At 40.1% G+C, this 144179-nt stretch overlaps 1 protein-coding gene across 1 annotated transcript; it reads right to left on the bottom strand.

Annotated features, from left to right (window-relative positions):
* Positions 1-30435: 30435 nt before the first annotated feature.
* gria3b (glutamate receptor, ionotropic, AMPA 3b) lies at positions 30436-110839 on the bottom strand (the record flags this gene model as incomplete). The annotated part of the gene is made up of 16 exons (XM_083914691.1): positions 30436-30561; positions 32975-33222; positions 34641-34755; positions 38416-38663; positions 46906-47104; positions 47601-47974; positions 51193-51399; positions 53739-53843; positions 56699-56803; positions 57353-57520; positions 58324-58485; positions 59731-59784; positions 70203-70390; positions 85636-85875; positions 110167-110325; positions 110761-110839. 15 exons carry the CDS (start codon positions 110837-110839, stop codon positions 32977-32979), a joined length of 2649 nt encoding a protein of 882 aa, XP_083770817.1. The 3' UTR covers positions 30436-30561; positions 32975-32976.
* Between the last annotated feature and the right edge of the window lie 33340 nt (positions 110840-144179).

The raw sequence follows: 144179 nt of genomic DNA, 5'->3' as shown, positions 1-144179 counted from the left end.
TTAAATCTGCATGATGTGTATATTTCTTTTATTTTTGTTCTATGTTGAGCACATCACAAAGTTTTGCTGCAATTGTTAAATTTTGGATTAGATAACCTGCCCTTGAGGCAATGGTTCTTGGGGCATAAGTAATTCTTACAACTATTTCCCCCTCTTCTATTCCCACATGGCGGTTGTATAAGTGGTCAAACATTAACTCCTTCCACATCCCTCTGGAAAACACGAGTCAATAAAGTTCACTCGCCAAATTAAAACTTTCTTCCTTCTTTCCATCACCCTAGAGTACAATGCAAATGCTCAAAAGTTCCCCCTCCATTGAAATTATGTGACTGGAATGGGAGAGTGCTAGTCTGACCCAGTTTCTCTATTATCACAAAATGCTGAACATGCAAAAATGGGAAGATGAGCCTTAAAATGAGAAGACCCAGTATATGCTCGAGGCACATGGCTGGAATGAAATCCACCCAACCCAGGCAATGTGTTTGCCAGGGAAGGAGATATTCCGCTTGTTTTGATATATTCATGTTCCAATCGTCTACCTGCCTTCATCTCGTCCTTGCCTTCACTTGCTTCTTGGCTACCTGTGTGGATGGCTCTTGTCCCACGGGCCCTCTGGCACTCCAGGTAATGGAATCATAAGGCAAGTATCAGTTAGACATTGAGGATGTGAGCACCTCTTCTCAGTGTGACTAAAGAGTTTGATGAGACTTGTCCTCGGCTGCCTGGCAAATTATAACCCCCACTGTGTCATGACCCCTGACTAGGAGGACACCTTCAGCTGGTGGATAAACCGATAAGGTAATATCATTGATAATGTTCGTACATAATTCATTTAAAACAGGTGCTGGCTTTATAATAATGGACTGTAGGTCTCATTGTAGTTAGGAGGTGATTTAATAGTGCAATTTAAATACTGTCAATGTTTTTCAGTTATGTTTGCATTTGAATGCTATTATTGGCAGCCTAAAAGGCAGTCAGTGCTTATTTTGGAGCAGATTCTGCTTTCACACAGCTAGGCAAAACTGGCTCCAAACCAAAATGTTGGCGAAGTGGCCATTTGCTAAAACCCCTCCCCTGAATAATGATTGTCCTGTCATAGCTTAGCAATCGTGTCTAGGTAGGGCAGGTTTGTCAGTCTTTGCTTTTCTCCACATGTTGAAGCAGTGTGCATGGATCTTGAAGTTAGAGTAAAGAAGTCAGAAAGAAACATTGTAAAGCCAGTCAGAGACAGTGTTTTCAATAAACTCATGGAGCCCAATAAACTCATGGAGCCAATGTTACCTTAATTAGCTAGCAAGCTACAGCTAGTAAACTAGAGACATCTTGTCATGGGATTGCACCAGATGCCAAAGTGGGTCTACCCATCCTACTTCTGTCCCTCTTGCTCAGATCACACTTGTTTTTTGCACTCTGCCTTCATTTTGATCTCAACTACACACCTGTAACTTTTTGTGATTGTGTCTTGCACGATCGGGCGATATCTTAGTGACAAAACTGGCAGCAGGTCTTTTCTTTGAAAAAAAAAATGAAAACTCAAATAAAAGGAAAGCTGTACAAATATTCTACAGACTCAGATAATACAACAGGAATCTGTGTAGGCTTACTTTCCCTGACAAAATCAACTAGAGATCAATAAAGAATTGGATCAATAAGTAGAATCTTTACCAGCATTGGAATAAATAAGATCTTCCGTTCCTAGTAAAGTGTGATCTGCATGTGTCGTGTGAGAACGGAAAGCTTGATGCTTGGTGTGGCAACAGTAACTGGGCAGGACAGAGTTCATCCCTGAGTTCCCAGGGTCCAGTTTCCTGACATAAACTAACATTGTAGGAGATTCATATGGGCTATTTTTGCAGTTCAACTTACAAACTGAAGCCAAGGTGGAAGTGCCAAAAACCTCTGCTCCCAAAATGACCACAGGGTTGCTTCCAAAAGTAAGTCAATCCAAAAAATTTTTTGTTTTCTATAGCTAATTTCCTATAACTCGTTATTATTTAAAGGCTTTAAATTAATCATAATTTAGGGAAAACCCCTTTGAGTGACAGGTGGGTGTGCAGGAGACTGTAGGCTCCATTCAGCCCTCTTCAACTCCATCCACATTCCACCAGCTGAGAGTGTCAGGCACTACCAAGATTGTGACTTCCAGATCCACCTGGAGACGCCCACTATGAGCTCAATTATGGCTCTTCAGAAACCTAACATACCTACCATCATAGAGACTAGGTCCGTATTATATGCAGTCTATGGTTCAGCCATCTTGCTCGCAAATTTGAGGGCACAGGTAGGCTATACGCTGTAGATGGGTGATTTCACCATTGACCTAGCATACATTAACATACATTGCTGAGAAGATAAAAACCCTTTGAAAGGTCTTGTTAATGAGTCTTATCATATTAAGAAGATATTAACACTGGGAACAGTGAGACAGTAACCTACAGTGTATTCAGGTATTTGCTCAGCGCACAAAGCATTATGTGTAAGTATTCAAAGTAACAAACAGATAATATGTTCTATCTGAGAGGTGAGATGTACTTTAGTGGAATTTCAAGTTATTAGCTAAAAATCCAACATTATGCTGAAGTAATGGATGGAGATAAGTTGTCAGAAGGAGAGAAAAAGCCAATCCAGATTAATAAAGATGTGCAAAAAATCTAAAAATAACAAATCTCTGCCTGTCAAATTTCAGTGTGTGCGCGCACACACACACACACACGCACGCACACACGCACACGCACACGCACACACACACACACACACACACACACACACACACACACACACACACACACACAAACACACACATTTTGCTTCCTGTGACGCCAGCTGTAGGTGTCAGTGTGTATTTCTGCTTGTTTATTTCTCAACTTTCTCACTTATCTAAACCTTTTCCCTGCAGATGATGCAACACACTAACTGCAACCATTTGAGTCATGTTTCATGAAGGCAAGCCAATTATTGAAAACATATTCTTTCACCCATTTGCTATGAATGACTTAAATTAAAGCGGTTTGGAGTGTAATTCACTTTGCATCATAGAAAACTTCCATCTCAGGGTCCAAGTGACAACAGGGAGTACCGGTGGAAGCTTTAGGCTTTCTTGCCGCAGTAGGAGGGTGGCATCATGATTAATTTAGGCTTGTTTTGTCAGCGCAGGAAGCCACAAAAAAGCTCATTACAATCAGCTGGGTTTTGTCACAGTCCGGGCTCCCTCTAATCTCCCATAGCGACACAGAGCGATGCAGCCTCTCTGAATATGCATTGATGATGATTGCATGATTTATGCATGAGCGTCATGGCACCTTAAGAGCATTGCACCCAATAGAAGTCCTTGAAATTCTGAAATTAGAGCTTTTAACACTGTTCTCAAAATGTTTGTTTAAGGCACTCAACTGCATCGCTCACTGGGCCATTCTTGAATGTATTGAGACGCGGCTGAATAAGTGTTTAACATGTGAGTATAAGATAACTGTAGCTTGTTTGTTTGAATATTTACCAAATGCTTGTGTAGCCATTAGGAAGCATGTTGTAAGCTGTCATGTTGCTTTCAGATGACATTCAGTATTCAGTTTGTTGCACGTCTCTGTTTTTGACTTTGGGCTTTCACTGACATTACCTGCAATTAGGTGATCGTAATTGCCTGACTTGCCAGCAATGGACTTGAATTAAGGCAGTGATTGATGGTTGTATGAGAGTAACAGGAGTGATGTGTGCACTGACCTTCCAGTGAGCTCATCTCATGAGGGTGTTGACCCTTCGATAAACACAGACAAGGCCTCTAGCTCCAGTGTGTCTGTTGCACCGTGCCCTGGAGTTTTGCTGTTAGCACTGATAAATGATGCTGCACTCGTCTGCTTACTCTGCCAACCACCTGACACTGGTGTGTACATTTGTAAATGAGGTATTCAGACCTTTTATTTATAGTAAGAATACAAGAATGTCAAACGGTTTAATTAAATAAAAGTCCTTCATTCCTATTCTATTTAAAGCAGCACAATGCACTTTACTATCAAAGGCAAAAGTACTAATTATCTATTGTATTGTTATATTATTACATTTAGTTTATTATGAATGATGCAGAATTGTATTCTTCTTCACTGTTTTAAAATCTTTTGAGTCTTCATAAGCAAATTGCGAGCAATGATATAAGTTTTTCAAGTCTGAATGCTGACCATTAAAATGGCATGGAATTTGAACATTTTACTTTCAAATCTGTAGTGTTCTTATATAACTGAGACCAAGTCACTTCCTAATGATTGCCTAATGATTGAATAAATAAGCTACTACATAGCCTTCTTTCTTTCATTTTTTTCATTAGTTTAGTATAATCATTGATCACCTATTAATAGAGAAATCCCTGAGAGGCTCCAACAGCCAGACATGGCTGACACTGAGTAGCTTGGGGGGAGCGCTAAACCATCCAAAGCTGCTTTTTTTTAAAACCACTGTGATAGCCACGTCTGGCTGTTAGCGACTTCAGTGTTTATAGGTGATCAACTGAAAAAACTCAATGGCTTATTTGATGTATATTCATGCCGAAAAAGATCATGGAATGTAAATACGCCAGAATTACACTTGTATTACTATTTTAGTATTACCTGGTAAAATGGAGCATTTGGCAACTAAAGAGGCAGACATTTATGAGCTCAGGAATATTATGAGCCCAAAACAGAGATAAAAAGATATTGGGCTTACATTCATCAGTTGACCAAAGACGCGACTCCAAATGAATGTTGATGTTGCTATGTGTCTGCTGGATGTGGACTTGTTTGCTAACGTTCATCACATTAGCTTTATAAGTTGTTAATATGAGAATTTTGTGCTTGTTGTCCTGCTCCCGACGAATTTATACATATTAAAGCCTGACTTGAGTGTCAAGTCTCCAGTTTCTACTGTCTGGTGAAAGTCTGCACCTCTTTGTTTCTGTCCATCTGTGGATGAATAAACAAGAAGACTCATGTGGACACAACAACAGATTACTGACCGTCGACTTCAGCGATTGACAGCTCCCTTCTGGCTCTGTATGAATGATGGAGGGAAGCTTTCCCGACATTGTTTAGAAAACTCTGCCTCTCATGTCCCTCCAGTCGAAGAGGAGGCTGTTTCGCTCCGTTAGCCGATTAGCAGCAACACTTAAAAAGTACAAACCAATCTTGAGCCTTTGATGTCCCTTCGCATAGCAACTCTCTCTCGCCTCTCACTGCAGACTGCAACCATATTTTCCTTACCGCCCATTTCTTCCCTCCCACTCTCACTTGGCTCTCCAACTTTCTTCTCTCCCCACTCTCTCTCATCTCCCTCTGCTGTGCCAGATCTCTTCCATATTCCTTTTGCTCAGGTCTGCAGGCTGAGACAGACTTATTTAACAAGTGCCTGGCAGGCTGGGCGGTGGATGTGACAGCTGTGGAAAAGAGGTTGATGTGGCCCTCTGAATCCCAGGGAGGGAGCCTCCAGATGGGCTCAGTTTGAAACAGTTCACCCCTTGTTCCCCTAGATGAGCCCCATACGGGATATCACTGCATATCTGAATAGTAAATGCAGATTGAGTGAAATTAATTACCTGGCTGTATTTAGGTCTTTATTTACATACTGCACCTGATACTTTTTTGTTTGAAATAATTTTAAACTACATTTCTCATCGGTACTAAAGTGGATGACATGAGTGTGTGTTTTTATTTTTAAAGTAATGCCCACAAGAGACTGACCTCTGTCACCACGCATTGACAATGAATGACATATGCTTTGATCTAATCCTGTTTCAATGCCTCTCTTTCCTCTGACTTGTACAGGCTGCTGGTATTCTCTCTGCGTGCCTCGGTGCTGACACTGCTTTCCTCTGCATCTCATTGATTCAGGAGCCCTGAGTGATAGATGGGTTTAATAAAGAAAGGTGCAGTCCCCCCAAATAAATGAGCAAATGCAAGATTTATTACCAACATCTGCATTTTAAGGGGAGTAAACAGGGCCTAAGCTGAGAAACACAGTTTTGTGATACACCCACAACCAGAAGTCTGGGGCCAGACACATTTGGGCATGCACACAGCTGCTGTGCACATAGACACAGATACATGTCAATTACACACACAACGATGCACACACTTCCTTTTCCCGCTCCCTGTCCTTCATTTTCTCTGTCACTTAATTCTGACATCTTTTGCAATTCATCTTTCTCCTTCAATAAAAGGAGTCCTTGGTTTTTCCGAAGATCTTTTTGGCAGCTCTCTTCTTCTCAGTTACTCTTTCAATCTTTTCTTCTTTTTTCTTTTGTCTTTACACTTCTATTCTGACAGACATTCCCTCCTTTTGAAGCTGAAGAGTGATTTCTCTTTGAACCAAAGTGCTCATCACTAGTTTGTCATCATATATAATGGCCTTTTTTGTCAAAAACAGCAGCACATTTTCTTTGCCCTCTCTTTTTTTTTCTTCCTTTTTTGCCATGGCACTGCTGCTTAGTATTGGTGATTTATCCATGCGCAGTGCCAGTGGAGCTAAATCTCTACTCCCCTTGGCACTGAAACAGTAGTGTGCATGGTTTAATTTCAGCTCTGAAAGACTGTCGTGCTGCAGCGATAACGCAGGCCTGTTTGCCAGTGATTGGACTAATTAATAGGCTCACAGATGATTCGCGGCTGTCTTACCCAGTCACTGTGGAGGAGGGTGAAAAGAGGGAGAGAAAAAAGGAGAGGGAGAGAAATATAGTAGCTCGACCCGTGAACTTCAGAGCCTCTTAAGAAACGGTAGGTTCACTCATTAACTTTCATGTGCACGAAAAAGAGATTAAGCTATAAAATGTAACAAAATTGCACCAACAGATGACTGCAGTTTTTTTTCAAGCACGTTTGTTTATTAATTACAAACACATTTAGCAGCTCTTCTAGAGGGCTCACATGTTTTTTTTTTTCACTTCACCCAGTGTGGTGCTGCTGGCAAATCTGATACCCTGAAAGGTTTTTTACAGGACTGTCCCTCCCTTTCTCTTCGTCTGTCTCTCCCTTTTTGTCTCACTGCAGATGACCCACTAAAGCTTCATACAATGAGTGCTGCTCTGATATCTATCCCTCTGTGTGCTTACAGACTGAGCTGTGACTAAATGAAAGAAATTGTGTGTTTACCACACATGCATTAGTCAACAATATGTTTCATGATTGGGAAATGTTATGTGTGCACAGACTTGACTGTTGACAGTAGTGTACAGCAGTTGAGCAATTTGTCCCCAAACCTTAAACCTGAACTCTAAGCATCAGCCTAAATTTTAGGTACACACACACACACACACACACACACACACACACACACACACACACACACACACACACACACACATACACATACACACACACACACGCACACACATTACAACTGAATAGACTTGTGCTTGTTTGTCACACACATGTTCCCTGTCTCTTCCCGTGCATGAAGCTCTGTTTATCAAGTGCATAATAAAAAAGGAATGTATTCACTTCAAAGAATTAGTGTTTAAACAAAGCCAGCAGCGGGTTGACACTGTTTTAACAGAGGGCACCATACAACAGTGAGAGATCCTCAAAAGTGTGGTGCAAAGTGCTTCACACTCATTTGATTAACCCAGTTTATTCAGTGTAAAGGCACAGCATGGGCGTAATGTGCACCAATGTCAGTACACATGTCTTTAATTTAACCTCGCAAGACACATGTGTATCTGCGAAGTGGCTGGTGATGGTAGCGAGTTTGTGTTGGTGATTGTAAATTGGTGGTCACTGCACTGCACTAATTTCAGTAGGGCCTGGCCCATATCTCCACGTGTAGAGCTACTGGACTATTAATGAAGCTGATTGCATAAATCATGATCGCTCACCCTGCTGCCTCATGTTTTACTGCTATCTATATTACAGAGAGCCATCAATGTTTTAAATGTAATCCTCTTCATCCTGTCAGATACAAAACCTTCTCTATGTTAACAACCTCCATAACTGTCAGTATCACATTGAATCATTTTATTTCTTTGTGGGGCTGGGTCATTACATTATTTGAGAAAGCCAAAAAATTGAAATATGGATAAAACATGGGTCTGTACACATAGTTTAATAGCTCATTTTAGACATGCACCACAATCTATAAATGTGATAGCCGTTTAACATGTCTGACAAAAAGAAAAACTGCCCACTCATTTTACATAAAACTCGTATCAGCAATCTTACACAGTCTGACCTATTAAGCAACATGGCAAAAGTGTGAACTGAATGCAGTTACATGAAATTGTCCAAGTTGTTTAGCACAATGAACCAGAATACTTGGCCATGTGGCCTCTCGTTCCCACGTTATTCTTTGGTTTCGCTGTACTATACAAGAAGCCACTGCAGCTATGCATAGACTATAAAGTCGTAACATTGTGGCACTATATTTTTTAGATAATTTAGGAATAGCTTAGAATTTTCTAAATAGCAACAAATCAACATAACAAATAAAATTCCTCCCAACCACAGACTACACTCATGGGCAAATTCACAAAAAGGACTGAACGGCTTGTGCGGCTGCTAAAGCTGCCCAAATAACACAAAAAGAAACTGTGTATTCCTGAAAGCATCATCAAAGTCAAATACACCTCTTACTGCATTGCCAAGCAAATAGTGTCTCCTGTGTTCCTGTGCCATTAGGTAATATGCATACATTTAGTGCAAAAATGTCTATGCATAATGAGCTCATTACCAAAACTGCCCAATTCGTAGCACTTATAGCCACATGCAGTTACAGAGAAATTATTAGTGTCTTCAGAGAGTTGGTGATAACGAAGCATTTATTATTTAGGGGTGTTTACCACTTAAAATCATGCCATCTTCTTTTACAGTCTGAAGGTGTGGCTTTGAAAACAACAACAGCACTGAGATGGGATATAAAACATTCTGACATAAGTGCCTCTGCACCTCATCGGTCAGGACCTGTAGCTCACTGTCTTGAACTGTCATTTTTTCTTTTAGTCCTTGCCATTGTTCTGCATACTGTGTTCCTGGTGCAAGGCAACATTTATATATTGCCATACTGCCACATCGATAGTGTCACGGTCCTAGTTTGTCTGTCATGTTCTTAGTTTATTTCTTGTAGCATTTTGTTCTCTCACTTGTGCATTGTCTTGTTTTACTTCCTGTCTGTGTTCCCACCTATGATTGCCTGCCCTGCCCTTATTAGTTCCACCTGTGTTCATTGCCCCCTCAGCTGGGTCTTGTCTTTGATTAGTCTTGTCTTTATATACCCGGGTCCCCTGTTGTTCCTTGTCAGTTCGTCGTCTCTTTATTGGATGTTGAAGCTTTATGTTATCCTCGTATCTGTTTTTGTAATTAAACAGTTTATCCTTAAGTTGTGGTCTCCTGCCTGTTGCTGTCCTCCTCTGTGACAGATAATTGCAATTCACTTGCAGAACAACTAAACATCTAAAATACTTTATGGGCATGTTTGTGTTGTAATATCAATTCTTCAATATATTTTGTGAATTGGACTTTGAGTTAGGGCAGAACGCAACCCCATGTGCCGTGCCATGCAAGTACACATGGGAAATGCAGTTCACAACTGTAAGGTCTAAATACATCAGAAACGGGATGTTTTCCATGAATATTACAGTTTGTAAAAAATATTTAGCAGTGTTACATATTGTTCTTTTTACCTTGAACTCTCTACAGGTAAATTTCTGAGCATCACAAATGGGATGCGTGACAAGACCACTGCAGAACTTGCAGTTGGTCTGTCCTGACCAGCGGAACCTAGACCAGATCTAAAGTGCTATCAGGAGAAGAAGAGTGCAGTCACCCCCTGAGCCACCAAGCCCTTCCAATGGCGTGAACAGTGAGCAATGCTGCAGCTGACTTAACCATATAACACCGCTTCTCTGCATGGACCTCTTGGGTTAAAACCATTGTGTATTCCTGAGCTGCTGGTTCAGGGTTGCTTGGGGGGTACGAGAGCACAGCAGCGTGTTAGCGAGCAGTAAATGATTCATATTGTACAGACTGGCACATTCATGCAAGCAGCTGAATGATGTCCTCTAACTCAAGGTCTGGGGTCCCTGAGCAGATATTACGCCTCAGGTTAGCACCATTAATGAGGAAGAGGTGACCCCCCCCACACACACACACACACACACACTCCTTCCCTCTGTAATGCTGTTCACATGTTTCAGGAGACTTTTGATGAAATGTGGCATTGGAGGGCCATTAGTCCAGGCATGCTCAAGTCACTGTAAAGCTGAAGGTAATCTGCTCTGGGACAATCTGTGCTGGAATCATTCCCCCGGTGGGAATGTGTCAATCTACCAGCAGTGAAATGAACACCTCTCATTCCTTACACTCCTCTCTTTCTCCCCTCTCTGGGGGCTCATTCTCTCATCTTCCCCTCATCTTAATCTCTCTCTCTCTCTCTCTCTCTCTCTCTCCCTCTCTCTCTCTCTCTCTCTCTCTCTCTCTCACACTCTCTCTCTCTCTCTTGCTTGGGTTCTCTCTCTCACCTTCTTTCCCTCCCTGAGCTTGTATTGTATCTCAGTCAATCCCCAAAAAGATGAAGTGGCAGGATAAGGTCGCGGCATCTGTAAAGGCTCTCATTGGGGCTTAATGAATACCAATAATTCAATCGGGAGACTTGTTTGGATGGCCATGGCCTTTGTCCAGTCATGATTAAGCGATGCTATCAGCTATCAATTGTAATGAGCTTTTGTAGTCGTGGGAGACGGGCGCCAGCTGGTGAAATAATAACATCTTGGTCTGATGATAGCGGGTATAAGGCCAGACACCTATCTCATTCCGACCTAATCATATGATGTGTGGGAGGGAGTATGGGCATACAGTATCTCATAGCTTAGTGGTCCGATGGAAACATCAGCATACTGAAGCCTTTTGTATTGAGATACTGATTATGATATTTCATTTGACAGTCTTGTTGAAATTGCATGTGAGTTAATTTCCTTAAAGTGGCTATAATCAATAATTTTCATATGAACAATGCATAAAATGACTGTAAGTGAAAGGGGTCACTCGCAATGATGAATCTACAGAAAATGATCACCCGACTCTGCAGTTCATCTCAGCTCTACGGAGTGTTACGTTGGGTTTTTACAGGCAGATATTTTCAACTGCGACTGCGATATATCATTCACATAGAGCGGATTACAAGTGGCATTGTGTCACCACAACACTGTGCCAACAGAGTACACTTTTTGTTAACAATTTGCAACCCTCTGCCAAGATAGTTTTAACATCTCTATATCGTAATTTTTTCTGCTTCTTTCAGTGACTAAGAGTCAACTTTCTTGAGAGCGGGCAAACCAGCGAACATCTGGGGACTTCATACAGCTGTTCTCATAGGGTATGAATTGAATCATTGTGCTCTTCCAGCTAATCGAAGCTGCCTTTGAAAACCCAGCATTAGCATCTCTTAGCTCACTACTTTGGGGTTACATTGTAGAGCATATACAGAAATAGTTTACTTCTGGTGCCTTCAGATTTACCATGCAGACATGAGTGTATCCCAAAATGTTGAAATATTTCATTAAATGACTATATATACTGTATATATGGTATATCAATGTATTCTCATCAACAGGTTCATATGATATCTTCCGAAAAGTTCATCATTTCGTATGATATTTAACAAAATATGACATTCTATTTTAAACGTTGTGAACTTAAGTGGAACATGACGGTAACGTTTAGGCAACAATGGCAATGGTGACAGTCAAAATACAGGAGGAAGGGACACGCAGTGTTTTTTTTTTTTTTTTACATGCTACACTACTTTATCGGTAGCATGTGGCTGCTGTCAGCTTCACTATGTGCCAATGAGTTTAAATACAGTTGGTTCTGCTTTGGTTTATATGCTGCCTCAAATTGTCCTCTGGTACAATGAGGGATGAATCTTAATAATTTTTAAACAGATTGTAATGTTTTTTAACACAGTTCCATACCTATTCGTGAGCCGCGTAACTGCAGGCAGTGAGAGAAAAATAGATGAGCTTTGTAAAAATAGAGCTGAGCCAAGCGGAGGTGTGCATGGCTTCTGTGACCCATGTAGAAGCTTCAATCGGATATAATGGATGCCATGTCAGGCTGCATATGCAGCCCATATAGTTTGGCTGTAAGGGTTAGGCATCAAAACAAATTGGTTGGGATTAGAAATATTTTGTGGTTGGACTTACTTCCAGTACAGGAACGTCCGGGACACAAACACTCCCGAGACACAAACACTGGTCTCTCAGGTGCAAGTCATTTGTTTTTGGAACCATCCACCAACCTGACCCACCACCCTATCCAGAGTTTTTTTGGTCTTATACCATGTCGCCTACAGTAACAAATACGTTGATTACACACAAATTATAGTGCATATTATTCATAGTTATATGTATGAACAGTTAATAAGAACAGCCATTTATACAATATACAATTATTATTATTATTATTGTTATTAATAATACCAATAATAGTCAGTAAGTCCAAGAAAATATAATAGCAAGTTTTAATGCCTAAATCTCGACTGGGGTTCTATACTGATCTTTTCTGTAGTTGCAGGTTATTTGTCATGTCAGCAGTGATGTTCATGCCCACACATACTTATTGAGAATGCAGCATCTGTATGGTCTTTGCCCTACGGATTTAAATAATTCACACAAAGCGCAGTCTCCATTCAGTTTTTATGAGCCCCCGGTGGCAGTTCAAGGCAGTTTCAGTGTGTTTTATATCACAATCTCCCTTATGTGCCCCCATCTCCGCCTTTCTTAATTTTGCATTTGGTTGCAGCCTGTGAAGCCTATAACCTCTATGTTCTCTTCTGGTTTTTAATAACAAGCTCCACAACTATTGTAGGGATTGTGTAACCTTTACAAAGAACTACTGTCTTTGTAAACACTCTACACCACTATGATTCATGGCACAGCTTATTTAAGTGCAAGTATGACTTTTAAGATAAACCCAAGGGCAAATTCCAGTGTGGTCTAGAAGCCAACGAACAAAAAAAACAAACAAACAACCAATCATGCAGAGGCACCAACAGCTACAGGAAGAATCTAATGTACAGGACGGCTGAGCAGAGCCGCACCAGGCCTGGAGTGATGCACTATTCTCATTTCTCTCATAACGTTATTAAAAGTTTGAGCCTGGAGGCCATGAAGGTTTAGCAGAGGATTATTATTTCAAGCCCCCTGCAAAATAAATCAATCCGTTATCAAAGTCAGCAGTCCCCATGAACTACGTAATCAAATTGAACAGTGTTCTAGGCTAGTATCTATTAAATTGAGCTATTGCTGTGGGAGATGGCTCAAATATAGCCTTCCATATAAGACACGGGTGTTATGCGCAGACAATTGAAAAATCTCATAAATTTGGCACTGTAAAACATTTTTCCTAAAGGATTCTTTCTTTGAAGTCTTTTTTTCTCTCTTCGTAATCTTTCGAGTGTGGAAAATGTTTTGTGTTAAAGGTCCCATATTGTAAAAGAGGAGATTTCAATGCCTTTTTTTATTATTATAAAGCAGGTCGAGCTATATAAATACTGTGAAACGCTCAATCCACAGAGAAATACACACAGCCTGTATTTTGAAACTGTGTCTTTAAACGAGCCGTCAGGACTTCTGTACTTTTGTGATGTCACAACTATACACTATATAGTACTACTGATATGTTTAGACAGACATTATGAAAAAAATATGTGTTTCTTTAACATTAAAGCATGTAAACATGTTCTAGAAACCCAAAATACAAGTATGAACCTAAAAATGAGATTAATTTGGAACCTTTAAGGGAAAAGATTACAATCCACAGTATGCTTAGATGAAGTGGTCGCTATGCAGACTTTTTAACTTATGCAAGTGCACCAGCTACATCCTCATTCCATCAAAACTCTTTACACTTTTAACTTTGCATGAGGTAACCAAGAATGACTCTCTGACATTTAAACAGAATACATTGGCCAGACCTATTCCTATTGTTATAGCACATATTCCTGTAATGCAATTTCTGAACAACAGTATCTCTCCCGCTTCTCTGGCTCTCTCTTTCTCTGGCTGGTACGCCTGTCCGCTCGCCGTGATTGGACGAGGCCTTCTTGCAGCCTCGGCGCTTCTATTCAGCTTGTCCCTGTTGAATAGCGGCCGTCAAGCGGCAGAGCAGATGAAGTGTTTTTGCTGTTACGGGCAATGAAGGAAATGACAGTGAATTTGAAAATATGCTGATGACTCCACTTGAAACAGCAATTCCTCTGAGTTTAGAAGAAGCTGTGTTTCCATCATAGGCCCCCACCCATCCACACACACACACACACACACACACACACACACACACACACACACACACACACACACACACACACACACACACACACACACACACACACACACACACACACACACACACACACACACAAAGGCACACTGGCTCCTACACAGGGTTTCCTGTTATGTTTGTAGGGATTTCACCTTGGAGATGGGGTGAAATTATATTTGTTTGTTTCTAGCCAGTTCTTTGCAATACATGAAACATATACAAAAACATCTGGAAGTAAACATTTTGTAGAACAATATAATGTTCCTTTGTCAGCCACATGAACTGTACAGACTGAAGCCATTTTGAGTGAAAGTCAAATCATGCACATTTCCTGGAAAAACACTGTAGCCCTGACCTTATGGCTCTTTTGAGATATGAAACTGCAACACTTCTATTTAGGGTTAAGAGCCACTTAACACCTTTCACTTCCTAAAAATGTGAGAGTAAAACATAGCCTAATTAATTTCCTGTTCAGAACCAAAGGCATTTAAGCATTAAACAACATTCCTGCAGAGGCTAAATCATCTAATTAAACGACTACTGGCCTCTTTTCAAATCCAGTATATAATGTGACAAAACAGTCCTTTAAAACACATATATGTACTGTAGAAATTACAGTATTTGTAATAGATCCTTTTTTAATGCATGCTCGTAATGACATTCTTTATTGACTCTTTTGTATGCAAAGCACAGGTGGTGTTTACACTTTGCATCTCATCCTAGATGTTAACCTAGTCTGTGTCATTAAAAGGGAGCATAGAAAAGCAATTTAAATTGAAGCTTTGATTGAACTTTTGATGATTGCTCAAAGGTATGTTGAGGTACATCCACGCTACATAGCTGGATGAAGAGAAATAACTCTTTTGCCTTTAGAGCTCTAATTGGGGTCTAGAGGAGCGGCTGTGACAGGAACATCACTTCCTGTACAAAGACGCAGACTCTGTCGCTCATCTACACACATTTTCTTTTTACCACATTAATGAGCTGGGGACATCCTTTCTGTTTGCCTCATGCAGGTTTTGTTTTTACATCCTCACATTCAGATGGTACATCTCATTTATTTGCTCAAAGGCTTGTCAAATTTAAAAAGCACTGCTATTTTCTTGTAACTGCTGTCCATTGTGAATAGAAACATCCTTTCCTCTCTCACACACTCACTCAAAGATACACTCTGGTTTTCTATTCTGATGCTTCAGTAAATGAATGAAATTACTCCTCTGACTCTGCTCATCCTTGTTATTCAAGTAAGGGCTCGGCCTGCACCTCGTTCGACTTTGTTGCTGGAGATGTAGTGGAAGTCTGATATTTTAAAACAATGATGAAACTTCATGCACAGTCATTAAGTCTAAGTGTGTGCAAACGGGATTTCTTACCAACTAATCACAATACTGCATCAGTACTCTCCTTGCAGGAACCATATGGAAAAAGGGCCCTTATGATCAGAAGGTCTCCAGAAGTACACTATAAATTGTACACAAATATAATTTGACTCAATGTAATCATAAGACAAAGAAATAATAATAATACAATTAGTTATTGGGGGTATTTGAATGTGGGTGTGCAGCCTTTCCCCCACAATACACCACAATCAAAATCAAATCAGTTACCAGTTGAGCATTTTAAAGGAAAAGTTTGACTTTTTTTGAGATACACTTAGGAAGATAGGAAGAGTGAAACCCTTCTCATGTCTGTATGCTAAATATGAAGCCAGCTTGGTCAATTAGACTGGCTAAAGCTGACCCGCCCTTTCCAAATTTCAAAAATACTATAGCACCCCTAACGGGCCGTCAAACAAATAGGACAGAAAATATGAATTAGTGAGTCTTACAGCCAAACTACATGGGGAATGGACGTGCAGCATACGTAGCTGGGGTGCAGTTTCTTTTTTCTTCATGTTACACACACACTCGGTTGGTAGCATGTGGCTGCTGCCATCTCCCCTGTGTGCGCAGCCCATGTAGTTCGGTCGTAAGAGGTGTTGTTAGGTGGGTGAGATAGCCAAGCTAGCTGTTTCCTCCTGATTTCAGTCTGTATGCTAGGCTAGACTAACCGCCCCTTGGCTCCAACTCCATGTTTAACTTTGCTGATTTTAGTCCAGCTCTGTGTCATGGCAGTTTGTGCAGACAAACGGTGTTTTGTGACATCTGGCGCATCTAGTTTACAGTCATACAATTCAGAAACCATGGTACTACTGTAGCAAACCTACAGCTGGTCTAGTTTTGCATCATGTAGATCGATAAACTACTTGCATTTGGGCACCCCAGAAGCTCAACTGGTAAAGCTTGGGTGCCTTACTGCAACAGAATCTGATCCAGACCTTTTGACGTATGTCATTTACTCTCTCTCCCCCCTTCCTGTCTACCTTAAACTGTATCTTGCAAAAAGCCCCAAAATAAACCTAAAAACACCAACACTACCCCAACACTACTTGCATTCACAGGGCAGGTTAGTCTTGGTATGGTCTAAAATGTATATCACGTTATAATTTGAAGCATAAATGGTAATGGTATTATATCATGGTATATTGATTTATCTTTAAATTTCTATAGAGATGCTTCTGAATTACTGTACAATTACTGCACTGAAGAAAACGTCTGAGGCACTTGTTTTTACTTGAGTATATTTTTTTCATGTTTCTTTATACTTATACTCCAGTACAGTTCAGTGGGAAATATTCTACCTTTTTACTCCACATTTATCTGATACCTTATGTTACAAGGTACTTTACCAATTAAGATTTTTGGTTCACACCGATATACACTCGTTACAGAGTAAACACACAGGCTTCACAGTGACATTTATAAACAAATATTTCTCTATCCATTCACTGTTGAATTGCCAGTTTTCTATGTCAACCTTTCTTTTTTCAAGTAGAAAGAAAAATTGTGGTGGTTTTTGTTTTGCCTACATGCATTGTGTGGTTACGTCAGAGCTGATCTGCCGGTGACACGGTAGAGTCAAAATCGATACTATAGCGCAAATTCTGTCTATACTGTTTACGGTTTACTGTTTATACCGTACATACAGTATGTATGGGCTACATATGCACTAGTGTACCTTTGTGGCATCCTTTTTTAGTAAAAAGTGTTTTCTGAGTGAGACTTCCATCTAAGAGAAAGCAAATAAGTTTATGTTCTAAATTGTCAAACTTCCTTCAAGGCCAAGATCATAATATTTTACATCACGTGCTGCAATCATCTTAGCTTCAAGATGCTTTTGGGAAACATGGCCCAGATCAGCCTCAGACATTATTTCATATGACTCACAGATGAGTCAACAATTCATGTAGTGACCTTTCTATGGGCTGATCTGTTTATTTAGGACATGAGAACACACCATTCCCCACAGTTTAGTAAAATCCATTTCGTGGTGCCCCCAACCCCAAGGACAAACAGTGCAATTTAGAAAATGCTGCAGTTGGGTAAGAAAATACAATTGAACTTTCATCAAAAGCCAATCAGTGGTTTCTACAGTAGAGGGGGATGGACCCCAGCTGACTCATATTCCCTTTTGTTATTGTGGAGAGCAATTAGAACCGAATAGAAAATCTGTTGTGATTTTTGGATTACACATTAGACTGTAAAAGCCAAAGCTGAAGACAAGAGACCAGCACAGCCCAAACAAACACTTAACAAAGCAATTTCCTTTTGTGAGAAATAAAACAACTGGCTGTGCGGTGGCAGCTGATGACTGATGAACACTTTACTTTATAAATGTAGACTGAACTGTGCAATATATTTGGGTCGACATGCATTCTATTTCTAAGGGGATGTTTTTGCAGTCAGCTGTATGCCAAATCAATGACTGTATAAAACCCTGATGCCCTGAGCTATAATGAATAAGTGCAATGTCCAGATGTGAAGTCACACTGAGCTTCTAGTCACTTCTAATGGGGCGTATTAATGAAGCTCTGCAGGAATTCAACCCCTGCTACTTTTTGTTCATTTCTTTCTCACCCAAGTCCCCTCCGTAGCCTACCGTCCTCTGTCCTCCACATGTAGAACGTACAAAACTACATGCATGAAAAATCAAAGCTGCCATAAATCAGTTAAATACACTCAATAGCTTACTTACACTTTCCTTGTACCAATGACTTCATTTTACTTGAAATTATCAAAGCATTGATCCAGCAAGATGAGAGAGATGCTCCACAGAAATGTTGGTCCGTGTTGACTTGTGGTTGTTTTGCAGAACCTGCAGATTTGTATCAATGTTGTGAACATCTTTTTTCATCCCATCCCAAAGGTGCAACCCTTGCGGTCACTTTAAAGAAGAATCCAGCTCACGTATGTTTTAACTGATATTACTTAAAGGAATAGTTAATTTAATAATAACTTTTGGGCAAATATGCTTGTTTGTTTTCTGGCAGAGGGTTTGATGGCAAAATTGATGCCACTCTCATATCTGTCCATTAAATATAAAGCTGCAGCCAGCAGCTGTTTTGCTTAGCTTAGCGAAAAGACCGGAAATAAGGGGAAACAGCAACATGTAGCTGAAATCTAGAAGAAATCAGACACTTGTTCGATGTTTTCTAGATTGAGAAATTCTGGATCTGGCCCAGCCCCGCCCACCACCGTTGCTCATGCTTGTGTTAGATTTCCATGTCTTTTTTAAAAATTATAAAGCAGATTGAGGTGCTATAAAAAATACTGTAAAAAACAAGCTGTCCGAAATTCCCTATGGTTGTAATGTCACAACTATACTCTTGCAAGATGCTAAGAGTGCAGATGCGAAAGACCTGGAACTATTGACCAATCAGAGCAGACTTAAAGAGCTTAAAGAGACAGGTGCTAAATTGGAGCGTTTAAGACAGAAAAAAGTAATAATAATGTGCTTTTCTTTACACAAAAGCATGTAAATATGTTCTAGTTGAACCCAAAATATAAACAGAAATAAACCTGAAAATGATCATAATGTGGGACCTTTAATGAACATTCCCAAATGCCCTTTACTCAAGTTAGAACTGCAATAATGTCTACATCATATAATGTGTTTGCTTTATATATTGCTACACAATTCTACTGTGTTACTAATGCTTTTATTTCATTTTTTAGGTTAAGGATAACAGGCAACTGTAGATAACCTCACGGCACAGCTATAATGGCCTTTACTCACACAACATTAAACCATCAGATTTTATTGTTTGTGCCTCAGAATCAAGGGGCAAAGGCTTCAGACACTCAGCATTTTGCAGCAGTTGTTAATACTGAGAGTAATCATCGCTGCAGAGGAAGACATACCAATTTCTCCACGGAGCCTCAACAATCAATAATATAATGCAGCCGCAAGATATTTTGTGTTTTGAGCAAGAGGTTCAACATCTTCTATAAATCCTCCCAGAGCACAACGTTCGTTTTTTGGATGGAAATGAGAGAAATGATGACCTGGGGTATCACTGAGGCAGGTGGAGGGGAAGTGAAAACAAGTCTTACAATATGTTATGGAGCTACTGAGTGTACTTACTCTTTATTCCACTGCTTCATTCGGGAAATTGGAGAGCACATGTACTTTATGATGTGCAATCACCCTTGTTGAAGTGTCTGCCTGACCAGCAGTGGAATGCAAAGAGTCTTTTCTTTTCATGCCACTTTCTACTTCTATGCCACTAAATTTCAGAGGGAAATATTGCCCTTTTTACTCCACTATATTTATTTGTCAGATTTAGTTACTATACAAATTAGATTTTTGCTCACAAAACATACAAGGAGTTTATCAAATATGATTTCACAAATGAAACTGTGTAATGGTATTTACAACTACAGTTGAAACTATTAGTTGAGTAATCAATTAGTTGATTAACAGAAAATGAATCGCCAACTTTTTTCATGATCGTATCGTGATTTTTCATGCCGAAACATTTTGTGATTCCAGTTTCTAAAATGTGAGGATTTTCTACCATGAACTAATTTTTTTATTAGTTTATTGTAGTACTGTTATTAATGATAAGGACAAAATTAATTACATTCTTTATCATACTACTTTTTGTGTTTTTGAACATTCAAAAGTAACACCTAGGGGGTGACATGGGGAACACGCCACACAACAGTAAATGCAAACAAACAAATAAATAAACAATTAAAAAAACAACTATTTCAATCATTTTATCAGTGCTTTTTTAAAATTGTAAGGTTTATACTGTTTGGACAAAAGGGTCTCTGAATAATTGTGATGGTTTTTCTCACTATTTTCAGAATGTATACAAACCAAACAATTAATCGATTAATGGAGAAAATGATCAGCTGATGAATTCATAATGAAAATTATCAATAGTTGCAGTCCAGTACAAAACAGTTGGAACTCATCCACAACAACCAACTCCAACAGTTAAATGCTGATTTTACATTAATACATAAGTGATACAATTCTAATGGTGTAATATATTCTACTTTTACAGTCATAGGGGATTGTTTTGTACTTTTACTAAGTACTTTTTTCTGAGTATACTATATACACACATTTGAAAGGATCTGAATAATTCCTCCATGACTGCATGTGACCAAACAGCCATGAAGAAGAAGCCCTCTTGCAAAACAAAAGTGTTTAATCACAAGTAATATTTAAGTGTAGCAGAAGAAAGCAGGATTTACAGGACAAGGTCCCTTCAGCTGCTGCTTACATACAGGTAAGCCCGGTAAATAATGTGGGCTTCGTAGATAATTGGCAGTCTTTCTGGGGAAAACCTGGTCTTATTAGGAGAGATGGTATTCATCCTACTTTGGAGGGTGCCGCTCTCATATCTAAGAACCTGGACGCAGTTGTTAGCGGTCTAAAACCATGACAACCCAGTGTTGGGATCAGGAAGCAGAGTCGCAGCAGAGTCGCAGTTTAATACACCTCTCTGCGCTGCCCTTATCGCAGGTACCCAGGAAGCAGAGTGGCAGTCTTACACACCTCTCTGCGCTCCCTGTGGAGCATTTTCCAGCTCAGTTTAGTATACAAACACTGTCTGCCCCACGATCATTTAAATTAAACAGATCAAAAATGAACAGAAGAGGAGCTATAAAGAAAAACTTGATACAAATCAACGCAAAATCTGCGACAATGTAACAATATCAGAAAATAAAATGTGGACTTTTAAACATTAGATCTCTCTCATCTAAAGCTGTATTAGTAAACGATCTGATATCAGACAACCATATTGATTTACTCTGTCTGACCGAAACCTGGCTGCGTCCCGAAGAATATGTTAGCCTAAATGAATCCACTCCTCCCAGTCATATTAATACTCATATTTCTCGAGGCAGTGGTCGAGGAGGAGGCGTTGCAGCTATTTATAATTCAGGCCTATTAATAAACCCTAAACCTAAACTAAATTATAATTCATTTGAAAGTCTTGTTCTTAGTCTTTCACATTCAACCTGGAAAACTGTGCAGTCAATTATATTTGTTATAGTGTACCGTGCTCCCGGTCCCTACTCTGAATTTCTGTCCGAATTCTCAGAGTTTCTGTCAAATTTAGTCCTTAAATCCGACAAAGTAATAATTGTAGGTGATTTTAATATTCATGTGGACAGCGATAATAATAGTCTCAGTATCGCGTTTATCTCTCTATTAGATTCGATTGGTTTTAGTCAGAGTGTACATAAACCTACTCACTGTTTTAATCACACCCTCGACCTTGTTTTGGTTTATGGTGTGGAAATTGATGACTTAATAGTCTTTCCACAGAATCCTATTTTATCAGACCATTATTTAATAACTTTTGAATTCATATTACAGGACTACTCACCACTGGGTAAAAGTGTCTACACCAGATGTTTATCTGATAGTGCTATAACTAAATTTAAGGAAGCGATTCCATCTGCATTTACTTTAATGCCTTATCCTAATATTCAAGATTCCTGCACTAACGTTAGTTTCTCTGAAATTGATCACCTTGTTGAAAGTGTTGCAGGCTCTCTAAGAACAACACTTGACTCTGTTGCTCCTTTAAAAAAGAAGATAATAAAACAGAGGAAGTTAGCTCCGTGGTATAACTCACAAACCCGTGAATTAAAACAAATATCGCGAAAGTTGGAAAGTAAATGGCGCTCCACTAAACTGGAGGAATCTCACTTAGTTTGGCAAGAAAGTCTTAAAACCTATAGGAAGGACCTCCGTAATGCCAGAGCAGCCTATTACTCATCTTTAATAGAGGAGAATAAGAACAATCCTAGATTTCTTTTTAGCACTGTAGCCAGGCTGACAGAGAGCCACAGCTCTATTGAGCCATGTATTCCTATAACCCTCAGTAGTAACGACTTCATGACCTTCTTTAATGACAAAATTATAACTATTAGAGACAAAATCAACTCGCTTGGCACTATTTGTTCATCAAACCCAGGAACCTTACAAACTGTACGACCTGAAATATTCTTGGACTGCTTTTCTACAGTCGACCTTAACAAATTAACATCTACTATTTCAGCATCAAAACCTTCTACTTGTCTTCTAGACTCTATTCCAACTAGGTTACTTAAAGAAGTGTTACCTTTAATTAGCACTCCTGTATTAGATATGATTAACATGTCTTTGTCAGCAGGTTATGTACCACAGTCTTTTAAAGTAGCTGTAATTAAACCTCTTCTTAAAAAGCCCAGTCTTGATCCTGAGGTACTAGCCAACTATAGACCTATATCTAACCTTCCTTTTCTCTCTAAGATCCTCGAGAAATTAGTTGCCAATCAGTTGTGCGACTTTTTACATAATAATGAGTTATTTGAGGATTTCCAGTCAGGATTTAGAGCAAATCATAGCACTGAGACAGCACTGGTGAAAATTACTAACGACCTTCTAATAGCTTCAGACAAAGGACTTGTCTCTGTACTTGTCTTACTAGATCTTAGTGCTGCCTTCGACACTATTGACCATCACATCCTGCTACACAGACTAGAGCATCTGATCGGCATTAAAGGAACCGCACTGAGCTGGTTTAAGTCATATCTATCAGATAGATCTCAGTTTGTACATGTTAATGACAAATCCTCCATGCACACTAAAGTTAGTCACGGAGTCCCACAGGGTTCTGTCCTTGGACCGATTCTTTTCACCTTATATATGCTTCCCTTAGGAATTATTATAAGGAAGCACTCCATACATTTTCATTGTTATGCTGATGATACACAATTATATTTGTCGATCAAACCAGAAGAAACCCATCAGTTAGATAAACTTCAAATGTGCATTAAGGAAATAAAAAGCTGGATGACCTGCAATTTCCTGATGTTAAACTCAGACAAAACTGAAATTATTGTACTTGGCCCCAAAGGCCTCCGAAACTCAATAGCTAAAGACATTGTTACTCTGGATGATGTTGTGTTGTCCTCCAGCACCACAGTAAGGAATCTGGGTGTTATTTTTGATCAGGATATGTCCTTCGATTCTCACATAAAACTAACAACAAGGAATGCATATTTTCACCTGCGTAATATTGCAAAAATTAGGAACATTGTGTCTCAGAAAAATGCCAAGAAACTTGTTCATGCATTTGTTACTTCTAGGCTGGACTATTGCAATTCCTTATTATCAGGCTGCTCCAATAAGTCTGTTAAGAGTCTCCAGTTAGTCCAAAATGCTGCAGCTCGTGTACTAACTAAAACAAATAGAAGAGAACATATTTCTCCTGTATTAGCTTCTCTGCACTGGCTACCTGTAAAATCTAGAATAGAATTTAAAATCCTTCTCCTTACGTACAAAGCTCTTATTGGTCAGGCTCCGTCGTATCTTAAAGAGCTCATAGTACCGTATTACCCGACTAGATCACTGCGCTCTGAGAATGCAGGGCTACTCGTCGTTCCTAGAGTCTCCAAAAGTAGAATGGGAGGCAGAGCCTTCAGCTACCAAGCTCCTCTCCTGTGGAACCAACTCCCAAATGTTATTCGGGAGGAAGACACTGTCCCCTTATTTAAGAGTAAACTTAAAACTTTCCTTTTTGATAAAGCTTACAGCTAGGGCTTACGATGAGACTTTATTCTGCTTAATTATGCTGCTATAGGCCTAGTCTGCCGGGGGATAATACTTTTCCTGATACTCTGAGCTTCTCTCCTCTCTGTCTGAATCATTCATGTCCCATCAATGCATGTTACTGATTCAGCTTCTTCCCCGGAGCTGTTTGTGCTTTGTCGTCTCGCAGGTCTCTGCTGATCGTGGTGGTGCTTGCTGCCGTGGTCCTACATGACGCTTCCTGCTGCTATTGTCACTGTGACTCATATATACTATCACTAGTTTAATAAACTATAAAATTTGTAGCTGTATTGTAGCTGCTATTGCCACTACTCATCATTGATCATGTTTGCCACCATAATTATTATCATTTTCATATTCTGTCACTTTAGCTGTGCTTGTTTCTACTATTCTGTTGTATTAACTGCCTTAACATATACGTCATATTCACATTACTATAAATATTATAGTTACTGTTAGGCTTTGCTTGCATCTCTGGAAGTGTGTCTGTCTGTCTCTCCCTGTCCATCTGTGTGTCTTTTCTCTCTTTCTCTCTCCTTTTCTTCCTCCCCAACCGGTCAAGACAGATGGCCGTCCTCCACAGAGCTGGGTCTGTCTGACGTTCCTGCCTGTTATAGGGAAGGTTTTCGTTGCCACTGTACTCTACAGAGGAATTGTTGGGTCTATGTAAATCATAAATAAGTCATTGAGTGTGGTCTTTACCTACTCTGTAAAGTGTCCTGAGATAACTTTTGTTATGATTTGACACTATAAATAAAATTGAATTGAATTGAATTGAATACACGTGGTCTGTCAGCTTGAGCCTTTCTCATCTGACCTCTTGGTTTTTGGTGTAAGGACTGCATTTGACTGTCTGTATGTTATGTATTGCAGAATCCATTCTCTATAACTTTAGATCCTGCATCTGTGACGCACCAAACTCACACAAGGGCAGATGTCTCTGCAGATGGGTCCGGCACACCTATCTCTAGTAATCACATTGTGTTCAAAGTCGAATCACTCGTCTTGCCCATTCAGGTTTAGTCAAACGGTAACAGGATATCATCTTGTTTTCTGCATGGTTTCTGAGTCACACCTGCATTATTCACTGGAGAAGTGGGGTTTGAATAAATGAGAAACATGCCTAAAAAACATGGCAAACGTACATCTTCTAAGTGACAGTTATTATGTTAAAGCAGGGGTGTCCAACCTTGCTCCTGGAGGGCTACTGCCCTGCATGTTTTAGGTTTCTCCCTGCTCTAAGACACCTGCGTCTAATGATGTGCTCGTTATCAAGCAGCGGAAGCTTGCCCCTGGTTTGATCATAGTTAGACTCAGGTGTGTTAGAGCAGGGAGAAACCTAAAACATGCAGGACAGTGGCCCTCCAGGAGCAGGATTGAACACCACTGTGTTAAAGGAATTATTGGGATCTTTTGTATGACATACTACTTTAGTAGATGGCAGTCAACATGCCCATAGTTTGGAGAAGCTTGTTGGAGTCCTGAATATTTTCTCAGTTTTACCTTGCAGTCAAACAGCTCTTTCTGAAGGAATGAAAGTCATTTACATCTATACTATACTCTCTTCAAAGCCACCAGACTCCTTTGACAAAAACAATCATTTTTATTCGCATAACATGAAGGGGGCTGGTCTACCACTGCCTCAAGCGGTTAGTTTTTGTAATGTATGACTTTGGTGTTTTAAAGGGTTAGGAACTAACTTACTAACCGATCCAGGCAGAGAGCCCAGTGTTCTGAGGTAAACTGATTGTTTTTGTCAAATGAGTCTGGTGGCTTTGAAGAGAGGTGCAGCAGCTTCAGTTTGTCATTGTAAAGGTCTGTTTGACAGAGAGCCTCTCTGTTTCTCCACACTGGAAATATGCTGACTGCCATCTACTGTATGTAACACACTGACTATTGATAAGTACATCATTAAACGTTGCTTCAAAGGACATTAACTATCCCTTTAAATAATGGGTTGTTGGTCCTTGTTCATGTTCTGTAAATTGTTATCTCTTATTCAGAGCAGAATACTAAGTGTGTTTATGTGCTAATATTTGTTTTTTTCTCATTGTTTCAGTCATGCCCTAAAGGCTTCATATATGAACTCCACGTTTCTCTCTACATCTCTGTTGTCTTTGCAGTCATTGAAATGTGCTCCGTAAAGCAAAACAGAATTCCGAAAATTTCGAAAAGGTAGATGAGGGAAGTGCACAAAACATTTTAAACATGTGTAAATTTTGGGGGAAAGCATTTACGTTAATGCCTTTGAACTAATCATTTTACACAATAGGCTACATTTTTGGGAAGCTGAATTTCAAGTTCAGGCCTCTTCAGGTGCACTTTAAGATAGCTGAAGAGCAAAAGTGGAGAAAAGAGGGAAATGGAACAACTGAGTTGGAATCTGATTTATTCATTGTGTCCTTGGAGAGGAAGAGATAGGGTGAAAGACTGCAGTACGCTGCAAAGTGAGGGAGCTAGTGAACCAGAAAGCTTTTTTTTCTGTGGCGGTAATCAAAGTATCCTCCCCATGACATGTCCTCCTTCAGCCTTTTGAGTTTTCTCTCTTTCTTTCTCTCTCTCTCTCACTCACACACACACACGCACACACACACATACATACACACACACACCCACCCACCCACCCCCACACACACACACACACACACACACACACACACACACACACACACACACACACACACACACACACACACACACACACACACACACACACACACACACACACACACACACACACACACACACACACAAACACACTCTCTCGCTCTTCCTCTCTCATGCACAAGCACACATATAGCCATCGTCCCCTTAGTGACAGAGCCCATGTTAGATCCGATTAGCTTTCACAGCCACAGGCTCGAAGAGGTAGCAAGCACGAGAAACCAGCCTAAAGTCGTGCAGTTCGACACATGCAAGAGAGCGACGCAGGGGGGGATGATTAGTTGTCCTCTGGTGGAAGGAAGTTTGCTCTCCTGCTCCTGTGATTAGAGTAACAGTTGTTTTCCTTTCTGAATGAAAGGCCTTATCCTAATTGCTTGTTGGCTCTTGTTTTTCTCCCATTCTTGCAGGGCAAACACCATCACTGTATCGCCCTTTTTGATAGGTGAGTTAACTAATTCCAGAAAACAGTCTCATGAGCATCATTTACTGCAGTGCAGTGCCATCCTCGTGCACCACTCCCCCATGTCGTCTTGTTCCTGCTTGAAAGCAGTCCAGGCATAACAAAGAAAAAAAAACACAAAAGAAAAGGCAGTGAAGCAAAGAAAGAACAAAAAAGCAATATCCTTTCATGCTTTGTCAGAAATGGGTTGTTTGGATCTTACAGTAGCATTTCATACAGCCTGAGTATGTTCCACAGGACTGGTGCAGCGCATAAATCCTGAAGCATAGTGTCTGCATCCAAAAATGAAAAAAATAAAAAAAAACACTGGTCTTTCGCAATGTTTGTTGGATTTGTTATTTGAGCTCTGGCTGGCTGCATCTCTGGAAGGAGGAATTCATTTTACCACACAATGCAGACCCAGAGACCAGTAAAATGACACAGACTGTCTGGGCAATTTATTGAGCATTTTGCTGATTTACTGTGAGAATATACACTGTGGGAATAAACAGGTTTTAAATGATTAACTGTCCTCTTTGCTGTATTTACTTAAAGGTCTGATGCTAATTTTTAGGTTCATACTTGCATTTTTGGTTTCTACTAGAACATGTTTACATGCTTTAATGTTCAAAAAAACACATTGTTTTTTATCACATTGTCTGTCTGAATATACATGTATTCACCCTGTATTCAAATGCTCAGTTTTAGCGCCTGTCTCTTTAAGCCCCTGTCCTGACAAGCCCAGTCTGCTCTGGTCAGAGTTTATGGGTCTTCAGTATCTCAGCATCTCTGCACCGCCATTGCGGCCGGGGAATGACTGAAACAGCAGTGTAGCTGCACCTCCTACCTATATATAGTATAGTTGTGACATCACAACCGTACAGAAGTCCTGGCGGCTCGTTTAAAGCCTTTCAAAATATAAAATGACACAGAGATCTCACTCTTGATAATATGGGGCCTTTACGTAAATCCTGATGAATATATCCTCCGTAAAATATAGTTTTTAATGTTTAAAACTGCTGTAATTATATGTGACACAGCATCTGTGTGCAGAATGTTTTGTAAGCATTTGGTGGTTATAATAATACATTATTGATTGTGTCACATCTTATAGACAGAGTGAGAGAGAGATAGATCACATGCCAGATGAAGCTGTCAGTGTAGCCCTCAATCAGTAGATGCAAGGCAGGGGAGTGAGAGAGAAGCAGATGGTGCTAGCTATTGATCCAAAACATGCACACACACTTCCACTGACTAACGGCTCAATATTGGACCTATTAAAGGAAAAACTGTTCTCTTTGTGTATTTGTCTGCAGGGGGCTTCTGACACTCCATGCTGGAGTCCAACTATGTGGTTTGTTTAACCTGAGCCAAGTGCGCTACCGCAACCCCCCCCAGGCCACAATATCATCCTCAGTGTTTGTATTGAGCAAAGGCAGGTTTAAGTTGTTTCAAAATGACATTAACACAGACACAGGGCCCTTTCTGTACATTTTATTTACAAAATGTATTAAAATTCTCTGTACAGCACCTCACTAATGAGGTTCAGCAACGTATGCATGCATCTCTTGCTCTTTTGTACCCACTACTATGCCTTTGTTTTTGTTGCAGAAGGTGAGGCCTACAAAAAAAGAAAAAAAAAAGGTGAAACCGATTTACAAAAGAATAACCAGGGCTGGATTTTTACGTTAACCTAGGTCAGGTTGTGAGTAGCAGAGCTCGTCAAGCATCACTGAATTCACATGCAATTTCTTAAAAAAAAAGAACCAAAAAGGGAAAAAAAAAGGAAAACAAGTCTTTCATCATGTAAGATAAATAATTTTCAATTATCTAAGTGTACACGCCTTTCTCAACTCATTCTTCACATTATCAATTTCTTTTTTTATGTATGTATAAAACTATCTGTCCATAGTTTCCGGTGATTAGATATCTTCCTAAATCCTATGGAATCACAGTCTTTTTGAAAGAAAGTAAATTATTACAGCAATATGGAAATGTGCTAAGCTTCAGGGCTCTCCCTGGTATAACCTTGTATAAATCTATTTTCCGTTGTATTCATATATTTTTCATTTTCATTTACAAGTGAAGTCACCAAACACTGTAATGGTCATTAAAGGAAATCAAATTAAAAGCAAACCACAGCTCATTGAAAAATGTGCAATTGTTAAAGAAAATGTTAAGGTTACCCAAAATACTACAGTTTAAAAGCCATTACTGTTATCCTTTAATTGGATTGCAGTTCATCTACAATTGAATTAACCTTTTTGTTTGGTTTTACTTTCACGTACAAGAGACTTGAATGACTCTAGACTTCAGAGGAAAGACTGTTTTGAGCAAAGAACCTTAGCGAGTCAGTGCTCCTTAGATATTTTACAAACCGTAGATCACAAACAGATTTTTTTTCTTACTCAAGCATTAATACTTTTCTTTACACACTCTTTGTCATACAAAACACACTCTTGGCAGTATTGGAAGTGCGAATTATGACCTGGTTCTGTAGTGCGTAAAAGCCAAACCAGATCATCTTCTCATCTTCATGAGTCCCATCAAACGTTCAGAAGACAGTGGCAGCAGCACCAGAGTTTAGAGTACAAACAAAACACTCGTAATTGTTTGGGCTGAATAGCATTTCGCTCCAATAGGATCAATCTGTCTTTTAAAACAAGTACAAGGTCACTATAAGTGACTTACAGCAGTATAAAAGCTAGTGTCTAATAACCAGTGTCTTACAGTGCACTGAATAGATCTAATAAAATTCTTTCAACACATATAACCAGTGAAAATCTGGCAGCAGAAGGATGAAGAGTAATCTGATCATATTGATTACAAGAAACCAATTAGACACTTGTCATATAAGATTTGTCGTCTTTCTGGCACTTTAAAGTGTGCTTAGGGTTGCAAAGGATGGCTTTAGTTCTCTCATTCATTGTAACATGTCAAATGTGTTATTTATCTATATATATATATATTTCGATCACTGCACCCTTCTTCTGTTTTGTATGAGTTTCAAGCAAAAAGCAATATCAATGTGAATAAGTTGCATTGATTGGACTCGGAGTTCCATAAGGCACTGAGAGGAGGGAACCGCGTCAGCTCTTTCCGTGACCATTCCAGTCGTGTCGTCATTGCAGATTATCGTGCCGTGTCCGCCCGAAAGGATTTGGCTTTGAGCTCAATCCCTGTGATCCTGTCCTTTCATAGATGTTCAGTCACAGTTGTGAGGGACAGTGGAAATGTTTCCTAAACCTGTGTTGACATACAGAGCAGAAGTAAAGACGAGAAGAGTTGAGGTATTGATTGGCAGGAAAAAAACACATCTGCACATGACTCATGTTGACTGGGAATTGAAAACTTCAAGAACAAATAAAAATAGGTATTGAATTTCCCATACTGTGCTCATTTTCCTGTTTAAAGGCACAGTTTCTGAATACTGACACCTCTACCTGCTTTGTGATTAAATAAAGACATGAAAACCTAGCTTTTAGTAATACAGGACCTTTAAGTTGAAAGCTACTTTTAAAAATACTGCCTTCATTTCTGAAAACTTGATATACAATCTTGTGGTTTTCTGAATGACACCAAATATTTCTGACTAAATAGGCAACAATTGAATATGAAGTTTTATCCTTAAGTATAATTTAGCACAAGTTTAGCACTGAAAACTGCACTTATGGGTTACTTCAGGACTGTGCGGGTGTGGTTTAATCAGATCTGATTGACATCGACATTGGCAACATAAGCAAACAACCGACCAACTTTCCTCAGATTATGTCTATTTGCCGCACATGGTCTTTTTTCCAAGCCAAGCCCTTCCCACTGAATTCCAGTGAGAAGAGCACAGACAAAGAACACAAATACAGAAGTCTCTCATATAAATAATCTTAATATGTTCTCAGGGCCTTTAAATCATGTTGCTCTGAAGTACAGCTGTACTTGTGTAAACAGACACACTTGATGTTTAATGAGAACAGAACAGAACACACATGCGATCGATCCAATCAAATACAAATCTAACAATGTATTTAACAGTGTACCTATCAGGGTCCCTTTGTGTAGTTCAATGATGTAGAACTGCTGTGTAGATACTTTTTTTTAAAATTCCCATTTACCTATGTGGTATTAAAGTGCAAGTGAGATTTCAGTGGAACTACCTATTAGGTTTCAAGAAAGATAAAATGAGCAGTTTAGCTGCTTTTAGCTCATTGTTTTGGTTTTCTGTTATACAGCTCTACTTTCCGCAGACGGCTGTTTTCAGCTCTATTGTCAAGCTCTCAAGCAAAAAATGACAGAGAAAATTAACAATTGGTTAACATAGTTGTACATTTAGCAGCTAAAGAGCCAGGTATTTATCAAGAATTGACTATTAGACTTATGCTAATGCAATAATGCTTCATGTGTCTGCTGTAAGTGTAAACTGCTTGCTAACACCTTGGTCATATTGACTTTATAAAGTAATAATGTGTAAATGTTGTGTTTACAGCTTGATACGCTGCCCCCAAGTGGCCAAAAAAACAACAACAATACTGCTTGTATGTTTATTCCAAAATGTAATTGTTGAATGCTTTTAGGCCACAAATTCAATACCATTCACCTCTATTGTACTAAGATGAAGACAGGAATATCAAATTTTGACCTTTACCATTAGAGGTAAGTGAGAGCATGTGTTTGTTTTGTAATGTGAACCAATTAAATTGAAGTCTAAAACATGTTAATAGCTTAGAGGTCCCATGTTGTTAAAAAAGTGAGCTTTCCATGTCTTTTTTTTTAAACGAGCCGTCGGGACTTGAGTAGGGTTGTTATGCTACAACTACACTATATATAGGTAGAAAGTGCCGCCACAGTACTGTCACAGTCATTCCTCGGCTGCAGTGACGGTGAGAGACTCAGGCCCTGTTTACATGACAACGCTCGCGGGTGAAAACGACAAAATATTCAGATGTGCTTGTGACGGTGTTTTTGGGGCTTAAAAACACAAAAAAAGTGAAACCACCCTCCAGAGTGGAATTCTTAATAACGCTCCACCGTTGTGTTTCCATGTAAAGGGGAAAAAAACGCAAAAGTGTAACATCCATGTGCTGATTACAGGTAAACAACATCAAACATGTGGGACTGTTTCCATCAGTCAGACATTCAAGTTGCCTGGGTTGGAGGCGGCAGACCATGCTGCAGATCCCTGTCAAACTTTATGGCTCCCTGCTTCTTCGCTATTATAATGTGTTTTTTTGTGTAAGCATGTTCTAGTAGTACCCCAAAAAACAAATATGAACCTGAAAATGAGCACAATATGGGAACTTTAAAATCTAACACAATGCAAAATAACTTCACTATTACTATTACTACTATACTGCTCAAACACACAAGGTTGTGTATCTGGTTACTTGCTAAGATCGTATATGTCTTTTAATCTTCATGTAGCCTTAGGCACTATCCATGCAGTTATACAGCAAATGGCACATACAATATCTCAGAGTTTTGTATTCAAGTGGGCATGTGTGCTCTGTTGTGTCCAACATGACAACTGTAAACAATTTCACAAGCTGCAACCACACAGCAACACATACAAATGAATGATTTACTCTCACTGGTATGATAGGATGCTAAATGATTTATGTCCCATAGTGCCCAGGGACAATGCGGACATTGAGCAGAGGCGACATACCTCTAGATCTTAACGCTCTCGGTTCCGTAAACGTTGTAGCCTTCTCTGTATGTGGCAAAGTTCTGGGTGTTGGTCGGGGGAGCCGGCTTAAAATTCTGGGCATTCTTTGCCAATTTCAGCCGTTTGGTTTCTTGCCGTGATTTATAACAGAACTCTATCAGAGCCACCATCATGGCCAGCCCCAGCCCTCCAACCAGAATATAGAAGACACCAGCCACATTGCTTAGGCTGAGAGCACTTGTCTTGTCCTGGGGGGAGGTGAATAAAACAGTTAAGAGTTTTGCAGTAGAGCAAGGGCAGCAGAACAAAATACAGCCTGTATCCTTCAAACTGAGCCTCACATAGCCTGGACTTAAACTGCTCTAGTACATCATCATACTCTATCCTACTGGTGCTACATATGGCAGATTTTGGACACTAACAGCTACAAGCAACCAAAAAAAGTTAATGAGGTGCTAGAATTTTGACTGAACTGATCTTCCTATGGTTGTCACAAAGTTGTGAGGAACTCTAGACTGCCATAGTCGAACCATTCTCCACTGAGGAGAAAGAAGCCAACTCTTAATGCACTATCTGCTGGTGAATGTAGAGCTTTCCCTTCCCTACACTACATGTGTGTTAAATGGCTTCTGCTCTTGACCATGTTAGGAAGCTGGTCAGTATCGCATAGGTCGACAGCTCTGAAAATCCCTATCTTTTTTTTTTTTATCCTCTTGGCGACATGTACGTATAACTCTCATGGCAACATTGTCATACAGTACAGTCAATTTCATAAAAGATGAATGATAGCTCCATTAAAGTAAAAAAAACACTAAAGATCAAACCATTTTGCTGCTGCTTACCTACCAAACATATTCATTAAAAATTTGTTCATTAGAGTTTTACTATTTGCAGTTTAACCCTATGAGTGAAGAGATATAATAAAGCTATCTAGCAACCCTAACCTATAATCTAAGGCTTTGACTGTATCTCAGAGGGTTAAATAGTGGGTTTATTACATTCACCAACTCCTTGTAATGTGCAAACAGAGCCTCTAACCTCAACTCCGAGCAGCCACAAGATTTAGAGGACACCCTACGGCGCTCTCGCCGCTTAAGGAAGTTGAATTTGTGTAACTCATCACAATGAGAGGCTTTGCTTGTTTATCACACCACAGGAGGCCAAAGAATCTAATAGACACATCTTGATGCAAACTAGTAACAACACAAATAAATCAAATTTTCATTAACAGTTTGGTAAATAGGAACAGCAGCATAATGGTCAAAGTATCATGAATGTCAAGAGTGAAAATGAGCAAAAATAGCATTTATCAACAACTGGTAACTGCTGTTATTCAATTGAAAGTGCATCTGAAAGACACTTTGGCAATTTCCCCTCATTATTATCATTACAGTTCTCACAAAAAAAGGAGTTTATATTGCATCAAAAAAATGTCTAATTTCTATGGCAATGAAAGAAAAAATGAATTTGGGGAAGCAGTGCCTTGTGTCAAAGCCACATATAAACTGTGTTACAGTTTATGGCAGAAAAACTGAAATACTAAAAAATGTATGTGTAGCAAATAAACAAAATGTATACTATAGATGTCAGAGAAGTCTTGTCTTGCATATGAACAGTACGTCAAAATGCAATTTGGAATCAGTACAAAAGACCTGCAGCGACTGACCTTACTTCCAGAGTCCTTGGTTCCACATTCACCCTTATCGTACCACCATTTGTTTTTCAGCTTGTCTAAGATGCCTTGTTCACTGAGTTTCAATACTGCAAGGTTTACAGGAGTTCTTCACGTGGGAAATAACATAAATAACATTATATTATGTTATTTTATGTTATTCAACTTTTAAACTACTACATACTTTACAAAGCGATAGAGCAGGGCTCCTGGCTATTTCAACATCACAGAGAGCAGGCATTCTACCTATTACCTTTATAACCCCTAGTCTAAAGCCAGGACCTACCCATATCGCTTTGAGTAATCGGCAGACGCTGTTAACAGGGCGACGAGCAGGTACTGACAGTACAATCTGCAAGTCTATGAATATTAAAAAGCATCAAGGTACATTGTTTTGGGGGCAGGAAACGGATCAGAGTGGCTTTCTGAACAGCGTTTAACAAGTTCAGGCCAACAGGAGCTTTGTCTTAACAAACAGAAAAATCTAAGTGATGGACCCTTCCTTTTTCCTTCAATATCAGCTTAATCCTGTGATGGTTAATACTTCTGTCACCACCATGACAACAATCGATTCTAGAGGTATTACACCCAATTTCATACCCAAGCCCAAAAGTGAAAGCTTAATTAATTCTTACGTGCTTTATCCCGTATGCGTATCACTAAGAAAACCTTATCTCCTAATTACGCCAGATTAGTGTCAGATGTCCCAACCAAACTACACAGAGCTGCAGGACTATGCTCAAAACCATAAGTGAAATAATTCCTCTAAAATTTGCCTGTAGCTGCATAATCTCACGTCTGACACAGCTGTTTCTTGCCACTTGATATCTATAGGACATCAAACTGCTGTGAGTAATCATAAATTATCATAATGTTCTATTTCGATAAATGACTCTGAGAAGAAAAAAACAACAATTGTAAAGCTGGATAAAGATCACATTCTGTAATCATAATATAACAGTGAATCATTTGTGGTTCAGGTCAATCTCTTTGTAGAAGTGAAATCCAAAGAAAAATAGTGCTTTGATAAATGAGTGACCTGACTACTTCCTGGGAACATGTCCCCCAAGGAGACTCATGCAATGCATAATGCACTGAGAGAAGATTACACCACTGTATATCCCTCATAGCCAATCTGGAGAAACGGACTGGGGAGACCAGACCATTGTCTTGGCTCGGAGAGACATTGATTAACAATGCAATTACCCTGTAACATGCTCTGTGTCTGAAACTCAATCTACGCTGCACTGTGCTGTGCCTGAGGACAAGAAAGAGCTGTGTTAAGTGTGTGTGAGAGGGCGTGCATGCAGCTGCGTGCAGGATTATGTGCATCTCCCGATGTCTGTTGGAAAACAGAGCTGCGAGTGGGGCTCGGCCAAGTGATGCACTGTTTGGAGCAGAACGCTCCAGGCCTCTTTATTCCACCTAACCAGGCCTTTCCACTGAGTCCTGGAGAGCCAGAACAAGCCAGGAAACAGACAGTACATACCTGTGCATGATCGATGACAGCACAAGAGACAGATGCTTTCAAATGGCTTCTGAGCATCAGTAGCACAGGGAGGCCTCCTGAGCTCAGTGACTACAGAACAGCAAAATATTTTCCAGAAAAAAAACACAGGCTTTTAGTAAGACATTATTTGATCTATGCCTCATGCAGCCTCTTGCGGTGAAGATCTTTAAAAAAAAAATGACTTGGCTGCAGCTTAACTGTTCATTGTGGTCTTGGTGACTCCATGACAAATGATATTAAGAGTGTAATGACACAATCTGCAGTCCACATGATTAACCAATTACCTGATTCATATCATCACATTTGTGCTGACAGCATCATTTGTCACTAAATTGACCTGCATTGTGAAGAATATAATGCTTCTGCCTTAAGTGTGGTCTAGTGAAAACAGCACAATTCTTAAGTAATGTTATACTAAGTTGTCATGGTTGAGTGGGGTTTCACACTTGTGGGCTTCCACAATGGAAAAAAAAAGAATCATTCATTATTTAACCACAGAAGAAGAGGGAGAGAGCTGATGGTCAAAGAGGTCATAGCTGGGTTATTAATGAGTTGGGGGTAGGAACTGCATGTAGTTGAATCCAACCACAGGTGCCATATCAGATTGACTCATTAAAAAGAAATCATAGGTGTTTTGTTTAATTAGAATTCTCACGTTTGCCTGCAATGCTTAGTCCCCTCAAGACGCCGCTGTTCCCCTTGCTTCCCTGTCGGCCTCAGCTGAGCAGCCATTTTGTGTGTTTAACGTAAAATTGAACAAGTTGGCTTTAGAGCTCATGGGTTCTGGGCCTGTGTCATTTATGTGAAGCAGCTGTGTGGCGAAGTACTGCAAAGCCATGTATTTAAGAGGATTAGCAAACTTCAGCTTCAGGAGGGACAGATGGAGGATACAGTCTTTTTCAATGTAAAAAATTCCATAACGGGAAAACTTAAAGTTCTTTTCTTGAATCACATGGGTGTGTCTTCATCAACTGGTTTTACTCAAACCGCCAAAGCTACGTGGACGAAGTCTTAATATCTGCCACTAGGTGATCTGCCCTTCACATGTGTAAAGGTGAATAAACAAAGCTCAACCTTTCACAACTGAAGGGCAGCCACTTCACCTAATAGTCTCCCTTTTTCGAGAATTTAAAAAAAAACTCCCATCTTTATTCTTATTCTATGAACATCAGTCTCCATAACCACAAATAATATTTTTCTGTCGGCTAAGCAACGGCTCCTTAGTTTGATATGAGCTGTTAAAGCGCCTGGTCAGACTAGAAGGTAATTTGTTAATCTGCCGTGGGGCAGCAGGTTGGTTGGTTGGGGCGAACAGTTGGTTTAGTCATGGTTGTGTTATTGTAACAGCCTTGCCGATTACTCTGCACTATGGTACCCGATTGTGGTGACATCGAGGCTGACCTTGGAGTCACCTCCCCCGCTGCCGCACTCTCCCTTGTCGTACCACCATTTGTTTTTCAATTTGTCCAAGAGGCCTTGCTCATTCAGTTTTAAAACTGCCAGGTTAACAGCATTTCTTGAAACGATAAAACATAACTTGTAAGAAAATGCACAGGTCCGTGAGAAATCTAATGCAAAGTAATAATTGTACTAAGCATCATTATGATAGGTAATGGTAGTGAGACTACCATTGTCAAAGCAGGGGCTTATGCACAGAATCTGTTAATCAGAATGGTCTAGGAAAGGACAAATTGTTTAAGAATTTAAGGAATATGGAGAGATAAGATATAAGGTAAAGACAGTGTTAAATCTTGGAAAAGGTGGCATGAAGGGTTACGTAGTTTAGAACTGAAGTGTGCGGGATGGGGACACTTGTCATTGAGAAGAAAAGTAACAACAACAAACATCATGCAATTAACATTCGTCACAAGTGACAGCGCAGCTTTTAAAGGCTAAATTGAAAAACCATTGAACTGTTAAATTAAAAGTGACAACACAACAGTCAGGTAGGACAGCACACAGGACAGAAGGAGAGATCGAGGGAGAGAGAGAAAAGCAACAGTAAGAGAGACATACATATGAAGTGATTGTTAGGTTAAGCCTTTGATTCTACTGGAAATTAGCAACTCTTATCACATCTATAAAATAGTTTAAAAACATTTCTTATCATTTCCTTGTATCCAAGTGCATTGAAAGACATACTACCGTTACCTCTGTGTCCATAAAAAAAACAAGAAGAAGACAATGATAACAGGGGGACATCAGGGTAGGTGGAATACTATAACAACATGGAGGATATTGTTATATTATTCCACCCACCTTAATGCTGAGCCTTTGGGCGTCGCCACACCGTATCCTTTCGAGTCAAGGTTTCCGCCCACTTTCATGGTATCGCAGGGCTTCCGCTGCTCGATGTACTCATTCATGGTGGACTCGAGGAGAAAGGCGAACTTGCCCTTTGACTTTCGAACCCGGGCAACGCCATCGGGCGTGGTCTTAACGAACACTGAGGGCTCAGCGGATTTCATGTATGACCACATCTTCTCATACACTGCTATTTTGGATCGCTGTGCAGAGAAGAAAAAGGAGAAGAGAAGTACTTTAGAAAAATACAAAAAATATCATATCATTTAATGGATTTTGTATGATTTTTGTGCTTAATGATCACTTCATTTAAAACTGGCATCATGAAGTATTCATAGACATCTCGGAAAAAGCGGCAATGTGATATCTTTAAATACTTCCAGAAAATGTCAGTGGTGGATTTTTACACGGTCATGAAGTACAAAAATTTACAAAATCCATTTCTGTTCATCAGCATAGATGTAGGCTACTCCTCGAATATTATGTTGCAGCTTGGGGCTCACATTCACTGAGCGTGAATGAGGACCACACATCACCTGTGCAGTACATAATGTCATGCAAATTGGGTTTTAGTAGAAATACTGGCATTTATGGACCTGGTTATTCAAAAATATCTTCAGTAATTAAACATTTGTGTCACTGAAGTGTGTGGATAATGATGATTTAACTGGAAACTTTTTATGTGCAAAAGTTTTGGACCCATCTCCTGGGAAATTTCGAGCCTTGGTTTATAGCCTTAATTTAACTTGTAGAACTTATTACAGTCATTTATTTAAACAACACTGTCCTTAATGTAACATCTCTACTGTGACTCAGAGGCAATGTGCATAAGAACTAAGAGAAGTGAATAAGAAAGCGGGTTACACAGACACAAGGCAACACATCACAAAGTGACACAGATGAGCCTTTTGCCAGTGCCTCGGGTCAGGCTTAGCGAGCCTGTAAAATCTGTGGGAGTTGAGTGCTATCTATAATAAGCATCAATTAAATTATTCAATGTCGCTGGAATTATTTTGGCATAGGCATTTCACACTTTGAACAGATCCTGGTCCAAGCAGTGATAAGCCAGTTACCGAGTGGCACTGTGTGTACTGCAGACTGGATCCCCCATAAAAAAGATACTTTCTTTTAGTAAAGGCCAGAGAGAGACGAAGGATGCTTTTCAAGAACCGGCTTAATCAAAAGATCTGGATATGGACAAGCTGCTCCTCACAAGGCCATAAGTCATCAGTTTATGAATGCCAAAATGTGAAACAAACAGTCATTGAATTCATTAGTTGATTGACAGAGAAATAACCAGCCATTTATAAAGAAAGACGAGCAGAGATATATTGCACACAAGTACGCGAACACAGATGACAACATACTGAACATGTGCTCTTAGGCACTGGTGGAAGTAACAAATGTCAGTCCTCAAGGAGGCAATAGAGAGTAAATCTGATCTGTTATTTTGAGTAGAACTCAAACAGAAGGGGTCAGCTTTCTCTTGTTGTTTCATCCTATAGCACGCCTAGCAGCAACGCTCAGACTGCAGCTCACGCTTGCGTGAAATCGATCTTGCGTAGCTCCGAGCCTCTGCTTGCATCTTTGCGTACTTGCATGAACCATGTTTCTGCCCTAAGAGTCTACAGGCACGCTTGTAGCTCTGTCAGGCATAGCGGTACTTGGAGCTTAATGCTAACATCAGCATTCCAACATGTTCCCAAAGACAATGCTGACACGTTGATGTTTAATATACAGTAAGTATAATGTACCACTATCATAGTCTTAGAATATCATTAGTTTTGCAGGTATTTGTTCATGAACCAAAGAAGGCCTGATGACGGGGATTTTTAGTAACACCACTGGCATTTTTAGCCAGTTAGCTAAAATGCCAAACATTTGACGCTTCCAGCTTTTTTTTAAATGCTTTTGTTGAATTTCTGGACTGGTTCTTGGACAAAACAAGCAGCTAGAAAATGTCAACCTGGCCTGTGAAAGATTGTGGAATACGTTTTTTTCAAACATTACATTTTTACACAGCAAACTTTAGACTAAACACTATAACACAAAACACTATAACACTAAATACTAAACGTGCTTAATTGTCATAAATAATCCAAAAATGTCAATTAAAGTTAGTTTTCACAATAAACAGGTCATTCATTTATCTAGGAATGCTATATAAACAGTAAAGATCATATATTGTCTTGCTTTATTATTGAAAGTTGAGGGTAAAGTACAGTTGAATAACTGCACATGGATACTGTCCAAGCATACTGATCAGAAGCTACTAAAACTCATCAATTTGTAAAAGCCCCCTTCACAAGAGCATATCCGTCTCTAATGCATTTCTATTAACAAACAAAAGCATTAACCTTGACCCAACGAAAGTGCTTTACTGGCTTTATGTAATCATATACAATTTGTTTGTAGGCAACTGTCATAGAGCATCAGTCCAAGGGTGAGGATGAGATGAGACAGCAACATAACACAAATTAAAAAGTCTGCATGATGAATGTCCTCTACTGGGATGAAAAGGCCTTGAAGTTGGGATGATGGCCATTCTCTTTTAATGCAACAGATGGAGGGGGGACAATCAGAGTTAGATGTGATGTTTTTGTTGACAATCTAGTTAAATGTGTCCAAGTTGCATGTGTCAGACATCATGAAAAGGACACTAGTTTAGAGGACAATTTCCCCAAAGACCAGAGGCTCATCTGCTCGGTAGTGGAAAAGCTCCAGGCGCCTCGTCAAATGAAGAGAAAAGAATGGATCTGGGCATTGATTACTGACGACAGTGTGTGCTGCCTCAGTGCTTTATGAAGTCAATTCATCAATATCAGAGCGAGGACGAAGTGCAACCAAAACCTAAATAGGCCGATTCCACTGCAACTAGAGTCACCAGTGAGATGCCTAAAGCAGATTCTTATTGAGAGAGGGAAAGAAAACAAGATACAGTGAAAAATCCCAGCAGGGAAAGACAGATATTTGAATATTGACTGCTGGCACACAAACATGCATACTTACAGAAACACACACACACACACACACACACACACACACACACACACACACACACACACACACACACGCACACGCACACGCACACGCACACGCACACGCACACACACACACAGAGAGTAAAACACACACACACACACACACAGAGTAAAACACACTGAAAACAATGCATTGAAAGACGACCCTAATCTCCTTTTAAAGGCAACAAGTCACACTCCGGTCTACGATGTTCATTTAAAATTCAATTTGGGAATAATGACCGCAAAAAGCCATCATCGATGAACGGACAATTTGTTGAGCTATTATAGGCTGTCATAAATACAGCTTTATACGTGGCTCTCCTTCACACCATATTATGGCCCTGTTGGAACATACTGCTGTATTCAGAATGAGCTTCCAGTCAATTAACAGGGAGTGGTTAAATTTGATAGCTACTGAATAAGCGAAAATAATTGAGAGCCCACGTTGGCTAACTTGCATAATTCTCTCCCTTTGAATGTCTTCGAATTATACTAAGGCAATAATATTGTTGCTCTGTTCATAATGAAGTACCTAAATAGTCAATCTCAGCCAACCCTCCTACCTAGGCGACACAGTTACATCATCTGTGTAGGCGTTGCTCCTGCAAATCTGTCAGAAGCAGTGAGTTTCCTGCTGCTTTGCAATAGTCATAAAGACAAACTCAGCTCTGTTTTTTCATCCTTGTGACCTAAGATGAGGAAGAAAGAGAACAGGACTTGCCTTTAGCAAGACGGGGTTAGAGGGCCAGAGGAAAACTGATGGGTGCTTATTTCTTTTGGGGAGAAGCCTTGCGAATCACCAGGTCCAAAACACATGCAGTTATGAACGCATAGGCACTCAGGCTCTTTAATGCATGCACATACCAATGTAGGTTTCTTTAGGTACAAGCATCTGACAGTTATTTCTAGCATTTATAGTAGAAAATTGTATACATTTGTCATATAATTCCCTAAACCTGCAATAACTGATTTTCTTGGCCACTTGGACGAACATGATGTCAGCCATAGGTTTCTGAAAAGCCAAAATAAAGAGTGGGTGGAAATGATCTATTTATTTGCCGGGCTTCTAGACACCTGATGAATGTAAGTCCAATATTCACTCTCTCTTAGCCATCTGGCTCTTTAGCTGCTAAATGCTCCGCTGTGTTCATATGCAAAATCTTTATGTTCAACCCAAATATTTTTACTAAAAGGCCAGATTTGGCCAATATGCCACTCCTTCCCTCTGCCTTAGAGGATACAAATATTGTTCTCTTACACTAAAAGAGGCTACCTGTAAAGGACTGTGTACTTTCAGGAATCTGACAATATGATATATTATGACAGGGTTACGACACGATATATTGTAATACATTACAAAATAGTAAGCAAGGCTTTATATTGCAATTTTTAAATCTAATTTCAGGTGAACTGTCGTTGAAGACTCAAATGGCTGAAGATTCATCACAACACAGCTATCCAGCGGTCGGGGTTTTAGACAACAAAAAATGAAACACTGTCTGCCACAAATGTTTGCACATAAACTATTAATTAAAAAATCAAAAGTGTTTTTGAGAATCCATACAGTATCACAAAACATAATATCGCGAAGTGTATCAATATTTCCTTATACCTCTAACCACGTAAGTACAGCTTCACAGTCTAGAGATGAAATGCTTATTGGCCAGAAAAATAAAAGCCTTTCAAGTTTTCTGGATACATTGAAATGGACAGAAGGAAAAAATGGCAAAAAAAGATAGACAAGACAGATTTGCTTTTCTGGGATTTTTGAAGGAGCATTAGTAAATCAGTTGGGGAGATTTTGTTGTACCCAAAATCACCAAAAATGTTGTTAAAATGTCGGAGAAGGGACAAGTGATTAACGTCCAAAGTCAAAGCAATTGCCCTCTCCATTTTAAATAACCACTTAATCTGTATTGATTCTATTATGCAGCATTTCCAGACCTCCGTGCACTGCCCTTCGAACTGCAGCCTGTTTTTTATTCTTCCTTTGGTGTCGCAGGCTACTTTCATTATGGCTACTCCCACATACGCTCCACTGCTTGTATATCTAAATGTCATCTCCAAACACCCACGACTACATTTCCTTCTACTTTACTTCCATTTTGTGGACATCACCCACTTCCCCCAATATCCTGTATGCCAAGACTACCTGTATCACAAGTAGGCAGAAATGAAAGTTGAGGCTCTGAGGGTGTACTTTGTCATTGAAGTGCCACATGCTACGCCCTGAATACCAATTGCTTTTCTTTGATGCTTGTTGCTGGACTCCAATAGCTCCTTTCGCGCCTGCTGTTGCTGCTCATCTAAAGTTCGAGAAGGCCCTCTGAGGACAGTGCATTCCCTTGAAGGTTACGCCTATCTCGCACTAGTCTATCATCACTTTTGTCAGCTTTCTCTTTTATGCAAACACGCTCTAATCTTTATAGGAGCCTCCCCTTCACTCAGCACTGTACTGAAACACAAAGTGACAAGAGCTCGGGGAATATTCCTACAATATGCTGCATATGATTGGAGGGACACCTTCGGATTTCTTGTGTAAATCTCCCTTCCAGTTTCTCTGCATGCAACCTTGGCCTAATGCAGGTCTGCTCTGCATAAAAAAAGCTTCTTATTAAACATTGTGTTGGAGCATGCAGAAGCTATGGTGTCTGGGCCACAATAGCTGAGACGTGAAATTGATTTTGATGCTTAGTAAAATGCATTGGTGACTGCACTCAAGCTGTTGTCCCTGTCTCCACCACACCTGCAGATCAGTAAGATGCATGATGGTTGCCGCTGAGGCTTTGGGAGATGATGTATGATCTTTTGAGGGGAACAGAAAACAATGCTGTGGTCTCATTTTTCTGTGCAATTATCATTCTTTCATTGTTACGCTGTTAAATGAGGTGCATGATGGGACAGCAGTGTGGTTGTCTTTGATGGTCTCACCCCGGTCTTTACACGTAATTAAACAGCCACATCAGCCCATTTTATCATCTTAGCCATTACCACACAGCTTCTCCTTCAATGTACGGTTTGAAAAAATGTAACCGAGCCAAGCTTTTTGATGGAATAAAACCTCATCAAGAGGATAAACATGGCCTTTCTGGTACAACTCATCATTTTCTAATCATCCAAAAACACAAATATTCAACGGACTGCATGAAAAGATCCACGACTGAGGCTAAAATGATGAAACAAATCACAGTGGTGCAGCGGCGCGTGACAGCTGCTATGTTGGGGAAGAGCAACACAAAGCTTGAAGCTATCCCGCATTGTCTCAAGGTAAAGCAACAGACGGGCTGAAGACAGAGGAGCGAGAGAGAGAAAGAGACAGAGAGAGAGAGAGAGAAGAGAGAGCCCAAACAAGCAGGGCAGTCTGGGGAAGGGGAGCCGCACAGCCAAGCGCCTACAGCCAGTGAGGCTTCCACTGGGCACGTCAACGGGCTCCCATTTGTCCTTGTTGGTTGTGAGCAGCAGAATCAGGGGCTTTCTAGGGTCTCAAACACATCTCTATTTGCAAAATTCCTCTGCAGCTCCTTTTCACTCACACACCAAATGAAGACACATGCGGTGCAATGTGAATATCGCCGCCGTTAGTTAATGAGCCGTATGTTCAAACTGTCAATTTTTCAGGAGCTAAAAAGAAACAGGAGATCTTAAAACCACAGAAGACGAGAAGATCGTTAAACTGATTTCAAAACATGAACCATCAGAATTAGAGTTAGATGGTTTTATAGCTCATTATCACAAGTCATGTTCATGTTACTGCAGCTCATTTTTGGCTTTCTGCTTAGAATGTGAGCAGAAATAATTTATATTTATACTTTTTGTACTTGTCAGGCAGTTTCGGAAAATAAACCAGGTGAAATCATAAAAAATTAAAGGCCTTGGGGGGTTTCAGTGATGATCACATATGTCTTGTTTGAAACATTGGACTTGATTTAAAATTTCCAGCTGGCTGATGCCGTATGGGTCTAATTAAACCTGAATGCATTTCCTGGAAAACAGATATGAAATAGAACTTTAACTCCTATTAATCAGTGTGTTTTTTTCCTTGTCAGTCCTCTACAGCTTTAATTAAAAGTCCCTTGGAGTAGCAGTTCACACATGTCATTTACTATTTGAAGACTCTGGGATGTAACTAGGGCACTCATTATACAGAATGCAGGAAAAACTCTGCCTTCCCGACCACCTCCTGGATTGTTCTACCAGCAGACCTGTGGTGGCTTCACTGTCAACCTAATCTGTAATTGGCATCCATCATGTCCATGACACAAAAACATATACTCTATATACCTGTGCAACACCTCTGATGAGAGGAGCAGTGATGACAGGCTTTGTGAGGTGCCGCATGTAGAATAGAGTGTTGCAGTCATGTGTGCCAAGTGCCATGTTTCCCCGGATAAATAATGCTTACAGTATAGTCTTTTACAACCAGCTCCTAAGAAACCACCCTTCTTTTAAATATCAAACTCTGCAACCATTATCTTGTCCTTCTTTGTCTGAAAAAAAAACCAAGGATTTAATTTTGCATTCAGTTGTTCTATGCAATTCAACCCAGGGGTAAAACAAATGAATTGCTCTTTCTGCCAACAGGCTGCAGCTGTGAAACATATGAATTGTTTCTCTCCTGCTGATGAGTAATGAGGGAGTGTAGGATAAAAGACCATCATATTGCCTTTTCGTCATCACAGGCAGAGTGCCGTTTCATTAATTCTTTTTCAACTTATTGCTCTGCAAATGGAGGATTGGACCGCTGATGCAGCCACGCTTCAAGCTAAGACATCTACTGATTTCACAGATGGAAGGTAGATTGCCTCAAAGATGCACAGAGCTGTTTAACTCCTGCATAGTGAGTATGTGGTTGCCTTTCAGACTTTACGCAATTCATGACTGAATTGCCAAGCTAGTCCCTCATGCCGACAGACATATTGCTTATTCCATCTGAACCATCTTTCAGACTGCTCTGTTTGACCTACAGGGCTCCTCTTCATCAGCTCCAATTTGCCAGCCTTGGCCAGCTAGCTAATTATATTTCATGAGCTGACCCTTCTGAGTTTTAGCCTGATGTGAGTGCTTTGATTAGCCTCCTGTTTTTATCACCTCCGAGTCGTCCACATTGTTATCACACTTTCTGCTGACAGCCCCAGTGCCTCAAGGTTGCACTGCAGTTGTGCCGCATAAATTTCACGTTCATGTCACAAGAGTTCAAGAACTGCTTCTCTGTCAACATGCCTCATTTGGAGCAATCTTGTGTGGGTCAAAAGTGCTGTACTAAAGGTACAAAACGGAAAGGCTGCAAAGAGGACAAGGACGTTACACAAAGTTGTCTTTATGATGCAACAAGCCTGAGAGTAAAATGTTTAGGCCTTTGCATATGTTGCAGTTCAAACTGATTGCAAAAGAGCCACTGACTGATTAGTAAGGTACTACTCACCCTAAAAAACTCCTTTGTGGAGCCTGAGTCCAGAGTGCCATATGCTATCTCTGTCTGCTTGGCTAAATCTTCGGCACTTTCTATAGGAGAGACCATCCTCTCCACTGTTAAGAAGGCAGCCAGGTTGGCTGTGTAGGAGGAGATGATGATGAGGGTGAAGAACCACCACACACCACCGACGATGCGGCCTGATAGAGACCTGCGAGAGGGAGGTTGATGACAGGGAAACACAGAGTGTAATTACACAGTAACATGTGGTGCCCATACCTGCTAAGATGCTAACAGTTGCTTAATGTACCTAATGGCACCGGTAATCAGAATTTTCCTTGTAAATACTGGTGCTGCATCAGCACTCTAACACAGCACATTCCCCAAGGAAGTAGCATACTGTGTCTTTAATTGGCTGTAAAACAATTAGGGTCAAAGTTCATTTCATAGCCTAAATAAAGTATTGATGAAACCATTTGGAGAGGATTATTTCTGCATACAAACTGACAAATTCAATTATACATATAATAGCAGCAATGAATGTGAAATGAGGTTAGCTTCAAATAATGAGCACCTAAAGGAAGAGGACAGGAAATGAGGATGCTTGAGTGACTCTGCGTACCTATTAAGAACACATTTCATCACTTGCAGTTAAAATGTCATGTAGTATTTTGTTCTACTGTTCTCTGCTGTCTACTGTGACCCACCTGGGGGAGATGTCACAGCCCTGCTGCATGAAGGCCCCCAGTGAGAACCAGAGGGAATTGAAGATGCCAAAGTCATTGGGAGGATCGGGGGGCGTCTGGGGGTCTTTGGTCTCGTCCTGTTCCTCGAGGTTCCACTCATAAGGACTGAACCGACTGACCAGGAAAAGGACCACGCTCACCCCGATATAGGCAAACACTATACACATCCAGATCTCATAGGCCAGCGGGTCCAGGAAGGAGAAAACGCCAGGCTTGGACTTTTGCGGCTTCTTTATCATAATGGAGATGCCCAAGCTCATAAAAGGCTTGGAAAAGTCTATCACCTCCTCTCGAACCAGAGTAATGGTGAGAGGTGCAACAGCTATATCTGCTCTCTGGAAACAGGGATATGCACAGCAAGGATTAGTCAAGACCTGCATAAGGAATCGGGTCATTTTAAATGTACAGTATGTGTTATGAATGCCTGGAGCTGGAGAAGAAGAATTAAAAAAAATATTCTTATTACGCATTTTACACATAATAAATAAGCCACCAGCTGTGACACTTGACGGCAGGCTGGAAAATACACACAAACACACACGCACGCACGCACGCACACACACACACACACACACACACACACACACACACACACACACACACACACACACACACACACACACACACACACACACACACACACACACACACACACACACACACACACACACACACACACACACACACACACACACACACACACACACACACACACACACACACACACACAAACACACACACACACAGGAGGAGGAGCAGCAGCATAGTAGCATTTACACAGGGTTATGACCTGCAATGTCAGCTAATACATCTGAGATTCAAACTGTTACATTAATCAGACCTTCAACTGACATTTGCAAAAATCTCAGAAGGATCCTGCGAGACCTTCAGAAAGACAGCTTGGAAAAATCCACCATAGCAGATCGATGTTTCATGTCATGTTTGACCAAATTCTTCCTTAATCGGGACCCAAGGAAATACTAAGGGGGAAATATTTTCAATTGTGCAATAAAACAAGCTATTTCATGCCACGCCTTGTAATGAGACTAGCTGTTTAATTAATATAACTATAAAGCATGGAATTTCTGTCTGTCCTTCACATTTCTCAAGAGCCGTTCATCTGATCTACTTTACACTTGGTAGGTGTAATGCTGGGGGTCTAAGGCGTTGATTGTGGTGCATATTGACCAGATGGTGGCCCAATAACAATTAACATTATGTCTCGGCCTGCAGCTTTTAAACCATAATTCTCAGAAACAAAACTAATTTATCCTGGATTCTGGAGGTCTGGATGAATCTATTGATATAAGTCACGCCCATTTGTGTCCAATTTGAATTGTGTCCAAATCTGTTTTTTGTTTGCTACACTTCATCTTCAAATTCTGAGCGTGTCACTTTTTCAGATTTTTGATGCTCCATATACTTTTGCCATAGCTGTTTGCTCAAATGCTCTGTGTGCGTGTGTGTGTGTGTGTGTGTGTGGGGGGGGGGGGGGGGGGGGGGGGCTTGCAGTACATACACTTTTTTTAATTTCTTCTGAGCACTTTGTGCTATTGTAACTACATTTGGTGGGTTTGTGCAGATATAATGTCTGAGTGACCATGACAATTTTGTTGCCATTTGGCCAATAGGTGGTGCAGTAGCAGCATCATTGAGGAAGGGGTTTGTCTGTGTGTATAGACATGTATAATTGTCCTTCGCACATATCAAGAACTGTTCATCCAATCGACTTCACGCTTGGCAGGTGTATTGCTGAGGACCCAAGGGAGTGCAGTGTTGTAGTACTTCCAGTGGCCAAGCAATCAGCCCTTTCCGAATGGGTACACCCTCCAAACAGACACACCCAAAATGGGCACTGCACTAGTTGACATTAAAACTGCATATTAAATAAGTAGTGAAGTGCTTGTCTTTAGAACAAGTGTACTGGCTTCACCTTAAACAGCAGAATGTACAGTAAAGAGGTTGCTGTATAAAAAATCAGCAAGCCCTGGCTGAGTAAACTTCATCACATGCCATTCCGTAGGCTGGATTTCCTAAACACAGCTTATTCTGGCATTAGCTTTATTTCTTTCATTTTCTAAGCAGTTTCTCTTTATCTCCCTCCTTTTCTCTGCTGCTTCAATCACATCATGTTATCAAAACACATCCATGGAGGTGGCATGCCTTTTTAGAAATCACAATGGGTTTCTTTGTAAAAGCAGAAGAAAATAATTAATCACATTAGACAGTGTTACTTTAGCTAGTATATACGTTATTAATTAAATAACTGCTCCTCTTCAAAGTAGAACAATTCTTTGTATTGTGCTGTATTGTCTTTTTATGTCCAAATTCAGAAAACATTGGATTGAAGCAGCGTGAAACAGAAAAATGTTTCTTACAAGGTCAAACTAGGAGCAACACAAATAGACCCAATAAACATGGCTGTTTTCTTTACCCTGTTTTCTTTACCCTGTCAACACAACACAGTGAAGGGGCTATAACCATTTAATCCCCGTGCAGGCGTAAGCAGCACTCAATCAATGTTGAGGGAAACAAAGCAATAAAGAGCAGCCTCGGGCCTAACCTTTGAAAGACAACTAAAATCAAATTAATTTACTGGTCAAAAGGTCAAAACGTACAAAACTATTAGTCCCAGCCCACCTTCTTTAAAACTACAAGCCTGGAAAGACTTGACAGTAACGTGAGTGGGATTTTTTTTTTTTTTTTGCACCCTCCATCTGCTGGGAGTGGACTTTTCCCATTTGAAAGATAATTTGGTGGCGATAGCACATCAAACCAAGCAATCTCTCAGGCTGATAGTTGGGAAATTGAACAGATGAGGAAGCCTAACCCTCATGCATTTTGTATTTGGCCCCTGTTCAACTACTGTGGCCTTGGAGAAAGGCGAGAAAAGGAGGAGGGGGGTAATTTTGGAATGCCTGAGGTGTTGAGAGAGCCCGAGCGAGCGCTCTTTCAGATGTAAAACACGGCATGACCCTTTCCTAATGCGAGAGGTTCAACCTTTATAGAGCACAACACATATGGATCTTGTTGTTTCAAACCGCAAACCACCATTTAGCTGTTGAATCTGCAGCAGATTTTCTCAGCTGTGAATTTACAATGTGGCATATTCATCATAGACATCAAACATTGAACATAATTACACAATCACTTCAAAGGCATACAATCTTTCATTCATCAAAGTGATTACAGTGTGTTTGCCATATGGACTCGTTGTTTTCATGTACCTACCTCTGTTTGTGACTGTAAGAGAGAGACAGAGATTTCTAGGCTAGGCAAGGAGGATTAATTGCAATGAACAGCACTGAGAAATGATTTCATTTTCTCCGTCTCAAGATGATCACCAACTCCCCCAATGCTTGAGGCTGCATTTGACAAATTCACTCACAGCCGAGCTTCCTGAGAAAGCATTAGACTTTGAACTGGGCAAGAGCTGATGAGTTCACAACAGAGTTGGTGATAACCTTAAGACAGAAAAATGAGATCTCCTCTCATGTTGAAGTTCCTTGCAAACTGTCATGTAATCAGCGAAATCGAGGCTCCCAGTACTCACCCCATAGACCAGTTCACCCACCATCCCGTTCCACGTCTTGGTCTCTGGGTCTCGGGCTCCGTACTTCCCATCCATTACTATAGACAGTTTGTACTTAATTCCAACATGTTTGGCAATCTCAGATGCTAAATCGACGCAGTAGCCTTCATATCTGTCATTCCCATCCAGATGCATATAATTTTTCTTGTACATCACATAAGGAGCTTCCTGTTGATTCAAACACACGCTGGTTTATTCACTCCCATGCCCTGGCATTCACTTATACAGAAATATGCATACATGCACTCATATGTGCCCGTGCACACGCACGCACACGCACGCACACGCACGCACACGCACACGCACACGCACACGCACACACACACACACACACATACACACACACACACACACATATACTCTCTCTCTCACGCACAGTGAGATTCAAAAGTTAATAGCCGCTATAACCACATCCATGCAGTCATGCATATACAGATGATGCCCCGCGAATGTACAACTATACTCGGATAACAGCAGTGTGATGGTGTGATCACTCTGCTTTCATCAAGCTGTGACAGCCAGCAGACACCAAGCCCAATGCACCCAACCCATTTTGTGCTCAAGGGTTCATCTCTGCAGCATAGTAAAGGACCATTAAGGTAAGGAAGTTTTTCGTTTATTGTAGGAGAAGACAGAAGGCCAGAGTCAGTTTTAAAGGTTCTCTGTGTAACATTCAGAAAACCCATTATTAGCGGCACCGGTGGCCATTAAGTGAACTGCAGCTTAGGTTACCATGCGCTACCGTTACCGTAAGGTTAGCCAGCTAGCTGTAACATGGTGCTGTGTTGCTCGCTTTTAAACGGGAGCTGAAGAAATAATTTGCAAATGGCAAGCCAGATCAGCTCAGGGAAGCCACCAATCTTAGTTCCATGTCCAGGCCGCTGTAAAATGTAAAACGGAAGCACAGCGTGTGTATGTTGACGTTAGAAGACTCAGCTTCTAAGCTAACGTTAGCTAATGTTGCATACAAATCTGTCACATAGAAGTCACTCCACAAGCTTTTAGCCATAGGCAACCAAGAAAGTCGACGACCGTCTCATTTATGATGTTACTTTACAACCTGTTTGCCTATTCGCAGTAAAAAAGTGTTAATACTTGTAAAAAGTTACACACAGAACCTTTAAAAGGTCTGGGAGTCATTAATAGGCAAGGTGTGGGTCAGCTCAGAGGTGGGTGGGGATGGGAATGGGGATGTATTTCATAAGTAAATGCCAGTGACAGGAAAGGGATCAGAGAGTGCCCATAGTATTTCAACATATTCAAGCACATTGCACCAATGCGCAGTTAAAGGCTGTTTCATTCCAAAAAAAAAAGAAAAAGAAAAAAATGAGCCATAATTTGCTTTCCAGATAAATGCAAAAAAATAAATAAAATACTCCATAAATAAAATAATTACATGAGGAGAGCAGGAGCGTGCTAGTTTTCCTCTCCCTTTCAAAATGCTGGTGCAGCTCGTCTTTTCTCTTACTGAGCACATCATCATTATCAAACAATAGGACTGCTCAGGAGAACAGGCATTGTTATTACAGCCACACACAATTAGAGTGCAAGTAGGAGAGCAATGGTTTGTTTGTTCTGTGCTAAACGTATCCCCTCGTCTTGGATCCATTGAGTGTTCCCCTCAAGTTAACACGTTACCTCCTGACTGTATTTCTCATCTAGAGATGTTACATGTTTCCTCTTGCCATGGAGTGACGCCCTGTTTATACCTTGGAATACAGATGAAAGTCTAACTACTGATCCTTAACACTTTCCAAATATTCTTTCATTATCATTTTAAAATGTTTGTTGCCATGAATGAGGTACTGCACCTGGCAATGATGCCATTATGCAGTGAGAAAATACATTTGAACTGGAAACAAAATTTAGTTGAGTAAATACAGTCTAAAATGAATAAATCCAAGATATTTTGATTGTTTATTATACTTTGGTCAGGGAAATTTCCCAGAAAATATTTCCTCCTAAATCACTGACTGGAAGTTATACTTCAACACAGAACACATGGAGCAGTACAAAATAGATTGGAGAGGTGATAACGAGGAATAACACCACACCTGCTTATCCCTCCTCCAATACTGTTCATTTTGCTTTGCCCGGCTTGAGGATCCATTGCAGAATCATCCTCTACTCATTCTTCGGCCAGTCTATCCCAAGTGTCATTGAACATTTACTTGATGAGGACAGACAGGTCTACTTACGTATGCGTTTGTATGCTTTTTGTAATTGATGGAGTCAACCATTATCATTTATACCATTATTGTGATGTCACTGCTACGACAGGCCACTGAAGTATGGAAAATCAAAATGCTTTGACACCCACACGGATACAGTTGAAACACTCCCCCGTTTTGGACTGACTGTTTCAACGTGTAGTGAGTGGATGGAAAGCAACACAAAAAAGATGTGGTTCTACCCGCCCAGGACAGAATGTATCACTCATTGGAATCAACACCATGACCTTGAGTGGCAGAATACGTGAAACATTTAAAACTGCATGGAAAGTGTACCATAATAGTAGTGACCACAATCGTTCGGTTTTCCACTGAGGAGTCGTTGGAGACCTGCGGGTCCATAATATTTACAAATCGTGCGTACTCGTTCCAGTACCCAATCTGCAAAAAGAAAACAGTGGTTAGTGATGCATTCCAACACTGTGGATAAGTAAGTATAAACACTAGCAGGGACACTTCTAAGTATTACTGGGAACTGCCATGATACAGGGCTCATTAAAACAGCACTGCATTTCCCAGAGGCCTTCTGGCTTTGCCCTAAAGTTTGTCCAAAATAGCAGCAAATGAGCAGAATGCTAAAACAGCAGTAATCAGTAATCTGATCTATTTACATGGAAGTAACGGTTGAAATTTCTACATTCAGCATGCAGTTAGTGTCATGATCAAAGATGTTATGAAGATCTCTTTATATGATCTACATCCGAACAGCCAAATGTGCAGGAGCTGAACTGCATGAGCTCTTGACCCCCCCCCCCCCCCCCCGCCACCTGCAGCTGCCGAAGTTTTATGGTAAATAATTGATATTTAGGCCTGTGAACTGCATACACGTTTAATAATTTAGCATAATATTTCAGAGGCTCCCTGGTTTCTTCTGCACAGTCCTGCCACTGCAGTTTTTCTGTATTCTGCTGTACAGATGCTTAAGTCAAACCAATGTCAAGTGTTTGTTTGCCCATCTGAAATAATGGCTGCTCTGGCTCACGATGAAACATGTTGCATATGTTGCTGCCAATAGTCTAACTGTTGCTGGCGAGGACTTTCCTCCTCACATCTGGTCCACATTTTTTCTTCGCCTCAGATCTTTAAATGTTGGGGCCAGACAGGTGTACAGCAGTGCAGAGTTTTTAAACACCAAGTGGAGGCGCTAGAAAGCAGTAAACTTCTCAAACTTCATTGTATGGTATCAAGCTCCAAATTGTGTTTATAGTTATAAAGAAAGCTCTGAATGTTTACTGTCATGTTCGAGAATGATATTTGAGAAGTGCTAGTCGGGGGTCGCGATGGTGGCGTGGGGGTGGAGGTTCGGGTGGGGTTGAGGGGGGCGCTGTGTTGTGGAGTGCTGCTCCAGAGGCGAAGACCTGATCTCACCCTGAGCAGCTAGGACAGATATCAGCCCATACATCACTTGTGACAGTCACAGCTAAGAACCTTCATCCTCGAACTGTCAGTGGGGTGACTGGGGCTCTAGGTCCTGACAAACTGCTGCCCTGCTTGTCTAATTTTCCCTCACTCCGTTACTCTCTCCCCTCTGATCTCCTTTCTCCCACTCTCTCTCTCCATCCTCTCTGTTTGGCTGTGCGGGGATGGCTGAGAGGGATGCTAACTGAAGTGTAGGCCTGAGATTCCTGCAAGGCAGGGGGCAGAATCACACGTCATATCAGACTGAGCCCACACTTATTCAGCTAACGAGAAAGTCACAGCTGTCACTTGGAACCCGGTGAAGTAATGAAATAAAACCAAAGGTCATCATATGGTACCGGTTATAATGTGAATGTAGCGATGGGAATCACCATTTTGAAGAGAAGCCAGAGGAATTCTTGGATCCCCTTTATAGTAATTGGTTATCTGAATGGTAATTACTGTCAGGAGAGGACCAAAAATCATATCTGCGCTATCACATGGCACAGAAATAGTCTTATATCATTCTTTTGATAGGACAGTTTTAGCTATCAGATCCCAGGCTGTGTGTGATTTGTGTGGCTTGTGATGCTTGGGATAGCTCATCAGTGCTGCTACCTAACAGAGGTAAAGGAAGGCAATTAGCATTACTCTGCACTGTCCTGTCAGGCCTGCTGCTCCCATACGACTGCAAAAGCCCTTAGTACTTTAATAAACGGAGGCAGAAGTGTCTCATTTTTTTTTGCTACTTTTACACAATCATGCTCAGATGAGTTTTCTCAAAAAAATGTAGGGCAACATTTTGGCATGCTTAAACCAACGTGCCCTTACACCTAAATGACGTACCAGGTCAACTGGCAATGACACATAAAATTACATCTATGACCGAGATTTTCATCTAGTAAATTGTCTGTTAGTCACTATCTATCAAAGAGTAAGTTAAAACAATGGCATATGGCCCACTAATGAAAGAGCTTGTATTTGCTGTTTTGCAAAGAAATATGTCCGTGGCGACTTTCCTGCGCTAAAATCAACTGCACCGCCCAGTGCCACTTTTTATGCCGTTCCCCTTCTCTCTTTGGACCTCCTATCAGTGTGGTGCATGTGAAGGCATCATGCCGCATCATACAGGTGAGAGCTGCCAATCAACTGACTAGGGAGGGGCGTGAGTGATTGATTCCTCAAGCAGTTCCCTTCTCAAATAACTCCATGTGACACATGACAAGGTTACTGTGCTAGGCCCAGACGACATGGAGGGGGAAAGCAGTGACGTTAAGGGCCGCAACGTCCCTGTATTGCTGTGCATCTTTATACATGCAGGAAGATGCGTTGCGTTCTAAGAATATATTTAGAAAAACGAGTACTCGATCGGCCTTTGAGAAACTGAAACCATCCCTCAATCTTGGACTTGACTACTCGTACCTATCCCTACTACTGACGTCATGCAGTCAAAACTGAACTTCCAAAAGGAACTCTGGGAGACCGAGGTCCTACACGCTTGCAATTATAGCTTACTGCCAAAGCGACCGCTAGTATCTCACAGCACAGAGGCTGTTTTAAACACGTGACTGTGGGGACACAATAAACCTATACAGCCGTTATCTTGGTGACGGTCTGGCCTAAACATGTGGCCAACATTTACAAGTTTAATTCTTCAGCACAGGTGATCAATAAACCATTTCAAATTACATGTTGGCCAAATTCCACGACTTTGACAAGTAATGAACCAACCTTGATAGGTGCCAGCTGTTGGCTGTGTTTTGCAAAAGGTTTTTTGATCAGGTCTGGATCTGAAAGTTGATGGATGAGAGTTGATAGAGGTCACTGTTCCGACTTACCTTCCTCGGCCCACCTGTTTTCATCTCATAAACATCGATGGTGTAGTTGGTCCTGCGGCCGTAGTTGTCAAACTGGATGTTCCCAGTCATACCATGCACTTGAACCTGCCACGAGGGAGGGAGATACAGACAGACAGACAGACAGACAGACAGACAGACAGACAGACAGACAGACAGACAGACAGACAGACAGACAGACAGACAGACAGACAGACAGACAGACAGACAGACAGACAGACAGACACACACACACACACACACACACACACACACACACACACACACACACACACACACACACACACACACAGGAATGTGTATAAGCCATCACTTTGCATATATAGCTGGTATTAAGGTGCTTGTGTCCATGGAGGTATTGGAGTGCACATTCTGTTAATCAAATGATGAACTGGATACGCTTTAATAAAAATGGTAGTTTAATGCTAATGAGGCCCTGGATTTGAGTGAGCTCTGTGTAGAGATATCTGGGGGCAAAGGGAGGAGAACAGCTCTACGCTCTCTCCCCTTCTCTCTGTCACTTTCCATCTTTATCACACTCTCACTCCCTATCTCTGCTTCACTTCTTCTAGCCTTTTCTTTACTTATCAGTGTGCCTCTCTCTCTCTCTCTCTGTTTCTCCAGCCCACCCCCTACCGTTTTGAGAGCCCTCTCGATGTCGATGCCTTGGCTCCAAGGTACAGCGGGATTGGCTAGGCAGTCTCCAGCGCTTCCCCGGCGAGAGACGTCCACACGCTGGCGTCGCAGGTACCTGAAAGCCTCTGCTATCACCAAAATGGCATCATGGGTCAGAGCCGAAGTATACTGTACAAAATCAAAAAGAAAGCATAGTGAGACAAGAACACATGGTGAGAGAAAAGAAGATGAGATAAGATTAGTTTTTGTAGTAAAGCCTTTACAGGTTTATAGATGTATAACTTTATACCGTGTTTTGCAAGAGTAAAATACAGGGTTTTATTTTTATAGGAATATACATTTTTTTCAAATTAATCTGTTTGCAAAAAAATTAATCACAGTGAAAATGAGGGGAAATCTGTGTTGCTTTCAGTTGTGCATGTCAGTGCCCCCCGGTCAGGTCAGTGTGGGTGGGGTGTACGCAAGCTTTGACACTTTGCTTATGATAAAAATAGCTTGATTCTACAGATTTGATTAGAAAAGTTAAGATTTGCCTGACGGTCAGGACCTCTTTTAAAACTTTTAGTGCAGAGTCAGGAAGTAAACGAAGCATTAATGCGTGATTTTATCTCCCACGCACTTCCCCTCCAACTTTGCCTGACCTTTTCACCACAGAGGGTTGAGCCACTTGTTTGTTGACCACTGCACCATGACAAAATCTAATTAAATGCCATTCAAAATCCATTTCTTCCTTGATCATTGTTTAATTAGATGTAAATTGAAGCTGCGATATAACCTTGCCTTGCACTGCCTATCAATATATTGATTGCTGGGAGGGATGCAAAGCAAAGACGAAGAATCGAGGGGTGGGAGGAAGACAGAATGACAAAGGCAAACAGAGGATGAGAGGAGAATTACCGATAGAGAGCACATCAAGAAGGGATGATCGTTGTATTCTGCATACGCAATGAAAGGCCTTGCAAGCAAAGTACCTTCAGAGGAGTGTTTCGGGCTTCTGGGAATTCTCTTTCATCTAGCCGCTCCCAGCGCTGCATAAATTGCTGCACGATCGGGTTCTCAGGGTTGACTATCTGAAACCCTGAAATGTTGGCTCCACCGGCGAAGACTTTGTCCAAGCTCACATTGGTAAATCCCTGAGATAAGACAAAAGGGGAACGAGGGAGGAAGAGACTCATGTCACATATTTTCCTTTATTACCTATCCTGGCAGTTTGCAAGGTGCAGTTTATTATGAACTCTGCTGTATGAGCAGGAAACGTGTTTTCCTTTACACCGAGGCAAATGTTTCTTTTGTCGTGGTGTAACCTGTAGTCATTTACATATAAAAAAAATATCTGCCAGTAAATACCGGAGAGTTTGTGTCAGATCATGTAGAAGACAAAATATGTGACTTGGATCAGCTGTCCTGGTTTATTTATATCACTTTTCCATGTAAAAGAAAAAAGAAACTCTATTGCATTTCAAAAACCTTTACTGCTTCAGCTGCCTTTAAATTTCCGTTTTTCACCCTAGAGCTATGACATGGAGTTATTTCCTTTTATGGTCAAATTGCTGTTTTTTAAAGTGTGGCATTGTGTCATGGCATGCAAGGACTTGTGTTTGACTGCTGCATAATCGCATCTTCTAAAGTCGGGGAAACAGCAGCAGGGGATCAGTGAGTGAGAGCAGGGCCAGCCTCTACTTTAAAACTCTCATGCTAATATCAAGGCTAAATGAAAATGTCCCTCCCCAGAGTAGGAGTTAAAGATGGCTGCCCTCCAAAAATGCTTAAAAAGGTTAAATGCTGTTCATTTATTGTTTAGGACATTAAAATAATGAATATATATATTAAGTCCATATTCTGCTCATTTTCAGCTCCATACTGTTTGGGGTTTTCTACTAGGACTAGTAGTGGACTAGTAGACTAGTGTTTCTAGGCCAGGGAAGGACTCTAACTGCATATCTACCTATTTATAGTATAATGTGTGACATTACAACTATATAGAAGTCCTGACAGCTGCTTTAGAGGCACAGTTTCTGAATATGTAGCATTTCATTTTGATTCTTTCACAGTATAAACGTATATAGCACCTCGACTTGCTTTATGATAAAAAGAAAACATTGAAATAATAATATGGGACCCTTAATTTATACACAATGTAGACCAACGGCTGGATTCTGATTGATTAGACATGAGCAACAAACATAATATGCACTATATATACATTAAAGAGAAATGGCACAAATATATACAATGTTTTTTTCCTTATGTCATACAAAACCCTATAATCCACTTATTGTGCATGCACATTTGTGCTCATGGCTGAGACTAAGTCCCTTCACATGCAGCAAAAAACAAGTTTCACTCCCACCCAGGGGAGCGGCTCAGTTATTACTCACAAGATTGGCCAGAATGTAGTGGTAACCACGACTGTTCTTCCCCAGGGTCACAACCTATGGGAGAAAAACATTGATACAGTAAACCACCCATGAGATGAGAGTTAAGAACCACGGCTTGTATAAGTGGATACAACAATCTTTGTAAATACAGCAGCATCCTGCAAGCATGCAGGATGCCACTGAAGTTGAAACAAAGCAAAGTTGACTGCGGAATAACAAGAGCTGTTAGAGGATGTGTTTAGCAAGGAGGAGCTGATAATGACATGGAAACAGGAACAATGTGGAACACCACTCACGGTGCAGAGATATGAGTCCTCAACTGTTGGACAGAAGGTAGAAATAGGAAATAACATTTCAAAGGGATTTACAGTGAGGCAGTAAGATGTAGATCTCGCTCTGCTTTGAAAATATCACACCTTTGGAGCATAACAGCATGTTTCAACCCACGCAGCCTGTCTGAAAATAGTAAGTGGTGTTCTAAGCCATTCCATCACTGTAGAACCAACCATATGCTGTCTTTTATTCTAGATTTTCTTCTTTTTGTTCTTGGCCTACAGATAAATCAAACAGCAGGACTCTAAATTGTCCTGGCTTTTTTGAGCATTACAGGCTGGATAGGGTTTTCAACTGGGCCTCGTGAGGTCTGTTATTTATGAGTTTGCAGTCTGCTGTATGGACGGACTTCTGAGCGGCTGCCACTCAGAAACCTGTCAACCATGTCTCAGTTTTCATCTGCGTTCTACAAACACAGCAACACAAGTTTACAGCAAAATCAGCATGTTTGCACATGTTCTGGCTCTGTCACAAAAACAAACTGTCAGTTTATCATCTGTTTGTGTGTGTGCGTGTTAAGCCGGGGACGTTGGATATTTGTTACTGCGGATCGTTTACGACATTCCAACTAAGTGATGGAGAACAAACATGTATCTTCCCATCCGGGGCTGCAAAAAAGAAATAAATCTTTGAAGGACGTTCTCAGTTTCACCTAACAATTACAGCTTTTAATTCAGCATCCGTGAATTTTGACCTGGATGCACTAGTATACAGTAGCACCAAACAATCATCCTTGTTTGGACTGAGGACCCTCCTGAATGAAATAAACCACTTCTCTCATGATCTGAATGTTGTCCATGATGAAGATATTTTTTACAAAGTGCGCCGCACGAGGGAGCACAAAAACACAAAGCCTTTCAATCACGCTACCAAGCTGCTTGGGTTGGTCAGCGTTCGATGACAGCTTCCCCATCATTAGGGGATCAAAACTTCCAACACTGCAGTATATCAGACGGAGGGGAACAAACCAAGAAAGTGGAATGGAAACAAAGAGGAAATGAACTGATATGAATGCAATAACAGGAGTTGGCTTTGAGAATCCATCAATCTGTGTCTAACGTGAACTGACAGACAGCTCCATGAGAAAGAAATCTCATGGAGTTAAAGATCCCACTGTAATTCTTCACAAGTCTAACTTTCAGACTTTTAGAATTTTCTCGGAAAAACCCCACAGCTCCGAATGCCTTCACAGTGTCTTAACCTTGACTGAGGCCGTAAGCCTCCTCACACCTGCCCTGGTTCTAGGTAGAGAAAGGCCTCACTCCCTTTCTGCTGCCTGCAGCTCACAGCCGGCCTGGCAACAGCTACAAGCAGCAACCTTGGGATGAAACACAGCACGACACTGATGACACAGAGATACACAGAACCTCCGGCCAGATCATGACAACCTCTCCTCAACAGCAACACCAGACTCCAGTTCAGACGCAGAGATGTCATTGTTACTTGCTGTTATGCACTGATGAATGCCTGTCCCTAAATCTCTCTGATACAGCAGATTGTGATGACTATCTTTTAATGGAGTTGATAATATATGATTCTTTTGTATTTCCTTCTAAATCCCATATTATTTGTGCAGTAACCCACTATTATCAGAAACAATATTTAGTCTGATACAACTTAATTTCTGGCTCAATGGTGTACACAAATCAGCAGCAGTTCAAAATGCTGTTAAATTACAGACATTTGGAGGCATAGTTTTGGGGGACTACACTTGTTTGCTTTCTTTTTGAGAATGAGATGAAAAAAATAATGCTAATCTCATGTCTGCAGAGCTGGAGCCCAGACCTGATTAGCTTAGACTAAAGGCTGGAAACAGCTGGTTCTCTTCATAGTTCAAAAATACAACTACCAACGACTAGCTCACTCATTAACATGTGGTGTCTTGTTTGTTTAACCTGCACACAATCAAGGAAATTCATAATAAGGCTAATGTTTCCCTCCAGTGGAAGGAAAAGATCGTTCCAAGGGGGGTTACAAGTGGGCTTGCAGGTTCAACTGAAAAAGAATACGGTAGCTCCGGGCAGTTCATATAAAAAAACAAAAAAACGGAAGAAATGAATATAAACCCTTTTTTTTTAGGACTTGAACTTAGTTCAGAATTCAAACTATGAATGTGAACTAGATCATTTAAATCTGTGGGAGCTTTGAACTAGCTCTTTTGGCGGGTAACCTTGGACAATAATTTATACTCAAATATCAATATATCTATTTAAATATACAATGCAGTCTGATGGTCAAATTGTGATTAGTAAGACATGAATGATGTCACTCTATTCGTAGCTCTCCCAACATAATTAGCTAAGCTTAGCATAAAGACTGAAAGCAGAAAAACAGATCGCCAAGTTCAAAAGCAAAAAGAAAATCCACTTTCAACACAGCCCAGCTTCCGCAGTCCGCATATCAAAGTTTTTATGGGCAAGGCACTGAGCCCCAAACTGCTCCCACTGAACCATCGGTGTGTGAATATTCATCTGAATGGTTGGGTTAGGATGTCTAGGATATTGTCCAAAAGCACAGACTTGCGTGACTTTGCATCATCTTTCAAAAACGATTTGATTTGATTTCTCATACTGTTAATGGCTTTTAGAGCACATACATACAAACACAACCCATCTTACCAATTACTGTGTTTCCCAGTGACAGTGAGGAGAAGAAGTGTTTACTGTAATACCCCTTTGATAATAACATTCCTCTTATTTATACAGTGTGCCCTCTTGCACATCGGTTCCACAAACTGGCTCCATCACCTTTTAGTTCGCTGCTGAAGGAGAGCCAGTATTTTGCAGACTAGAGCCTGATAGCGACAGACAACCAGGATGACCTTGACTTCACCCTGATCCAGACTTGTGGGCGCTCTGCCTGGCCAGACATAGAGCTAAACTACAGCTACACATCCTCAATACACGCCAGACCGCTCGTTTTCCTCCAAGTTTGCCCTTTCCATTGTGGAGTTTGCCACAACACAGAAGGAGGCTGAAAATTATAGGTTCTGCAGAGTTTGTAAATACAATACCATTCACTGAGGAATATAAAAGATGAGCAAATAATGATTCAATTACTTTGAGCCTCTTCCTGAGATATAAAAAACGCAAAGAACTAAACGAGTACATTATGCCATTTGCATTAGGCCTGTTGTATATGATGTCTATTTCAGTTGGTTCCTTATTTTTGCAAATAACCAATGAATCTAACTATAAAGCAAGGAATCCCTGTCTTTTGTCTGTCTTGTTCTGTTTTTTTTGCGATAGGGAGAAATGCCTCATGAAGTGCGTGTTATGTGTTAGTATTAAATTAGCTCAGAAAGTTAAAGCTACATCAGTATGATGAAACAGTGCATGAGATTTGGGTGACATGTGAGGGATATTTATACTTTTTGGACAGAGAGGAGGACCATTATGTTTTATCAGGATCCACCACAGTATTTGGCATGACTTATTCATCTCTAGTGTCTAATCTAATATTTTCAGATGAATTAAAATGAGAAGGTCGATGCTTGATCATGTAATAATTTGTACAATGTTGTATTAAACTAATGATAATGTAGAAAAACAAAGAATTGGGATTTGGAATGGTCCACGTTCGTTTCAGGATAGCTTAGAGTGTGTTTTGGGTGGTTCTGGGAGGACGGTGAAAAAAATAAAGAGGCCTTGGACCCGCTCAATTTTCTTGGGACCCACTCAAGTGAACACCCATGGGTCCCGAGGACTCACATCACTACACATTTTTGAGCAATCATCAATCAATTTGCTACAGAATATCTCTGGTTACTGGTTACTTTTTCAGATTTTTGGTTTTCGTATCTCCAAAAAGGTTTGGGCTATTGCAACCACATTTGGTGGGCATGTGAAAATATGATGTCTAAATGGCCCTGACAAATTTGGTGCCATTTTGCCTGAAGGTGGCGCTGTAGCAGCATTATATAGCTATAAAGGAAGGAATATCTGTCTGTGTATGTAAGCATGTATGACTGTTCATTCGCATGTCTCAAGAAATGTTCATCCAGTCGACCTGGCGGGTGTACTGCTGAGGACCTAAGAGTGTAAAGCACTTCCGGGGGGCTAAGTAATAGGCCAGACAGTCATTCATCCATAACAGCCACGTGCTACGAAAGGGTACGCAACCCCTCCACACCCGCCAACAACGCTGTTCGGAACAGGCACACTCTGAACAGGCCGACCACAAATGGGAACTGCACTAGTCTGTAGAAAATATCAATACAAATTAGTGGCCTGAGTTGAGATATTAAAAATGTGTTTTTTTCCAACCGTCTTTTATGTTGTCATATTTGGTGTATATCGCCAACTAATTGCCCAGTGAAATTTGGAGTTGTTTTTGCGTTCTCATTTGGACAGAGGTATTTATCAGATATCTCTATCAGATGGGGGCCTGTCTGTCAGTACCGTCATTGACTGCAGTCCTTCTACAACACATGGCGCAGGGCAATGAGGCAGGCTAATGCTAGTTTTCCCTCCTACAAACTCGGCTCTGAAACAGCAAGATGTCCCATTCTGTTTTCACTGAAAATGATCAGGGTACTTTTGCTTGATTAATAAAGGAAGAAAAGTTTACAGACTGTATAAGAGGGTATTATTCATACAGTTATAACTACATGTGTGAATCGTCGCAGTACACTGGTCTCAGCCTCTTTTTCAGCTGTGGAGTCAGTAGGTCACATTCAGTTTAATGATAACACTTTAATCCCATTTAATTCTATAATCGCAGTTAGTAAATGGCCCTCAACCACCCAGGTTTGTGCCAGGGATTTAAAGCACTACGTATAGCCAGCTTTACGTCGAGCAGGAGGGGTTTGGCTATATTTCTGTCAGCCCCTCCTCTCAGCAGCCGGGGGACAATAAGCTGGAGCACCTTTCATATCGGCAAAGACATTAGCTCTCTTCCTCTATCTTTTAGAAAGTAATTGAGTGTTACCAGAAACGCTTGAATGCCAGTGATGGAATTTATGTGGCAAATTTTGTGTTGTACAGGAACTTCAGGAAATCAGTGAGTGCATTTATTCAGATTTGATTTCAGTGCGTAATACTTCTTGTTACATCTATGTTTGCCAATATGTTTCATGAGCATACAAATATCACCCTCTGCTTTACAGAATGTTGATGCTGCTCCCCTTTTTCACTGTGCCATCCACAACACTGGTTGATCATCTTCCTTTTATTGCTGACATTTTCCTATCAGCTGCAGGCAATCTATTTTCCATTCTCTCCCTCTTCCACAACTGCTTTACTCTCATGGTCAGATTTCTTACCCTTTCTCGAATTTGATATAACACAATGATTTCACATTCTATAATAGCTCCAACTGTGGATTTTCTCCCATCTTCATTCAAGAGCAGAAAGAGGGACGGAGAGAATCTCCAATTCTCCATGGGGAGGCAATATGGCCACCCTTCATGCCTCTACAGGCGGCAGAATGTTGTCCTAACAAATCCCCAGATGCACCTCTCTTTTTTCTCTCTTTTTGTGAATCCTTTTCACTTCTTATTGTTTTTTTCTTTCCTGCATGAAAATGCAGCTTTGTGGCTGGCAGAGCGCTCACTGCCTGCCTGTCTTTGAACAGCTTGCGTGCCCTGGGCCTGTCCCAGACGCCTTTCTTTTTTTTTTTTTTTTCTCCGCCTGCCTCTCTTTACACTAGTGATGAGCAGGTTGTTGCCTCCAAGCAGACTCCAGCACAGAAATCCCAGGAGGGAAGACGGCCAGCAAGGAGCATAAAGGCACGTACGATGCTATATGTGCAATAAAGGCACGTACGATGCTATATGTGCAATAAAGGCACGTACGATGCTATATGTGCAATCTCATAGATGGATACATTTGGCATGAGCATATGTACAGTGAAACACACATACAGATACTCAAGACCAGCATACACATACTCACTTCGAAAAATCATTATTTTGACAAGTGGTAGGAATAAATGATTATCTTCAACTTAATCATTGTTCTTGCTTATACTGCCCCCCTTTAATGCCACAATCATTTTTCTCAGCATTTATTATCCTACACCGAGACGGTTCAATGAAACACATTCATTGGATATGATTCAGCGAGTAAAGCTGGCAGAGTCTCTCCCGTTTTTGTCGTAAGGGAAGGATTGCCATTGGGTTAATTTATCTGCAGTGCAGTGAATTGATGGGAAAGTCCTATGGGCGATAAATCCTGAGTGGTTGTTACAACATAACATGATAATAAGCCGGGTGTAGTATTCTCCTCAACATCCCAAAACAAATTTGTTGGGGGACTCACTCTGCTCTTATACGAGCAAACAGAACCGCGCCTGATGCAGCAGTATGCAAATACTTTCCTTGCCATCTTTCTACATCATGTCAGGTGATAAATGAAGCTAATAAAAGTGACATTCAGCTGAGTGTGCTTACGACTGAAGGTAAGGTACATCCAGTGTTTTTGTGTGTGTATGATGAGCCTAAAGCTAGGCAATATGACTAAAATCTCCATAATGATATATATATATATATATATATATATATCACAATTTAGCATGTCTTCTGGTAATTGAGTAGATAATAATTTTGTACTTAAATACTTGACAGAAGTAATGAGTATTTTTATTTTTTTTAATGAACTTTTGTGCAAGGATCAGAACGTAAAGTATTATTTCAAATTACCTGAATATTGACATAACACAGTTTGGCCTTTGTTTTTTCAACATCTTGATATAATTGATATAGAACAATGTATATGATAGATATTTATATATGTTATTTTAAATATATATATATATATATATATACAGTCACATCACAGCATAGTTCTTAATTGAAACCCCTAGTTGAACGACACCCAGTGGATGAAGTACATGAAAGTACTACAGTTTAAAAATACTACACGTATAGTAATACTAAATATGCTCAGAGTATCAAAATAACTTGCACTTAAATGTAGGCAGCATGTTAATATAATAGCTCATTTGGGTGGAGCTTTATATATCTTATATATATTTTTTGTTTTGGATAAACATTCTTAAGATACAAAAAATAGTCACTGTCAATAAAAGTGCGGTACTAACTAAGTAAACTGACTACAGACTAAAAATGTTACGACTGGATATCCCTTTACAGTGGCACAGTGCAGTTAAGTACTGTAGAGCAACAAAGGCCCATCGGGACCAAAGCAGCCACTGGATCAAGAGTGGTGCTAATGAAGAGCAGCACAGAGGGGTTTTTTTTAAATTGTGGAAGCTCTTGCCTACACTTGCTTTTCAAGATAGCTCTACAATCCATGAACTTCATTGCCTGGTATAAGGATATTCATTGTGTGGTGGGATTACTCCGACTGAAATCATAAAACTAAGCCACTGAGCTGATTCCCATTTCCCCCAGCAATCAGCTGGCTGAATCTGTCCTGCCTCATGATCCTCTCTCAATAGCAGCGACCTTGACAGATTGAAGCAACACGTTGACATTGCGACACACAGACACTGGCCTCAGCACACAGGTTTTCTCCGAGGTCTCATTCCTGTCCAGAAATGAAACTATCCAGGCTGTCATGTATTCATTGTTCGTACCTTTAACTGTGAAAAATGATGCTCTCTAATTCGTATGTGATCCACGTATTTATAACTGTAGAATTTCCGTTGAGCAAAGAAGGAAATCATGCAGCGTAGTATAAGAGCACGAAAATTGTCATTAGGAGGAGCTTCCCAAGACACAGGACTTCACCTAGAGTCGCCGTTTCACAGTGTTAAACAGAATGTCATATTCTGTAAGATATCATACAAACACATTTCCGTTATTTCGAATGATACCACACGAATTGGTGAGCATAAGTTTTCCTAAGCTATAAGGCAATCCAACTGATGACAATATTTTTGAACTATCTGTCTATAATCATCGCTTAATAGGACTGCAGCAGCAGCTAGAAGCAGCGTGTTTCCACACAGCTGTCAGTGGGTGCCATTTTTGGTGCGATTGTCCTCATGGGAGACAGTCCATTCCCGTTTCAGTGTATAATGGTATGGCTCAGTAGGGGGCGGCTGCAAAGTGAGGTCCAGCAGCTTCCCTGAATGCCTGTGACTCATCCGTATTGGCAGAGCGAGCCAGATTATTTCAATTAGCTCCAGCAACAACAAAAATCCCACGCTGAGGTTGTCACTGAAACAAGGGGCAAAATTGAGCACACTGCTACTTTGAAGGTTAGCTGTTGTAAAATATGTTGTAAAAGCTTTCTTTTTTTCCCTTCTGCACTAAAACAAAGTCCAAGTAGAAACATGTATGATGGTGTTAGCTGGAGGTGGAGGAAGGGAAAGAGAAAGAGCTCCCTCTCGAAGAAAAATAAATACACAGGGAAACGTCAAACAGATTATTACCCTGCCTCCGTATTATTGTTTGAAGGGGGCAATTAAAAACACAACACTTAATATGCCTCAATTGTGATATGTAATTAATATGAAAGCTTTTCCTTAAGGCTGATGCATATTCTAAACATAAAAAGGGAATAGATTTTAGTATAGTCCCTGAATCGCAAAAGGGAGGAAATTTGCAGCACAAGAATTAAATTAGACACAGCAAATTAATACTAAAAGCTATTCTGTTTTAAACTATGACTCCGGGATCAAATTAGATTCATAAAAAACAAGTGAAACTAACATTTGTTGAGGGGATATTGTGAGGCAGTGAGAAGCCAATATCTAAATGAATGCTAACCAGCAGAATCCAATTCAGGAGCTGATTGCCTCATAAGCAGGCAGCAGCAAACTGAGGAGTGTGGGGTGGAGCGGAGCAGCCAAACAGAGGAGATGCATGGCATAATAGCCACTCATCTATTAATGGTAATTGTGTTTCCACTACTACAAGAACTGGTGGACCTTTCATTTCCTCCTCGGGCAATGGATGTGAGAGAGAGAAAAGGAGGGGTCTGGGGTTGTTAGAGGAGGATTAAAAAGGATGCATCATCCAGCGGTCCCATAAATTGCTTCTCACATTCGGACCTCTCACCCGAGGCTTTCGGGCAGCTTCAGTATGTTCTGATTTTCAAACATGCTAGCCTCAAACGTAGCAACAAAACAACTCCAAACTGAGCTCCTCAGATAGGTAGGATAACTTCTGTGCCTCACATTCATCAGCTATTTGTAAAAACTCAAATGCAAAACAAGCAGTAGTACAAATATCTACAGAGGATCTTAGTCCATTCTGAGATACTGATTTATAGACTTGAAGATTCTCCAAATGAATGAGACACTCAAGCAAGTCCATAAAGTTAGGGGATGAGAAAAAATTTAACATGCGTTGACTGATTTTTTAGCTGCTTGGGGGTAAATCATTTATATTTACTATAGCATTTATTTGGAGTCAAATTACAGTCAACCAGAGTCCAAAATTTACTGAACTCCTCATTGTGGCTTTTTTTTCTTTTTATCTCCATCAACCCCTGAGGGAATGAAGTGCTGCAAGGATAATAATTCATTTGTTTTGGCAGATACGTCTGGATCCTCTCCCATTCAGACAGATTTGCATCAGCTGGAAATCGTGCGTATGACCGACAGCATACAACACAGTTTACCAGGTTCACGAAAACTCAGATCAAACTAGGCATTGTTGATCAAATATAAATCAAGACTCTCTAGAACCTATTTCCCACATAAAATGTTGTCAGAAACACATTTCAGCGTAGTGTTTAGGTTTGATTTGAGAACATTTTTACCCCAGGAGCCATTGTTTTTCACGAAGCAAGCACCACCATTTCATTGCTGTGATTGGTTATAGGTGTTATGTAGGTAAGGTGTCCAAAGGCATTTTGGTCTCCACCATTGATAACGACACTTGACAGGGAGGTTCCAGACTAGTACAGTGTTTGCAATTAGTCCGGTTATACCAGGCTAGGGATGATGTAACCGTATCTACTCCACACACCTAGTTATTGTTAGTAAATTCTGCCAATTTAAATATAATTATTAAAGTATTTCTGATCCTGATTCTGATCTGATTCAGTCCAACTCAAGATCACCATGATCAAATAAATTTAAATGTACAATTGGTGGGGGCCTTTAATATTTGTTACTCTGAACATTTGATTGGTAATAATGTGATATGAAGCTCGAAGCAACCACAAGGTTTGATGGATATAATCTATAGGCATTACCACATGTGCAGTGAGTATGAGGCTCACCTGTTCTAGTATGGTGTTGATCCTGTCCACCTCGCAGTCAATCACAAAGCGCTTCTCCTGCCGCCTGTCCATCTCCTCAATGATTCGCTTGAACTCTGCTGCATCTGTTGTGCCGCTAACAGAGCGAGCGGTCACCTGCCAGTTGTTAGCTACCGCTGCCTCCATGATGGCCTGCAGTATAGAGAAACCTAGAGAGAGTAAGACCCAAAGGATTAGACACAAAAGAGACTGCTGCACAGTAACAGTTATGCAAGAAGTGAGAGGATGCAAATTTATTCTAGAGAGGTTTCTGCTGGAATCCAAAGGTTAAAGGCCATCTCATTACAATCTAAAGTTAGTAAGTCTGCAGGCCCGCTAAAATATTGCCTAGAGTCTAGACTTTTTATGCAAGCGTAGAAGTGATTGTGAATTTACATTTGCATACTGAGATGGCAATATCATAATGAAGTGAAATGACAGGAATCGTATCTCCATATTATTAAAAGATCAGTGGGTGATGTTATTGCGCTTGGCATCAATTAAATTACAGCACTTAGCTCAGCCACATGTTAACTTTGACAGTGTGGTGAAACATACCGTGGCCCGTGTCTCCTTCGAGGATTGTGCCAACTCATTTAAAGATAAAGACAATGAAAGATTCATCCAGGCCAGTGGTGGAAAGAGATCATTATGCTACTAGAAGAATGGAGAATGAGCTCTTCTAATGATTAATTCACACGTGAAATATTTTCATTTAACAAAGCGTTCAGAAACACTGTGGTCAAATCACATACCACAAAATGAATTATGTAGTCCTATTCCTGGATAGATTGCACATAGCACAAGCTGAACTAAAAATGGTTCAACTCTTCTCCAATGTACAACGGGCGAGAATGAACAAGAAGGTTATTAGGGAGATTCAAGCACACTATTGGTATTTCATTAAGCCATGGACAATGAATTGCAAACTGCATGTACGAAAAGCTTCTCAACTCATTTTTCAATGTCCGTCATGTGGTTAACTGATACAGAAAAGGGAACAAGAGCCAGCACATTCCTGCACACATTCAGACTTATACCGATCTTATTTGACGATTAATATTAATATCATATGTGACTTGGTATTATGCAAATTGTCTAACACTCCGAAAAGCAGTGTGCAAAGTAAACATTTGTCATACATTTTCTTTTTTTTTTACTTTGAGCCATTTCTCTGTACAACCTTATCTCTATGAACCGGCTGCAGGCATTTAACAAAGCCAGCATGGAGACCAAAGACACAACAACAGCTATAACAAGAAAACCATTTTGTGACTCTCTTAATTTCTCTGCTGTTGCATTTCCTTACATTCCATCTGAATGGTCCTGCAGCATTTTTTTTCTTTCTAGTTAATGCTCTGAGACTACTGCGCTACGTGCATCTGCACTCCCGTTGTGCCGGCCTTGTCTCGACCAGATGATCTTTTGGTGAGTGGCACAGCAAGCAGTGTGTCATCTGTCCAGAGGAGTAATAGCATACTGCCTAGAGACATCAGCCTGCCAGACCTCAAGGTTATCCGGCAACCCAGTTATCAGGTCACATCTCCAAGGAGATCAGCCTATAGTTCATGAATGTTACTTGTAGCACGAGACAACAGTTCACATGACATGTTGAGGGCAGACCGAAACGCATATATACTCCCTTTGTGGATTCTGGGTCACAGAGCTAGTTAGGAGGAACAAAACTTCTGACATGAAACACCACATACCAATAAGAATATAGTCTGGGGGCATAAAATTGACTTTTTATGTTACCTGGACAAAAGCTACACTTTCCTCAGAAAAAGAAAGAAAGAAAAAAGTGAAGAGAAAAAACATCTGAAGCTTTTCTGAAGTATCATCATTTTTACATGAGCACAGCGGCAGCGGTCTCTCATGTAGCATACCTTCTCCCATCTCCCCTACCTAAAGCAAAAGTTACAGAATAGAGGTTTGAATACCGTGGATGCATTATTCATTTTCCTCAGGCATATGCTCAGAACCTCACCAACCACAAGCCAGCTGGATAGCATGGCAGTCTTCCCAGCAATAAAAGCCTCTCACATTAAGAGATGCCATGCAGATTAACTGGGTCAAAATGGTCTCTGTTGGTTTGGAAACTGCAGAGTATATGGCTGCTAAAGGTAAAAACATCAATGAACCATTTAACTCAAAGTAATCACGTGGACTATACGTCAGCTTATGCATATGAAGTAACAATGCAATCGTTGATTCCTGTGCTGCTTGAAAGACACAATGACATGTCTCAGAAGATTTTAAATGTCAAAAGGAAATACAAACGCTCACGGGGAAATACTAGAGGGACTTGGGCTTCATATGTGAGTATCTGTCTGTTGTGTCGAAATAAAATCTGTTCATTTCCAGTTTTCATTTCCAAGGTCTGAGGTGCATGTGAACAAATGAAACAATGTCCTGTCAATCAGATAAGAATCACAGAGAGCTTTTATTTTGAAATTGCTGATTTGTGCAGCTCTCATCTCCAGGCTGCCTCCAGCAAACCCTGGACTGTGTTGGAACAATTGGATTCATTTAAGATTCACAAAAAAGATTCCATGCCTCCATAGTTTTACATTTCTATGGAAATTAAGAGATGGGATCTGATGGTGGTAAATAGTCCGTCCAGAAATTGATTACTTTTGCCCCTGTTTATTTTTTTCTACTGTCAGCAGAAAAGTTCTTGTTTAGTGATTTAGACTTCACAATCAAAAATGAACAAAAATCCTTTGAGCGCTTCCTAATCTGACAGCAGCATCAAGACTGACGGCTCCTTTTTCATCTCCACCAGGAAGTTAAAAATGATAAATGATTTTGTTATCTAATGCTTCTCTCTATAAATTGACATCTGCCAGTCTCTTTTCTCAGACCAGATTCCATTTAAGCTTCAGCCAATCCAATGGATTCAACCTCCTAAACAGCATGGGAGACCCCTCATATACAGTTAACGCTTTTGCTGGTGATATTTATTTCAAACATGGAGATAAGCTATAAATCCCTTACACCTCTTCTCCTTCAGAAGCCCCACAGCTGTGTTGCATCTAAAAATGTAATACAGTCAACTACATAAATTATCGAGGACAACAACAAGATTTTCTTATGACCAGCTATAAATCCCTGCTGTACAGATGCTGCGGCTTCTGCTGATCATGCTCCTCAGAGCTAATCATGCCACTGAGACAGGGAAAGTTTTAACATGCTGTCGTGCTCACTGCAGCCGGTCAAATGATGTGTTGTAAACCCAGAAACACATTTTATTATTCATAGCACCTAGCGTCTTTTAGCACAGCTCTAAGGGTATGCCATCCTGCATTTCACTACACATATTGTTTGTGTAGATTACAAATACAAGTTTAATCATTTAGGGAGAGATTTAAAGTTGCATAATGTTTATAGAGTGGCTTAACACTACATCCGCTTTTTTGAGTTAGTAAGTTATATGCACTCTTTCTTTATTATACAGTCAATTGAATCTCGCCCAGTCTATTATTATTCATTGCAAAAGTATTGGCCTTTTTCCAGAGAAAAACAAATAAAGCTACCCTGTAGACCAAAAACAGGTCTTTGGGTAAAGGTTGATGTTGCATTGTACTCCACATTTCTGTAATACAACAATACCCACCATCCTCACAGACTTTAAACGACGCATGAGAGCAATGCTGTTGTTTCTGGTGTATATTGCACACAAAAATAAAGACTGTTATCTATTTCCAAACAGTTCATCAGTGAACTCATAACTCAGAGTCTGCCGGACTGAAGATATCACTGAGACAGAAAACATATGCAGAGATTTGTCGAGGCTGGAATATATTGGGGTCGCACAAAGGCGAACATGCACAGAGGTCGTTTGGACACTTTTGTGTGAGAGTTTTTTTATACAAGTACAGATTATGAGTATGACTTTTGTGTGTTTTTGTTTCATTTGGAGCCTCGTGACCTATGGTTATCCATAAAACCTTTCTCTGTGTTCTGTCCAAAGATATATTTGCCTGTAGATTCATAATAAAGCCTAGGGGAGGGGGAGTCTGAATGCATTTTGTGAGTGTGTTCAAGCTCAAACGGGGCATTCAGTTTGAATCTCAAAAACATTTGAAACAACTCTGTAGTTTGTGAAGCAGAGTGTAAACAGCCGCGATGGATGAAAACTCAATTATTTCTGCATTTTCCTTTAAATCTATATCAGAACATTGCAGAGTCTGCTAGCAAATCCCGGCAGAGCCTAATGACGCCCTGTGTGCTTCTAAATCAGAGCTGTTGGGAATGAGATGTTGTGGCAGTGTAGCATACCGCGGCTGAGTGAGAGCTGCAGTCCTCTTCCTCGTCTGCGAACCGGATCTTAACAGGATGAGTTTTGAAGCGTCACCCGTGGCGGCTCAGCGGTAATTGAATTGAGTTGCATCTAATCTCATTGCCCAGCTCCTTTGGTTCCCTGGCTCTCATTAGGGTAAGGTGCAGAGTGTCACATCTCCTCTCTCTCTCTCTCTCTCTCTCTCTCTCTCTCTCTCTCTCGCTCTCTCTCGCTCTCTCTCGCTCTCTCTCTCTTTCTCTCTCTCTCTCTCCCTCTCTCTCTCTCTCAGATATGAAGGGCAAAATGAAGGGCAAAAAAACCCTAATCTGAACTCATTCCAGAAGGATCAAGCGCACACATGAAAAAGAGGCGTTGGTCATTGAGCCAACAGTAAATGTGGTTGCTCCCCCCTCTAACTTGCCAATCCTCTGGTAAATAAGGGTCTGGTGGTGAAACGCCCTGCTGAGCACTGTCCAGGGTCTCAGAGGGCATCAGAAACAACTGAATTGAAACCACAGAGATAATGGCTTTGACTCATAAGTGTGGGTTTTATCTTGATACCCAGTTAAGGACGGAACACCTGCAGAGAAAGGCGGAAAGTGAACTTTACAGATACCACAGCCATTTCCTTTCGCTGCTGCATGTTGCGAACAAATAATATACTGCATTTTTAACACATGTTTATCACTACCAAGTGGCTTTGAGCCATACAGTCAGTTTTTTTTTTTTATATCCATCTAAGATTCCACATAATTAATTCCATTCGTGTCCACTGTACTCGTGTGGAGAACTCAAAACATTGGCGAAGGTGCGCTTTCTTCGTGACTATATACATATAAAAAGTTACGCAAATATTTTATACATATATTTTTTGGAATTGGGTAAATCCAACCCTTTAACAAGAATGAGGCACTGCCTGTCAGCACTATGAGACAGACAATCTGTGAAAATATCATGTAGATCTTCTACCACCTTCTGCTTTTACAGCTAAACGCTAAAATATGTTTCTGAAAACACTTTATGCAAGAAATAGAAAATACATTAACAGAAACTGGATTAATATTTGATCAGCGCTGCCTAGTTTCACAGTTTGATAGGAGTTCACGAGCAGTCACTTACCTTAGAGATTACTCGACTCTGATTGGTTGTTTTAGGTCAGTCGCAGTGGAATCTTTCAGATGCTATTAGGAACACCCAGGGAGCAGCATGTAGACGCAGAGGTACATGACTTTGTCCATCTTATAGTGCTGTCAGGATGTAGTGATAATTTCAGCAACCCTACTACCCTTCATAATTAGCTTTAAAAGTCAGGCACATGTTTTTAAAGATTGCAACTCTGATGTTTGTGTGTATTACACTGTATCATACTGTGTGCAGTTAAGATTAGGTATAAAGTATATATATATTTGCTTTTATTATTGACTTGTGTCCCAGAAGACAGGAAGATATGTTTTTATTAGTGATAGTGCTATGAAGCAATAATGGTGTGCATATGTGTGAAGGTTTAGGATAAATAAGGTTCTCGTTACTGTAGTCTGCAAACTTAGATATAAACACACTTTTCACCAAGTTCATGTCAACAGAGTCTAAAATGGAATAGGACATCACAGCGCCAACTTTTGGATGAGATTCACCATCTCTGACACTGGGTAAATTCACAAGAATCTTTAATTTAACTAGATGAATCATGGCAATACTATAAATCCGAGGAAACTAAATGGCTTTGCAACTTATGGGAACATGACAAGTAGTGAGGTCATAAAATAACAGTTGACAGCTTCCTGTGCCGCAAGCACACTAGATACGTCTACTTAAAATTCTCCAGCTGTCAAACTCTCACTCTTCATTAACTAAATATCTGTGTTCTAATTTATAAATATTCCCAGCGCTGCTTCTTCTTCATTGTCTTTTGTGGAAGACAAAATAAATACTTACAATATTGAGGGCCTGGTGAGTGTTTGCCTCTGGGCAAAGTATGCTCACAGGGCTCTGAGGATCCCTCCAGTGTTTGTGCAGTGGAGATCAAAATCTTGGGCTGGGAGAGGAAGATGGCTTTATATTTCCTCTCATTAGTCATCTGGCATAGGCATACAATTTATAGAAAGCAGGCTGTGGTTTGCTGGGATTATATGACCCGTGCTCTTGACTTCTCCAGCAAAATATATACAGAAGTAACAAACAGGCAATCAGTGTCTGGATGGTTGATGAAGAATGAGATGAGAGTCTCTAAGCAGCTGTAAAGACATGGTAATTAAGGTGCCTTTGAGGAAAGTGTTTAACTACTGGCAATTAAAAGAGGAAGAAACTCAAAAACAGCTCCATTCAACTTATGTAATAGAGGGGGAAAAAAAGAAATGTTGTAGCCAGATCTACAGTTTGAGCTCCCTGCCCACGGAAGGAGAAAGTCTCCATTGTAGAAACACCATGACGTGAATGCCAAAGTAGCCCAAAAGTGTGTAGCCAAGGCTTTGATGTGGTGTTTACAGTAGGCCTATAACCAAAAACAGTTTCCCTGCCAAGTGTTGTCCTAATCGAAAAAGACAGTGCATGTTAAATCAAACAGAAGCAGCATGTTGTCTGTATCTTCAGAAGTGCATACATGCAGGAGGGAGGAGAGTAGTGCTTTTCAACTGTGAAAATCCACCCACAGACTTTTCAGAGCGCCCCCATCTCTTCCTGTCTGTATTTGTTCCTTGGTCTCTCTCTCCCTCACTCAAACTGCATAGTGTGATGTATACAGTACACAAATGGGAAGCTAATGCATACATACATTTGTGTGTGTGTGTGTGTGTGTGTGTGTGTGTGTGTGTGTGTGTTTGTGTGTGTGTGTGTGTGTGTGTCTGTGTGTGTGTGTGTCTGAAGGGATTGATCAAGTGCTGCACAAAACTTTCTGCGGGCAGCTTTGGCTGATTAGACAAAACTGAAAGAAAAATGACAAAAAGAGAGACTTTACCTTTGATGAAAAATATATTATTTAGCTCTCGTGTTTACTCTCAAGAATGACATGTATATTTTATTTGATGTTTCCGCATATAAATTGGCCCTGTGACATAGTGTAACATCAAAGCAATCAACATCTACTATGGCTGCATGAAGCAAAGGCCAGGACATTTTGTTATAATGAAAAAAAGAAGCTCCCAGCAGTAATTTCATGGCTGCTGAAGATAGCAGTGGGTAGGTGGTAAAATGGCTTTATTCCAAGTTCAGTTAAAAGAGAACACTGATTGAGCATAGAGGTTTATTGTGTGCTTATTGTGACAGACGATGGTCCTTGTATCACATCTTTTTAAGGCACAGGTGCTTGACTTGTAGTTTTTCAAGGGGCAACTGAATTATAGTGGTTGTTACTGCAGGTTGGACTATCTGTATATTGGGATGTCACTTATACCAGTTTATGTGTGCAAAATAAAAAGAGATAGACAATGCCAGCAATGCATAGCTTCATACATATTTCTTTAATATTATTTTTCTTGTACATTTTATGGCTTCTCTGATGTGCCCTTTCTTGTCAGCGTGTCCAAGCTGATTTATTCTCCTGATGCATGCATAATTTAGTTGTTATGAAGCCGGCGTGAAGGAGAGGGCCACTAAAGCGCAAGAGGCTTGTGTGTGTGTGTGTGTGTGTGTGTGTGTGTGTGTGTGTGTCTCAGCTGGGTGCGTCGGATGTGCCATTATAGTAGCTGTGATGAGACCACAAAGCCAAGGGAACAAGCTGCAGTCTATGATATAGACATGGTTGCAGTAGGGATCCGGCATTCACACTTATTATCTCACATTGTGAGCAAAGAGTATAAATCAACAATTGTAGGTGACAATATTGCACTTGACGAGACATTACCTCTGTGAAATGTCGCAGAATGGCATAAAGATTACTTGTATGAGAGACTGAGAGAGAAAAAGCAACTGACGGCCAGACATCTGCACACTAATGGCAATGCACATGAAAACGTGTCATCACACCTTTGCAGAAGAAAAAAAGAAACAGCCATTGCATGCCTGTCTTTGTGTGTTTAATCACTGCAGTTTGGACTATCCTTTTGGTAGTGTATCACATTGCTTGATTTGTCATGTTGTTTACAACAGTAAGTGCAATGCCAGATGACTACAATCAAACTAAAGGACAGACTTGATTTAGTTTGCCATCAAAGGCATCCAGGAGAGCAGCGGGAGGCATTAATTATTTGACTCTTTTAGGGAACAAAGGCAACTGTCTCTGGATAGCCAATTAGAGGGACTGCTGAAGAATAGGGGAGCAAGGTTCGCTTTAGTTGCAGTGTGTATCTGACTCTGCCTGATTGCCCACCCCCTCATATCTGTCCTTCTATCTTGCTATCTACAGTAGCTTGGCAGGAACTGGAAGAAATGAGGCTAACTATGTGTGGTCATCCAAACCCCCTGTCCACAAGCCTCTTGGCCCTGTTGGCGCACCAGTCTGCCAATTGTGCCAGGCTGGAGTTATCTTGTCTGCCATGTTTAACAACTGATCAACAGGGCCTGTGGTGAGTAAATTCAAAAGCCAAGGGAACTTGATTGATGCAACCAGAAAATTATCAAGCTGATAGGTTGACAAATAATTATATAAGGGATAACATAGAGCAAGCATGTCATAATTGTGTACTGAATCCAGACAGGGTGATGCAGGACCCAGATGCAAAGCGGATTGAGACAGTTCAATTCGCAATGGTGACCCAGCTCGTTCCATATTATCCTGCTTATTACACAGCTATACCACTTTCCAACCCTTTTATTTCCTTTAGTATACTTATATTTAACAAAGACTTTAATCTTCTCTGCACTGTTTATTGAACAAAAGAAAAATCAAAATACAACTCTTTCTGGACACAAACAAGATGCATGTCATCAGGGCCAGTGTTAAAAGGGTTTAACTTATAGATTGAAATTGCCCTTCAGACACTCATAAAATCAAAATGGCTGAACATTAAGATGTGTTATTTCTAATGACCGATAAATAAGATAAAGATACAATATATATAGATATAAATTGAACTTATCTGAAGGAGTAAGTTAGGACTGTATTGAGTTATTCCTCGGTAAAGCTATATTCCTCTGGTTGACACATTGGCTATGCTGTTACTACATGTGACTCAAATGCTACACAAGCAGCATGTCAGCAGAGTGTGCATGTCCTCTGTCAGTGTGACACTGGTTCCACTCTGTCATTTTTGTCACATGCAGTCAACATCTCCTGACCCTCAATACACAATAGAAACTTAAAACTGATCCTTTTTTGATTTTACAGTCACTGAGTGGCTTTTTGCTTGGAATCACAAAACTGTAAATTACTACATATTATCTGACCAAAACAAACCATTTGTCTCTTGTATTACATCAGTTAAAATGTGTACCAAGTTCTTTTAAAATGCACCATTAATGGATGGGTCTAACACAGCTATTTAGAGTAAAAGGTTGCAGTGTGAAGTGAAACCTCTCTGTTATAGTATTTGGCTAAGATACTTGTTTATTTTGACTTTTTTTTTTTTTTTTACACTTACATCTAAGTTGATCAGTCTCTCTACAATCTGGTGCTTGGGCTGAGGATCTCACTTAAACGTGACTCTTGATTTAGGTACTTAATTACTTTATTGATGATTTTGAGTTGAGGTTGAGTTGCTTTGGAGCCCATTTCAAAAAGAAAAACTTGCTTCGCTTTAACTACCACAAGTTTTGACTTGGATTGGATGCTTATAAAAGTCTAATTTGATCAATTTATTTGTGTTTTAAATCACAGAAGCATATAATTGCTTCAACTGTGGAAAACTCAAATTGGCTTGTTTGAATTTGGTTTAGGTTTAGACTGTTGTCTGGGAGACAGCTGAGTGATGATGAAGGAGCAAGTAACTTTTTTTTGGAAAGTAAATACATTTCTCTCGAGGACAGATTTGATGTAGTTCAACTTCTTTCTGTGTGAAGTCACACTGTAAGGGCTTGCTTTTGAGATGTTTATGTAACACTTTAATACAATATTGACAATTTTAAGACTTTAAACAGAAAATGTGACCAAGTGACTGATTATTACTGTACAAATGCCTGCATAGCATAAACTCTGGAGACCACATAACAGGTCAGAATTTGCACATATTTGCACATTCCCTTTGTGGTTATGTGTAATGCAGCAACCTTGAATGATCAATATTGTATGTGCGCCCTATTGTTCCAGATAAGTTTGCTGGATTGACTCGGAAAAATTGACTGAGTGAATGAAAGAAGTGCCCTGGAGATACTTTGGACCAAATGCTATAAAACAGCTTCCACTTGGCAGATTTTTGTTCAAAGAACATTTCACTACCTGGCGCTATAAATTACGCTACAACAACGAACACTATTTCAACTGCCAACAGGTATATGATAAAAGTAAATAGCTATGCACTATTCGCTGCAGCAACTACGTGTTGGATCACTTTCCCCCTTACTATATGAATGCATATGCTATAATGCAGCATTCAGAATGCTGATTGTGTAGGAAATAATGGGAGGCGACGACATGAGACCAGATATTGTTATTCATACAGTATGTCATCAATGCCTTGGTGTGGCGATGGAGATTGTGAGACGGGCCAAACTCCTATCTCTCACAACACTATCGTGGATATAAAGAAGTGGCAGCTCCTGGTTTTACCGCAAAATATATCTGGCGTTGCTTTATGTGGATTGGTATTCACTAAATGTCGGAAAATGTAAGTGCCCATAGTCAGAGGACTCTATCAGTCAAATTAACATCCTCATTGACATTGTTTTATTTTATTTTTTGTTGTTTTGCTGCTCAGTTCACTTGTTTTTCTCAAGACTAAAAAATAAAAATACTGAAGAAAGTCAGGGGAGAGATGTAAACACTGATCGAGCAGAGTGAAACAGCAACCACGAAGGAAGGACAGGCATACAACTGACCCTGTGCTAAAACCCTCCCCCCATACAGAGATGGTCCAATCATGGCTTAGCAACTTTAACTATGCACAGCAGGCTTGTCAAGCTTTAGATTTAGAGCGATACTTTGCATTTAAAGTGTTTGGATGGTGGTGTCCTTTAGCCTTTACACAGAGAAAAGCCGTCAGTGCTGTTCTTTTCTCTTCTTTCAATGAAGAAATGCTCTACAGTTCTGATATAACTGATACTATTGCAGCATCTACTGAATGTTAGCCTCTTAAAGAGCTACCATTGTTGTTTTGAATGACAAATGAAAGCCGTGTTGTCCCACACACCTAATAAACGTCCGTTGCTGCCAGTAGCTCTTCACAGGATGCTGCTGAGTCCGAGCCATAAACGCATTACGATCCTTCAGTTCTTGCGTGATCTTATTATATCGCATGAACTATGTTGTATTTATCCACCAAGTGGAAGCTGGTCCTGGATGCTATCAGAATTTAGCGCTAATATTAGTGGCTCTGCCCATCTCTTTATTGGGAAGTTTATAATGATATATCCATATATTAGCCTATGTAAGTTAGGGAGCCAAACAGGCTTATGTAAGAACTACAAATAACTACTGCTAACTAACTCTATTTTTCTACTAACTAGCTATACACTCGGATATGTTAGCTTAAGCCTCAAAATCATTCAGTCATTTAGCACAATATCTGTATGTAGCCATCATCTGTGTATTTATAATGATCCCTTTTTAAAGGTTTCTCATTTTAAAACAAGTCGGCTGGAAACAGCATTTCCAACCAACTTGTGAAGCTGAATTTACATCAGTTTAACCACCTAGGTAAGTACAGCTGATAAAATCTTCCAGACAGTTCTCAGAAATGAGAAGCATGCTTTTGTCTACCTTTGAACTGAATTGTGAGCAGTAAATCTGCCACTTTTGCCATTGTCAACTTTCTGCAGTACACTTTTGTTTTGTATTTATCTTGTCTAGACCACTTTGTAGCATTTGAGGTTGTTACTGCTGTACTACAGTCACAGCTAGCTCAAAGGTAGACACTCAGGAAGAAGGGGCATAAGAAGCTAAAAGCATATAAGGACATAGTATAGAGGGGTGTGAGGAAGAGAGAAAGGAAGAGAAAGGGACTCATAAATCAAGTAGAGGTGAGATTGCTGAATCAGGGTTGATTGTGCCTGGGAGAGACAATAAAGCCTGTAATCATCTGTCTCTGCTGCACAGATTTGGCAATTATCTGCCCATACCTGACCGCAAGAACAGAAAGGGCAAGGTCCATCTACCTTCACCCTATACAGCTCGAGTATTTTAAGAGGAAATTCATCTGCTGATGCAAACTGAAAGGACAGAAAAAGCAATATTCACTCTTGGAGAGCTAAGAGTTCGGAAAAGAGAAGATTTGGTTGAAGGAGTGTTGCAGGAATTGTCAGTTTTTCCCGTGGAGCAATATGTGATGTTTGGGAGTGATTCAATACAACAAGTGGTATATCTGTTATATCTGTATATCAATCCTTTCATCTCTCTCTACCCACACACGTATCTACACACACACACACACTGTAGCATACCCTGTCAATATATTACAACAGATAAAAGAAGAGTAGCAAATCATTAAGCTGGTATGTTGCTGCCGAGGGAAGCTCATTTTGCTTCCAGTGAAGTTCCTTCATCATAACGTCTGCTTTCATACAGCTGTCTCATATTAGCATTTAGGGTACAAATTTACCTTGATTTCACTCTAATACATCTGAGCCTGAAGCATATGGACCGTCACTCTCTGACTGAAAGCACTACACTGAGACCTAAAAGCATTTTTTGCCAGCCCAATATAAGAGCCAAATGAATAGTGTGGCTGTAATTAATCTTTTATATTGACTGAATAAAACCTCTTGGTGGAACTCAGCTCGTGAATGTTCTGTTTTTTCTTCCCTAATAGGAGAGTTTGGAGAAGCCAAGTTGCTTCCAGTACTGTGGAGGATCAATGCTTTTATCAAACCCAAATTAAAAGGCAAAACAGGTGTTTTGTGTGGGTCATACATCATGAGCAGAGGGTCATTTGTCATGTGGTTTATTTGTTCATTCCAAATTAAAAATCTTTCAGAACCAGGTGCTTATGGTGATGGATTGTTACATGCTTTTGCTTTTTTTTTTACTTGTGTAAGGATTTATACACATTGCTAATGCAGGAAAATCATTGCCGAACAATAACACAATGGTTGTAAGACACTGGTCTTTCCTCTAGTCCGTTGACTAAAAGCACCAAGACTGAACAAGAATTGAAAGCGACCATTTATACCCATCCAGGTACTTTTACCCAAGGGTATACTTCTGTAGACGTAAGAGAGTGTAAACATTGTAACAACAAGGAGGTAAGGATCATCTGGCAGGGTTGTTGGGATATGTCAAAACTAAAAAAAAACCTTGGGAACCTCTAAAATAAATAAATAAATCAAACGTATATTGTCCATCAATTTTCCTTTTGCCTCAGAGCCAGAGGGTAAAAAAAAGCATACACCTTTGAAGACTATTTTCCCTTGTCACTTCTCCTGGGATAGCCAGCAGTCAGTGTCCATATTGCCTGGGGAGCTGCACTACCTGATAAGCGGAGGTAGAGGCTCTCTGACACATCTGTCTGCTTGATGAGCCAAGTGTCAAAGCCCCCCAAAGTGCTGGATGAAGTGCATCAATAAACGACTTTAATCCCCTCCTGGGGCCAATGTCCTCCCACTAATAAGGGATCGTCTTACACCACTGGCAGTGAGGAGAGAGGTAAAAGTTGCTTGGCATGGGCCTCTGCACGGGGATGTACAGCATGCAGGGAATTGTCTGTACAGAGGTAACAGGCTGTAAATCACACGCTCCCGCTGCTGTTGGCTTAATTGCTGGATTGAATAGGTGTTTTTTTTCCTCATCCTCCAAACTTTTCCTCCCTCTTTTGCCCTATGCCCCTTTCTCTTTAAATACATGTCTATTTGTCATCACTCTCTCTCTCTCTAACACCTTTTCCATTTTTGTATTTCAGCCTCTTCTCCCCACCTCCGCTATGTATATGAATTCCACTCCACCCCAGACAGTCTCACTTGCCAGACAGAAGAGGAGAAGCAGAGGGATGGGGACCAGTAGCTGGGCAGTATTGGCTTTGCTGAAGGACGTGTGGGTTGCTAGCATCCGCAGGGAAGATCCAATGAGTGTTCTAGTCAGAGTGACCCTAATTAACCACATATTATCTGCAGGCTGTGTGGAGGATTAAGGCCCTCAGCTCTGGACTCTACAGGCCCGGAGAACCAAAGACACAGGACTCTGCACAAAAGCACACTTCATATTCTGCCTCAAAGCAAGACACAAAGAGGCGGGGGCGTGAGGCTGGGCCAGAAAAAAAAAGAACCATTCAGAGAGCAGATAGCACGCTACAGTGAAGACCGGTTGCTTGAAGCATTTCTGGACCTTTTATTTTCCAAATAAACACAGCAAATTGCGACTGCTATAGTGAAGGAGGAACATATAGACACATTTTTGTCAGCCTCGCAAAGAGGAAGACATATTGTGTCTTTGTCTGTCATATGCTGAACATATCCATCCCTTCTTCCCAGGTGCTGCTTTGAACAAATTAAAGTTTTTGTAGGAGGGGATCATTATTCTATTGAGAGATAATGAGCTCCTTTTCTCGTTTGACATTGCAACGCCCAGAAATGAACATATTGACAGGTTGTCATACACACAGCACGCTGCTGCATTAAACCAGTAGCTATTGTCAACAAGGCAATGCAATCTTGGAACAACACAAAAACCCTCATTGACGGCGCACAATATGCAACCCTCACAGGCAGGCAAAGACTCTGATTTCTGTGGAAAACATTTCAGTAGCAGCTTTGACATACCTCATTTCAGATGAAAGACGAGCCAATATCAACAACATGATTAAACAGAAGATTAACTGACACCAAGCAGCCAAGTGTGGAAAGAATCCAAAGGTTATAGCTCATAAGCTATTGTGTTATTACAAGTGTTACAAGCTGCTAGTGAATATATTTAACAATTACATAACACAAGAATACTGAATAAAATAGTGCAGTGTTAACAGTTCAAGCATTTACAGGGTTTTCATCAAGTATTACAGGGTAAATCTATCCTCTGCTAACCCCGGTGCGCTGCTGCTATTCTGAGCCACTGTAACATTTCCTGCGGTTCCACTCTGTAATTGAAGCTTTAAGCCCTGACTGCATGCCGTTACCTACCTCGGTCAGTGTCGTAGAGGTAGACAAACTTCTGCCACTTGTAGTGAGAGAGCAGGCTGAGGACGGCACCCCGGAGTGCAGGGCGCATCTGGATGACAAACTGCACCTCATTATCGGTGGGGTAACTGGGTGTGACAAAGGAGGTGTGCAGAGCGCCGCAGAACGAGGTCAAGGTGTTCATGGACTTCTTATCGTAGAAACCGAAGATGGCGTACACTCCACGGGAGAACTGGGAGCAAACTGCAGGGACAGAAGAGGGCAAGAGGACATAAGAGTTAGGCGTTATTTATCAAAATGTATATATATATATGTATATTCACAAATGTGTGTCTCATCACTTCAGGCAGTATTACATTGGTTGTTTGATCCATCAATTATTGCCAATTGAAAGTTTATGTAACTCTTAATGACCCCAAAGGCACCTGATAAAGCATTTACAATAGTGCATATCCTGTCAAAAAAATGTGAATTATCATACAAATATAAATGTATATATAACAGTACATCAAGTCACTGAAAATATTCAGTTCATATTCAATTAATGTTTTGGTTTTTTAATTTAAAAAAAGAAATAGTTAAAAATTACCGTAGTCATTACACACAACCGCAAAAAATCGGTCCATGTGACGTTTTTTTTACTCAAAAAAGGTTCTCTTTTCTGATGATATAGTAACTGATTAATTATCTTATCATTGCTTCTTTATTATTCTTTCAGACAGTACCTGATATAAAAATCAAAAATGTTGTGTCATCGTCATTAGGGGTACTACTCCTGTCCAAAAGTCAGAAATATACCCTAATGATGTCATCAGGGTTAGCTCGGCTTGGGTTTGGAAACTACAAACAACAGAAATTATGTGTTACACATTGGAGATGTGCTGTTTGAAAGATGTGGACATTTACCAGACAGGGACAGTCTAATGAAAGGCACAATCAAGTTGCATTATGGGAAAGTAAAGAAGCAAGCAGTCCTTTATTAATCCTGCGAGGGGAAATTAAACACACACACACACACACACACACTGGACCTATATACATGCATTACATTGAGAGACATCAGAGCAAGGGGGCTGCCTGTGGAAAAGAACCAAGAGCAGTTGGGAGTTTGGTGCCTTGCTGGACAGTGCCCGGGAGGTGAACTGGCACCTATCCAGCAAACAGTCCACACTCTATACTTGTTCCAAGGGGACTTGAACCTGTGACCCTTCAGTTCTCAAGCCAAGTCCTTATGGTTACTGGAGTATTGGATCCTGTGTTTTTGAGAGTTTAATTTCACATTTAGGAATAAAAGTCAGGATTTTAGTCTCTGCTGCTTAGATTTTTGACCATCCTTTTTTTAATATACTTTAAGGAATTATCATAGAAAATTCGTGGAGTACCCATCTAGTTGAGAAAATAAATGGTTGAGTAACTAATAATTATAATTTTATCTCAGCTCTAAATTATATCCATCACTAGTGTTCACAGTACATAATCAGATGTTATTCCCGCGTATGGATAACCTATCTGAATAAGAGAAATGCATGCTAATACATAATGTACAACAAAACAACCTGCATTGCATCAGAAAGTGAACCAATCTGGTAATAGTGGGCTGCATTGTGAAAAATCCTGCAGCTGTAATGCAAGGGGTACGGTGTGTGTGTGTGTTTTTTTATGCTGCTAGGAAAGTGGCAGCCAAAGGATAGACACGTCACGCTATTCACCGAAGGTCTCCAGCTCCCACCAGGAGCTCCCACCAGTTATCGCTCTGTTCCCTCATCCACAGTGAACGACTCACTGCAGCATTCACAGCAGCTGTGAGCGCCACTGCTGCCTGTCACTGCTTCTGTTGCCTCCTAAGAACGAGCTGAAAAAGACGACTCTTTCTGCCTCGAGTGAGAAGTGAATGCAGTTTCACTTTCACTGACCTTAAACCCACAACGTTTGTGTTTTTTGATGCCACGATGTCAGTAACAGCAACATACTTATCTTTGCATAGTTTATATCATACAACAGGGATGTCAAAGTCAAATACATCAGAGGGCCAAAAAAACTAATTTGCTCCAAGCCGAGGGCCGGACTGGTTCAGTGTTTATTAAAACATATTAAAATGATGCATATAACCTATTGAACCAAGACCTAACACAGTGGGGAGGGGGGGTTGCTGAAAGTTGACATCTGCCCTGAATGCTGATGAATAATGAAGCCCACTTGCGGCGCTGCAGTGAGTTCACGGGCTACCGTTGCATTGTGGGTAATGTAGTTTTGGTGCGTGAAAAACACCAGCAGGCGGCTGTGGCGTGCGGGCCGTTTCTAATACTAATCAAATATCATCCCGGGGTCTCAGATCATTCATTCGCGGGCCGGATCTGGCCCGCAGGCCTTGACTTTGACACCCGTGTCATACAAGTTTGACCCTGCTTTTGAGGAAAGAAACGACTCTTTTGACAAGCTGCACGACAACTAGACTCTGCTCAGTTGAATCACTATCTGAGGCAACCAAAGGTAAAAGAAAATAAACAGTTACTCCATCATTTGAATGTTTTTCACTTGAACAAGTCTATAACCACCACTTCGGGGAATGAATAACTCGGTATGCTTTTCTATCAGCGTGTGCATCTGATGACATTTCTTAAGAGGCAAAAAAAAAAAAATCCTTTTGCTTGTGTATTCATCATGTGCTCTGTTGGGATAGCGTAAATTGTCAGGCAGGAGCGACTTCCATTCAGTCAGAAACCATTAATGTGTAGACTAAAATACAGAGCTACAGGTGTGTTTTGCTTTTCCGCCCTATCATGAATGGCTGCTCACTTATTCTGATTGACTCTCAAGTGCTCCCACTGGGTGATCAAGCATACTTAACATCCGTAAACACTTTGAATATTCCAGTACAATGGTAGGATGACAGGAGGGAAGGCACTATCTAATTTTAATTCATGGCTATGTTAAATATTTGTTTCTGACGACTGACAGGTATTCATTCAGTTGGTATGGGGGGATACATCAGATGCTCAAGGCCCCTTATCGTGCTTATTTTCAGGCTCATATTTGCATAATTTTGTGGTTTCAACATGCATGCTTTAATGTAAAAAAAAATATGAGAGATGCACGATATTGGATTTTTTTGCAGTTATCCATAATTGCTAAGAAAACATTGTTTAAATCTTCTCTTCTGACACAATCTTCTCTTCTGACACAATGGTTACTGTTCTCTAATTTTGCTCGCTGTTTTTTTTTTTACAAAATAAAGGTTTTTGTTAAAAAAAAAAAAACATGCTAGTACAGCAGTGGTATAGCCATAATGGATATTCTATCAAATTATAACTGAAAGTATTCCAGAATAAATCGAGTATTAATAATTTGTTCTCTAATTTTGATAGATAGATAGATAGTTAGATAGATAGATAGATAGATAGATGGATAGATAGTTATATAAATAGATAGATAGATAGATAGATAGATAGATAGATAGATAGATAGATAGATAGATAGATAGATAGATAGATAGATAGATAGATAGATAGATAGATAGATGGTTAGATAGATAGTTAGAAAGATAGATAGATAGATAGATAGATAGATAGATAGATAGATAGATAGATAGATAGATAGATAGATAGATAGATAGATAGATAGATAGATAGATAGATAGAGAGATAGAATTAACATATTATTATGCATATTATGCTTATTGTGTTGGCCCACCCGTAAATGCAGACATAAGATACAAAACTTAAAATTTAAATGAAATATTGATGCATTGTTCAAAAGAAGAAAAATACATAAAACAAGATATATTTATTTATGACTATTGCTTTTAAACAAAACAAGGTAGATACATACTTCCTAAAACATAATCCTTGCGCCGTCTGGCATTGAATCTGATTTAATCAAGGAGGCACCAGTCTATTTATTGAACGGTTTATTATGTTGCTGTGTTATCCGATATCCAATGAGAAATAAATAATAGAAATCTTACTTTATACAATTTTAAATGCTGCTCTAAATAAGGTGGTTACTATCCAGCACAAAATGAGATCACACATGTAAGCACACACAGAAACCATGTTTTTTTTTTTATTCTTTGTGAAGAAGGGTGATCCAGTTTGTGCTCCTTTCAGACACTCAAGAGGACAACATGACAGTGCTCATGTATTCAGTTCTTAAGCTCAATTGCTGTGTGAATGAGAGATCTAGTCACTGGTGGGATTTGCCTCATCCTTTTTAATTCTATTCCCTCCCTATCTGTCCTGGTACAGACACCTCTCCCAAGGTATAAGCATCCATTCACAGCAACACTTGCACACAGGCAAGCCCAGATGCACGCACGGATGCAGACATACAAACATGCGCACACACACACACACACACACACACACACACACACACACACACACACACACACACACACACACACACACACACACACACACACACACACACACACGCACACACACACACACACACACACAGCACTGCTTCTTGATAAGTGAATCAACAGATGGACAGCAAGTATTGTGGGGAAGTGCTGTAGGGTGAGTGGTGCAATATCCCACACTGAATAGGAGCCACTAGGTGAGTGGTGCAATATCCCACACTGAATAGGAGCCACTAGGAGCTGCATCCCTCATCGAGGCCCAGTTTTCTCTGTACTCCCTCCTAATTTGGGCCAGTACTGACACAGAACCTATCCTATGGGACCAGATCTGAAAGCCTCTTTCTTTCTGCTCAGCTGTCCTCTGCTTATTAGGTTGAGCTTTGAGCAAGCCCAAGCTTCAATAACTTAAGTCCACACACACCCTCATCTTGCTCCCTGTAACTTCCCTCTTGCCCCTGTTAGATATACGTTGTCTTTATGCTGCACCCTTTTAGGGGTCACAACCTTATTGAAGCGGAAAGGTTTGCGTGTTGCAGGTATCCCATGAACTACGCCATGTAGGGTTTTCTGAGCTCCGGTGAGGTTTAAGAAGGATGTTATGGACAAAGAATGACCTGTTCTGTTTTGGGGCCAGTCTCACTGCACCAGATCTGCCCCTCAGACACAAGTAACCCTACCACAACAACTGCACTACTTTCTTCAAAACAAAACCATTCCCCAGTTTGCCCTTGTGAGCATTCATGGCTCTACAGGACACACAGCCACATGCATGCAATGCCATAAATAGACCCAACCACCACACTACATACAATTATGGAAGAGCTCTATTTTCAATAGAGTGTTTAAGCTGCGCTGTGCAGAAACCTCTTGTTTTCTCACTTATAATCCCTTCTGGCACATTTCCATGGTCGGAGGCTAACAAGCCACACCACATGTTGAGACTTTGTGGGTTCACAAGGTGTTTATATTCTGTAGCAGGAACCTTCAGGTGGAGCTAGCAGCGCTGTTGATTGGGATTGATTAAGCAAATGTGCTCACACATTAGTAAAAAATGACCCTTCCTATGGGAGACTACAGCCATCATTTTTACAAATTGCTGTGAGAAAATAGTGGAAAACAATTTGCTGTTTGACCCACTGCTGCTGGAGAAAAACAAAAGAAGTGTTGGCTCTTATCACCAACACCAGGGATCACCTGTGAGGACTGAGCAAGGAGTTTTTTGAAACTCTCTTCTTTTAAAAATCCTATATTTCTTTGCATCACATTGTAACTTTCTAATTAATCTACAGTTTTGTTACAAGCTGCACCAATCTGCTACCTCGATTTATTTTTTATCATTTTAAAATATAATAAACTCTAACTCTTTCAGTCAAGGGTAAATAACAAGACAGCAGAACAAATAAGTGCACCATGCACACTGGGAAGTATATTAATAGGAAACAGCAAACAAAAAAAGCAATCAGCGGAAACCTATTGACCAAATCGAACTGAGGAATTTAAAGTTTCTTTGCAGTGAAAAAGGAAAGTCAGTTGCACCGAGATTCCAGCTTAATACGTTCAATTAAAGAATACATAGAGTTTCCCATTATTTGTGATTCCGAAAGAGCCAAACTCAGAACTTAAACTGTTTTTGAAAGTTGCCGCAGACAGTATGGAAACTTTTGGATTACCCCCTTGCAGCCCAAAACATACTCTGTATGTATTCCTACACTTCACTCACTCTCCCAGAGATGTCTCTCCATGCAGTACTGATCTCCCCCCTTCCTTCAACGCCTCACTGTCTCTCCCCACTCTCCTCTCACCACTCTGTTTGACCTCTCCTTTTGTCTCAGCCATCTGGTCATCCCCCAAAGCATACATCCTCTTCAAGCGTAGCAGTATCTCTCTCCACCTGAGTGCCTCTCTCTTTCCCCTCTCACATTGTTTCCCCTATAATATCACCCCGCTCCATCAGTGGAGCAGAGATTGGTGTTGGACTTTGGTTTAAAAGAAAAAAAAAATGCACGGTACAGTCAGAAGAGAGAGCGGCTGTGGAGGAATGCCTTGGCATTTAGCCCTCTCAGTAATAAAATTAAAATGAAATAAATGTTATCATCTAGGTGGAAATGAGATGGTCAGACCTGTCTTCAGCTCTGAATGAATAACAAATCGGTATATAATTCAATGATTCTGAGTGTCACCTTGAATTTCCTTAATGCAAATTCACTCACAAGCTCTCAGACAACCAAGTGCATGTACAAGGAGCCATTATATGAGCTTGCATGAGGGTAAACAACAACAAAAAAATATTATCTCTCATCTGCTACTTCTCTTTTTCCTCTCATGCATTCTCTTTTTTCCCCTTTTTTTTTCTTCCTCTGCAGCTAAGCGTACCTACTCCTCCTCCTCCCCCTCCTTCCTGCTGCAGGGAACCATGCATCCCATCTTCAGTTCACTGGTCAAACACACACAGTGTGCCGCCCTCATTCCCTTCTATAATCAGGACACTCAGCAGTGCTACGGGGATGTTACATTTCTGATGCATCACTTGAGATGGCTGGCCTGGAATGCTAGTTCAGAGGGATATGTGGGATCCTGCAGGCTCTCTGAGCTAATTCATAAAAAAAAAGAAAAAAACCTTTTCATGCACTCGGAGTATCTGGACTCCCATGCTCTGTCGTGGCCCATGAGCCAGAGCTTTGCACAGCCTTGGGAAGGGGGCTGGGAACAGTAAATGTCAATGATGATTGTGTCTCTTTGGCAGTTTCCCTGGTCTTTTTTCGCCCAAACCCACATTCTCTTTTAGGCTCCGTTGTTTCTCCCCTCAGCCACATGTCCTCCATTTCCTGACTGTGTCTCAGTCTCCTCCTCGTGCTTGTCTCCCCCTCCCTCGCTCCCTCTCTCCCCATTCCCAGTTTTCACCAGCCTACATCAGGACCTGCCTGTCCTGCTCTGAAGAAGAGATGCTGTCACTGGGAGGTAGCTTCTAAGTGTCCTAGGGGATTGCATCAGCTCTCGTCATATTGAGATGTGAAGTGCTTCAAACTGTTAACTCAAACGGTAGACCTAGATTCAAGAACGACTCAACTGCAATGGTGCCGTGAAACGTTAAAAAGGAGGCTGTTACTTGTCCTGCTCCATCAACATCGAGCATCTATTTACACTTTAAAGTAGGTGCTGGGTGAAATGGAAAGAGAGCAAACAAAACACACATTAATTCACCTTGTTAGAGAATTTTGCCTATACATTTGACATATGATGATATTTTGATATTGGAAAATATTGTTTGTATTAGGATATTACTGTAATGGGGGGGGGGGGGTATGCCTTTATAAGATAGTGGTAGCATAAAAGGAAGTAAAAGAGAGAGCCCTACAAATGACCCCAGTTCGACTCAGGGAAGGTATAGTTCATGGTCAGCTTCTTAACCATGAATCCACAAGGACACCATTAATCACAATAATCAACGCTTCAACACCTCGTGTACGCAACTGACCAGGCTGGGAGTGGCCACTTGAGATTGGCTCCAGGTGTGAGTCAATAGACCCTCATGTCACAATGCCTACAAAACAGTTTTGGCCTCTATAGCTAATTTCCCGGTTCATGACAACTGAATGCTTATATAACTCACTTGTTTAAATTATATTAAGGCTTAAAGTTATGCGTAATTAAAGGCATGGCTGCTTTGAGTGGCAGATGGGTGCTGTCACAGGCCACTAGCTCAGTAACCAGGCTTCATTCAGCCCGCTTCAGCTTCACCCACATTCCACGTCTTTGCCCATTTTTGGATTAGGTGGAGAAAGGCACTGCCAAGACGACAGCCTGAGCTGCCCACATTGAGCTTGACATTGGCTGTTAAGAAACCTATGGGTGACGTTACGGAGACTACGTCCATGTTTATAACACTTTTTTTTTTTGATCACTACTAGTACAAACAATCCACTATTGAGTTCAAACCTGCATCTGTCTATGTGTCTCTTCACGCATGTACCTCTGTATTTGTGTTTGAGTGTTTGATGGATGATAGTAGGTAAGGAGCCTTGGGATTCTCTGTCACTCGGGCTGGTTAGCCTGACGGCTGGTTAGCCTGGAGCTCAACCACCAAATGCATGTCCACATAGCCTATCCTCCTTTCATACTTATACATAATTATATCTATTCTTTGAAACTTTGTTGTTGACTGGGTAAACTATCTACTCATGTGTGCTTGTACTACTCTATAAATATTCACATATTATGCTGCAGCCACGTAAAGCCGCAATAAAGCTTGCGTAGATTTAATGACACAAAAAGGATGTGTACTTTTTATTGTATCTATCTAGTGTATAAAACTGCAGTGTGACATTTCCTTCTCACTAGACACATTGTGAAAAGTCACAAAAAAGGTTTCTGGCCAGAAAGGTTAATGGCTCGGATTAGTGTCTGATGAGGATGCTGAATGGCTGCCTGTAATGCTGGCTCTACACAAAGGAGAAACACATAAATGTTCTGTTTCTGCAATGCCTGCATTCTAACACAGACATCACATGCACAAGCTTTCTTGCTCACAGTTACAATTTTTTGCTCTGCTAGTAAGAAAGAAGGAATTAAACACTGAGTGATAACATCTGAATTATATGATGTGATTCTGTCAATTCTTTGCCAAAGTAAGCTGGTGGAGGATTAGTTATGGCACCTAGGATTGACTGCTTTTAAATTGAAACATTCAGTTAAACAGAATGTTTTTTAAACAATTTTGAGCTATGACTTAATAGGATGGCTGAAATAGAAAAATAACAAAACTAGAACTCTATGACAGGTACTGTAGTGAAATGACTTGAAAGGATTTATGGAGATATCTACTCTGCCTACAAAGACAACACGCAGTAACTCCATGTTTGTTCAAAACTAAGTTAAAGCTGAATCTGACATTTTGACATCATACCTTATCATCAAAATTGTTATACCAACAAACTAATATTTTGGAGGTAAAAGAGCTTGACCTCTCATGGAAATCACATGATTTCATGTGGTTAACCTACATTCACATCACATATCAAAACTGTATTTGATTAAACATCAATTTATTTAATTTATTTAGATAATCAGTTCAAATGTACAAAATAGCTAAGATGAATTTCGTTCTGCCTAGCTCTGCCTACTTACACTCATCCATCTGGGATGGCTCCATAGGAGAGGGATTAGGGCACCACTGAAAAATGGTAAAGCCAGTCAGGATCACTGCGCAGGATTTTTATAGATGTGACGTAGTGGAGAAGCGACTGTTTTAATTCAGACTACAATGGCAGCTCTCATCCAGAAGGCAGGCATCCACATTGATGCGGCTATTTCATCCATGTTGTCACACCTCTCCTATGGAGCGATCCCAGATGGATGAGTGGAGCTAGGTGGAACAAAATTCTACTGGCAAGAGTCAGGTTACAAAATAGCAGCATTTTATTTGTAGACAATGTATTTTCCCGTTTAATTGTTCAGCGTAACATTCATATCAAAATGTTTTTTACGTTTCAGACAGTCTTTAACAATTATTAATAATCAGCATAAAAAGGCATACAATTAATGTTTCACAGCTTGTATCCGTTCAGTTGCTTAGTTCAGCTATGAGCCTCCAAAGTGTTCAATGTTAAAGAAAAGAAAATTGTTTCTTTAAATTAATAATACTTCTCCTTCTAACATGTATCATATAAGGCTTGAATCTGGATTGCTGTGTGTCACAAATCCTAGTTTTACTTGATGTAACTAATGTGGCCAATATAGTTGTTTGCTTTAATTTTAAATATTGTCCTTCTATACATAGTTAGAAATTAAGAGCAGTATCCCTGGACTGCATTAAAAAAAATGTTTTTATCATTAATATTGCCCAACACATCTAAGGTTTTCACTGCGGCAGATTACTAAGTATACAATGCCCTGAAGATGAAAAACTGATCGTCAGACCAGAGTCACTGAGGTCAGATGTGGCCCGCAAGCACGTACTTCATCACCAGAGATCATCAACTATTCTCTTTCCTCTCTTGTTTTCTCTGCAGCCCTTCAGCGAAGCAGCTTCTTCTCCTCTCCACCTGCCATCTTGATCATACAGTCCTGTGCTTGTGAGAGTGGCTCGAGAGCAATCCCCAAGAGAGTCAATGACTCTCAACTCCATCTCCTTCTGACAGATATTTTCACCTTCAAGGTCTTACCATCATGCTTCTGTTTGAACACAGAGCAACACACAGGGCTAAAAGCACTCAGGGTCAGACGGACCTGCATGCCAATGTGTAGGTCTGTTTAATGTTGTTCAAATGTTCAACGCCTTAGCCATTTCAAAAGTTCAGATAATAGTGTTATCTTTGACACTTTACTGAATAACTCAGTTTCATAGGACTCCATGAAAAATGCAGAAATCTCACTTTGCCCTCATCCGCTGCGTGTCATTTCCTTGACACATGCAATTAAGGACTATCTATGCGAGCAGATAACACAACTAAACCCCTGGACCTCGCTTCACCATGAGAGCTGTGCTCCGAGGTCCCCCGGCCCATCACGTTGAGCAAATAACAATCCCTTTCTCAGACAGCCTCTCGCAGTCCACCATTTGCTGCAATGCAGAGGCGAGAGGAGTGCTACAAGTCTGGTCTTCTCCCCCTTCAAAGATGCTCACTCCTCTCACCTTCAGGAAGATGTCACGACAGAACACAGCGAGAGCGGCTGCTCCACACTGACCCTTTCAGTATGTCTGTATGCATTTTTAAGGGTGATTCAGCAGAGTATGAAACATGTAAGGCTTATGATATTCTGTAATTGGATTTCCAAGAAAGCTGGTGACAAAGTCCCTCACACACCACTAATCCTCCCAATCAGCACTGCGGGCCTAAATCGTGCTCTTCTTTGCAGATGAATATAGAGGAAGAGAGGGTAAGGGAATGGAGCATGAAGCGAGGATGAACGCAGGGGATCACAGATGAAGAGGATGAAGAGGGTGTGTGGATTGTTCCACGACTGCATTAGGATGGACAGCTAGTGAAGGCGCGCCAACGTGTCCTAACGCACGCGGTCTAATCAGCACCAACATGCTGGGAGAGAGACGAGTTAGAGGAGGCAGGGTGCACGGGACAGTGGTGAAAAGGGAGGGAGACATGGTGGGGTTCAATAAGTCAGACCGATACAGCAAACACTCAAACTGTTGCTGTCAGAAGTGGTCAGGAGCTCTGCCTTCACAACAAACGGGGAAGATTAGCTTTGCTGAATCACAGGCAACAGTTCACTTTAAGACTCCATGACAGATGCCGAAAAAAAGAAAACAGGACACAAGGAGAAAACTCTCAGCCATATGAAAGAGATTAAAGGAATAGTTTAAGAAGATGCCACTAACTGACTCGACCTGACTACAGAAGAGCTGGGCTCGCCCGGGTAAAGGTTTGTGGTGATATTTCAGGGATAAACCACCGCATCTGACTTATTTTGCATTCAATTGCACATAGCAGGGGAAATAACTGGCAGCTGAAAACCTCTATTGTTTCTGTTCTTATTTGGAAGATTGAGGGGGAAAACAACAAACAGAGTAAACTTTGTGGATGTCTGGCAGGCACATATATTTTTCCATCACTGTCAAAACAATGGATTATTTTCAGTGCCCTACATCAGTTCTATCTCTTCAACCTTGCTTGCTTAAGTAGTTTCTGTTAGCCATTTTCTCTTTTTTCCTAATCTGCAAGACAGGGCAGCAAGGAGCCTCAAAATGTCTATATTCCAGTTAGAGTTCAAACCATCTGAGATTAATGCTTCCTGACTTGTTGTTTCTGTCCTTTAGGGAGATTTCCGATCTGTGTTTCTCGTGCACGGTTTGTATGCACATGCAAAGCCAAGAGTGTGCCGCACAGGGCCACCAAGAGGGGATGGCGATCTGTCACTCTCACAAGGTCCACTTCCTGCGCATGTAAACTAAGCCTTTGCCCCCGGTGTTGCTAATCAAATTACATGTCACATCTCATAGCCTATGCTGATAGAACAAACCGAGCCGAGCCATTGAGGGATATGCATCACGAAGCTTGATTATAGTGCTGGGTTTTTAAAAAGAGGCACCTTTTCAGGACCGGCCTCTCCCGGCTCTTTGCTTTTGTCTTAAGAATAATAGAATAAGTCAATGAGGACGAGAGGTGGGACCAGTTGTTCAACCTTGAAGGCATCACTTAAAGAATTCCCTCTCCATCTCAGCCTCAATCTAGGTTTGGTTAAGTATGTAGTAGTCCAGCACCACTTTTCATCTTATTAGTGCCCTTGCTGAGATGGTGCTCTGGCCCTGAATGATAATACTGGAGGTAGAGAGGGAAAGAGAGAGAGAGAGATGGAAAACAGAGAGCTATGAGAGTGAATGAGCTGTAATCCTACGGGCCCTGGCATATAAACCTTTGAATATGCCTTACTCACCTTACTTTTCTAAGGCAAATATCCCACAAAAACCAATAAAGATTCTCAGCAGGGGGCTTCACTTTGGAGCCATTTCATATAGTCATATAGAGAGGAGAGCAAGAAGTTTTCTCACATTAGATGAAAAGATGGATTCTCAGTGGACCTTTCATGTCTGGATATGTGCTGGGCACCAACGCCAATAAGGAAAAAAATCTTTCCAATTAGGTGCCTGTCTGATATTTTGTCTGATATGGTCTGTGCTGCAATATAGTCCCAATAAGTCCCAGGTTGTAACAGTATCAGTCTCATGACAACACGATAAAGACACACAAACAGATGGGATCAGCGTGGCAAAAAGCTAAATATCTCAAAGTAAATTAGGTTCTAAACTAGATTTATAAAGTTGCCATTCAATAATTATTTTCAATTTAATGCTCTCACAAAAATCAGATTTTTACAATGGGTTGATTATTCAGGATAATCTATAGGCCTCACTTTGTTAAACCCCCCTTAATCCGAATAAATAGTCTCTATATAAATCATTATGAGGAAACTATGACTTGTAGTTTTTTTTTTTTTTTCATAGCAATTGGCCATTGGATCTATGGGTTACGATAACATTAAGCTCACTATCAGTTCTTGAAATCTTGGAATAAAGCATTAAAAATACACTCAAAGAGCCGACAAGCTTATTCAGACAATTATATAGAGTGTAAACAATCTAGCAGTTTTGCAAGATTAGCTACAGCTTTGTTTGAAAGTAAAAACCACAAGTAAGCGCAAATGTAATATTACTAATAATCCCTTGAAATGCAGGAAAACCTTGAGTGCACAACATTACAACGGGTACAATAGGGCCAAGATTAACCAGGAAGTTGTGCTGTAAATGGTTTATTTACAACAGACAGAATCAACTTTATTATCTCTTCCAAATAGGTTTGACTCTTCCTGTAAAAAAAACAACTGTATGACCATCTGACTCATTCTATTCATGCATCGTTAAACCTATTTTTAACAATGGTGCTGTGTTCTCAGAGCTTACTGAAATGAGTAGCCTACAATGTTATAAAATATAGAATTGATGACCGGGAATTACAAAAATAAACTCAAGTTGTAAATAGACCACTGTTTTCCTTTAATGTTTTTTGCATTATCTAGAGCAAAAGGAACGTTTCATTCACCTTCATCCCATTGGGGTGAATCTCAGTGTCTTAATACCTGAGCTAATACAAGCATTGCTTGATGGTAAATGATGATGTAAAAATGTTTTTTGAAATTATACCTGCATTTTGTTCTAATCCCATTAATTGGTGAATTGCAAAAATAACATGGCTGCTTCACAACTTCTAAATAGTAAACTCCTCTTCATTATAAATGATATTCAGTCACAAGGGAATCCTGGGGCTCAAAAAGCTTTACTCTGAGACAAACCCCTGAAATTGGGAGTGAAATGTTCACTGACTTTTCACAAACTTTGGCCACTTGAGAGCAATTTCCAAACGTAAGCTTCTTTATGCATAAAAGACCCAAAGTCTATCCCCTAACAGCTCAGGGATGTGACTTGGTACAGCAGCAGCAGCAGCAACAACAGTAGCAGCAGTAGCAGCAGCAGCAGCAGCAGCAGCAGCACTACAATGGGCGAAAATGAAAATACATTGCACAAAAGGTTGAGAAGAAAGCAAGAGAACTGATGGGACTTTTCTGTGCCCTTAAGAAAGGCATGTTTTTCAGTCTGACTGTCAACTTACACTAGACAGACCAATCTCACATGTTGTGTTTCTTTATGGTTAGTTCATTTCGAACTGGTCATCATGTTACTTTAGGCCACTGTCTACATCATAGCCATTGTGTGTCTGCTATTAAATGTGTACTGCTCATCTACATAGGCGTTTATAAAATCTTGCAAATCCTCAGACCTGGATGTTCAGTTCGCTTCAGCTCACTATGACAGGTACGTGGAGAGACGAAGGAAGAGCCACTGTGCTATGTACTTTCATTCCAGTTCACATCTCCCACAAAGGCATACACAAACACATCGGTTGGTCCCTTCACTTCTCCATCTTCAGCACTGTGCCTCTCTCTCTCTATTCCCTCCTCTCATAAACATAGCTAAGCCTCTGAATTCTCCCAAGTTCTTTTCCATCATATTCTAGCACTGTCAGGGCTGCAAAGGGCACTGGCATCTGAGAGAAGCTTTCCATTGAGGCCTTTGGAATGGATTCACTCCAAACGGCCTTTTCATTCTGCAGCTGCGATGGATTAGCACTGTCATGGCTCCAGATGAGGTTTGCCTTCCTGATCTGTACGCCACGCCGAAGAAAATAAAGCCACGCCACCAAGATAAAGAAGGGAGAAAAAACTAATAAAATTAAGGGACAGGAATCAGGCCGCCGGCTATCCAATGGTCGATGATAGAACACTTCAATATTTCATCACACGGTCATGCATGGACACACAAACACGGACAGTGGCCTGGGAGCAACCGCCCACAGGTTTTATGTAGCCATGTGTGAAATGGCAAGAGCCACACAAAAGCACTCTTCGAAATTAACCATTGGAGGGAGAAACAGAGGAGGGTCATGGTTGAGCGAGCACATCATGTTCACTTAATTCTCACTCATGGGGATAGCCAGCACTAAAGACAGGAGAACTTGCGGTAGGACGAGTGTAAAGTAAGATCACACCGCTGCGTCACAATTATATATATGTTTTTTCTAGTTCACGCCTACTTATATTTTCTTAATCTGAGTTCGAAAAAAAAAATGACAGACAGCGATGGCGTCATCCTTGACAAGCGAGCGGCGGGTGAGTCCAAGCACCTAGGAGCTTTGTAGTCGGCATCAACGGACTACTTCTATATTACGCATATTACTCACGGACATTTGATACACATTCTACACTTTGCGTCATTCTTGCATTTTCGATTAAACTCATGCATTCGATGTGAATCAGTGAACAATCAAAAATAAATTTCCACTTATTTCCGTGTTGTTATGGTGACAACACAGATAAAGTGATGCGAGTGGCTTGGGTTTGCTCCTCCGGCCTGCCAGAAGATATTTCTAGATCGCTGTCATCCACGGTTTATTCCAACACATCAACGGATCCTGCTCAGACATTGCGTGGTTCTTCAAACTGCAACTGCAATCACAGTTGCAGTAATTGTCTATAAATCCACCTCCTGTTTCCAGATGTGTTGGTCTGCATTATGTCTTTTCATTGTATGAGATGTGTTTAATATTAACCACGAAGGCTATTCATGGCACGGCATGTCTTATTTGCATCTCGGTATCACTGCAAGGAATATGCAAATCTTCCTTTTCTTCCTTCTCTCCTTCAGCCTGTATGCTAGAGTGCCCATACACTAGTTTCACAAGGTTATGATGCTCCAGTGGCCCGGCGACTGTGAACTGTCACAAGCAATCAGTTATGATGGAGCCCTTGTTTCTTCACAGACATGCAGCTTTGGCAGGGCACTGCTAGCGACTGCCTCTTCTGAAAGAGGCCAGAAACGTGTGGATCAATCTGCTCAGTCGGCAGAAGGAGAGCTGGAATGCTGGAAGCCCCATCGCACTGTGATCCAATATTTACTAGATGGGAGAGTACATCGTGACACTCCCTGTTGATGTTTTGTATTCATCACAACACCGCCCTGGTGTCCTGACATTTTTGACTGTCTTAGCGCAGGAATCACACAATAAGCAGTTAATAATGCAGTCCAAGAGGACCGACTAGATTAGACAGCATAGGTGCCAATTAAAGCTTTTCTCTGCACTCTTCAGAATTAATAAAATGCTCAAAAGTGTTTTCTTTCATAAGATGCCTGACCTTGGATAGGACTATGCAGTCGGCAGTTCTAATTCTAGGGGAATTCAGAGATCTCCCTTTTTCTTTTGCACCCAGTGAAGTCAGGCCAATGCAGCAACTTCTCATGAGGGACGATATGGATGTGCTATTTGGGCTCAAGTAGGGGATTACTGATTCTGTGATTACTGGGTATTGTAGGGGAGTCTAGTGAATGGCCAACAGCTAGCTGAGTGTGTCTGCAATGCCTGGGGAAAATAGCTGTAATGGGCTTTGTGGAAGAGATTAATATATATATAAAAAGAGAAAAATATAGAAATGAGAAAGACAGAGAGGGGGGAGTAAAAGTAAAAAATGCTGACTGCAATGTAAGAAATCTTTACAGGAGACAAGTTTTGAAAATGCCATTCCTTTATTCTTCTTCACCTCCTCTATCTCTGCCTTTTCACAACTGGTGCATTAAAGTAAATAACATTTAAAAAAATATCTACCACAAACAACATATTCCACCTTCCTTGAGAGGTTTTTCTCATTGAAAAGCAGCGATCACATGGAGCCAGGGTACCGGCAGACATATCCCTGATGCACCTGAGATGAATGGTTCACTTTGGCAGCTTGCCCCCTGTTCCTTTTACTTAACATGCACCACATGTGCAGCCTTTTTCTTATCATTAACATTTTTCCTCACACAGAGCACAGCATAAAATGCGTCTAATGCACCACTAAGATTTTGCGGCTGCTCCTGTGCGGTCCCTCATTGTTTATCGTTTGCTTTTTATATGGTCAGTCAGCTCCTCTTGTTCATCACAATGCAGCACTGATATCATCTTCAATAAGGGAAAACAGACATTGCCTGTCATTGTTGACTTATAGTTTAGAAACCACCATATTATTTGAGCAGTGGTGAACAGATGTGCGGGGATAGATGGGCTGTCATGTTGCATCATGTCTGCTGACGACTAAGAGGACTTGATCTACGTCTTGCATTCATGGCTTTGCATTAATGCCCACATATGGGTCGGCGGTGCACATATGATTCTTAAACCTATGCTTGGCTGGTTGGTTAATGGTAACATCAGGGTTTTTATTGCTCAGCTGTGGCGTAAATTGTTTTTATAGTTGTGGAAATTTTATTGTCAACAAAATCTATTTAAGTGGGGTTGTATGAGGTGTTCATCAATAGTCAGTGAATTACCTACAGTAGATGCGGTCGGCACACCCTCAGTTAGGAGAAGCAGTGTTGCCTTATATATATATATATATATATATATATATATATATATATATATAAATTTGTGTGTCTGTCCTCTTCAGAATTGCTATAGCATGGATGATATAAAAAGTCTCAGATATACGGCTCGATATATAGTAGTTCTATGTAGGCTGTTTATACGAAACAATTGCGGGTGGGTGTAGGGTAATGATAGCTTCAGGGTGCCATGACAGCCTATTCATAATCATTTCACCTTAATCCCTCTTCTCAATTGCAATTCATCATATCTGTCCCTGAAAACTGAGCAGATAGATAAAGGAAATCAATAAGAAATCAAAAGACCTCAACATCCCTACAGTAGGTCTGAAAACACTGCACATTGTCAGAGCCAGATAAATCTTTAAAAGTGCCAATGTAAATTTGTGATTTGATTTACTGATCTTTTAAGATCAGAACATCTGTCCCTATACCAGATTCATTTTTTTTCATATTCCATAGCTGCTGAAGTGGCCAAATGCCCAGTATTTGTGAAAGATATATGGAGATTTGAAGCTGCCACAGCAGCGAGGGAGTAAAAGCTGTTGTTTTATCAAACAACATCTGCCAGCGTCATTGATTCCAAGACAAATAACACTCCGACAGCAACACTTCTCCTCAGGTTGGGTTTAAGAGGATCTTTTGATATTCGGATTAAAAATTCATTGTGTTGAATCTGCCTCGGAGTGTGTTCTATGTTTTCTAGTCTGAATCTTATTACAGCTTCAGCTGTGAGCCTGGCTTTAGAATAATAAATAAATAAAAATATAGTGTAGGGCACATCATGGCCACATAATTAGGTCAAAAATAATGATCCATTTGGAGATTTGGCCTTTGGATTCTTTTCCGGCCTTTTACTCTTTATTTAAGTTTTAACCTCATGTGACCACAACAAACAGTACCAGTGATTGTAGCCATGCCAGCAAAGTTCAAGTAAAGGATAGAAAATGTAGGATGATTTGTAATGTAGTAGCTATTAAAGCAACACTTTTAGTAACAAGTACTATTATAGTTTTATGGAAATGTTGACTGTTTAGTCATAGCGTTTCTAAAATAATGATAATAACCCTGGCAGACATTTTTAAGCTTGAGTCAGATCAGAACGTTACTGTGACTGACTGTGCCTCGTCCATTCTTTTATAGCTGTGCTACGCTGTCAGTCACTCCCTTCAGCCGACGTCCCGCTCTTCTCTCAGAGGCTTTGCAGTTCCCAAAGCATGTAACCCCATCCGGGGCAGTTACTGTACCACTCATCAGACTGAGGCCTCAGATCCAGCCACCCTGACAGGCCTCTGAGACTGCCTGGCCTGCTAGCCTCAAAATCACATCATTACGTTACTCTACCATGGCTCCTGTTTCTCTCAGAGGCTTTTGCACAGTCACGGTGCTTATCAAATATGCTCGTTTATTCTCTAAATTTCACATAAATCCTAGCCTGCATATATTTCAAAAATTCTATCCTCTAAAAGTGTGTTTGCACAAAGAGACACAGGGCAATATTTTTTACCATGACCTTTACTTTGGATGAATGATGAAGTGTGTCATGGGAGCTTCAGTACAAAACACTGAGATTTACTGTGAAGAGGGAGATGGGGATGTGTCTGTCTATGCATGTTTAACTGCATACGCCTACAGTTTCTGTTAGCGTGGCTCTGTGCATATGTGCGCACATACACGCATGCATATGCCTGTGCGTCCATAAACAAACCTCCATCTGTGCCTTCAACACAGCTGGACTGTGATGGCATGTCCCGGCACAACCCCCATAGCCTGGAGAGCTCTCTCACTCACTCACAACAGTCATACACTTATGCACAAATGTACTCTCTGCATAAGCAGCTAAGCATCTAAAGAAGACTTTAATCAAATTATTTCCCCCACCCTGCTTTCTTTTACTGCAGAATTTGTCTCTATCCTCGACCACAGAGTTTCCCCGCTCTTCCCCAGATTCTCCTGACATGTTCCCCTAGTCACACCTTTCAAGCTGAGTTACAGCCTGCAAGGACAAGAAGTGTGGCGCTACTACAATCACCTGAGGAGCTTCTCTCGACCATAGCCTGTATCTGTCAGGCCATGCGCGGTGAAAACATGCTTGCCTGTCGGTTTGTTTACCATCCATTCACACACCATCACCACTAACAACAACAGCCCCAAAAGCAATGCAGAACAATACATGCAAAAATTTGGTAGGGGCCCTTTCATCTATGCTTCATAACATATGCCATTTGCCACATGCGGTCAGTCAAAGTGTGGGCCACCGGTGTAAAGAGACTGTTGGTGTTTCTGGGAAACATGTGCAGAGCTAGCACTCTCTGGGTGGGCGTAAAGGTCAGTGAAGAAGATGCTTCTAAGGATGAGTTGTGTCTAGACAAAAATAAGGCTTGTGCACTACTTTTTCTATTGAGGGTTTTTGATCATCCTAATGGTGTTGATATCACAGATCCACATATAAGCATCTGCTGGAGTTTTCCCTTAAAACCGTCAATAAAATGCCATGCACTTTAATGGGCTCCACACACTTCCTGATCCTGATAAAACATACAGGCAGAATGCAGCACACAAATTAAGTGTGATAATTCATTTTTCTGCACACTGCTTTACACTGACGATTGGGCAGCACTGACGTCTAGAACCACATGTGTTAACTGCTATTTATTGTAAAAAGACTTAAATGAACAGTTTGACATTTTGGGAAATACACTTGTTACCTTTCTTACCACGCGTGAGAAGTGACACCACTCTCATGTCTGCAATGTAAATATGAAGCTACAGCCAGCAGCAAGTTAGCTTAGCTTAGCGCAAAGACTGGTAAAGGGGATAGAGGTTGCTTGGCTCTGTCCAAAGGTAACAAAATACATCTACCAGAACTTCTAAGGTGTACATATACACAGGATTTTTGAAAAGGCCTTTTTTACCTTATTCTGTTCGCAAGGTTAGAACATTTACAGAGGGTTATGTACCAGTCTATTTCTTGGCTGGAACCAGTAACTTCCTGGAGTCTCGTCTGGTTACATGGCAACTTAGAAATAATCAAAATCAGAAGTAAAATGCAATTCACAATTTACAATTCTGGTTTTTGTGTGGATTAAAGAAATAACTAGCATGCTAATTAGTAAGATTTAAATGTGCTGGTAGGCAGATCTGGTTGTCTTTCTAGGCTAGCTACCAGCAAAGCTGCCATCCCCTGTTATTTGCACAAGGCTAGGCTAATTGGATGCTGGCTCCAGCTTTATATTTAGGCGATCATACAGGCATGAGAGTGATACCAGTCTTCTCTCTAACTCTGTAAGAATAATATTACAGTAAGTGTATCTCCCGGAATGTCAAACAATTCCTTTCATATTTTCTCTCATCATCAGTCACTCTACTTTTATGTATTGTCCCTCCTCTTTCTAGCCTTGGAAAATGACAAATGCAAATCACAGTGATCCTTGTTTTATCTTTTTTCCCCATACTCTTGTAACAAAGCTGTAGCTGCTCTATAGCCTACAGTAGCTACAGCAGTGGGAGATGGTGGCTGAACTGTGCAGCCAAAGAAGCATCTGCTACTGCCAGGGTTTAAGGACCTGGAGGATTCAATAAAAGAGGGGTAGGCACATGTATAAAGGCTGGCAGAGGGGACACAGACCATTAGCTTAATGACAGAATGAGAAATGAGGAATAGGGAGATGAGATTCAAAAGCCAAGCATTGCAAAATTTGCCTTTAACAGGAATTAAGGCACATAATCTAATAAATAGTGTGGCGAGGATCGGCGAAGGGGGGCTTGATGTTTTCTTCGCCTCAGGTAAAGGAAGAAGAAGGGTAAACAGGAGAGAAAAGGATGGCGATGTCATTAAGTTGGCTAGCCGTGACCATCAGGAACATTAATGCTGTCTACTCTGCTTTCCTCAAACTGGTACCCTTTGCTTTGAACTACTCCTGTCGTCTCTGTGAGCACACCTGACACCCAGTTTCCACAGCTATTAAGGACCCTGCACTGGTAATTACACATTTCACAATTTCTGATGTCACTTCAAAGCAACAACCGTCTTGCAACCAAAGCACACACCATGCCTCTGCAGTACAAAGCCAAGCCTTGAGGATTACTGAAGCCACACATTGTTTTGCTGCTGGCCACTAATTCAATTAATAGCATAAGGTTTTAAACTGAGTTGAAAGAAATTGTTCTGACACGAGACTGTGTCTTCTTCACACCTAAGGATTTCCATATTTTGTTTCTGAAAAGCAAAATGAACTCCAGTATGTTTAATTTGAATTACTGTACTGTATGCATGTCCTCTTGTTCCTCTGCCTCTATTACTTTTAATGGATGTGCAGCAAATGAGGGGGAGTGATCTACATGAGGAGTCAGAGTCGAGGGCTTTGGCAGTATCTGTCCCAGTGTGAAGAGAGAATGCACACTAAAGAAGAACATCAGCTCCAAGAGAAGAGTCCAAAACAAGACAAGCAATGCTGTCATTTCAACCACTCGGCAAGGCCTTAGGCAGCCAGAACTCATCTTGATCAAAGCAACGAAGCTTGCCTTGAAATAGATTTACTCCCCAAACCTGCATAAATGCCACTTTTGTAAAACATCTCAGTTAAGATCGCCCGATCGTAAAAGAGATGTGTACCACTGTTGACAAAGGTCTGGGTCATCAACACAGGGCTACTGATGACAAATTAAATTTGAATGTCCATTAAATAATTGTGACAGCTTGCAGAACAAACAAGACCACTGGTAAAACTAAAACCCAGAACACGGGAGGTCTTTGCTCAACAGAGGCAAAGCCTCAAAGGCCTAAAAGTCAGCAGATAAGTGATATCTAATAACCGTCATCTCTATTTTGTTCACTACATCGGTAGGGACAATCTGAGGTTCTTTTGGACCGTTGTGAGCTCAGCGTGAGCTGTCTGCAGTTTGGGAGCTCAGCTTGACAAGAGTCTCAGGGCACTACCTTGAAAAAGTCTACGATCATACTTTACACAAATCAGAGTTGAAAGAAAACTGCACCTCAGACTGTCTTAAGAGCTGTCTTTGCTTGGAGTTGGTTGATTATTTTACAATTAAGTAGAGGGTGTTAAGTATAAAACTTCTTCCTGTATAATGAGGCAGGCTAAATGTTCAGCACTAAAGAGACATTTCAAGCAGAGCAGATTATTAATATGCACATCAAAGCAAAAGAGATGCTCTCACCAAACATTTTAATGACGTTTGACAATAGCTCTCCTATTTTTGCATCACTAAGCGATCCATTTCTTTAAAGCATTGGTTACTTTGCATCATTAGAAGCTCATAGATTTACTGTATCTGAAGTTCAAGGCAGTCCTGAGACAGTACTCTTGATGGAGATGCTAAGACGTGGCAGCGAGAAACAAGAAACGGGGCCACAGCTCCCACAGGAACCCCTTCCTCTCACTAAAGCTCTGTCTGCCCCTGAATTTAATTAGATTCTGATATCAAGCCTTTTTCTCCTTTGCTTCCCTTCCTCTTCAACGTGCGTGAAATTGCATGGCACTATCTATTATTTATTCACTCTCATTTGCTTATTGTTTCTTATGGATGCCTTGGTCCGGGCACTTGCAGCTCTGTTGCCTGTGATATGACGCTCTTTGCTGCTTTATCTCTCTCGCTGCTCAGACCCACCTCCCCTGCAGGTCTGAGCCCAACTCATTTGCTGGCGTTGGTTGGGGAGCTATGGATTTTTTCCCCCCTTTCACCCAATGACAGAACGGTGAGGTACTATGAGGGCTGGGTGCTAATGAGCTGACTCTGCAATGCTGGGGGAGATGCTCTGTAACACAGGGGGAGTCAGAGGAAAGCACAGGAGGAGATGCTTTGGCACACGGAGAGTCACAGGGGCCTTTATGACCGTGTCACACAGGGGTTAGAGGCACCACTCAGACAGAGCCGTGTGTCTCCAAAATCAGCCATTCAGCCAAACTTAAGCCATCATTTAAAATGACATAACAAAATGATACTCTCAATTCTGTTTTATTATTTCTTCCTGTTTCGTCCATTCCGTTTCTACTGATTTCAACAAACTGCAGCCAGTGGGGGTGTAGAAAAAGAGGTTATTTGTTGGATGAGCCACTGCACCAGTTGCACCATGACATGGAACATAACCACATAATAGCACCCATGGAGGGAGAAAAAATATCAAGTGTCATATGTAATAAATACGACACCAGTTTATATAATTTCTTCTTTCCTTTTGAATCATGTACGTCATGAAAAATATAAAACACTTAAAACCCACATCCAGTTTAGATCATAACACATGAGCTCCTCGATGCAGGGTTTGTGTAATTGGCTGCATTCTCAAGGCCAGCATGTACACAGCATGATGCCAAGAGGAATTTATTTTACAACGTGGAATCCATGTATTTATGAAATATCACACCTGTAAATATCTGTAAAATGAATATAGCCCACAGTTAAAGTGGGAGTAGTAATAATAATACTACTACTACTACTAATAATAATAATAATACATTACATGTGTTTCGGGGTAAAGCCAAGAAAATGGTGTAGGATGAACATAGGAAGAACACTGTGTATATAATCTGTAGGCTATTTGTATATTCCCATTGAGACTTTATGACCCAGAGTGAAGTGAGGTGAACTTGACTGCTCCCCCCTTAGATTGAGATGTAGCCTCTATAAGCTCCATACTGGATGAGTTTGACATAAATAATTCTGCTCACTCTGCTGTGGACAGAAGTGGGGGAGAATCTGGACATGACTGAAATAGAAGCACACTTACATGCATGGGTGACTGAAAAGCTGTTGGAGGACTCGAGGTTGTCGACATTGTAGTTGAGGTGGAAAGGCTTTTCAGTGGTGTTTTGGTTGGTGTTGTAGAGTTGGACAGCGAACCTGAACGCGCTGTGCTCCTGCACCGTGGAACGCATGAACAGCCCCCCTTAAAGAGATGAAAACCAACATCAGACAAACGCATCTGTTCCTTTTTTAGTCCAGTTGGACTTCATTTTACACAGCGAAGAAGAACTCTATACGTCCCACTGTACGGTGGGAGAGAAATTAGGCTGATTGCTATATAAAAGAATAACTATCATGCATTTCTGACCAGTGCGCCAGTCTGTAACTCTTCAGATCGAGCGAGGGGGAACCGACCGCCCCCGGCCACCTTATTATACACTTCAAAAAAATGACAAAGACAACACTAGATGTAGTCTACATCTTTACACAATCAGATTTAAGATTGCAGCACACGTAGAATCAAGTTATCATTGCGCAGAGACCCCGCGCTCCTTGCACATCTCTTCGGTATAAAACTGCAATCTTTATCCATACAAATCACAATCTGCAGCCTCCTTAACACAGCAAAGACACTTACCGATATTAATCTGATTGGGAAACCCTGCAAATGATCTGTCAAAGAGCCACAGTAGAAACAAAACCACGCGTTGTGCCATTTTCTCCGACCTATCTGTTCAACTCCTTAAAAGGGTCTGTCTAAGCAAATTCATATGTTCTGGATGGAAGCCGGGCGCGATGGAAATCCAGTGGCTATGATGGTCGCTCACAGTGCACCAATTAGGTTCATTGAGGTGCAGCCCAGCTGCAGAGCTTTTTTTTTTTCAAGTAAGAGAGAGAGAGAGAGAGAGAGAGGGGGGGGGGGGTCGGTCGTGTGGTGGGGGGAAGGCGCAGATCTGAACTCCGATTGGACCCGTCGCGGCGGGCCAATGTTGGTCAAACCTGATCTGACGTTAAATTAAAAAAAGCCTCAGCCGGCTAGATTACGACGGAATAAACGCAGCACTTGTAAATACTAGACCGATGTCGGTCGAATAAATAGAAACACAGCAATTTCAGATGGCACATGACTCAGAATTGCCTGGCCACTTCCAGCTGCTGCATATATCTCGAAAAACTGCGGAGAGGCGAAAATGCAGAGCTGTGATTATTTCCCACACTGGGAAAGTTTCTGTCCACGTTGTGTCTTTTTTATTCATCTAACTGCACCCATGTTTATCTCTAGTGTAGAAATGACAAGGCTGGAAGGGGTAAAGCAATTCACGGTAAGAGGAAAAAGTGACACACGGACACACACGCGCGTGCAGTGAGGGCGGAGGGAGGTGGGGACACAGAACTGTCTGTGGTCCTGAAACTGATCATGGAAAGGCTGAAAGTGACTGGAAAATGTTTTTCGCTCATGGCATTTTGTTTTTACTTTGCCAGACGCATTTCTTTGGAGGTTTGACCATAATGAAGTAACTGATATACCTCAGTCTTATTATATTTACTTTACGTTTTACTCTGTCTCTAATGAAACATCTATCATTCCTACGATTCTGCCTAAGAGAGAACAATTAAGGGATTACTGTTCCATTTATCACCCTCAGCTAGGCGCTTTGAAAATTGAGTTTTTAATTGCATTGCAAATGGCTAAGGCTTCAGCTATTGATACTGCAGTGCACTGAGTTCCCTTAAACATATGACGGACTGTGTGTCATGTCTTGAACTTTTTGGTCAGTAAAATAATCTATGTAGTGACACTGTGTAATCTGATTCTACATTCAAATTAACGACTAGTAACTGTAAATGCTTGATCCGCTAAATTGGCATCAATGACAAACATAGAGACATTTATCCACCTGTGTTGTGTCTAAGATAACAGAAAATAATGTACAGGGACATTTAATGCTCATTTTCAGGTTCACACTTGTATTGTGGGGGTCTACTAGAACATCTTTACATGCATTAATGTTCACAAATGTTTTTTCTCATACTTTATTTCTACCCTCTCTGTTTTAGCATCTATCTCTTTAAGAGCATCGCCTGAAAAATGTCTGCTTTGATTGGTCAGTGTCTGAGTCTTTATATATGTGCTCTCTGTGCCAATGTCATTGCAGCTGGAGAATCTGTGTAAAAGCCTTTAAGCAGGCAGCACTTTCAACTTATATATAGTATAGTTGTGACATCACAACAATACAGAACTGATGACGGCTTGTTTAAATACACAGTTTCTGAATACTGGCAATGTGTATTTCCCTGTGGATTGAGAGTTTTGATACCCTCAGTAGTTATATAGCACCTCAAGCTGCTTTATAACACATTTAAAAAAAGGCAGAAATCTCAATTTAAACATGGGCTCTTTAATGTTTAAGATCTGAGACATTAGGATACTGAGTTTGACAGAAAAAAAGACAGAAATCTCAATTTGAACATGGGATCTCTAATGTTTAAGATCTGAGACATTAGGATGATGAGTTGGATCACATTCAGATATATCAATAGATGGGATTATGTGTATTAAAGTGTGGTGCCAATCAAGTAATGATATGGAATGACCTAGCCATCAAATGGGGGGATTTTCTTTCCGAATGGGGTCAAAGTTGCTCTCCTTTCCCACAACTCCCTGGCTCTCTAGGGATGAATATGGGATGACATCACATTGATTCTCTAGTCTCCACAGCCTCCATGTCAGAGTCATAGGATGTCGGTCGCTTGACCTTAATGGCTGAAGTCATAATGACCAATGTCAAACTGTGACTCACTGCCATCTCCGCAGACACATCACACCACACCTGTTTCTGAAATGTTAAATGTTGTTTAGTGGATAATGAGAAGCCACCTGTGATGCTGTGAAGAAAAATGAATTGGCAGCATACCGAAGGAGCTATTTAAACGGTCATTCAAAGTGCATGCTGGTACTCGGTCTGAACTGACCTAATCATGCACTATTTCATGTAAAACCCGTAAAAAAAAAACAACCCCAAAACATTATTCACTACAAGGGGAGCCCGAATATTTGAGATAAGGCCTTATTATAATTTATGTTAAATGGTGAAGATTGTGCTGCATGATTTGCAATTAGGACATTTTGGCCATGCTACATTATCCTCTAAGCTCAACCTCTGCAGGAAATCAATTAGGTCACAAGTGTATAAATTCACAGATATGATCTATTTGGAAACAAATAATTATATGATATGGCTTCCTGGATTTAAAAACACTCACAGGAGTGTTACTCTAGCAGGCAAAGTGAAAATGCCTGAAAAATAGATGAAAAGATGTTGCCTTTTATCTCATGATGATGATGATTCACAGGCTATAGCTCTGAGCACTGCAAGCCTCACCAGCAAGAATTATTAATTCGCTCCCTGCCTTCTCTTCCTACCACAACAGGATCATCGTCATTTTTGCCTCTTTGAGAATAAGTGAGCAAGTTAGTTAGAAACTATTAAAATTACAACCAAAATTACCTGTGGGAGTCTAGGTGCTTGTTTTCAGGTTTGATTTTCTCATTAATACATGATGATTCTGCTGTCCTCTTGACATAATGAACTTTGTATTTATTCATGATCACAAAAAATGATTCAACACAGTGGTCATACATTAAAAACATGTAATCATCTTGTCTCAGCAACATGTTTTCCATTAATTACGTAGACTGTGGCGGCCCGCCATAGTCTAATTTGTCCTGATACCACAGTTTGATAATGAACAAAAAATATGTTTACGCTTCTAATAATAAAATATCTCTAAAGTTGTGTTTTGCACCATTGCTTCAACAACTTGCAAAGCATCCCTCACTCCTGAAGGGGTCGGAAGGCACAAGGGAGACACCAGAACCCCCGTTACTCCACTCAGCAGCCTGGAAACTTCTGTCGGTTTTGAGGAGCATCAGCATTTATTTCTGCACAAACTTCTGTACAGTCACTATTTGCTTGCTCACTCATCCGCTTTCACCACATTCACACCAAACACACACTCTGGCTACAAATGGCTATTTTCTCAATGAGCTACATTAGGTCTCCTATCTTGTACCGACTGACATATAATGCTGATTGTCCATTTTGTGTATTACTAGAGTATTAACTCCGTCTCATTTACCAGGCTTTGTGGTTGACACTTTTTTTTCATCATTCATCACCATTCATATCTTCTTTTTGGTTTTAATTGTTGTTTTAAACCAGCTTATAGGCACATTACCGCCACCTACTGGACAGGAGTGTTCAGCAGTAGATCGTTTTTGTTATTTTTCCTGCCAAACTAAATACTCTTACTCCTGTTACTCCTAAGTTAACCACATCTTCAACCCTTTATCCAAGTCCAGGTCGCGGGGTCAGCAGCTCCAGCAGGGGGTAGATAAGTTAATTAAAGTCACTAACCACTGTCTGTTTCCCTTTCATCACAGCGAAACATCTCATTCCATGATCCACCGCTGCTGGAATCTAATCTTGGGCAACGCTCGGCAGGCCTCACAGGCTGGTGGTTGCTGGTCACCGCGCTCTGCATGGTCTGTGCTGTGGCACTCAAAGCAGAATCTCTGAAAGTTCCTGCAGCGGCAACTCAATACTTGGAGAAGGTAGACAGTGGACAAATCGCTGTTCGCTTAAGAGATGAAAGATGTGGGTCGGAACGTATTCAGGTAGGCACTTCCTGATTGGCTGGCTATATTTATGCAAGTTTCAGTGGGTGAATGCATGCTGTTATTTGGAGGAGAGAATTGCCCATAGAATCCAGTAGAGGGCGAAGCGTGTATGAGATAGAACAGCGCTACAGATGTAACAACATCATGGACTTAATTCGGTATTACAGTTGGTCAATTCAATGTTGACATTTGAATTCACACTTGACACGAACACAGGTTGCCAGGGTGAAAATTTGGTGTGTCTTCGACCCAGTCATCACCCGACCTTCCTCCCCACGCACACTTTTCCGCCAAAGTACGCACACAGGAGGGCGCCACAGTGACCAGTTGCAGTGAATGGTTACAGCACATACTGTATCACATAACTTCTACGCCCTCATGTCTCTCTCTAATGTTGATTGTCATACAAAGGCAAGTAAATACAAAATAATAATCCTAGGATGTGAAGGTATCTAGTATTTTTCAAGAAAAAAGAAAGCATTGGAGTAATATTGTTCAACATAATTTTTCTCATCAATTTTTACTCATTCCTTCTCTTGCGACCTCTCAAAGTTATGTGTTTTTATGTAATTGAAGGAATCAATGCTCAAAACATATATGTCTTGTCCAGGAGTCCATAAGCTATAGTGATTTGAAGTTCAAAAGGTCTCACAACAACATTTACATTCAGTCAATTCCAATACCCACATTGGCTTGTCATCAGGTACAGAGGTATCCATCAAACAATACAGTGTTGTGGCCGAAGGAAGAAAATGCCTATGTTAGTGCGGAAATGTTACATTGGTGGGCAGAGTGCAAAAACCCATGCAGCGCTCAACTTAAATCCGTGGCTCCATGCAGTGTTTCCAGCTCCACAAAACCCAGCTGGCAGCTTTCCTTGTAGCCACAATGGTGACTCCTACTGGTTGGTCGGGATGTCTGCATGGAGTTGCATTAGGAGCTGCAGGAGATTCCTTGAACCTCTGCATGTGCTGCACCCTGGTGAAGCTCCTTGCTGACATGTAAAAAGAAGCAGCTGGTGACTCCATGTGTATCGGAAGCACAAAGCCATCTGCACCCTCCCTAGGAGAACAGTCGCCATTTCCGCAGCAGGTTCTACGGTACATGGGGATTTGGCCTTTACAAATGGGGAAAATTTCAAATTAAAACAACATCAGCAGATAACACCGAGAGAAGACAGCTGACCAAAAATTTCCTGTCGCACAATTAAGTGACTCTATGAAGTAAAGGTTGGAAACCACATCAGAATCTTCACCTTGATCTAGAGATGTTGTTAGATTATTAAAAGGTTGTTTCATGATCACAAGAAAACAATGTGTGCTGTGTAGAAATAATTATTCTGTGATCAGGAGAAAACATAAAGATAATTGACTGGTCCACCCTGCCCGTGTCGTACTGTTGTGAGACAAGAACAAAACTGGCTCAGTATGACACATCTGCTTATACCCTCCTCATGTGGGATCAGAGGATTGGCATCCAGTGACTTCCAGGAACACAACCAGGTGTTCGGCTAAATTCTTAAATCAGCTGCAGATTACCTCAGAGCTTTAACCTAATGGGTTGCAGTGTATCAAGGCCATACATTTAAATTTAGGATGATGACTTCAATTTAGCGAGACTCATTTTCTATGGGAAATGTATGCATATCAGAGAAAATTGCATTTCCTGTCAAAGATCTAAACACTTAACGTATGATCGGTACTGGTCACATCCTATTTCAGTTCCATCGCTCACATATGACTCAACTCAACTTTCAAATCTATCTTTTTCCTACCATTTTTTGCACTGCTTCACATCAGTTCTACCCTGCTGAGAAACTAAATTCAGTAATCATAGAAATGGGTTCCTCTGGTGAAAGACACATAATGAAAGAGGATGAATTAGTATTGTAGGAAGGATGCAGTTAAACAAGTATTATGCATCTCAAACTCAATGATATTTGGAGAGCTATTCCAAGAGCCCATCAGTCTTGGCCAGATGTTGGAGGCTGATAAGAGACTCTGCTCTCAAGGAGCTCTTCTTTATTCTGTCAGTGCCTTTTCCCATGAAAGAGACTCAGGGAAAGCAAAGGCCTTAAGAGGGAGAGAGAAGTGATGTCACACAGATGCAAAGAAACAACAAATCTAGTTGAATAAAACATTATGTGCAGACACTGTAGGTCTACAATGTGGAAATCACATTTGGTTAACAAAGTGTAAAAAAAAAAATCTCCAGTGGGATAAAACTCGGCGTATGTCAAGTGGACAGAACATTTTAATGGAAAAAGACATTCATGAGAAATCGCTGCGAACTCCCCGTAAGGAAAATGGAAACGCATCATGTGGCAACAGATAAATGACGTGACATAGTTCAAGGGATGAGGAAAAAGTGCCAACCCCAATTTCACCATTTGAATGCCACTGCGTGCCGCGTCACAAACCCATCATGCGCTCTGGCTTCCCAGCAAACAGTCTTTGGCCTGAGTGTGACAGAGTCGTTGTTATCAGCTGCACAGGCTGACACACTTCACTCTCTTGCTTCTGGCTCTGCAGAGAACCATGCGACCGCAGCAGTCAGCGCAGCGTGGCAGGAAGACATCTTCACCACATGAGGTTTGAGCTACATGGAACTGGTTGTCTGGATACTGCACAAACATGTTCATGCATATGTGCAGAAGGTAAATCACAAGCATTTCTGGTTAATCATGCCACCAGTGCATTTGTGTGGGTACTCAGAAGGTTATAGGGTCTAGTGCTTAACTGATTAGCTCATTACACAATTAGTGGGTCCACAGGAAAATTAGGGAAACTAATGTGATAACTGATTTAACACTGAAGTCGTTTAAGAAGCACATATGCAACAGAAAATGCTAAAACAAAATGCTTTTCACTTGCAAAAAATGCTTGACATTCTGGTTTTAAAAAAAACAATGCTAGTTTTACCTTCTAAAAATGCTATGTTTTAGCCTCAAAATATCCGTGTTAGTGTCCTAAAATACCAGTTTTAGCTTTTTAAAATGCCAGCTTTAGCTTGTCAAAGTATTACCAATCCTAGTTTTGTCCTTAAAAAAATGCCAGTTTTAGCTTCTAAAAACACTACTTTTAGCTTTAAAAAATCTTGGTAGCTTCTTAACTTTGAAGGTTTGCTGATATTCTCTTCTTTTCATCATTATAGCTTAAATGAATATATTTGAGGTTTTGATTATTAGTTAGACAAAAATCAATAAGAATGTGTATGAGCATGTCTGACTGTTGACACAACATTTTATAGATATCAGGTAAATTAACAATCAATAGCAAATGTATATTTTCTTTGTGGTCCCAATATGGTCACTGTAGCAGACCAAGCAATATAGGATAAAAACTGAGGTTATTAAAGACCTGTCTGATATTGTGAACGTCCAACCTTTTTCCAAAGTAGCCTACAAATAGCTGTGGCTAAAGAACCATGTCAAATCCTGTTTGCGTACTGGATGAATTTCAGATCCCTTCATTATATTTCTTGAGCTTAATGTCCTCTGCACAGTTCAGAGGTATAAGAAAAAAACAACAACCACATCCTCGCTCTGGGTCAGGTTAGGTTTCAGTGACCCATGCATTTTAAACCTCCAAATGGGAGTGACAAAGGCTTAATAGCAGAGCCAAGTTATGGTGTAAAGAATAAATAAAATGAAATACAGCCAAGAAAATGCAAATAACAATCGCTCAGCAGAAGCAGGAGTGATAACAACAACAGCAGCCTGTAAGTTTCCCTTCCCCCATGGCCTCTTTTACCATATCCCAGTAATGGGAGATGGGTGTTGCTCACTGCATGTGTGCCTAATTGAGAGGAAAACAAACTGGTTGCTACAGATAATGGGAAAGGTGAGCCAAAATACCATTTATAGTCAGTGATCCTTTTAAATAATTAACAGTGTCCACTGTGTCACGATAACAGCACTGTTCCTGTGATTGATGTTCCAGCTATTATGGGTGTTAAGATAAACCTGCTAATGTAAAGATAAATCAATATTTTATATTATAATGTATAATAGATATTCTCTGTAAGTAAATACTACAGTTCGAGGTGATTTGACAACACTGTTACATATAATTTAGTGTAGACTGAACAGCAAACATGATGAGCAGTACTAAATGTACATATGCTCATAAAGTGGGGCAAATTATGATATCCACAGGCATATTAGAAAAGCAAGGACAATATTTATCTTTATATAACAGACAGGTTTCAGGCACATACTGCATGTTATTAACCTAATGGTAGTCCCTAATGCTTTGATTTCCAACAAACAGCAATGCATGAAAGCAGCATTCAAGGTCAGGCATTTCATAGGAGCAACACACTAAGCCAGCAGCACATGATAAATGATAAACATTCTGTAGATAGTCTGTGCCATTCTTCTTAATAATGTGCTCCGCATCTCTGCAGTTATGATAAAACATTCAGTAGCTGGAAGTATGAATATTGCATGTCATTAATGGCTCAAAGAATCAAGAGGTCAGGAGGCAATGTATTCTTCTTTAAGCGTATTTGTGTCAGTGTATGTCCGTGCTGGTATGTTTGTGTCTGTCAGTATGTGTGTTCCATTCCTGTTTGTCAGGAGGGAGGCTCCTGCTGTTTGCTAGTCCCTCACAGACTGTAATGCTTCAGTTATCCCATTGTTAGCCGCTTCTACTGTACCTGCAATTAAATTTCCAAAGTCAGAAGAGCTTAACTAATTACTCCCAGTAAATGCTCCCCTCTTTCCATGAAAATTGTGGCACAATACGCTCCAATAGCGCAAGAAGCCATAACATGGGCTTGGTGAATCTCGCACTGTCAATCAATACGAAATTGGATTTGCAACATAATGTTATGTCAGCTATTTCTGTGCATTCATTTGACAGATAAAACTATAATCTAGCTAATGCAATGCTCTCAACAGAATAGTTTAGCAGTACAAGTTGAAATGAAGCCACTTTTTTTTGCCCGACTGAACAGAACCCAACAAGTCTCAACTGCAACATTTCTCTTTCTTTCTTCTTCTTTCTCTTTTCTGACAATTATGATATGATGAGTGCTTGACAAGGCCAAGACCAGGCAGCTTGTCTGCGCACGAATGAGAATGAAGCATTTTTGAAATATAAATCACCCTCGAAACATCACCTTGGAATTTGAAGTTTAATGGAAATGTTCTCCCTTTAGATGTTTATTTGCATATTCTAATGTAGTGTGCTGTCAGTGGCAACAGCGGGTGGTGGTGGAGCGTAGAGACGCTCTAGTGTTTGTCCAGTGCGGAAGACAACTATTGCCATAATTATATTAGGACATCTGCAAGGCCACCGCCGGCCTATAAACATCACCCGCAGACCTTCAAAGCCATCTCTGCACGCTTGTGTGACTGTAAAATATTGTTGCAAAGTTGGAGCCATCTCAGAGGTTTATCAGCAAACATAGTCATGAATAAATCCACAATGTGCATAATTCTCTCACTCAGTGTTACCCTTAGCCAATGTTTTACAGTACGAGTCACTTCTTCTTTGTTTTAAGATTGTCTGTAAAGATGGATCAGCCATGGGCAATATAGGTGAGTGGTAGAGCTGATGATAATAGTCCTATTGATAAAACACAAAACAAACTGGCCGCAAAGCGTTTTCAGGAGCAAATAAAAGTCAGTTGCAAAATATTGTGGTAGTTTTAAGCAGTGTAGTGTGAATGGCATATGGGTTGCCTCCCTGCATATGTTGTGTAAATATATATTAAGAGATGCACAGGAGTTTATTATTTACTAATGCCAGAAGAGGAGACGCAGATGCTCGACTGTATGTCTAGAATATACAGTACACACCTGCCAGCTGGAGGGGTTGTTCTTTAAGTGTTCATAAAGATTAAGGATACAGCTTGCAGTTAAACTGTTAACCACAGAGCTGTCTACGATGCATGCTATGGCTTTTATAGAAATATCTACTACAGTATTGAACTTTAATTTAAAATAACTACATTAAAACTGAAACCATAATCTCAACACAGACCATACAAAAACAAGCTTTTTTTTCTGTTTTATTTTTAACATCCTGTGTCTGGGACATTTTTATGACATCCTGCAGTTTATCACATTTTTCACATGGCTTTTCCTTAACACCATATTCCTCTCAGAGTCATTAATTTTTTACATATTTTCTCTTTTTCTTTTAGAGGTAAAGTGCACTGGATGTGTCATCTATGTGATCCAATTCACTCTGACAGGGGCCTTTATTGCTCGGCCACATTTGCGCTGCATGTATGTATGTCCTTGTGAAATAACCTTTATTCATTTCCATTTATTTTGAGTGGTGAGGCTGTGGCAACACTGGCAATAAAACAGCTCATTTAGTGGACATGAATTTGATGATTAGTAAGGACAGCTAGAGTGGTGACAACAAAAGCGGAGGAAATACAGAGAAGATAGAGTTGGATTGATCTGCCTCAGTGCAAATAAATGGCCCTGTCACAGGGGGGAATTGTTATACTTTATTCTCTATAGTCCATCTAGTAAAATCAGTAAAATCATTAATGTTATGTACAGTATATATAAAGCACCCCATTAAGCGCAAACCTAAGATCACAAATTCCCTAAGTTCTTAAAATGTCTAGACGGGTGGGTACTATATAAGCTCACAGACAGGTTAGTCCAGCTCAGTTGGAGTTCTGCTTTAAAAGGACATATCTGAACTATAACAAATTGCTTTGAGCTGTAAGATTCATCACTGTCAGACCTTCTTTTTGCCACACTTCTATAGGTCACAATGAGCCTCCTAAAACAGGAATTTTCTGAGAATATGGCACACTTATTTTAAAACCTTTTCAACTGACATTTTAAAAGGTTAAGCTCCCTGAAAAGGTCAAGCTTATTAAATAATTTCTTCTCAAAGAGAAAAAATAACAGCTAATTACTGAGCCGAGTCTTAGAAATATTATATCATCATTTAGAAGCACTTTAGAAGAAGCAGAGGCAGCGTGTCGGATGGAGATACAGTCTAGAACGAGGAAATACTGTAATATTATCCTTTTTTTTCTGTTTAACAATCATTATTATAAATCCATTTTGATACATTCAAAAATTGATCATCACTAACATTTGAAGGTCCATCACTTATTGAAGCCATCCCAGAATTGTCTAATCACAGCTTTGTATCCGTAACATGGAATAGCAGAAAGAGTGATAGGGGAGAGTCGGGTCGATTGAAACACTTTTCAGTTAAACGTCTTTTTCAAAGACATTACGTATTTAAATAATTGTATCATGTGATTAATGATTCACATGTGTATTCTCTTAGTTACAAGTGTAATTTAATAAATAAGTTGGATGATCACGCTGTTCAACTTTAAACGTAAGTTGACATTTTCAATCGCCCCACCTAGTCGGGACATTTGAAACAGACATTGAGTGAAACATATTGCATATTTTAAACAGAAACTATTGACCTTACTCTTGCTTTTATGCAACATACTGGACAACATACTACTGCACTCGTTATTGCTAAAATTTCACATAATTTCTCATAATAAAAATAAGTCCTGTGTGTCATTGTCAAGATGCACCAGTTGGACGACTACTTTGATGATTAATCTGTTGATGCATGTTATAACAATTTTTTGTTCATTAAAAATGTTATTCAAAGCAGTTGTCATTCATTGCAAAACATTAAGTAATTTGTTTATTAATTCATTTAATACTTTCGTGATTTATGCAGGTTTTGATCATGCAATGTGACCACAATTGCACATGGGGGCGCTGTATTTTAGTATTTTAATCGTCCCGACAGCGACCACTGACATTTAAACCTTTCTTGTTTTTAAACTTCAAAACTGTGACACTGCACACTTGAGGACATGTTTAAGAACTAATTAACCTGTTATATAGTCATATTATTAAAGCATGAAACGAAAAACAGTGTTTATTACAAAAAAAAAATACAGCACGACAGATTTAACTTTCCTCATTCAAAAACTTGATTTTTTTTGGGATCACAGGTTACTTTAAAAACAAAAAAGAGCTTGTTCCCAATAGTAGGCCTACATACACTGTGTAGTACTATTTCACCACTGTGTGGGAGCTGGTACTGGATGCTGCTACATCTGAGTGTAGGCTAACTTTAGTGTCTCTGCCGTGCTCGGTTGAATGTCAAGCATTTTAAACTCCATCAACCCCAGTAAATGTCATTATCTGAGACAACCAAACATGTTGGTTGGTCCTCATCGTAAAACCCTGTTGTATGGTTGGTAGCCATCAAGCGCACAAACGCCTGCAGCTACGTTAGCTTAATTAGCTAGGTGTATTTGTCAGTGTTATCATTAGCAAACATACACTACTATGTGAAAATGTAAAGTCTGACAGTGTGCACAATAATTTAACCTTGATTTAACTTGGATGATCCTTTTAAAACACCAGTAGCACAAAGTCCCTGGTACTGCATATCACTCCTACAGCTCCAGAGGATCTAATTGGAGTGGTTAGATCTTACACAATTATCACATTACTGATAAAACCACCACAATACAGTGAAGTGATGGGTTCAAGAGGTGTGTTCAGCTGATTGCATAGATATTAGAAATGAGTTCTTGAAAAAATGAATAAATATCCTCGCATGTAACAATGTGTCCTTGTGTCCTCTACACAGACACAAAAAAAAAAACACCCCACTAATCATGGCCTGTGAGCCCAAGGACACACTGGAGCTTCCCCTCCAGCTGCCATACATGCAGAATTATTACAGCAAATTGGCATATTTTCACATTGTTTCTTTCTTGGTCAATCAGGAGCAGAGCCAGACCTCTTGTCAGTGGCTCATGTTGCTGTCTGGACAACACTGAACATCTGCAGATTTAGTGATTGACCAGGATCCTCATGTACGAACATCATCTTGATAGTCTTACCAAGACATTATGTCCTAGCCTTTGCATAAAATAATGCATTAGTGCGATTAGGATCAGTGCAGGGGTGATAATGCTCTGTGAAGCCTATGTGATATCAGATTTGACACAGCGGGTTATGATATAACACTGTATCCTATCAGACAGGATGGAATGGACGCATGAGACCGGTGGATTAATTCAGAGTGACACTCACTCTCTCAGCGACTCCCCCCTTCAGATAGACATGCAAAACTGGGTGGTGTGAAGGACGCAGGGTTACAGGTTTAGTCAGCCACATCTCTATCTAGTCAAATGTATTCTATTATTGTAGTATTCACATTTATATACCAGTGATACAAGATCCTACTATTATTTGAACTAAACACTTTCTTCATGTAGCTAAGGGCAGAGTTTGTACTCTTTTTTGTTTGCTGTTTGAGAATTTGGAAGGTTAGGTTTTTGTATGAGAAGGAAAAATCTCAGTGTGATATTTTGAGCATCCAGAGGGAAAAAAACCCACAACTAAACAAAACACTGAACAACAGTACATAACTGTAATACCAGTTCAAGTAAGTGTTTAGCCAATAGTATTCGTTTGTCACCTTGCAGACTGCTGTTGGTTGACTATTTAGGGCACAGGGTTTTTTTGTGTGCATTTCCAGGGAAAAATTGTGGCATTGATTGTTCGAACAAAAACACTATTGTGCAAAAGCACTCATCATTTGAAATAAAGAATCGGCAGCTTTTGGCAACGGGCCTGACCTACGGCCATCTAAATGTAAGATTGGTCTGTCATTTTACACTTCATCAAATTCAGTCACTGAATGACAAGAATCACATTACATTAGGCTTCTTTTGGAATTGTTGTTTGTGCTTGTCTAGCTTTATAAGTTAGTCATGCTGAATCTACGCTGTGGGGTAAACAGACAGACCTCACAAAGACTTCATCTGCCTCACAGTCATTACATAATCTGCCCATGCACTGGCCCTGAGCACCATCGAGGCTGCTGTTGCAACTTCAGAGTGGGCACCTGCCTGCAGAAAATGTCCTGAAAGCAGACAGTTTTTGCTCAATAGCCTTCTGATGTTGTCGAGAGACACTGGGAAGGCTGCGGGCTGAGTGAATGGTAGTTGTGTACAGTAAAGAAATTCATGTTTATGTGTTTTTGTAACTTTTCTGGAGAAATAAACAAGAATGTTCTTCAAGTTTGTGGATTTTCACTCGTCAGCGTTTCAATATTTATCTTGCTTCATACAATGAGTTTTCCACTTCATCAGGAGATGGGTTTTCTGTGTATTCCCACTCTGCAGTGAAACACTAAAGCAGATCACTGCTGCCATAAAAGAATAGAGACTCTACTGAGATATGAAAACATGTCTCTTTCAAAAAGGCCCCTTTCAAGACGGTTATGTAACATGCAAAATGATTATATAGCAAAGTATCTACATATTACATATATTTTTATCTAGATTACCGAACAAACAATGCAAATAACTTTGGGGGTAAACACAATGCAACACTGATGGCTGCCTTTCATCCTATCATACTTCAGGTGTTTTTTATTGAATACATTTTGACATGTCAAAGAAGGAAAAGCACAGGTGTAAATAATAAAATGAACAATGGCTAAATTCCATTGAGCTCTTTTAGTTCCAGAGTCCTGGTGCATGCTAGCATAAGCCAATATAGCAAAGTTTCCACCACACAACTGTCAAATATAGTAGACAAATCGCTGTACTGTTCATCACAACTTGCTGTCTTGTTTTTAGACTGACCGACTGACTGACTGACTGACTGACTGACTGACTGACTGACTGACTGACTGACTGACACACCACTTTCACCAGGAAGAATCCCAATGTCTGGTCTCACAAATGTCCTCTGGTCTGAATCCCTGGGTTTTCTTAACTGTTTGGGCAGAAATTAATCACAAGCACTAATATCAACTTAGGCCAAACAATTTGTTTAAAGTCCATAATCTACTTTGTGCACAAGGACTGTTTAATATGAGGATATTTGTGTGTATGTTTTTGCTTTAGAGTCCTGACTGAGCTTTTTTTTCTCTTTGCTATAAATAAACAGCTTGCCATGGAAAATCTGTCTATCTTGATGAAATCTGAAACAGGTGGGGCACAATAAACTGCCTCTGAGTCACAGTCTTTGTAAAGACTTCTCAGAGATGGACCACAGTATGCAGTATTTACAGTTTGGAACTATATTAAGCCAGCAAAGGCAAGTCTGAAAGGCATACAAGATGCAGTATAGGCTTGTTTAGTCTGTTGGTTGGTTTTCTGTACTGAGACACACAATGCTTACATTATAACCTACACTGGAAAAAAAATAAAATCCTTGTAACAATTTGCACTCAATTTTTTTCCAGTAAATTTTACTGCTGAATATCAATTACAAGTCACTCACCAACATCAAGCGTAATACACTTGCATTTATCACTGTCTAAGGACAGCACAGGGGCATCTGTTAATGCGTCAAAGTAAAAGTTCTATATATGATTATGATAGCTGATCTTAAGACCAACACAGTGATATATCATACTCTGTGTTTATGATGCATTGGTGAGAAAATGGTGAGAAAAAAGCAATTTTATTGATACTATATATCCCCCAATGCATCATGGGAGTTGCCGGTTCTCGGTAACAGAAGGTCGTAGAGAGATGGAAGTTAATTTCTTGAATATGTTTTTATGTACGGGCTTTCCAACTGTGCCACCCCTGAGTTCCTCAACCATCCATTCCCAAGATATGTCACAGTTATCACAAATATGAGAAAGAAAGGTCAAATTTATTCTAAATTACTCATCCATGATAAGAGATTAAGATTTAAGAGAGAGTAAAATGTAATTAGTATTTTAAAGTTAATGTGCAGTGACTATAAATCATTTAAATTGTATTTGTAAATGTATAATAAAATGCACTCTTCCTATTCAGTGAATTTATTATATGAATAAAATGTGTAAATATTAAAATGTTTACTTAAAATATTCTAGTACCCACTGCATTTTAGTTTTACTATGTATTAATTACTTAATTTAATACATTTTACAAAAGTCTTTTTTTTCCCAGTGTAGCTTCCCTTTAAATCCACTAGTGGATATTTGGCAATGAACACTTTTTAATCTGCAAAATGAATCAGGGACTACTTCTGACTTTTCCTGCAAAAATTACAGAAAAATGGTAGTTAGTGAGGCACAGCAGGCTGAGCAAAGTATTCCAGATGTCCCTCTCTCCAGCAACGGTTTTCCAACTCTTCCTTGGGAACCCTGAGGCCAGAGGAGATATCTAATCTCTCCAGTGCATTCCGGGTCGACCCTTATTGCAGCACTAAACATTGTAAATATGCGCTGTGAAGACTCAACATTCGATCCTTGTCCACAGTATATATATATATATATATATATATATATATATATACATATATTATATTTAGGTACTTTAAGGTATATCAGTGCATTACAATTTGCAAACTGATCGTAGGATTTGTATGTAGTCTTCAAGCTATAGTTATCAATGGTGGAGTAAAAAGTACATCATTTTAGAGTAGCAGTATAAAAGACGTCTAGCAAAAAAATGGAAATAGTGAAGTACCTTAAAAATGTACTCCAGTACAGTACTGTGTTTTATTTTCCCCTTTACACAAAAAGCTACTTGAGTTGTCAGTGGTTGAGGAGCTGCATGAAATGGATTCCATCAGCTCTACAGCCACTACACTCAACAAATCCACCCAACACAGTATAATCACAGATATGTTTCTATGTACTGTTGAAATGCTGCTGTTCTTTACATGGTTCTTTCTAATAAGTAAGATCATTTGTAGTTGGCCCCTTTGTTGCTTCAAAGTGTTTTGTCTAAAAAATGAACCTGCATTTTAATAGTCTTTACTCTCATGTGGTAACTTGTCAGGATACAATCATTTTTAAAAGGGATTTTCACTGAGTTCTAAAGGCTGAGTCAAAACACAATTCACTATAAAATAATTTATTTCTACAAGGCTATTGCAAATACTTTGTTATTCCACAGAATTAACTTGATACAAGCTGTATGATACCAAGCCACGTACAACTGTGCATTGTAATAGTATATGATTTGAAATGACATATATATTGCCATTAAATTAGTATGTGCAAAGTTACTTTTTCTGTTTAAGAGAGCAAAAAAGAAAAAACTTTTATTTTTTAGACACAAATGAGACACATGATGCCATCCAAAACTTAGAAATGTAATGAAATCCAATCCAAGCACTATAACACGCCAGTGGTGGAAGAAGTACTCAGATATTACACTTACGTCAAAGAAGAAATACCACAGCATATAAAAAACCCAGTACAAGTCAATGTATGAATTCAAATATTAAAAGTTATACTCAATAAGATTTTCATCTATTTAATTGCCTTTAAGTTACTTTCTGTCAAAGAGTGAAAAGTCTGTCCATGAGATTGTAATGCGGATTGTTAGCGGTTATGCGGCGATCACTTTTAATCGGAAATAGGGAACTTCCAACTTCTGTGTGCGTGTGTATGGATTTAAGAGGGTAACATATAGGGGACGGACCAGAGAGGTGAATGTGTGCCAATAAAGTTTACAAAAGAGAAAAAAAAAGTCAACACAAATGGTAACCAAGAGTATGACAAAATGGAGGGCTCTAAAAGAACAGGCTACCCCCAGGCCGCTAGAAACAACATATCTCAAATCTTATGGAGTAAAACTTTAAGTAAAAGTACAAAAGTATTGGCATCAAAATATACTTAAAGTAGCAAAATTAAAAGTAGTGTGTGTGAAGAACGGCAGTAATTAGCCAGCAAGTGGGAGCACTAGTACTCCCAGTACTGCTAGCTGTGTGCAGCTATTCCTTGCCCATTCACCGTCAATCAAAATCTGGTGGGAGCTGTGTGGAGGCAATCCCTGCACAGAAATACAAGTACAGCCCATTTAAGGTTATGGAAAAAGGAAAATCATGCTTTTAAAAACAAAAACAATTTTGACTGCTCCTCTCTTTATATACTTTACACTCTTTAACAACATCACCTGACTTCATTTGCTCCAGTCACAATTAGTACGTCTACTAAAATCAAACATCAAATCAAACAGGGAGCCCTCTTAAAAACACAAACTAAAAAGTCTAACTAATTCTGTTCTATTAAATGTGTTTTTATTGAGGCCATAAAACCAATACTTTCATCGTGTAAACCCAATTCCAACCCTGATTAAAGTTATTAACTTGCGCAGCCTCATTATCAAACAAGTGAAAATTCATTGTCTGTCACATTATCCAGTCACCACTAGATATCAATGTTCATGTAATAAACAGGGTAATTTAAGTTAGTGTTCTTTCCATGACAAAGATCCATTTCTATGAATTTTACATCAATTTTACCTCTGAACGACAATTGGCAGTTTAGCACACTAACCAACAGGCGGAGCTTCCCCCTGAGGTTTCAAACTGTTTAAACTGTGTCCAGTTGGGCCTTGCTGGCTTTAAGATATCACAGTGCATTGAAATGAGCGTGTCTAAAGTGAACAGAATTCATTTCCTGGGCACTGATCCCTCTTCCCGCAACACTCCTCACTGTTATGCTCTGTTTGGGTTTATCACCTAAAGCTGCTGTGAAAAAGGTGAATGAGTAAAGACAAGGCAATAGCAGAGAGCCATCCCAGCCGGTAATACAGATTAAACTAGGTTTTTAGTCAAGGAAATGTTGAAATCACATTTAAATTTTTGCAATAAAGAGAGCCTCATCACTTTTTCAAGCTTTGTTACATAAACATAGTGTGACTTACTGTAGTGAAGAGAGGGCCAGTTTGTTTACAGAAGAGCTTTTGTTTTTTTTCCGATGATTTGTGATGTTTTAAGGTCCTGAGGGCAAACTTTTAAATTATCATTAGCAGAGGTTTGTGTGTTGAAATAGTTTTCACTTCCTGGAAGCTTTGTCCTTCTGTTTGGATTCCTCCTGTTTTGTTATTTTTTCTTTGACTTCCTTCCCGATGAGGCAGAATAAATTATTTGGCATAGTCGGGAAACCGGTGCCGGTTATTGTTGAACTTGGCTATTGTCTGTTTGTCTTGCAGAAACATTTGGTTTCTGTAAAAGTTTATGGTCATGTTGTAGAAAACCTTGCACTCAGTTGAATTCAATGCAGTCTTAAAATTCTCTTGTTGCGTTATTCTGCAAAATTAGAAACCTTGCAGACTTAACCGCAAGGCAATTTCAGTCAAAAACAACTGGACTGGTTGTTTGTCTAGGAAGACGTTTCACCTCTCATCCAAGAGGCTTCATCAGTTCATGTACGCATCTGACCAGGCTGGGACTGGACTGAAATTGCTTTGCGGATAACGATGACCTGGACGAATGAGAACATTCACAGGCTTCTTGCAGACTTAAGCCTGATTGTGGAGAGATAAGATTAAATGATCAGAGTCTCCTCTGGTCTATATAGTCCAAACATGCTATTTTTGTTTTTTTCTCTTTTTAAAATCTGGACAAATCAGAGTGTGTATATACATAGTATGAGAGTATCAGAGTATGAAAGTAAAAGTATAGAGTTTATGGAGCTCGGGAGAATTGTAAAACTGCAACTGCAGTCTTGATTAAAGCAGAGAGACAAGGTGTCTTCCAGAAACTCAGCATATGCTGGTTACAAGATCATACGTGTCATATGGGAGCTTATGGGTGTGTTGTGAATATTTTTTTACATAAATGTTGAATGTATATAGGACTAACAAAATATGTTGTCGTGGTTTAAAAAAAAAGATAGCTGTATTGCAATTAAGTGAAAAATAATTTGATAATGTTGCAGAAACAGAAAACAGTAGTCCAACTGATGGGGAACCACCAGAAGCGAGACATGAGCAAGTGTGGAACAGTTGCCTTCTTTCATTTAATCCACGCCAACTCCGTTCCATAAACTTCTCTGCACAACTGTCAGCAGCAGCTACTGGGGAGCTGAGCATCTGGCTCTAACCTGCATTCACAGTGGCCATGCCATGACGATCTCTCTTTCTCCCTCTCAATCTAGTATGTCTAATGAGACTCAACCCATGTCTGTGTAGAGGAGACCAGAGAGAAAGATGTTTTTAAAAGCCTTTGTTTATAGCTCAGTACCTTTGTAGCTTCCAGCTAATCTCTGTGGTTTGAAGTTTAGTTTCTCTCCTGCATCCTAGTTTTCTCTGACATCTTGTTGGTAAACTCTCCTGACGCCTGCTCTGTGGTGTGACTCTGCTGCTGCTGTACGGGGCAGACGCTTTTAGTTTAGCTGGACAGGGTGTGACGGACTGGGAGCCTTGATCAGTCAATGCTGATGTGGTTAATAAGTTCAAAAACGTATACACAGCGGGATATTTGTGTGATCCAAACACCTGTCTATGTAGATTCTGATTCACTAAACATGACGGAAATAGACTAGAGGCGTAAATACATTCAGGGGACTCAGTGTGTATTGATGCCTTTAATAAAATAGAAGAGACCTGCGAGTGACGGACGTCAGAAATATTTCTAAAAACACTCTAGGTGGGCATTGGCCGTAACAATTTCAAAAATGATAAGTAAAAGGAAAAACTAACATACATGCATATATGAGGTTTTCATGCTCCAAGTTATGAAATCATTGCATTTGAGGTACAACCCTGTTTTGGGAGACTGTGTAAAATGCAAATATAAATAGAATATGATCTGGAAAACATTGAAACCCCGTATTTCATTGAAAGAAGCACCGGACAACATTTCAAACGTTGAAACTGAGAAAGGTCGTTGTTTTTTTGAAAATAATGTTTATTAAGAGAGGGACTATCCAGGTTTATATCAGCGCACAGGTCAAAAGCATCTGTGATGGTATGGGAGTGAACCGGTGCACATGGCATGGGTAGCCTGCACATTTGTGAATGCACCATTAACGCTGAACCACACAGTATATACAGGTTTTTGAGCAACACATGCTTTTTCAGTCAAGGCCTTGCTTATTTCAGCAAGACAAAGTCAAACTGCAACAGCATGGCTGCGTAGTAAGAGAATCCAGGTGCTAAACTGGCCTGCCTGCAGTCCAGACTTGTCACCCATTGAACATGTTTGGCGCATTAAATATGAACGTTAAATATGACAAAGGAGACCCCTAACTGTTGAGCAGCTGAAATCCTACATCAAGAAAGAATAAAGAAACATTCCACTTTCAAAATGGCAGCAATTAGTCTCCTCAGTTCCCAAATGCTTACAGAGTGTTAAAAGAAGAGGTGATGCAACAGAATGGTAAACATGAACCTGTTCCATCTGTTTCGAAATGTGTTTTGGCATGGCATCACATTCTAAATGAGGATATCATTTTCAAAAACAATTACATTTTTCTGGTTCAACATTTGAAATGGTGTCTTTGTGCTATTTACAATAACATATGGAGTTTCATATAATCAATGATTTGCAAATCGTAACCAAATATAACATTAAAATGCTCCTCACACAGTTATGCATCGGTAATAATAATCCCATATTATAATATATAATATTATGACACAGACAGGGTTTATTCTGCTGTAGTGACTACATTTACTCTACCTCCACTGTATACCTACTCCACCACATGAGTGTGTTGACAACACTGTGCCCTTGTGTGAGTGAAACCCCAGTTGGAGAAACAATATAGCACACAGTATGATTTATAGTATTACTTATGCTTGAATAATTGTGTGGCTAAATCGATGAACAGAGAATTATTAAATACACAAAATAAACTAGAAAACATGTATTTATATTATCTTGTAAAAAATATATTCATTTTATAATAATGGCAAAAAATAAAAAATCAGAGCCCCCTCACATGTTCCAGATCTGTTTTTATTGTTCTTAAATTGAGAGTTCATTCTGTGTTCAGATATGGCAGAATACAGCAGACACCTTCCTCTGTAAGCGAAGGTTTTTGACAGGCAAATCATCCACATTATGTGTTTTGCCTCTGGAAAAATGTGGAAGGAAAAATAAAAGGTTTTTTGGCATATGTGTTATTGACGATAAAGCATGACATAAGCTTTTCAATATGCCCTCTGAGAGTTAATAACAAAACTGAGCTTTAAATCTGCTACAATATACAAACGTCTGCCATTAAAATGATTTTACATTGGAAAAACATCCTTTTTCGAAAATACCAGACAGCATTTTGATCGGTGATGGAAGCGGCAGCATAAAATGATAGTGCTTCCTTTGACAAAGCTGTCTTGAACATTGATGTTTACAGCAAAAGAAACAGCAGATTAGGATGTTTCAATGTCGAAATCCAACCATTGAACAGAGAGTCCCTTTTTTATCCCTTTCCACAGCTTTTAAACCACTTACTGTAAGAATTTTAACTGCTCTGTTAAAAGGATCCTCTTTCTAATTCCTGTTTGAAATGGAAAATAGCACCTCTATCAAATAAATAAATTTTTATTTCCTGGATGTGAAACATGCAACAACAAAAAAACAATTGCAGTGCCCTGCAGCAAGTAAGGGTTTTGTGATTTGTCGTGTCTTTCCTGCATTTAATATTTCAGGTTTAACGCCACTAAAAAGCTTATAGTGGAGAGCAGATATGTTGAACGGTGATTAAGACAAAGAGAGGCCATCTCTCATGCTGCCATTACTTGTTACAGCACTAGTGTGACTAACAGCAGGGCTGAATGTCTTTTGTCAGTAAATGAGAGTTTAATATGTTGCACCATGGAGATGGGACGTAGAGTGTGCGGCCCCTGCTGTTTCCTTCATCAATGTCCTGCCTTGTCACACACCACACCACAGGAACTCACTCTCATCTTCAACGACAGAAGTCTGAAAGAGCACAAACCTGAGACTTTTATTACAGCCTCCTGAATCACTTTCTGATGTACATTTATCAAGACTGCTACACTAAAAGTTACCTAAAGGTATAAATCTCAATAAATATTCTCACCAACAGGAAAGGTAATTTGCCTTTCTTCCATTGAAAGGAAACTGTCCTTAACAAATAAGGAAAATACAATTATTTCCAGCTGTTTTGGCGTGGTGTAATTGATTGATTTTGTTTTTAGAATAACTGACGAAAGTAAAAATATAGAGTTCAGGAATTAAAACAACATGGTTATAATCATATTATCCACCTGATTTGTATGGGTTAAGTAGGATCTCAATCCTGTGGGGTAACCTGTAATTCATAGAGACATAAACTCATCATAAATATAAAAGTATCATACTCACTTACCACATGACACCATAACTGCGGTCTAAAATTCCAAATAATACCAAATACGGCCATAAATACTGTATGTCCCTTATCTGTGTCCGATTAATTAAATCAGTGATGCTTGTTTACATCCTTAGCCTTTCTCTGGCCATTAGCCTTGTATGCTAAATACTTCCAAATTTTTTCTTTGTTCATTTTCACCAAAACTGGTGAAGGTCCTCCAGCGGCAGCGTTAGCTGCGTTCAGTCAGCTCAGAGTTGACTGAACACAGATAGAGACGGCAATGTTAACCGAAAAATTGCGATACTTTTGCAAGTTAGTATCTAATATTGATTATTGTATTGATTTTTGAAGTTCACCTGGAACTCCCAAACCACAAGCCTGTTTCTCTCTGCCATTGTTTTTAACATAGAGTCTAACTGTAGCTACGAAAGCTGACATTAACTAACATTAGCACTTGTTCAGTGGACCGCTAGTAGACTAGCATCATATCAGTTAACTATAACCAGCCTGATTCTATGTGAAAAGGCGAGGGCAGAGAGATACAGACTTAACTTAACTTGCTATTTGGGAGTTCCAGTTGAACTCATGAATGAATTGATCCTATGTTAGCTGTGTGGTGAGTTTGGACCTTCCATCACTTTAACTAACAAAATGGTCCCCCATGTTTTTCAGTAAAACAAATGCTTGTGTTCACCCCCAACCCTTTTTTGTTGCCTCTTGCAGCTTGAAGTTTGTTTGTACTGCACTGCCCTTGTAAAATGAATTGCAGGGTACAGACTGTGATATTATGAATTTTATTTGTTGAAAACAACAGTTTTAACAGGGGACTTTGATAAGAAAAGAACCTTAAGTGAGAAGCGGTGTAATTATCACAGTGAGTTCACCATAGCTTTAAAGCCTCTTACAAACTGAGCTATCAGATAAAGTGGAAGACGTACCAAATGGGGCTGACATGATTTCTTTGAACTAAATGATGAAAGGTCTTAGAAGAGTCACATTTTCTTTGATGGATTATTTAATGATAATTATAGATGTCAGAGTTGATCATGAACGTGCATAGTTTAGAATCACAGTTTAAACACATTGCATATAACAATGTCCACGAATACCAGGGGGTGTAGTTCTATAGGGTACTTATCTTGTGTCAGAAAATAAATATTTGATCCTCTGTAAAACTATGCACCATATATGAGTATAGAGTAGGAGGGAAAACTTAAAAAAAAAAGCTCAAAAAGCTATCGATCAATTACATCATTTTAATAGACCACCATAAAAATAATGGCGCAATTCTACACTGTACATAACATATGCTCCTCAGTAGTGATTGGTGTTGTTTCTGAAGTTTGATGTACAGTACATTCAGATATATTTCCATGAACATATGGTATCATACTTTACTTTATTGCCAGGGCTATTTTTAAATTTGTGTGTTAACCTTAAGGTATAGCAACCCAGTTAGGCAGCATATACGTGTATGTGCATTCTCTTACAAATAGTTTACAAAAGTGGCATCTTTGTTAAACTGAAGCACTTGCATTTCTATACATTGCAAGTCCAAGTATCACCATGTGTTCAACGGGCAAAGTTACATCAGAGAGTGACATCACTTTTGAATTTGAATCAAGTTTGAGCTTGTCCAACTTTTAAAATGTATTCTTGCCATTTCCTTAGGGATGTGGAACACAAAAGGCCCCTGTGAAGAAAATTAACATTTTTCACAGTTCGTTGAACTCATTTAAATGAATCAAAAGATGCAACTGACTCATTTTCATATAGTATGGCAAAGCTGATGCCAAACACTGCTCAGTATTAAACCATACTGTATTTATATTGTTATGAAAATGTGGTTTAAAATGGAGTTAGGGAGGGTTTTGGTGTGTAAAAGTCTGGCTTCTTCTTTAAGGTCTGGTCTGCTGAAACACATAATGCATTATAAATTACTATTTGTGCATTAACCATTACTTCTGTTTGGGATGTTACTTCAATGACTACTATCATATAATGCAACAGAAAATACTTCAAGCCACAAGTGACCATATATATCCAAGGCGTCTATTATTCCTATAAAATTAAGTCTGTGTTCAGCTTGTCCCACTTAGCACTATTAAATACATAATTGTTTTCTATCCAATCTGGATAACAACCTTTTTTTTAAATTATCCCCCCAAAAAGCAGCAAGATCTTTCCCGGACTGTAACATTATGAATATAACTAGTTTTTTAAAAAGGAATTAAATGTGCACTGCACGAGTAGCTGAAAACCATTTTGATTATTTTTGGTTATTTTATCTAACTTTATTTGACCTAAAGTTCTTCAGTGCAAAAGAAGCAGCTTGTTTAATTCTCTTCGAGGTTTATGTCAGAGTTTGATTTACAGCATATTTGGAGTATTTTGCATAGTTGTGGAATATTGCCACCAAACCAATCCCATGAAAAGTTATTTCCCTTGGAGGTCCATTTATTTAGTCAAGGCCGGAGTAGTTTAGCAGGATGACTTTCATTTCACGGTTCATACTCTCAATGTGATTAATAAATAAAATGCTGTTGAAGAGAGAGAAAAGACGTCATTCAATCCTATCTCTCTGAAATGGAAGGAAGACAGAATATCCTAGGGCATTAGGAGCTGTTGTCAATCACTGCACGCAAAATCAAGCATATTTGGAACTGGTCTGACAAGTGCTCATCTGCTTGACTATTTCCACAGCTAGCTAGAATAAGATACAAGGGATGGAAGTTACTACAGATCAGCACACCAATGCTGCAATCAGAGTGACCATACCATAGACATATTTACACAGATTTTTTTCTTTTTTTTTCTTTTACTTCAACTTTGATGGTGATGAAATAATTTGATGTGTGACATTTTTTAATTGATTTTATAATAATCCACTAGTTCCTCTGAGAAGTGATGTTGGTTAGGACATGGTTTCAATATCTGTTTAACCTTGTGAGCTGTGGGGCCAGGAAGTCCTTCCAAAATATTACGTTGCTATTTGTTGAAAATGATCAGGCAAAATTTGCATTACTGGATCTTTATTTGACCACATTGTAGAAAAAACCGATGTGCCCTAATGTACATAAGAAATACACTATTAATTAATTCACCAATGAGCAAGAGATATAATGATGGAAATCCAAGGAGTTCATGAGGAAACACAAGAATATGAAAACACAGATTATAACTTAACCTCAGTCAAGTCATCGATGGGAATTGAGAACAGGTTCTAGTTAAAAAGTGGTAACAAATTGAAATTGTATGCCCCGTGTGCATTGAAAAACAATGCAATCAAGTCCACGCTGCTGGAAACTTGCGACAAGAAGGATTCATGGTGGAGAGGAAGATACAGTCCAAAGAGTGGCATTTTAATAATGTTAAAGCTAGGGCTGTGCAATATGACCAAATGTATCGTGTGCCGATAGAAAAACATCTATCGTTTCATATTTTGCTCTATCGTTTATATTGTGGTGTCATAAATCATGCACTACAGGCTATGAATCTGAAAGGAGTCGCTCTGTGTGTTATGATGCGCGGCCATAGACTGTTTTTCTTTTCATTAAATTACCAGAAACCAACTAAAAACACACACACAGACCAGTCTACACACACCAGACGCACGACACACACTCCGACACAGGTTGCAGTGTTACAATGGAATTGATAAATGATCGGCTTATTGTGTCATCAGTCCAACAGTCTGACACAGCGCCATGAAAGTGAAAATACAGTTCTAAATATACCGTCAGCTATTGTCAAAGAAAGATACAAACATAATACATTTTTTTTAACAACAAATACTTTTAATAAGATGCCAGTATCAGAAATCACTCAGGTACCAACTGGCGTGACTGCGAGCTGCACTGGACTTGCGTGCATCTGCAGCAGTCCGCCTTTAAGTTGTACTCTGTAATATTTCCATCTATTTAATTGCCTTTTAAGTTAATATTTATAAAATAGTGAGGTAAAACAATGGTAATTGATCATATGAGCCACTTATGAAAACACTTCTACTTGCCTTTTTTGCTGAGTATTCCAATATCTATGTCTGTGGCAACATTCCCGAGCTAGATGTAAATAAGCAGCCATGTTAATGACGCTGCTGGCAGTGGTTGGTCTGCCTGCCTAGATCATCACGGTTATGCTTATGTTCACTTGTAATCGGAAATTCCAATGTCAGGATTGTAGTAGGGGCAAAACTATAATAGTAACAGGTGTGTGTATAAGTTTGATTTAAGAGGGTAACATATAGGGAACAGAATAGAAGTAGAGAGGTGAAAGTTTGTCAATAAAGTTTAAAAAGAGCCAAAAAAAAATACAGCCGTCAACACACATATAGACCATGAACAAGACAAGATGGAGGCTCTGATAGAACAGGCTCGCCTGCAATTACATCTTACTGCCACAGAGGGTGCTAGAAACAATTTATCTCAAATCTTATAGAGTACAGCTTTAAGCCCAAAAAAAATGTATATACATATATCGTTTTCGGGATATGAAATTACAAATATTGTGAAGTGAGATTTTGGTCATATCGCCCAGCCCTAGTTAGAGCTATACAGCAGATATTTTCTTTGAAAAACCCTTAAATAAAAAAGAAAGCTGTAGAAATGTTTTCTCATTTCCTTTACACCGTGTTCAGACTCATAGATGAGAAAACCATTGTTTTGATTCTCAAAACCTGCATATGTATAATTTGTTCCACAGAAATTGACCCATCAATAATAATAATATAATTATAAGCATAATCGATGCATTGTTATCAATTCGCAACCCTACTAATAGCATGAGGCTAGAAACTACACTGATGGTCAGACCATTCAAGTCTTGCCCAAACACAGGCAGCACAATTAACAACAACTAGCAAACAACTAATCTAAATAGTTGTTTGCTTTGGACACTCAAAGATGAGGCATTACCCACACATTACAAGACTACCTGAGTCTGAACATGCTGTCTTGATAATAGACTTCAATGCAAATGTTGTATATAATAGTTACCGTACGCAGATATTTTAGTAATGACCAAATGTTGCCATTGAACGCTCACTGAACATAATGCATTGTCTTGTAAAATGTCCTGGCTGGAGATGCAGTTACTTTTTTTGAGCACACTCAGCAGCAATTACACCCACTCACACCTGGAAGCTACCAATTACAACCCCAGCATGACAGTATGGTCCCTTGACAAATGAGCAACTTTCCTCATACAGGGAGTTGCTCATTCCCTCAATCGTCTACCAAAGGGGTTAGGTATATAAAACACATCTAAAACATTTGATCTCAGCTATTAGTTACAATACAAAGTATAGAAGAAAAAAACAACCTAAAGTGCCTTAGTGTGGCCTCCAGAACAGCTTCAATTCTCCTTGTCAGAGATTCTCCAAGTCTCTGCAGCTCACCTGACCTCTCCTAGCAAGCAAAGACACGTGAACTTGGCTTGGGGGTTTGAATAATTTATTCACCGACTATAAATACATTTTTTTTTTAATTCTTAATCAACCAGTGGTTGTCATCTTAAGCGATTAGTCAACTAATCGCTCCAGTGAGTGCTGAAGGTCACTGATCTACGATGCCATCAGGACCACGTCATCTGCAAAAAGCAGCGACGAGATCCACAGCCCACCAAACTGAAACCCCTCCCCACCACGACTGCGCCTTGATATCCTGTCCATGACAACAAAACATAATTAATAATCATTATTTCATAAGTGCGCCCAGCTGTGCACTACAAGTCTGCCGCATGTTTAGGACACCGGCAAATTATTTCAGATTGTAATGCTGAATGTGTCAGCAAGGAGACAGTCGGAACTCGGGCAGGTAGCTAGGCTAACGTAACTTACATGTCTTAAGGTGGGAGGTCATGTCCGTGATGGACGAGTGATAGGTGAAGTTTTTCTCTTGCAAAATTTGCATGTGACCTTCTTGGGGTCATCCTTGTTCTTTCAAAGAGATCCCATATTTCAGACATCTTTCCCAACATGATTGGCTGTTAATAGTTAACTGTCTAACCGCGATGTGAAGAGACCTGCCTGCCGTGTTAAAAAAAAAAACACTGACAGTGACAGTGAGTGAGTGTCACAACTTCCTGTATATGGCCCTTCAAACTAAAAAAGCTCTCCAGCCTTTTAGGACAGCCGCCAGTCACATAGATTTTCACTTAATTTTGACAAGACAGCTTTTTTTTCCAATGGACTAATTCAATTTTGATTGGCTAATGATTTTTTGGTCGACCAGTGCTTGGACGACTATTTGGGGGCAGCCCCATTACATTCATAACATTATCGCTAACCTACTCTCCGTCACACACACAGGCTCACTCTCACTGTGGCTGACAGTGTGTGTGAAGTATGTGTATGACACTCCGACACAGGCAGAGAGAGGACAGTTCAGCAGCACCAGCAGAAATGATGGCAAAACTTATCTGAGCATAATTTTCTCTCTCTCTCTCTCTCTCTCTCTCTCTCTCTCTCTCTCTCTCTCTCTCTCTCTCACATACACACACATTATATACACAAATATGCATTGAGTTATTCATAAAATGAGTTGGCAACTTCTTAAACACATCTTTGATTAAAAATCGTGTTAAAAATACATCTAACAAAAAAATCCCTGATGCTTAAGCCTGACGGGAAGTCTCCAAAAGCTGTTCAGCTGGATTAAGATCTGGTGACTGCAAGGCCATAATAATAATAATAATAATAATAATAATAATAATAATAATAATAATAATAATAATACATTGTAATTATAGCCCTTTTCAAGAATTTCAAAGTCGCGTATGATTCACATAATTTTCACAACCATCAAAGCAATCGATGACAGCGCCATCATCCCTCAGTGTCTTCTTTCTGCCTCTCTCATCACTTCAGAGAGCACTGTAACTCAAAACAATGGGCAACACTGATTATGAAGCTTCATTTATAAAACCGCTTGCACTAACAACAACAGCCAACTTAGTATGGTCATGGATATTAAAATTACTTTATCAGTGAAAATTTAGGGTTCCTGTCAACAATTTGAACACACTGACCTCATAATTCATTTCAGTGTTGAGTGCTTCACAATAACTAATTGATGAATGAGAGCAAACACTGTCAACACTGAAGTCAAGAATGTCATCACTCACTGACTCATAGCTTGGCGGTTTTCTCACAGTAAAAATAAAATACAATAGCGGCAATGATAACAGCTAAATAAATAACACCTATATTTATCATGATTATTACTATGGATTTCTGTACCTAAGCTTAAATCATCGCCATCCTTACCACGTACGAAATCTTCTGCTTTCATTTTCTTTGTTGTTAATCATAAAATGTATGCTGTTCTGGAAAAACATCAGACATAATACCTTTACTGATTATTATTTATTCCATTTTTCCAGTTATGCAACACTTGTTCAGCACATTCACAAGTATTTGCAAATGCACGCTTGATGCTACTTGAACAACTCCACAGCTTATGATTATTCTGAATTTCCTACATGTTGCACCTCTGGCCAAGCAAAGTGTTTATCAGCAGGAAGATACAGAGTTCAGCTTAAAACTCTGTATATTCCCAATGGCAACGAATGCATGATTAATACGCCTTGTGTGCATAAAGTACACTCACCATGTAACCAGTTTCTGCCGTGACTCATACAGCCCTTGGCAGGTGGGACAATATCCATCTAATTTCTGAGGAGTGTGTTGGTTCCATCCGCTGCTTTGTCGTTTTTAACGGTGTACGATCACCTGTCATTTTGATTAAGTAAGCTCTTGAATCTTCTCTGGTGTTATTAACTTCAATTTCCATTCCCCCCATACATACTCAAACACTGTGGCTTGATGGAGGAGAGGAAAAAAAATCAGTGACCTCTTTTGTAGTCTAGTCTCTAATGACTTGTCTCTATCTGGGTGATTTGCAATATTTTAAACATCAGGCACTTTCATGGCTGAATGATGAATGAATGTTGGACGATGTTTACTGAAAATTAGCAACAAAGGAATATAGTAACATCGATGCTGCAGTTAAAAAATGCATAGTGTATCTGACTTATCTGTCAAGATCTGGTTCTGTCAGTACCCTCCTCTCTTCCGTTCTGTGTGAGTTTGTCTCCCCCTGTCTGTGTTTCCCTGCATGTTTCTCTCCCTCGTCTCTGTGTAGGTCCGGTAGGCGTTCCCCCCAAGCTGCAGCCTGTTATGCTGATTACCCCACCACCTTAAATACCTGAAGCTGACAGGCATGCAGCGCCGGACCGTCATCGACCCTGTATTGGTAAAACTATTCCCCCCGTACTGGCATCCCCTTTCTCGTTGTGGTTTTCATGCTCCCCGTTGTAAGTTGATTAATCGTGTTTGTTTTCTGTTTTTTTCGTAGTTTCCCGTGTTCCCGTTTCCCGTCCGTCTCCCCGATCTTCCGTCGTCTTCCTGTTCCTGTTATTCCTGTGTTCGTTTAGTTAGTCTTTGTGTTTGTATACTCTGTAGTGTTTTTGCGTTTGTCCGTTTATTACATTAAACGTTTGTTTTGTAACTTTACTTTTTGTCTGTGTCTGCATTGGGATTTTCCCATTGGTTTTTGGATTATTGCAGAAAATAAGCTGCAAAGGCTAACTAAATCATTATTATTATTGTCGTTGTATCAAGGATGATGCTTACACATTTTGTTCAGCAAGGTAATCTTCATAAATGAACACAACATTTATGATTTTTTAGAGAAAGTGCAATCAGCATAAATAAAAATCAAACATTGGGCTATAAACAAACTACACCACAGTCCAGTGTAGAACATTTGACAGTCTAAAAAAGATAAAATCATTTATTACATTTGGTGGCACTTACTGCTCTTCTTGATTTAAAATGACAAATGAGCCCAGATTAAAATACATACAGTAATCACAAACCTGTGCCAACATGAGTAAATTAAATTGCATTTTATTGCTATTATCAGTGCATTTATTACGTAACAACGCTGTTTTTGTGAGTGTATTTTAGAGACAGAAACGAGGCATTTTTGTCTTCTCCCCACTTAATTTCTGAGACTGCCACCGTAGCATGACTGGGTCACCACAACTAGCTTACAACTGATTTTGCAGAGAGAGAGAGAGAGAGAGAGAGAGAAAGAGAGAGAGAGAGAGAGAGAGAGAGAGAGAGAGAGAGATTATGGCCGATTATGAATGTTAGCAAATGTCAGCAGGCCTCTTAGCACCTCCCAAGCAGTCTAACTGGAAATGGCACAGAGACACTGCTGACCATATGGCTCTTGTAATTAATCGTACCGATTAATTTTTGGCTCGCCCTCAATGTCTGCACAGTCACTTATGTAATACCAGAACCCTATGAGCAAGCACTTCCCCAAGCCTTATAATGAATGCTAGAATATAAACTTAAGGTTATGCGGTGATAGGGTTGACACTACAGCCGAGAGCTTGATTTTATGAAGAAAAACTTTGAGGGTCATTTAGATCAGTCTAACCATTTTATACTTCTTAATGTTTAACACCAACAGAAATGGAATAGTTTAGAAATGATAAGTAAATATGTTTGCATTTGAAATTACTTTTCCTCTTTGGCAAAATTGATTTTAAACTAACTAAATTTCCCCAAATGAAAGCAAAATGCATACATTCAAATTGATTAAATTAAATATACCTATAGTAATGTGTGCAAAATTTCAGATGGTAGCAACACTAATGTTTGCATCCATCCCTAGGTTTGATACACTGGTGTACATTGCACACAGCCGTAGCTGAAAATAAAGCATTGTAGCACTAAGTAAATACAGAAATACTTCACTGTCATTTCACACAGCTTGTGACGTGCAACAACTGCAAACACACATGGCCTTGAAATAGGCCAAAACAGAGCACAAGAGTTATCTATTATGTATTCTTTACCGCTCAGCTTAAGAAATGTATCTACGAGAAAGGTGAAGAATTGCCTGTGGGCATTTACCAGATGCTCATTCATAAAACAAAATGTATTCATTTTACATGCACCGCTCGTTTCAGCAATTTTTTTAACAACTCAGTGTGCCTGTGAACAATATCTTTCCTACAGCTGTCTTGTATATTTGATGTAAGATAACCAAGGTGATGCTATCAAAGGCATGTACTGAAGACACAGATGCATGTCTGCATCACAGTCTGTGACTCTATTTCTGTATCTTTCATAGTGCTCCTTTCTGTTTTTAATTACTTTATTTTCAGCCCACAGATTTGAGGTGACCTATAATTGAGGTGTACTGTTTGTCTTGCCTTGTACAGCAAAAGCCCTAATTTGTATGCAGTGAGCCGTCAAAGAGTCTGCGTCACCTTCTGTGTCGTAGGGCACCATGCTAATTGTCCTTGGATGAC

Source organism: Echiichthys vipera (genome assembly GCF_963691815.1).
Source record: "Echiichthys vipera genome assembly, chromosome: 6".
Lineage (NCBI taxonomy): Eukaryota > Metazoa > Chordata > Actinopteri > Perciformes > Trachinidae > Echiichthys > Echiichthys vipera.
This window is presented reverse-complemented; position numbering and strand designations above follow the sequence as displayed.